This window comes from Somniosus microcephalus, chromosome 12 (genome assembly GCF_052327205.1).
Source record: "Somniosus microcephalus isolate GS21.2 chromosome 12, FLI_Smic_1.0, whole genome shotgun sequence".
NCBI classification, from domain to species: Eukaryota; Metazoa; Chordata; class Chondrichthyes; order Squaliformes; family Somniosidae; genus Somniosus; species Somniosus microcephalus.
This window is the reverse complement of record NC_140998.1, coordinates 57,452,546-57,596,724: the sequence shown is the minus strand read 5'-3', so window position 1 is coordinate 57,596,724 and position 144,179 is coordinate 57,452,546.

Here is a 144,179-nt window from a genome sequence, read left to right as displayed (position 1 = left end):
ATTTAAGCCTGAGATGAGGAGGAATTTCTTCACTCAGGGTTGTGAATCTTTGGAATTCTCTACCCCAAAGGGCTGTGGATGCTGTGTCGTTGAGTGTATTCAAGGCTGAGATAGATAGATTTCTGGACTTATGGGGTATCAAGGGATATGGAGATCGGGCGGGAAAGTGGAGTTGAGGTCGAAGATCAGACATGATCTTATTGAATGGCGGAGCAGGCTCGAGCGGCCGAATGGCCTACTCCTGCTCCTAATTCTTAAGTTTTTATGAGTCTGTTGTTGGAACAATGGGCATGTGGTGATTGTATCACTTGTAACAGTCAAGGACTTATCCTGAAAAAAATTATCAGTGTTTATAAAGACAGACGGATAATTTGACAATGAAAATTGTTTAAGAATAGTAATTAGGGGTTTATGAATAATTTAGGCTGAACTAAATATGAGTTCAGGAGATATGAATATGATTCATAAATTCCTGTAAGTTACACATGCAGACCTGTGTATGTCTGGAATGAGCTAGGTTTACAGGCCCTCACCTTCCGTCAGAGTTCTCATGATCTGCCATAACTTCAACAGAAGATCAGTAGAACTCTCGTAGAGCTGCATTAAATGGCTGAAAATGGCTGTTTAGGCTGTTTCTCTGAGGTTCTACCGATCTCCACTGAGGTTACTCCCTCGGAAATTCTGGGCCATGGTATTTCCAGATCACAAGCCTTCCTCTAGAATTCAGCATTGGTTGCTGAAAGTCCAGTTTTGTGACATGATTGTTAACTATTTAATAATTCTGCTGACTACATTATAGCACTCAGACCTGGATGCTGTCACAAGTCATTATATGAAGAGAGGTAGTCATTAATTTTATAGCTAAATGTTCTGCACTCAAGGCGATCGATCTAGCTGATATCAAGCAAGCTACACAGAAGGAATCATGTGTTTACACATGAATCAATAGCACAAGTCGAAAGCAGACTACTGGCAGCTATAGCTGGTTTGCTGTCACTGAGGATGATATTCTACACAGTGAACATTTAGTCATCCTCGAGCTACAGGATTGACTAATATCCCTCACCCACATTGGCCATCAAGGGGTAGTCAAAAGCAAAGATCGTCTCAGAAACAATGTGCAGTTGACAAACAGAAGAAGCTATTAAGAGGTGTTTCAGCTGTTGGGTGACAGTTGTCAGGTGACAACTGTTGAACTCGAGGCAGCATTAATCACCTTGTCAGGTCCACCCGATTATCCATGGCAGAGTTAGCCGGGACTCTTGCCATCAGAAAGCTATCTCTTAGTTGTGATTGGTAATATTTCGAGATTTCTAGCAGTAGAAATAAGGGCCATGGAATTTTCAGCCCTGTATTGTCAGTCTATCTTAAAGGAAAGGAGGGGTGTGGTGTATTCATCCAGACACGACAGAAGAACCAGGAGGTTGTTCTTGGAATAAATGGCATTTGGTAATATTACCACTTACCTTCAGTTTCCCTGCAAACAAGTAATGAGTGTTTAGAAAGACAAATGCAACACACACCAAGTGAACACACGTTTAAAGATTAGGAGATGAAGAGTAAAAAACAAAGTCAAGTGGAACATTTTTACCTCAAAGTCTAATAGATTTGTGAAGTAATTTACAGTGTAGGTGGTTAAAGCACAGAACAAAACAATTAGATGTTGTTTTGGAGATAGATTGATTGTAGTTATATGGAGAGGTTGAAGAGCCTGGGATTGTTTCCTCTGGAGAAGAGAGGGCTCAGGGGAAATAGTCAAACATTCAAGACTCTTAAGGGAATGGAAAAATTGAACCTTAATAATATATTATTAAAACTCTAGAACCAGGGACACAGCCTCAAGCTGAGAACAGGTTTAGATTTAACTATTGCATACAGAGGGTGTTGAATGAACAGAATGGACTGCACCGGCAGGCAAATAGTGTGGAAAACATTTAAGGAAGAGTTGAATAAATAGTTGAGGGAGTAAATGACTGAGAAGTATTGATCTTTGGGATCGGTCATGTGGTCTGGAGAGTCTTTCCCACTTCTCTCCTTTCCTATATTCCTATGATGAAGGATATGGTGAAAATGGGATGCTACAACAAAAAGAGATGTGCTTGTTGAGTCTAAAGGACCTTTTTGACGCTTAGGTTCTTATGTAGCTTGATTGTCTCTCTCTTTACTGCTGAATAGGCAAACCAATGTATAACTGTTAATTAAAACCTAATGTACCACTGCAATTTGAAATGTTTCCTTGGTGTACAAGACCTTCTTTGGTACCTTCCCAGGTATTGTTATATTCATTTCCTTCTCTCAGTTTTTAGATGGTAAGCCAAAGGTTTTACTTATTTGAAAACATTTTACTTCAATTCCCTTGATTTATCTCAATGTACATTGATCGTACTTTAATTGCAATAATAAAAAAGTGAAGAAACACATTGTTATGCCTTGTTCCTCCTTGCAAATATATTGCCTGTGACCCATATGTTCACTTACTCCTTTTTAACGTGCTAAAAAGTCTCTTGATCTTCCTTACTAAATGTACTTTTGAAGTAGGTCAAATAACAGCTGCTAACATTGATACTGATACCACTGGCAGTTATCTGCAGTAGTCTTCAGCTTTTGTAGTCTCCACTGAAACCTTATTGGCTGCTGGTTGCTATGGGTGGCTGGAAGCAAGGCACTTCAAAATTCAGCGAGGTTCTTCAAATACAGCATATTTGATATGAGATCAGTTCTGTGGAGAGGATTTATTTTGCTAACAGCACTTCTCTCCATGCCACAAATCCTTTCAAAGTTGTACATTGATCGAAAAGAACTCTCCAATTAACATGTTGAAAGATGTTGCTTTCAGAATTGAAGCAGAATATGAAGGTGGCAATGTTCATGTCATTGTTCTTGCTACCTACTTATCTGTAATACCAGAGACCCCTTGTATGAAGAATGCTGAGGGAAGGAAGTGAGGCAGAAATAACTTTAAAAGAACGATGAATTAATTTACTGTTCAGAGTACGTACTGTCTTCTGGAAAAGACAGAGATATAATCAATAATAGAGGTGCATTAAGAAATATATTAAACACAAAACTGGTAAATTAATTAAAAAATAATGATATAATTTGACTAGGGATTCCCACTGTACAATATCAGTCAATGGCTCTGGTTTGATCAAATACTGTGCATTCATATCTCCTGATAAAATGCGCACATTAATTAATACCAACCACACGTAGCTGGTGTTCTTGCAGCACATAAATGACAAGGATTTTTGGTGCTTCGTTTTTCAGTCCATGCATGCTACTTCTAAAAATACCGAAGCTACTAAAATAAAAGTGGAGCTAATTTTGAACCCTGATTTCCTATTTGTTTGTACCATGTGGTGATACCCACAGTCATTATTAATAAATTAAATGCTGAAGCTCTTACTGCATTTTTGAGAGTCTCTCCTCCCAGTGTCATCTTGTTATTCCACTGTGCACCCTCTCCAATGCATCGCTGCCCTTTTGAAAGCAGCAGGCCACAAACTGTACCGAATATTCCAAATGTGGCCTCATCAGTGAGCTATTCAAGGTTAGAATGACTTATTTCAAACTGGTAGTTAAGTGCCCTGGGGATGTATTCTTGATAACAGATTCGCATTGATTGGAAATTGCTGTTGAATGATTAATAATCAGAGCCAAATCCTGTTCCTTCATTTTTGTTCCTGCAATGTATTCTGGGTACGATGACAGAAGTATATTTCTGTGTAATAACACATTGGCAGAATTTTTCCTCAGATGAAATGGACATTACACTTGCTGCATTAAAGTATGCAATTAACTTGAATTGCTCATGAGGCTGGGATTCAGACTGTAATATCTGATTGGTGGTAGAAATGGATGGCAACAATTAATAACATTTGCATACTTCAGTGGAAATAAGCTCACATTTATTAATTCCATGACCAGACCAGAGCTACAGGGCAACAATCTTGCCAAAATTATGATGATACGCAGGATGTTGAATTGTGTAGAAAGGTCATGTATTATTGAAAGGTTTAAGCAAACCTGTTTGCAAGTTCTGATTCCTTACATTTCCGATGCATTGTAATCTTTCCAGCTACGTACAAGGATATAAAAAATATCCCCCATTAAAAATGGACTGATTCCCAATAGTCAAAGCCTTCTGGAATAAAATTTTATGAATGACCAAGCCAAATCATATCATTAGAGCTATTTATGATACTTTATTTACTCTAAAATGAGTCCAAAATAGACCGCTGGGGCAGTTTTTTAGAAAGAGGACTGCAATAAGTAATTATTGATTATTTGACCAAGAATAATTTATACTGCGTAATTAATTGTGTATAATAAAGCACTGTGAAAATAATTAACCCGAAATCTGCATTGCATTGAAAAACCAACACTAAATAGGTTAAATCAAACAATTAATTTACTAATTATTTACTGTAACTGATTGGGGTATCATAGTTAATCAATCATAGCAGCTAGTGAAGCTGCTGTTCTGATATAGAAGGTTGTTTCAATCAAATGCTGAATTAATCAGCACAGATTTGCTTGGATAAACTCTTTCAAGAACCGTTGGTAAGTTGTTGGTGTGATTTATTTCAAAACGACAGGCAAAGGATACAACAGCTTATTCATCAATCAGTTGGATATCAGCAGCTGCTTCATCAATAAAAAGTCATTGATTAATCACATCTTTATATTTGGCTCACTTCCTTTGCAATTTGCTCCTGTTTTAAAGGATGTTACCAAGGTAAGAAGAAAAAAAGTAAAACCTTGCATTTATAGCATTTTGAGAACCTCTGGAGCCCACCCCCCCCACCCCTCACTCCCCACTACCCGGCCAGATTCACTACCTGCCCAGCAGGCAGGAACGGTAATTTGGCAGCAGGAGGCCATGGGTAGGGTCCCTGGCAGTCAGTGGAAGGAAGGGTCTAGAGGCGATTATTGGGGGTTGGGGTTCCAGCACAATCGGAGCTGGGGATTCCAGGGGGGTTCAAGTGAGATCGGGGAAAGGCCGAGGCCGGGGGTTCCAATGAGATCAGAGGCCAGGCCTGGGGATTCCAGCAAGATCGGAGGTAGGCCGAGGCTGGGGGTTCCAGTGAGACCAGGGGAAGGTCAGGGGTAGGGGTTCAAGTGAAATTGGGGGAAGGCCAAGGCTGGGATGGCCCAAGGTCTCTTTGAGGGACCTGGATGGAGCACTCTTGCGCCTCCTGGCCCACAGAAGTAAATTTTTTAGACTTTCCTTGGCCTCCTCTGGCTAGTCAGCGACTCCTGCCACGGTTCGGCTGCCAGGCTGTCAACTGGGTGGGACTCCCCATGACGTGATGTTAAAATTACATTGCGACGCTGATGACGTCATCGGGTCATGGCTTTAGAATGTTAAGTGGGCCCTAACCTGCCTTCAGTGGGAGCCTCGTTGATGGCATGATTCACTGTCATAAAAGTTAGGATGACTGGGAACAGGGTTGGAGCCAGGGGCTAGATTTTAACTCCTCACACACACCATTCTCACTGGGCAAGGGGGGTCAAAATCCCTGCCTTAGGAATAGGAGTAGACCATTCAGCCCCTCAAGTCTGTTCTGCATCTATAGCCTTTGGGGGAGACAGCTCCAAATTTCCACTACCAGTTCTGTGAAAAAGTGCTTTCCAATTTTATGCCTAAATGTTATAGTTCTAATTATAACCCTGTGACCCCTTGTCATGAATTCTCCCATATTAGAATATAGTATCTACACTATCGAATCCCTTAATCATTTTAAACACCTCAATTAGTTCACCCCTTAACCTTCTAAACTCAAGGGAATACAGCTTGCCTTCATAATTTAAAGCATTAAGCCCTGGTGAATCTGCGCTGTCAAGGCCAATATATCTTTCCTGAGGTTTGGTGCCCAAAACTGAACTCAGTACTCCAGATAGTGCCTGACCAAGGCTCTGTACAACTGAAGCATCACTTCCTCACACCAATTACAGCCCTCTTGAGATAAAGGCCAACATTCCATTAGCCTTTTTGATTACATTTTTCAGCTGTGCACTGGCTTTTAGTGATTTGTGTACATGGACACCTAAATTCTTGTTTCACCACAGCTCCTATACTTTCACCATTAAGAAAACATTCCGATTTGCCTTTCTCAGTGGATAATCTCTAACTTCTCCCACATTAAGCTCCATCTGACACCAGTTTTGTCCACTCACCTTGTCTTTCTATGTCACTTTGTAACTTCCTGCTCCCATCCACAAAACTTACTGTGCCTCCTAACTTAGTGCCAGCTGCAAACTTGGATAGACAGCTCTCTATTGCTTCATCTAAGTTATTCATATATGGTGAAAAGCTGAGACCCCAGTACAGATCCCTGGGGAGCTCCACTTGTCACACCTCGCCAATTAGAGAAGAAACCCTTTCAGCTAAAACTTAAGGGGCTTAACGCCACCCATTACCAGCAAAAAATGGTGTAAGAGTGGCGGCGGCCTCTCTTTCGCCAGCTGGTGGTGGGTCCCACTGCATCTTCCATTTCAACGCCCCCATAGCATTGCCAGTAAGTATTAGTGCCCTGCAAAAAAAAAGGCAGAATGGTGACATCAGTCAGCATGCAATGCTGACTTAACGTCACTGTTATAAATCTCATCATTCATCAAGAAACTACTCATGAAATAACACTGGACGGCCAGCTGGTGGCGCCGTCCAAGGAGTATAAATACTTGGGCGTCGGCCCCAGCTTTCCAGGGACATTTTGTAAGACAAGGAACTAGTGAAGCACAACTAGACCTCCATGTTCTGAAACAAGTTGATTAAAGCCTTGCTTTATGCTCAAACCAAGTGCGTAGTGAGTTTTATTACGTCAATTTAATCAACTTGATATCGACTCCACGCTTTGGTGATTTGGGAACAGCCAGCTACAACTCGAACCGTAGAAGGGAATTCAGACAAGTAATCAATCCATCATGGAGAAACTACTCAGACCCGCCCGTCTCGACCTGGACACGAATTCACTTACAGCCGCCAAGGTATGGAAACACTGGTATCGTACCTTTAGCAACATCCTTGAGGAGTGTGGTGAGAATGTTCCTAACAAGTTATGAATGCTTGCTAATTATGTATCCCCTCATGTGTTTGATTATATCGAAAACTGTGTAGACTATGACGCCGCTATCCAAATGCTACAGCAGCTATATGTCAAGTCCCCAAATGAAATTTTTGCTCAGCATCAACTGGCCACAACTCGACAACAACCCGGGGAATCACTTGACGAATTCCTTCAGAAACTTTGCAGGCTCAGCAAGGATTGTAATCTTAAAGCTGTTACAGCTGAGCAGTACCAGGAGGAGTTAATTCATGATTCCTTTATTAATGGGATTGCATCTCCCTTCATTCGTCGGCGTCTGTTGGAGAATAAAACCCTCAAGTTACAGGCTGCCTCTGACCAGGCATGTTCTCTGGACTTAGCAAAGAGGAATGCAGACACCTATCTTTCACCACGTGCATGGGCTGCTGCTATCACTTTTAGTGACTCTTTCGATAGGCCTCGGGCGGAAGCCCTCACGGATGACAATTCCAACCCGGCTGATGACAACCCTACCCTAGAAACCTACACTGATGACGACCTGCCCTAGCGGCATCTTGGCAATCTGGAAGGAAGTGTTTCTTCTGTGGAGGTGCGTTCCATTATAGGAAATTTTGTCCTGCTCGTAACGCGACCTGCAATCATTGCAGCAAGGTCACTTTTCTAAGGTATGCCAGTCAAGAGCCGCTGTTAGTAAGAAAGGCCACTTTTCTAAGGTATACCGGTCAAGAGCTCCTGTTAGTTTTGCAGCTACTACAGGAAACTCTCTAATAACTGGCACAATTCTCACTCCGAAAATTACAGTATACAGTCGTTTATAAGTTTTGTTTTACTGTTAAGTAATTAAAGATTTATGGATTACCCTCAACTGGCATTACTGTACTTAATCAAGCATCTTCCACCATCCATTTAACACAACATTCTGTAGGTGAGTACCCAATTATACTGCACATTTCTTGATTTTTTAATTTTTCTTTGTTAAAAACAGCCTGTAGATATACCTCTCCGTTATCCGGAATTTTTTATCAACCGGCACCATCCCGGTCCCGTTGGTGCCGGATACCAAAGAGTTTCCTGCATCTATAAACCTGCTCCTCCCCCAAGAGCCACTACTAAGGTTACAGCTGCAATCTATAAAACTGCTCCTCCCCCAAGAACCACTACTAAGGTTACAGCTGTCAAGGGTAAAACTGCCCCTCCTCCCATCACAGCTGTTTTTCCCCTCAGAGACAGTCCGTTGGTGTCGACGATAGGATGCAGCTTCCGTAGACTGCTGTGAGGAGGTAGGTTGCGTTCTGCTACGCACAGTTCCAATCTGGGTATGGTAAGGTCTGGCTGGGGCACCACTTGCCTCTATCAAAGACGAAGCCAATTTTGCTTTGTCCTTCTTGAGTGGTGGCTTCAGATAAGCCACACTTGCAATGACCTTGGCGGGTGCATCTGCAAAGACACAAAGCTCTTTGAATTGGGCATTTAAAGGAGAGAATGATGAATAGCAGCGAGGTATTTGGATCTCCTGTAAGTCTTGGAGTGAGTCTCTCCATCTGTCCCACTCTGCTTCCATCTCTTTGGGGAGAGGTGAATCCCACTCTTCAGCACATGTGGAGAGTTCCCTGAGGAGCAGCCTGCCTTGTATGTTGACAGGGGCTAAGAAGCCGAGAGGGTCGTATAGGCTGTTGACTGTAGAGAGCACTCCTCTACGTGTGAAGGGTTTCTGGCATCTAAGACTTGGAACGTGAACGTGTCTGTTGCTATATTCCACGACACCCCTAGGCTACGCTGTAGGGGGAGGTCATCAGTGAAGAGGTCTAGGTCTTTGACGTCCTTAGCACGATCTTCAGGGGGGAATGCCTCCATCACTGCTGGTCTGTTAGAGGCTATCTTATGCAGCCTGAGGTTGGATAGTGCAAGTAGTTCCTGGGCTCGTCCGAGGGTACTGATGGCTTCTGCTTCGGTCGGGAATGACTTCAGTGCGTCGTCGACATAGAGCTCTCGTTCGATGAACCCTCTCACATCACTGCCAAAGTCGTCGTCTTCTTCCTTGGCAGCCCTCCTTAGTCCGTATATGGCGACAGCAGGGGATGGGCTATTCCCAAAGACATGGACACGCATTCTGTAGTCCACAATGTCTCTATTGGGGTCATTGTCCCGATACCACAGGAAGCGGAGGAAGTCTCTGTGGTCTTCTCTCACCACGAAGCAATGAAACATGTGCTGGATATCGGCAGTGATGGCGACGGGCTCTTTCCTGAATCTCATGAGCACTCCCAAGAGGCTGTTGTTAAGATCAGGCCCTGTGAGGAGTACGTCATTGAGAGAGATGCCCTGATATGGTGCACTGGAGTCAAACACCACGCGGATCTGTTCCGGCTTTTTGGGGTGGTAGACTCCAAAGGAAGGGAGGTACCAATGTTCTGGACAGATGGACATTATTTTTACATGCAATAGTACCCTCTGGTGGCGGTTATTGTGTTAACAGTTTGTAAGCTGGAACGGTCATCTGTTCCTTTCTTCCTGTGTGAGGTCATTTGACCTTTGTTCCTTTCTTCCTGTGAGTGGTCATTTGACCTTCTTACCTTTCTTCCTGTTGACCCCAGGAAGCAGTTTTACCAGGAAGAACCTGACTTGAGTAATGGAGAATTTGCTATGAGAGGTTCCATTACAATCCAGTGTAATCTGACTTCATATGTTAGGCCAAGCGCAATATCTGTGAGTATCTTTAGTTCTTAGCATAATAGCAATGTTGTCAGAGTAATATTTTGATATTACTATGTTTATAAAAGGTTAATATTTAATAGTTACAGAAGTTAGTTCAAATGTTAGTTAGTTATGAGGAGGAGGAATTCCTTGAGTGTTTAAGGGATGGTTATCTGGATCAATATGTCGAGGAACCAACTCGGGAACAGGCTATATTGGACTGGGTACTGTGCAATGAGAAGGGACTAATCAGTAATCTTGTTGTACGGGGACCCTTGGGTCAGAGCGATCATAACATGATCGATTTCTCACTCGAAATGGAGAGCGAAGAAATTGACTCAGAGACTAAGGTCCTGAATTTAAACAAGGGGAATTATGATGCCATGAGACGGGAACTGAGTAGGTCTGATTGGACAACGTTCCTGAGAGGACTGGAGGTAGATAAACAATGGCAAACATTTAAAGATAGAATGACAAAATTGCAAAAATTGTTTATACCAATCTGGCATAAAAGGAAATCTAAAAAGGTGACTCAACCGTGGATAACAGGGGAAATTAGAGACAGCATAAAATCCAAAGATAGGGCGTATAAAATAGCCAAAAAAAGCGCCAGAGCGGAAGATTGGGAACAGTTTAAGATAGAGCAAAGGAGGGCAAAGGGCATGATCAAGAGGGGCAAAATAGCTTACGAAAACAAGCTGGCGGAAAATATAAAAACTAACTCCAAAAGCTTTTATAAATATATCAAAAGGAAAAGACTGGTGAAAACCAAAGTTGGTCCATTGCAGTCAGATACGGGGGAATATATAATGGGAAATAAGGAAATGGCAGATCAACTAAATGCATACTTTGGGTCAGTCTTTACGAAGGAAGACACAAAAAACCTCCCTGGGATATCGGGAAAAATAGGGACATTGGCAAAGGAGGAACTGACGCAAATCAATATCTCTAAGGATATGGTGTTAAGGAAGCTAAAGGGATTGAAGGTGGACAAATCCCCAGGGCCTGATAACATGCATCCTAGGGTACTGAAGGAGGTGGCCCTAGAGATAGCGGATGCACTAAGGATGATTTTTCAGAATTCATTAGACTCGGGAACAGTGCCGATGGATTGGAGGGTAGCTAACGTTACCCCACTATTCAAAAAGGGGGGTAGGGAAAAAGCAGGTAATTACAGACCTGTAAGCCTTACATCAGTTGTGGGCAAAATGCTGGAGTCCATCATTAAGGATGAAATAGCGGAGCACTTAGCAAATGGGGACAGGATAGGACAGAGTCAACATGGATTTACAAAGGGTAAATCGTGCTTGACTAATCTATTGGAATTTTTTGAGGGAGTAACTGGTAGAATAGATGGGGGAGAGCCAGTAGATGTGGTGTACCTGGACTTCCAAAAGGCCTTCGATAAGGTCCCACATAAAAGATTAGCATGGAAAATTGAGGCTCATGGGATAAAGGGGAAAGTTTTGGCGTGGATAGGGAACTGGCTGTCAGATAGAAAACAGAGAGTTGGAATAAACGGCTCATTTTCTGAATGGCAGGCAGTAACAAGTGGGGTACCACAGGGATCTGTCCTGGGCCCCCAGCTGTTCACAATTTACATTAATGACCTGGATCAGGGAGTCGGATGCAGCATTTCCAAATTTGCAGACGACACTAAACTAGGAGGTGGGGTGGGGTCCGAGGAAGAGACCAGGAAGCTCCAGAGCGATTTGGACAGACTGGGCGATTGGGCGGATAAATGGCAGATGCACTATAATGTGGACAAGTGCGAAGTTATCCACCTTGGGTGCAGGAACGGGAGGGCAAATTATTATTTAAATGGCAATAGATTGGGAGAGGGGGAAGTACAGAGAGACCTGGGTGTTCTTGTACACCAGTCACTGAAGGCGAGCATGCAGGTGCAACAGGCGGTCAAGAAGGCAAACGGTATGCTGGCCTTCATAGCAAAAGGGTTAGAATACAGGAACAGGGATACCTTGCTGCAGCTGTACAGGGCACTGGTGAGACCACACCTCGAGTACTGTGTACAGTTTTGGTCGCCTCATCTGAGGAAGGATGTTCTTGCCATGGAGGGGGTGCAGCGGCGATTCACCAGGCTGATACCAGGAATGGCGGGAATGACCTATGAGGAGAGACTATGTAGTTTAGGGATGTACACACTGGAGTTTAGAAGATTGAGAGGGGACCTCATAGAAGTGTATAAAATTCTGACAGGTCTAGACAGACTGGATGCAGAAGGAATGTTTCCCTTGGCGGGTGAGAACAGAACTAGAGGACATAATTTAAGGATAAGGGCTAAACCATTTAGGACAGAGATGAGGGGGAATTTCTTCACTCAGAGAGTGGTGAACCTGTGGAACTCATTGCCACAGAGGGCAGTGTACGCCAGCTCATTAAATATATTTAAGAGGGAATTAGATATATTTCTACGGGCAAAAGGGGTTAAGGGTTACGGAGAGAAGGCGGGGACGGGATACTGAATTAAAGGATCAGCCATGATCTCATTAAATGGCGGAGCAGGCACGAAGGGCCGAATGGCCTACTCCTGCTCCTATCTTCTATGTATCTATGTATCTATGTTATACAATTAGTCTATTCTACTGTTGTAAATATGTTATATCTTATGTAATATCGAATGTATAGTACTCAGTTTATGTACAAAACATACTTTGTCTTTGTTTACAGTTTCACAAATTTGTTCAAGTAAAAGCTTCAAAACAGCAACTGCTTCAGGAAGAATTATTATGAATGAGTGTTTAACTTGCTGGATAGCTAGATAGGAGCACGTCTAGCGTGGCCAGTACAACCAACACTCTTGGCCTTCCTGGAGTGGAGGAGCTATCTCTGCATGATCGTTGACAAGCATTTTCTTGACAAATTCTAGGAAGTGTGCTTTCATCTTTTCAGATTCCTGGGGACGTCCTACAGGGTACACATTAACGAGGCATATCTTGGAGCATGCTCTTGCACTCACTCCTTCTCCACACACCTCGGTGCACCTGGATGTAATCTCCAGACCAGCAGCTCCCTCTCTCTTCCCGCCGTGCTCTGAAGCGGGAGGAGGCATCTCTGACTTCCAAGGAGCTGGGCCTGGGTGTAGTGCTGAAACGTGCCGATCACTTTCACATTCAGTGCATTTTGCATCTACCTTGCAGTTCTTGGCGAGATGGCTCGTGGAAGAGCAGCACTTGAAACATATAGAGTTCTCTTTAAGATATTGTTTCCAATCTTCCAGGGACATCTCCCTGAAGCCTCTGCACTTCTTTAAAGGATGGGGCTTGTTGTGGATAGGGCATTGTTTGCTCATATCGTTAGGTTTCTTCTGAATCTTTGTGTGCTCAGTTGAGGACACTTGCATTCTGTGGACAGATATTGGTGTCTTTCCATGTCTGTCGAACTTGTCTCTTCTGGCAAGTGCTGGGTGGGCGGAGAAGAAGTTGAAGCTGGGGTCGTTCCTGGCTTTGGCTTCTTTACGGATGAATTTAACGAATGCAGAGAATGGTGGGAACGCCATGTTGTGCTTTAGCTTGAACTTTGATCCAAACGTTATCCACTTCTCCTGCAGGTTAAATGGCAGCTTCTCAATGATGGGACTTACCCCTCTGGAAGTGTCTAAGTGCGATAGACCGGGTAGGTAGCCGTCCTGCTTTGCGGCTTCGAGTTCCGACAGCAGATCTCCAAGGTTGCGGAGCTTCTGGGGTTCCTTACTCGTCAACCTCGGAAAGTTCTCCAACCTGTCAAAGAGAGCCCTTTCAATGGCTTCTGGCGAGCCGTAGCTTTCTTCCAGCCTCGCCCAAGCCTTCTTCAACCCCTCTGGCAGCTGTCCCACATTGGCCGCTTTTACCCTGCAGGCCTGTCCGGCGGACTCTGGGCCGAGCCATATGATAAGGAGGCCGAGCTCTTCTCCTACCAACAGGTCTAAGCCCGATATGGCATCGTGGAAACAGGACTTCCAAGCCCGATAATTCTCCGGCCTGTCATCAAACTTAATTAACCCCGAAGTCACCAGCTGGGTGCGTGCAAGGTATTTGGCGAGGTCGTAGGTGCTGGGACCTGTGCCAGGGTTGCCTTGGCTAGGGGCTCTGTTGGGGGTCTCAAGGAACCGAGAGGGGAATTGCCTCTGACTTTCTCTATTCGGCGTCCTATTCCTTTGCACCGTGTCTTCCTTTCTGCTGGGGGAGACTCTGCGGCGTGAGGCACGCCATCTGCTTTGACCTTGGTTGGCAATTTGTGGCATGTTATACGAAGTGCTTGCGTCTGTAGAGATGTGCGGGCCTCCATCCCTTTCTCCTGTAAACTGTATGTCGGCATGGTCGCTCACGTAATCTATGGTGCGCTGTCATGGACTCTGCCACGGAACGGGAATTAAAGGTTTGTAAGCTGTCTCGGGAACAGCTCCCTCCAAAATTTGCCTCGAATACTTGTGTCTCGGCTAATGCAGCATCTATCTCTTTTTGTTGCTGCAGAGCGTCTAATGTGGCTTGGAGACGGGCCTGTTCAGCTTGTCGTTCAACCTGGTGACGGGCCAGGTCAGCTTGTCGTTCAACCTGGTGACGGGCCAGGTCAGCTTGGTGTCGGGCCTGTTCGGCTTGTGATTCAGCTTGGAGACGGGCCTGTCTTACTTTTATTTCTATTTTACTGTCCGCATGCGCAGCTCTGGCTTGAGCTGCTACTAGCTTAGCCCATGCTTTGGCGATGGCTATGCTTACTCTAGAACCACCCGATGACCGTGAACCAACTTGCAATCTGTAGTAACCGGAGCTTATAGACCGATTGTCACATTCTACAGTTTCGTCTGCCTGTTTAAGGTCTTCTACTTGCTGCAAAGCATTTTCGTTATTATCTTCTGACATGTTGATGTGAGATAGATGTGCTCTACGAGGTTAAGGCTTACTTTGGATTCCTCCTGCTCCGCTCTTCACAGCTAGCCGTATTGCTATCTTTTCACTGTACTGGCCGCGCTAGACGTGCTCCTATCTAGTTATCCAGCAAGTTAAACACTGATTCAAAAATAATTCTTCGTGAAGCCGTTTGCTGTTTTGAAGCTTTACTTGAACAAATTTGTGAAACTGTAAACAAAGATAAAGTATGTTTTGTACATAAACTGAATACTGTACATTCGATATTACATAAGATATAACATATTTACAACAGTAGAATAGACTGATTGTATAACTAACTAACATTTGGACTAACTTCTGTAACTATCAAATATTAACCTTTTATAAACATATTATTGTCAAAATACTACTCTGACAACGTTGCTATTATGCTAACAAACAAAGATGCTCACAGATATTGCACTTGGCCTAATATATGAAATCAGATTACATTGGATTGTGAATCCCTTATGGAATCCTCCATTACTGCCAGGTTCTTCCTGGAATTCTACTTCCTGGGATTCTACTTCCTGGGTTACACAGGAAGAAAGGTACAAAGGTCAAATGACCTCTCACAGGAAGAAAGGAACAAAGGTCAAATGACCTCACACAGGAAGAAAGGAACAAAGGTCAAATGACCTCTGCTTCATACAAACACACTGCTAACACAATAACCACCACCAGAGGGTGCTACTGCATGTAAAATGTCCATAATGTCCACATAATGTCCAGAACAGAGACAGAAATCTCTCGCCTTCTAGCTGATGGTATCTTTGAGCCATGTTCATCTCCCTGGCGGGCTCAAGTCGTTGTTGTTAAAAAATCCTCTGAAGCAACACAAGAAACATCTTTGCATCGATTACTCGCAAACTATTAACCAGTATACCGACCTGGATGCCTACCCACTACCACACATCGATGACATGGTCAATAACCTTGCCAACTGCAAGGTATTTTCAACTTTTGATTTAAAGAGCGCATATCATCAAGTGCCGTTAAAGGACTCTGAGAAGAAGTATACGGCCTTTGAGGCCAATGGTCAGCTTTATCAGTTTTGTCGTCTTCCATTTGGGGCTACCAATGGGGTGGCCGTCTTTCAATGGGCAATGGATAGCCTAGTCAAACAGGAAAACTTTACGGACACTTTTCCATATCTGGATAATATCACCATTGCTGGTCATGACCAGAAGGAGCATAATGCCAACCTCCAGAAAGTTTTTGATGTTCTCCGTCGTCGCAACTTAACCTTAAATGAGTCCAAATCTGTGAAATCAGTACCATCAGTCAACATCCTTGGCTATTGGGTGGGCAACGGTGTCATCAAACCGGATCCGGAGCGACTTCGTCCACTTCAGGAGCTCCCTCCCCCTACAAATCTCGGCACTCTTCGTCGGGTACTCGGCATGTTCGCCTATTATGCGAAATGGATACCCCACTTCTCCGACAAGATCCAGCCCCTGCTTCACGCACAGTCATTTCCATTAGAGGCACTGGCTATTTCAGCTTTCAACTTCCTCAAGCGACAACTGGAAAAAGCCACGCTTTGTTCCATTGATGAAAATCTTCCTTTCATGGTCGAGTGCGATGCATCGGATGTGGCGATCTCTGCTACCTTGAATCAAGGTGGTCGACCCGTTGCATTTCTGTCCAGATCTTTGCAGGGTAGCAAGCTCCATTATCCTCCTGTCGAGAAGGAGGCTACGGCCATCATCGAAGCGGTACGTAAATGGAGTCATTTTCTCGCTCGTCGCCATTTCACACTTATAACCAATCAGCGCTCTGTGGCCTTTATGCTGGATAACCGGAAACGCACTAAGATCAAGAATAACAAAATACAACTCTGGAGGATGGAATTGGCTGCCTTTGGATACACCATACATTATCGACCTGGCAAAGAGAATGTGGCCCCGGATACCCTCACGCGGGCATTCTGCTCTTCTATGTCAACTTCGACTCTGGCGGATCTTCATAATGACTTATGCCATCCTGGCATTACCCGAAAAATCTCCCATTTTCTACAGAAGATGTGAAAAGAACGTGCTCCTCCTGTAGAATTTGTGCGGAATTAAAACCGCAATTCTTCCGTCCATCGGATGGCTCGCTCATACACGCTATGCAGCCTATGCAGCGACTCAGCATTGACTTTAAAGAGCCATTGCCCTCCTGAACGCGAAACACCTACTTACTGACTACGGTGGATGAATATTCACGCTTTCCCTTTGCTTTCCCCTGTCCCAATATGCTTACCTCCACAGTGATCAAATGCCTTGATCAAGTCTTTTCCCTTTGCAGTACGGCCAATTTCATCCACTCTGATCGGAGTTCCTCCTTCATGTCAAGCGAACTCAAAAGTTATCTCTCCCAACGGGGAATCGCCACAAGTAAAACGACACCATACCATCCCATCGGTAACGGACAGGTTGAGAGATACAATGCTGAGGTCACGCAACCTACCAGACCAGCAGTGGGAAACTATGCTCCCTGACGTGTTGCACTCCATCAGGTCGCTCCTTTCTACGTCTACCAATGTCACACCTCATGAGCGATTCTTCAGCTTCCAGCACCGCTCCATCCATGGGACGTCTCTACCATCATGGCTGGGAGCTCCCGGCCCCGTGCTGCTCCGAAGATTCATCCGATCATCTAAAACCGATCCTCTCGTTGACGAGGTAGAACTCACGGATGTCAACCCCACGTACGCTCACGTGCGGTACTCTGATGGCCGGGAGTCCACCGTTTCGCTCCGGGACCTGGCTCCCTGTCCAGCTGGTTCCACGGACTCAACCGATAGATCGACCCATGGGAATGATGCCGACACTCTGCGCTCCCCCGAAGGTGACGCACTACCTGTGGCATCGAGAGATCTGCCAGCTGCCCCACTGGTACCACTCGGGGAGCCGAGTGCTCCCCGTGGGATGGCCACCCGAGGCCAGGACACCAGTCAATCCCCGGCTATCCAACAGGATGAAGCCAGTTCTGCGCCTGTGGGTACCCGCACCCGGAGTCACGATCTCCCCAGCCTCCCTCGGGTCGATCAGAGCAACACAGGCCCTGTCGATCCATCGGTATGGATCAAGCGGCCCAGGGACCAAGACACGGTCCGGGGAGACATGTCTTCTGGCCATAAACACAAATCTAAAAGACTGCAGCTATTCGTGGTTCGCCTGATCCGCTAAGAGGAAGTCGTCGGACTTCCAAATCTTTTAGGCAGAAAGAATGTTATAAATCTCATTATTCATCAAGAAACTACTCGTGAAATAACGCTGGACGGCCAGCTGGTGGTGCCGTCCAAGGAGTATAAATACTTGGGCGTTGGTCCCAGCTTTCCAGGGACATTTTGTAAGACAAGGAACTAGTGAAGTACAAGTAGACCTCCTTGTTCTGAAACAAGTTGATTAAAGCCTTGCTTTATGCTCAAACCAAGTGCGTAGTGAGTTTTATTATGTCAGTCTCCATGACCAACTTCAACCATAGCACTGAGTTATAACCACACCAGGGAAACCCAGCATGCTACCAGACTCACAGAGCTGCTGTTGACACCTTTTAAAGGGACACACACACCTTTCAGGTAAGTTTGCATTTAAAATTTTGGACTGGGTTTTTTTGATTTTATTGAAGTAGTGCTTGCTGTAATATATGTTAAAAGTTTTTTAAGTGTGTAGGGAGTGCTGCTGGATGCTTGCAAGGCCTCTGATGGTAAAGGAAGGCCTCAGAGAAAAAGAAAGTACTGCAAATATTCAGCAGGTCAGGCAATATCTGTGGAGAAAATAAGAGTTCATGTCTAAGGTCAAGATTCTGCCTGACCTGCTAAGTTTTACCAGCATTTTATGCTGTCATTTCAGATTTCCAACATCTGCTCACAGAGGGACGAGGTAGACACAGAAGAGGAGGAAGCAGAGAGGAGGAAGCAGAAGGATGGATGCAGCCCAGACAGCCCCTTTCTGGTCAGGATATCCTGGATGGAATCATCCGCCTGCGGTACCAGTGACCGCATCCTCAATCCCCCTTTCGACATTTGTCCCACACTTTACCTTCCATCACAGCGTCCCCTTGGCCACAATACTGAAATAAAAGCCACCACAAAGCATGCTTTCCAATCCAATTTTATACATCTATCCATCCAATATGACATCAAGAAATCAACTCATCATGCTTATGCATTCTTTTAGTGACTGTCTTGTGTGTGCCTTTGCCTATCCTGCTGATGTCACGCAGTGCTACCCCAGTGGCTGAAGCATAGCTGGTGGAAGGCTGCTGACTTTCAGTGAGGGACACTACAAATGTCCTTGCTGGTCGACCTTGAGGAGCTGGTGGCTGGGAGAGTCAAATAAATCTTCTACTTCTTCTTCACTCTCCTCTCTCTCTTCTTGGTCAACCATTGGCTGGGCAGGCTGCATTTCTTGGGTGTGTGAAATGAGGAAGGCACAAGGGTGGAGTTGTGGTGATGGGAGGGCAGGAAAACAAGAGGTGCATGCTAGAAGGAGGTTAATGTATGAGGATACCCGCATCTTGCATCCTTTCAGCCCCGCCACTGGCCAAGGGCTCAGCCATGTCCCTGCCGAGAATGGCCAGCACCGTCTCCTCCAAGGGGGTGAGGTGAAGCTAGGAATGGGAGATGTGCCTCGTGATTGATGCAGATTGTTGGTAGGTGAGTGATTGGGGCAGACTGGGGAGAGTCGTGCATTGAGCAGTGTGCGAGGCTAGTGGTGCAGTTGGTAGGAGACAGCTTTTGAAGATGCATTCACTGACCTTGACCAGTGGTCTGAGGTCATGAAGCTTCTTCGGGCACTAGAGCCAGGTGATGGGGGCGGCACTGCTGGCATTGACGGCCTCGGTGATGTGATCCCACATCGTTCTTTCTAGAGGGCCTCCTGGCCCCTGTGGGTGGAGGGCCTATCTTGCAGTGTTGACCCCCTCCACAAAGCTGGAATGCTGCGTCCGAGACCCTGGATGCCCCTTCCCTGGCTTGTTGAACCATTTGTGTTAGTGCTGAAGCACTCTTCCCATTTTTTGAGGTTCAGAAGGGAATTCAGCTTTAAGTGGTGAAGACTCCTATTTGGGACTTCTTTTTAATGGTAAATTTTTTATTGAAAGGCAGTAATGGCTGAAAACTGCATTTTCACTGCATTTTAATTTGTATTAGTTCTGAATGCATTTCCCCTTTAATTCATAGCCGCTTTAATTGCCCACAATGCCTTGTGAACTCCACAGTATCACTCCCAGAGGCTGCAAGAAGCTGAACGCTGACTGTGGATGGAACTTCCAGTCAGAGGCCCCCATTAATGCCACCAGGAGGGCGTTTTTGTTAAAGTATTCATTCCAGGATGTGGGCGTTGCTGGCAAAGCCAGCATTTATTGCCCATCCCTAATTGCCCTCGAGAAGGTGGCGGTGAGCCGCCTTCTTGAACCGCTGCAGTCCGTGTGCTGAAGGTACTCCCACAGTGCTGTTAGGGAGAGAGTTCCTAGATTTTCCCAGCGACGATGAAGGAACCGCGATATATTTCCAGGTCAGGATGGTGTGTAACTTGTAGGGGAACTTGGAGGTGGTGGTGTTCCCATGCACCTACTGCCCTTGTCCTTCCAGGTGGTAGAGGTCACGGGTTTGTGAGGTGCTGCCGAAGAAGCCTTGGCGAGTTGCTGCAGTGCATCTTGTAGTGGGTACACACTGCAGCCGCGTTGCATGGCAAGTTAGTGCTGCACTACACATCGCCAACCCCCAGTGCAAATTTTTGCCGGTAGTGCTGCAGCCATTTTCAGCGGCCGTTAACTCGAGTTGCCAGTGTCATTGGCAATTCTCTTGGCGTACAAATATTTTTCCCCCTAAATCCCTATTCTCTGTCTCCTCCATGAACATAAACTCTCCATGTAGTCTTGGTCCAACATGAATTGGATAAGATGTGAAGAAGCCTCCTGTGCTAGAATATTGCTGTGAAATAATGACAATGCAGCTTTACAGAATTGAATACTAATTTAGGGGGAAAGACGGAACAAGGAAGAATGCAAGATTCTGCAAGGACATAGACAGGCTAGAAAAATGGACAGATATGTGGCAAAACAATTCAACATCGATAACTGTGAAACAGTACATTTTGGAAGAAGACTAGAGAATGGAAATATACTCTAAATTGTAAAACTCTCATACAGTAGAGGAACAGAGGTGTTCAGATCTTGGATTGGAGGCTAAAAATCTCTACAAGAGATTGGTTAGGCCATAGGTGAAGTACTCTGATCTCCACTTGACCTGCCATCTATTCCATCAGCATGGGTGCCATTTATACTGTGGCACCTTGGTCCGCAGAATCGGACCACAATGAACCCCAAAAGCAGCAGCTGCAGCCACACCAGCAGCACCAACAACACCACCACCAAGCTTCTCCTCAACCACCTGATGCTGCACAGGACAGAGGACATCAGTGGAGGGCTGGACCGTGCCGCAGGCGATAGCCCCAACACAGGATATATAGGCAGAGGATGAGCTTCCTCAACATGACTGAGCAGCAGTGCCAAAGGAGGCTCAGGCTATCGCAGCAGGTCATTGCAGCCATTTGCACATTGCTCAAGCAAGACCTGCAGCCCAGAGGAGCGGGTGGACACGCCTTACCCATGGCTGTCAAAGTCACCAGCGCCCTCAACTTCTTCGCCTCAGGCTCCTTCCAGGGATCTGCAGCAGACATTTGGGGCATCTCGCAGCCGGCTGCCCACAGGTGCATCACACAGGTCACTGATGCCCTCTTTGACAAGTCAGCCAATTATATCAACTTTGCCACTGATGAAACCAGTGTTACTGAGTGGGCGCTCAGCTTTGCCGCTCTGGCTGACGTCCCACAGGTGCAGGGCATCAGCGACTGCAAAGATGTGGCCATCATGGCACCCCATCATCACCCAGGAGTCTTTGTCAACCACAAGGGCTTCCACTCCCTCAATGTGCAGCTGGTCTGCAACCATAGGTAGATCATCATATGTGCGCCAAATTCCCTGGCAGCTGCCATGACTCTTTCATCCTTCACCAGTCCACCCTCCCTCAGCTCTTCGCTTCTCCAAACAGACTTTCTGGCTAGCTGCTTGGCGACTGAAGACTTATCTCATGACACCCTTGAGGAGGCCAAGTATTGAGGCCCAGGAGAGATACAATGAAAGTCACATTTTCACCAGATGTGTCATAGAGCAGACAATAGGCATGCTCAAAATGTGTTTCAGCTGCCTTTCAATAAGCACCAGCCAGGGCCTCCAGAAACATTGTGGTCTGCTGCACCCTGCACAACATAGCGCAGCAGCGATGATTAATGCTGTATGAGGAGCAAGGCACTGAGCACACAGCCCCTTCAGAGGAGGAGAAGGAGGAGGAGCATCAGTTGGAAGACGAGGAAGAGCAGGAGTTGGAGGAACCTGCGGGCCAGATCCCACCAGCATCCAAACACTTTGCTGCCCGGGAGCCAGGAATGGCCTCATCATGGCCAGATATACTTAACTTTACACAGTACACCCATGTGGCTGCCATATGCTGCGCCAGGTTGGCACCACCCCACAGCAACACCATAAAGGATCCTGACAAGAACCAAGACATTCCTTTCACACTGACCACCATTGCTGGAGGTAACATTATGTCTCACCATTCACTCACTAAGCCACATTCAAAGGTGCACACGAATGTGTCCAAGATGGGAAAGTGATGAAAATAAAGATTTTAATAGTTAACAATCCATTAATGGAAACTTGCAATTAACATTCACTGAAACACCCAAGTGGCTACCCTTGTGAATCTACTTGTGTGTCATCTTTCTCTTCCATGTGCTTCTGCGAGGTGCTACCACTGGGGCTTCAGCAGAGGTAGAGGCAGCCTGGTCACTTCACTGCTGTGACTGCGTAGACACTTTTGGCAGAAGTCCTCTGGGTTTTGGAGCCTGTGATGGCCCCGAAAAAGTCTGCTCCTCCTGCCGCTGTGCAGAGGCAGACCCGGCCATCGTGATCCGAGAAGCCATCTGGGGCTCTGACTGAGGAGGTGACAAAGAGGGAAGCCCACACTTCCCTCTCCCCTCTCACTGTCATCTCTTTCATGCAAGAAGTCACACAACACCAGGTTATAGTCCAACAGTTTTATTTGAAATCACAAGCTTTCGGAGCGCTGCTCCTTCATCAGGTGAAGTGGAGAGATGCCTATAGACACAGATTATATAGTCAGAGAATAATGCCAGATGATTACAGGTAATCTTTCTAACTGCCATTTATCACACCTCGGCAGACAGATAATCACAGCAATCAAAGGTGTGAATGGTGTCCAAACAGATCAGTCAGGAAAACATTACATCAAAGAACAATGAGGTGGGGTCACAAGGGGTAAAATGTTGCAGATGCTGGGGTCTGTATGAAAAACAAAAAACAGGCAAATAACATTTTCTTTGCTGGAAATCACAGCAGGTCCGGCCGCATCTGTGTAGAGAGAAAAAGCCAACGATGACTCGAATCTGGATGACCCTACGTCAGGTGGGGTTACATGTAGTGTTACATGAACCCAAGATCCCGGTTGAGGCCGTCCTCATGAGTGCGGAACTTGGCTATCAATTTCTGCTCAACGATTTTGCGTTGTCGTGTGTCTCGAAGGCCGCCTTGGAGAATGCTTACCTGAAGATCGGAGGCTGAATGTCCTTGACTGCTGAAGTGTTCCCCGACTGGGAGGGAACACTCCTGCCTGGCGATTGTTGCGCGGTGTCCGTTCGTCCATTGTCGCAGTGTCTGCATGGTCTCGCCGATGTACCATGCTCCGGGGCATCCTTTCCTGCAACGTATGAGGTAGACAACGTTGACCGAGTCACATGAGTATGTACCAGGTACCTGGTGGGTGGTGTCCTCACGTGTGATGATGGTATCTGTGATGATGATCTGGCATGTCTTGCAGAGGTTGCCGTGGCAGGGTTGTGTGGTGTCGTGGTCGCTGTTCTCCTGAAAGCTGGGTAATTTGCTGCGATCGATGGTCTGTTTGAGGTTAGGCGGCTCTTTGAAGGCGAGTAGTGGAGGCGTGGGGATGGCCTTAGCGAGGTGTTCGTCGTCATCGATGACATGTTGAAGGCTGCAAAGAACATGGCGTAGTTTCTCCACTCCGGGGAAGTACCGGACGACGAAGGGTACTCTATTGGTTGTGTCCCGTGTTTGTCTTCTGAGGAGGCCTATGCAATTTTTTGCTGTGGCCCGTCGGAACTGTCGAGTCGAGCATCATTTCCCATTCTTACGAGGGCGTCCTTCAGGGTCTGTAGGTGTCCATCGCGTTCCTCCTTGTCTGAGCAGATCCTGTGTATTCACAGGGCTTGTCCATAGGGGATGGCTTCTTTAACGTGGTTAGGGTGGAAGCTGGAGAAGTGGAGCATCCTGAGGTTGTCCGTGGGCTTGCGGTAGAGTGAAGTGCTGAGGTGTCCGTCTTTGATGGAGATTCGTGTGTCCAAGAATGAAACCGATTCTGAGGAGTAGTCCATGGTGAGTTTGATGGTGGGATGGAACTTGTTGATGTTATCGTGTTGTCTTTTCAGTGATTCTTCGCCATGGGTCCATAGGAAGAAAATGTCGTCGATGTATCTGGTGTATGCGCTGGTTGGCACAACGCAACACCATCTACGCTCTCAAGACCAACCACAACATCGTCATCAAACCCGCAGACAAAGGAGGAGCCATCGTCATACAGAACAGAACGGACTATTGCAAAGAAGCATACCGACAACTGGACAACCAGGAACGCTACAGACAGTTACCCGCAGATCCGACCAAAGAACACACCCGCCAACTCAACAGACTGATCAAGACCTTCGATCCAGACCTTCAAAGCATCCTACGCGCTCTCATCCCATGTACTCCCCGCACGGGAGACTTCTACTGTCTCCCAAAGATACACAAAGCCAACACACCCGGACGTCCTATCGTATCAGGCAACGGAACCCTGTGTGAGAAACATTCTGGATACGTCGAGGGCATCCTGAAACCCATCGTACAGGGAACCCCCAGCTTCTGTCGTGACACTACAGACTTCTTACAGAAACTCAGCACCCATGGACCAGTTGAACCAGGAACACTCCTCGCCACGATGGACGTCTCGGTACTCTACACCAGTATCCCCCACGATGACGGCATCGCTGCGACAGCCTCAGTACTCAACACCAACAACAGCCAATCTCCAGACGCCACCCTACAACTCATCCACTTCATCCTTGACCACAATGTCTTCACCTTCGACAACCAGTTCTTTACCCAAACACACGCAACAGCCATGGGGACCAAATTCGCACCCCAATACGCCAACATCTTCATGCACAAGTTCGAGCAAGACTTCTTCGCTGCGCAGGACCTCCAACCAATGCTATACACGAAATACATCGATGACATTTTCTTCCTATGGACCCACGGCGAAGAATCACTGAAAAGACTACACAATAACATCAACAAGTAGCATCCCACCATCAAACTCACCATGGACTACTCCTCAGAATCGGTTCCATTCTTGGACACACGAATCTCCATCAAAGATGGACACCTCAGCACTTCACTCTACCACAAGCCCATGGACAACCTCAGGATGCTCCACTTCTCCAGCTTCCACCCTAACCACGTTAAAGAAGCCATCCCCTATGGAAAAGCCCTGCGAATACACAGCATCTGCTCAGACGAGGAGGAATGCGATGGACACCTACAGACACTGAAAGATGCCCTCGTAAGTGTAGTGTATGTACCTTTAAGGGGAGAACTACTTTTTACAGCTCCTGTATACTGTAGTACCGGCAGTGACCATACCTGTATATAAACCCTGAGTAGGGATCTGTACGTTTAGTTTTAGAGTAACCCTCACCCAGTAAATACCTGTTGATTGTTCCTGCAGTCTCGTGTCTAGTTATTGAAGGACACACAACATCAAAAATACACAGATCTAACAGTGGCGACGAGGCAGATTCGACCCTACCTGCAACTCTGCATTACCTCCCAGGGATTCGCTCCTGGAGAACAGTGGAAGAAAGTTGAGGCCAGAAGCACGAGCGTCGACCACGAGCAACCGCCCAGTCATCCAGCAGAGATTTGAGCATCGCAGGGGAGGCTGTTGAGAGCTGGGCTTGGTTCTCCAGTCACGGTGGTCCAGCAAAACGGGCTGGCAACAGGTACGGCGCAGACCCTTCCCGGACAGCGGCGGCTAGAGCTGACCGACGGCACAGAAAAGGGTGAGCAGCGTCGACGGGAGAAGAGAAAGGGTAGAGCGCACAGGGCGCAGCCGGTGTTCAGGACCAAACGGCGTCGACGGGAGAAGAGAGAGGGTAGAGTGCACAGGGCGCAGCCGGTGTTCAGGACTGAACGGCGTCGACGGGAGAAGAGAGAGAGGCGCGAAGGAAAATGCGCAGAGTGCAGCCGGTGTTCAAGGGATGAGCAGCGTCAGTGGGGAAGAAAGGGAAATGCGCAGAGCGCAGCCGGTGTTCAAGGGCCGAGCAGCCGTAGCGGAGAAGAAGGGAGAGCGCGGGAAACACCATTATGAGCCGCAGCGGAGAAGAAGGGAGAGCGCGGGAAAACGCCATTTTGAGCCGCAGTGGAGAAGAAGGGAGAGTGCGGGAAAACACCATTTTGAGCCGCAAGAAGAAGGGAAAGCGCGGGAAAATACCATTTTGAGCCTGTCAACCACACCCAGGGATGCCGAAGAGTGGTAGTATCACAGCGTTCAACAATGAAGTCGAAGATTGGACGACATATGTCGAACGCATAGAAGTGTACTGCAAGGCGAATGAAGTGCCAGATGAGAGAAAAGCGCTGGTATTGTTGAATTCCATGGGTGCAAAAACGTATGGCTTACTGCGAAACCTAGTAACCCCAGAGAAGCCAGTGGACAAGGATTTTGGAAACATAGTGTCAATCCTACAGAATGACTTAAACCCCACACCGCTGCTGATAGCAGAAAGATTTAAGTTTCACAAAAGGAACCAGCATAAAGATGAAAGTAATGCTGAGTATTTAACGGAACTGCGCAAGCTATCGAAACACTGCCAGTTTGGAACGGGACTAGCAGACACGTTAAGGGACAAGTTTGTGTGTGGGCTTCAAAGTGAAGGAACCCAGAAACGGCTTCTATCAGAAAAGGATCTTACGCTGGACAAGGCTTTCAGCATGGCAGTATCACACGAAGCAGCCGCACGGGGCACTGCAGAGATACAACGGAGACCGCAAGAATATGGCACAAATGAAATGTCATATGGAACAGTGAAGTGCTATCGCTGTGGCAGAACAACACATGACCATAATGATTGCTGGTTTAAGGACAAAGTGTGCAGACAGTGTGGAAAAGTAGGACACATAGCAAGAGTCTGCAGGTCGGGAAAGAAAACCAGCAGCAAGAAATCTCCAGAGGAGAAGTACAAGAAGGTACATAAGGTGACGGAGAGTAGTTCAGACGAACAGAAAAGTGATACAGATTCCGGAAGCAAGGAGCTGGGTTGTCTGAAACTACATAAGGTGATCCAAATGGAGGATCATCAAACTATCTGGGTCACGCTCAAGATAGCTGGAGTCCAAGTGAAAATGGAATTGGACACAGGATCAACCCTATCAGTCATAAACCGAAGGGACTACAAGCGGCTATTCTCACATATACCCTTGAGAGATAGAGATTGTCTTGAAGACATACACGGGGCAAAAAGTCTACCCCAAAGGAAAAATAAGGGTGAACGTTGTATATAACGGTAAGGAAACACCAAAAATGGACCTATATGTATTGCCAGATGGATGACTGTCACTACTAGGATGTGAATGGATCCAGAAGATACAGCTAGATTGGCATTCCATACAAGCACTGACTGTAGATGCCAAAAAGGATGACGACGCCACACCTGGACGACTGTCAAAAATGCTAACTGACACACAAGAAGTTTTCCAGGAGGGACTTGGAACACTAAAAGGCATAACAGCGATGATCAAAATAGAGGAAAATGCAAGCCCAAAGTGTTTTAAGGCCAGACCGGTGCCTTATGTGATCCGCCCAGCCGTCGAAGCAGAGTTGGAAGGTTTGGAACATTCAGGAGCACTGTCCAAAGTGGACTGGAGCGAGTGGGCCACACCCATCGTTCCTGTAATGAAGAGGTCATTGAGTAATATGCCTGGGGAACCAAAGAAAGTTCGCATCTGTGGGGACTTTAAGGTGACAGTGAACCCAATCCTTCACAAGATACAATATCCGCTTCCGCGGATTGAAGATATTTTCGCCTTGCTATCTGGAGGGAAACGCATCACTAAGATTGATGTGGCCCAGGCGTACCTGCAAATGGAGGTAGAAGAAGCCTCGAAACAGTACCTCACGATCAACACTCAGAAAGGTCTCTACCAATACAACCGGCTGGTGTTCGGGGTAGCATCGGCTCCGGCTATTTGGCAAAGGGCAATGGATCAAGTCCTGCAAGGGATTCCAGGGACCCAGTGTTATTTGGATGACATCCTGGTCACAGGCGAAAATGACAGTGCTCAGCTTGCCAACCTGGAGCAGGTGCTCACTAGATTGAAGGAATATGGGCTCCGAGCGAATCGCCACAAATGCGAGTTTTTCCAGAAGCAGATCTCGTATTGTGGCCACGTTATTGATGAAGAGCGGTTACATAAGTCCCCTGAAAAGATTGAGGCAGTAGTCAAGGCTCCAGCACCGGAAAATGTGTCACAACTGAGGTCGTTCCTCGGGCTGGTGAACTATTAACATAATTTCTTGCCGAATTTCTCTACAGTACTACACCCACTGAACACCCTACTGCAAATGGGGGTACCATGGAAGTGGAATGACGAATGTAAACGAGCTTTCCAGAAGTGCAAAGAATTGATCACATCAAAAGAGGTGTTGGCTCATTTGAACCCAGCACTATCAATTGGGTTGGCGTGTGATGCATCACCCTATGGCATTGGAGCGGTGCTGTCGCACAAGTTCCCGGACGGCTCAGAGAGGCCGGTAGCCTTTGCGTCTCGGTCATTAACCTCAGCAGAGCGTAACTATGCCCAGATTGACAGGGAGGCCCTCAGCCTAGTGTGGGGAGTGAAAAAGTTCAACCACTATCTGCACGGGCAGAAGTTCACCTTGCTGACGGACCACCAACCACTTGTCTCCATCTTTAATCCAAAGAAGGGCGTGCCGGTGATGACTGCGCAACGGCTACAAAGATGGTCCCTTTTTCTACGGGCGAACCATTATGAAATCGATTATAAGGGCATGAAACAGCATGGAAACGCTGATGGGCTATCATGCCTGCCACTGCCTACTGCGGAGGAAGCACCAGCAGTGGACCCTGTCGAAATATTTCATTCGACTATAATTGAACGCTTGCCAATAACTAACGCTGATACAGAGAAGGAGACCCGAAATGACCCGACACTGTCTCGGGTACATGACTTGACGGTGAAGGGATGGCCAACACATGGCGACTCACTGTTGCCAGCATTCTCATCCAGAAGAGAACAGCTGTCAGTATGCCAGGGGACCTTGATGTGTGGATCCCGAGTGGTAATTCCACCCAAGTTAAGGGAGAGAGTGCTCAATGAGCTTCACGATGGCCATCTGGGAGGGGTGAAAATGAAAAGCCTTGCTAGGGCTTATGTGTGGTGGCCAGGGATCGATCAGCAAATCGAGGACCTGACAAAGAGCTGCTCAGGATGCCAGAAGGTCCAAAATGCACCACCACATGCCCCTCTACACCCATGGGAGTGGCCCTCATCTCCATGGCAACGGGTGCATATTGATTTTGCTGGCCATGATGTTCTTTAACCGAAGGTTGAGATCTCGTCTGGATTTGCTCCGACCAAATGTACGAAGAGATGTTGAGAATAAGCAATTCCAGCACATCAATGAGAAGCCGACAAGGAGCTTCAATGTAGGGCAACCACTCTTGGCCCGCGACAACCGAACAGAGAAATGGCAACCAGGAATGATATGCACACAGCAGGGGCCACTAATGTACACAGTGGATGTTGGGGAGAACATTGTGAGGCGCCATGTCGACCAGATCCTAGAGTCACAGGAACGAGTCAATCCCATGACTCGCGCACCTGGCGATGAACCCGACATACAGGTAGCATCTACCCCAGAAACAGCAACATCGGAAGCTGATGAACCAACTGACGACAGGGTGCCTCAGCACCAAGAACAAGACACTCAGGAAAGGCGCTATCCAGAAAGGATCAGGAAGCCGCCCCAAAAACTGAATTTATAAATGGACTATTTTCAGTTAATATGCATGTTAAAAGTGTTAATTTTTAAATGAAGGTTATGGTACTGTCAATCTAAAAGGGGAGGAATTGTACTGTATGTACCTTTAAGGGGAGAACTACTTTTTACAGCTCCTGTACACTGTAGTACCGGCAGTGACCACAGCTGAATATAAACCCTGAGTAGGGATCTGTACGTTTAGTTTAGAGTAACCCTCATCCAGTAAATACCTGTTGATTGTTCCCTGCAGTCTCGTGTCTAGTTATTGAAGGACACACAACATCAAAAATACACGGATCTAACAGTAAGTACGGGATATGACGCTCGACTCGTCGATCAACAGTTCCGACGGGCCACAGCAAAAAATCGCATAGACCTCCTCAGAAGACAAACATGGGACACAACCAATAGAGTACCCTTCGTCATCCAGTACTTCCCCGGAGCGGAGAAACTACGCCATGTTCTTTGCAGCCTTCAACATGTCATCGATGATGACGAACACCTCACTAAGGCCATCCCCACGCCTCCACTACTCGCCTTCAAACAGCCGCCTAACCTCAAACAGACCATTGTTCGCAGCAAATTACCCAGCTTTCAGGAGAACAGCAACCATGACACCACACAACCCTGCCACGGCAACCTCTGCAAGACATGCCAGATCATCAACACAGATACCATCATCACACGTGAGGACACCACCCACCAGGTACATGGTACATACTCATGTGACTCGGCCAACGTTGTCTACCTCATACGTTGCAGGAAAGGATGCCCCGGAGCATGGTACATCGGCGAGACCATGCAGACACTGCGACAACGGATGAACGGACACCGTGCAACAATTGCCAGGCAGGAGTGTTCCCTCCCATTCGGGGAACACTTCCGCAGTCAAGGACATTCAGCCTCCTGTGGTGTATGTGCCTTTAAGAGCCCCCTGTGTACTGTAATGCCGGTAATGGCCACTCGGGCTATAAAAGCCTGTATAGTGTCTTGTATCTGTTAGTTCACCTCCAGACTTTGTTCAGTAAACACCTGTGAAACCAACTCCTGCATTCCGTGTCTCCATTAACACACGGATACAACAGTAGCGACGAATTGGAAACAGATTTACCTGCAATTCGGCAGCACCTCAAGGAGATCGATTCCTCAGACGAAATTCGAAGAAAAACAAGAAAGAAAAAAAAACTGTGGTTTCACCAGCTAGCCGAGCTGGTGGCAGGTACTGCAATAATCCTTCCTGGGCGGCGGGCTGGGGCTCCATCGGCTGGCTCTGCAGTGGGGCCGAGCAGCGAAGGTGGAGGCAAATAGAGACAGAGGGTGGAGCACTCGGGAGACGGCCGGTGATGCAAAGCAGGTCGGCGTTCGGACCAAGCAGAGGGAGGGAAAAGTCCCAGAGAGTCCGGCGGGAACGAGTCTCCACCTATTAAAAATACCTATGTAAATAAAAACCGCGGAGAACAGCGTTGACAACAGCGGCAGCGGCGGGAAAGCGCGGGAGGCGCCATTTATTTTCTGCAGGGAAGAAAGGAAAGCGCGGGAGGCGCCTTTTTTTTTCAGGATGCCTAAGACTGGCAATATTACTGCTTTCGACAGCGATATAGAGGGTTGGACCACATATGTGGAAAGTGTGGAGGTATATTGCACAGCAAATGAAATAGAGGATGATAAAAAGGCTTCAGTACTTCTAAATCTAATGGGCGCAAGGACATACGGGCTGTTACAAAACTTAATCACTCCAGCCAAACCGAAGGACAAGAATTTTAAGGAGATTGTTGATACCCTACAGGAGCGCTTAAACCCAACACCGCTGCTGATAGCGGAATGATTCAAATTCTTCAGGAGGAATCAGCACAAGAATGAAAGTAACGCTGATTACCTCACCGAATTAAGGAAGCTGTCAAAGCACTGCCAATTCGGGGCAGGACTGGCAGATTCTCTTTGAGACAAATTCGTCTGCGGTCTCCTAACTGAAGGAACACAGAAAAGGCTACTTTCTGAGAAAGATTTGACACTGGACAAGGCTTTCAGTGTGGCTGTATCATACGAAGCAGCCGCAAGAGGAGCTGCAGAGATACAGCAAAAGCCACAGGACTTTGGCACCCACAAAATGACACGGGGTTTCGAGAGATGTTATCGCTGCGGCAGATCCACCCATGACCAGAGGGACTGCTGGTTCAAGGACAAAGCATGCAGACAATGCGGAAAGATTGGACACATTGCACGTGTATGCCGATCTGGAAACAAAAAATCCACGGACAGGAAAAAAATCAATAAGGAAAAGTACAGAAAGGTACAAATGATGACGGACAGTAGCTCCGAAGACCAGAAGAGCAATAGCGACTCCGGAAACAAGAGACTAAGCTGTCTCAAATTACATAATGTAATTGCCAAAGAAGATTACCCTCATGATAGCGGGGTCCCCAGTTAAAATGGAGCTAGATACAGGATCAGCTTTGACCATCATGAGTCGACGGGATTACGAGCGGCTATTTCCTCATATACCTTTGAAAGACACATCCATTATCTTGAAAACATATACGGGGCAGAAAGTATACCCAAAAGGGAAAATAAGGGTGCCTGTTGTATACAACGGCAAGGAAATACAGAAGTTGTAGTTATATGTTCTGCAAGATGGTGGTCCACCGCTGTTGGGACGTGAATGGATCAGGAAGATACGTTTAGACTGGCACTCCATTCAGGCACTGACGGTGACCAGTAAGAAAAAAAATGATGATGACGTCATACCTGAACGATTAAAAGACATCTTGGCCAACGCCAAGGAAGTGTTTCAACAGGAACTAGGAACCTTGAAAGGCGCCAATGCCTCAATAAAAGTGGAAGATGCGGCAATTCCCAAGTTTTTTAAGGCAAGGCCGGTGCCATACGCAATTCGTCCAGCAGTCGAGGCAGAGCTGGAGAATTTGGAAAAGGCAGGCGTATTATCCAAGATAGATTGGAGCGAGTGGGCAACACCCATCGTCCCGGTCATGAAGAAAACATTGAATAATGATAAATCTGAAGAACAGAGAAAAATTTGCATCTGTGGGGACTTCAAGGTGACTGTAAACCCGATCCTTCACACGGTACAGTATCCTCTTCCGAGGATAGAAGATATTTTCGCCTCACTATCCGGAGGGAAACGTTTCACCAAAATTGACTTGGCACAGGCATATCTACAGATGGAGGTTGAAGAGGCCTCTGAAAAGTATCTCACGATAAATACACACAAAGGCCTGTACCAGTACAATCGACTGGTTTTCGGAATAGCATCAGCTCCAGCTATCTGGCAAAGAGGTATGGAGCAAGTCCTCCAAGGAATTCCGGGGACTCAATGCTACCTAGACGACATCCTTGTAACAGGAGAAAACGACAACGAGCACCTTGCCAATTTGGAGCAGGTGCTCACTAGGCTGAGAGAACGGGGCCTACGAGCAAATCGCCCCAAGTGCGAATTTTTCCAGAAGCAAATATCATATTGTGGCCACATAATTAACGAGGAAGGGTTGCATAAGTCACCTGAAAAAATTGAAGCGGTCATAAAAGCCCCAGCACCTGAAAATGTCTCACAATTAAGGTCGTTCCTGGGATTGATAAATTACTCTCATAAATTTTTACCAAACTTGTCAACTCTTCTGCACCCTCTTAACGAACTGCTACAAACGGGAGTAATTTGGAAATGGAGCGAAGACTGTAAACGTGCCTTCCATAAATGCAAAGGCTTGATCACGTCCAAGGAAGTTTTGGCTCATTACAACCCATCACTGCCAATCAGACTGGCGTGCGATGCATCCCCTTACACCGTAGGAGCGGTATTATCGCATAGATTCCCTGATGGCTCGGAGCGTCCGATAGCTTTTGTGTCACGCTCATTGAACTCAGCTGAGCGTAACTATGCCCAAATCGACAGGGAAGCACTCAGCCTGGTATGGAGAGTGAAGAAATTCAACCATTACCTACACAGACAGAAATTTACCTTATTGACTGACCATCAACCCCTCGTCTCCATATTCAACCCTAAAAAGCGTGTTCCCATTATGACAGCACAAAGGCTACAGAGGTGGTCCCTTTTCCTAGGGGCACACCAATATGACATAGTATACAAAGGATCAAAACAGCATGGGAATGCTGACGGTTTATCGCGCCTACCGTTGCCAACGGTAGAAGAGGCACCTAGAGTGGACCCAGTGGAGATGTTCCACTCAACCATAGTGGAATGTCTACCAGTAACAGATTCTGCCATTGAAAAGGAAACGAGAAATGACCCGACTCTCTCACGAGTCTACGATTTAACGGTGAAGGGATGGCCAGCACATGGCGAACCACTGTTGCCAGCATTCTCGCAAAGAAGAGAACAGCTGTCAGTGTGCCGAGGAACCTTGATGTGTGGATCCAGAGTGGTGATTCCACCCAAACTCCAGGATAAAGTGCTAAAGGAGCTTCACGAGGGGCATCTGGGCGGAGTGAAAATGAAGAACCTAGCCAGAGCGTTTGTGTGGTGGCCAGGTATCGATGGAGACATCGAAGAAATGACCAAGAGCTGCCTAGGATGCCAGAAGGTCCAAAACGCCCCACCACAAGCCCCTCTACATCCAAGGGAGTGGCCCGCATCTCCATGGCAAAGGGTACACATTGACTTTGCTGGTCCATTTATGGACTCAATGTTCTTAATCGTGGTTGATGCACACTCCAAGTGGCCGGAGGTAATAAAGATGTCCTCCACCACCACGGAAAAAACCATCACAGTATTAAGGACCATATTTGCCAGGAATGGGCTGCCTGAACGGGTCTGTTCTGATAATGGACCGCAATTTGTGTCCGAAGAATTCAGGAAGTTCTTAAAAATCAATGGGGTTAAGCACTACACGTTCGCCCCATACCATCCCGCCACCAATGGATTGGCTGAAAGGTTTGTCCAGACCTTCAAGAATGCCATAAAGGCCGTGGGTAATGAAGACATAAATCTACAGCATAAGGTGGATAACTTCTTGTTTGCATACAGGAATGCAACACATGTGGTTACAAACCAAACTCCCGCCATGATGTTCTTCAATAGAAGCCTAAGATGCCGGCTGGATTTGATCAAGCCAATCATCAGAAGGGACGTGGAGAACCGGCAATTTCAAGGCATGAATGAAAGGCCAACTAGAACCTTCCAGATAGGTCAACAAGTTTTGGCCCGGGACTACCGTACCGAGAAATGGCAGCCTGGAACTATTTGCACATGACTCGGACCGCTGATGTATACCGTGGACATTGGAGAAAGCATAATAAGGCGCCATGCTGACCAGATCATAGAGTCATCCAAAAAGGGACAACCTACACCACAACTCTATATGCCTAATGATGAAACAGAGATACCCATAGTATCTACCTCTGATCCGTTGATACTGGAACCAGATGAACCCGACACTGGCATTCAAGCCGAATTGACCTTGCCAAAAGAACCTACTACACCACCAAAAACGACTACACCACCAAGGCGTTATCCGCACTGAGTCAGGAAGCCTCCAGAGAGACTGACTTATAATTGTGTAGATTATTGTTCTTGTAACATGTTAATTAATAATTACTTAAAATGTTATGTACTGGTTGTCTAAAATGGGAGGAATTGTGGTGTATGTGCCTTTAAGAGCCACCTGTGTACTGTAATGCCGGTAATGGCCACTCGGGCTATATAAGCCTGTGTAGTGTCGTGTATTTGTTAGTTCACCTCCAGACTTTGTTCAGTAAACACCTGTGAAACCAACTCCTGCATTCCATGTCTCCATTAACACATGGATACAACACCTCTGATCTCCGGGTACGCATTCTCCCAGGCGGCCTTCGAGACACACGACAATGCAAAATCGTAGAGCAGAAACTGATAGCCAAGTTCCGCACTCATGAGGACAGCCTCAACCCGGATCTCGGGTTCATGTCACGCTACATGTAACCCCACCTGACGTAGGGTCATCCAGACTCGAGTCGTCGTTGGCTTGTTCTCTCTACACAGATGCGGCCGGACCTGATGTGATTTCCAGCAAAGAAAATGTTTTTTGTCTGTTTTTTGTTTTTCTTACAGACCCCAGCATCCGCAACATTTTACCCCTTGTGACCCCACCTCATTGTTCTTTGATGTAATGTTTTCCTGACTGACCTGTTTGCACACCATTCACACCTTTGATTGCTGTGATTATCTGTCTGCTGAGGTGTGATAAATGGCAGTTAGAAAGATTACCTGTAAACATCTGGCATTATTCTCTGACTATATAATCTGTTTCTATAGGCATCTCTCCACTTCACCTGATGAAGGAGCAGCGCTCTGAAAGCTTGTGATTTCAAATAAAACTATTGGACTATAACCTGGTGTTGTGTGACTTCTTACATTTGTCCACCCCAGTCCAACACCGGCATCTCCACACCATGGCTACTATCGACACCACAAACTGTCGGCTCAAAGTGGAGAGGATCTCCAAGAAGATCGCGCATATCGACACAGACATCAACTTTCTACAGAGATGCAAGAAAGCAGACAAAATCCCGAAAGGGCTACAGATCACGAATCCACTTAAGTCCACCTACAACACAGACTACGCTGAGAGACTCTGCCTTCGTACCTCTCGCACACTCCTCAACCATCTCGTACACCAGCTCTACAGCAGTCGCTGCAACCTCGAAACCGAGATAGAGTCCATGTTCTCAGCCTGTGCTCAGGACACAGCAGACCAGCTACGAGACACCGCCAAACAGACGAGGCAACGGCACTAAACTGCCTACATGCACACCAAGAACAGGAAGCTTGAGAAACTCGGCATCACCACCAGCAGCAAACAAGCCTCCCCCGGTACCACAATTGAAACCACAGGGAAGTCCATCGTCAACTTGTCTGACCACACCCTTCAACCAGACGAAATTGAAGTTCTCAGCCGAGGGCTCAATTTCTGCCCCACCACCAACATTGACCCCATCGGTCTCGCGGCAGACACAGAGGAATTCATGAGGAGAATGAGGCTCCGGGAATTCTTCCACAAATTCCAAGATGTCAGCAGCGAACCCAATGAGACAACCAATGATCCGGAACAGCAGACAGAGGGATCCGCAGTGCAGCAACCGAAGAAGAAAGAGTCCAATTGGACCAATCCGGAGGGTCGCTGCCCTAAGCTTGACATGTATGCTCAAGCTGTCAGGAGATGCATCAACGCCAGATTCATCAGCCGCACTCACAAGACAGTCCAGAATGTCACCCGAGCACAACGCAACACCATCTTTGCTCTCAAGTCCAACCGCAACATCGTCATCAAACCAGGAGACAAAGGAGGAGCCATCATCATACAGAACAGAACGGACTATTGCAAAGAAGCAGACCATCAACTGGACAACCAGGAACACTACAGACAGTTACCCGCAGATCTGACCAAAGAACACAACCGCCAACTCAACAGACTGATCAAAACCTTCGATCCAGACCTTCAAGGCATCCTACGCACTCTCATCACACGTACTCCGCGCGTGGGAGACTTCTACAGCCTCCCAAAGATACACGAAGCCAACACACCCGGACGTCCTATCGTATCAGGCAATGGAACCCTGTGTGAGAACCTCTCTGGATACGTCAAGGGCATCCTGAAACCCATGGTACAGGGAACCCCCAGCTTCTGTCGCGACACTACAGACTTCTTACAGAAACTCAGCACCCACGGACCAGTTGAACCAGGAACACTCCTCGCCTCGATGGATGTCTCGGCACTCTACACCACTATCCCCCATGATGACGGCATCGCTGCGAAAGCCTCAGTACTCAACAACAACAACAGCCAATCTCCAGACGCCATCCTACAACTCATCCACTTCATTCTTGACCACAATGTCTTCACCTTCGTCAACCAGTTCTTTACCCAAACACATGGAACAGCCATGGGGACCAAATTCACACCCCAATACGCCAACACCTTCATGCACAAGTTCGAGCAAGACTTCTTCGCTGCACAGGACCTCCATCCAATGCGATACACCAGATACATCGACGACATTTTCTTCCTATGGACCCACAGCGAAGAATCACTGAAAAGACTACACGATAACATCAACAAGTTCCATCCCACCATCAAACTCACCATGGACTACTCCTCAGAATCGGTTTCATTCTTGGACACATGAATCTCCATCAAAGATGGACACCTCAGAACTTCACTCTACCACAAGCCCACGGACAACCTCAGGATGCTCCACTTCTCCAGCTTCCACCCTAACCACGTTAAAGAAGCCATCCCCTATGGACAAGCCCTGCGAATACACAGGATCTGCTCAGACAAGGAGGAACGTGATGGACACCTACAGATGCTGAAAGACGCCCTCGTAAGAACAGGATATGACGCTCGACTCGTCGATCGACAGTTCCGACGGGCCGCAGCAAAAAATCGCACAGGCCTCCGCAGAAGACAAACACGGGACACAACCAACAGAGTACCCTTCGTCGTCCAGTACTTCCCCGGAGCGGAGAAACTACGCCATGTTCTTCGCAGCCTTCAACATGTCATCGATGATGACAAACACCTAGCTAAGGCCATCCCCATGCCTCCACTACTCGCCCTTAAACAGCCACCTAATCTCAAACAGACCATCGTTCGCAGCAAACTACCCAGCTTTCAGGAGAACAGCGACCACGACACCACGTAACCCTGCCATGGCAACCTCTGCAAAACATGCCAGATCATCAACACAGATACCATCATCACACGTGAGGACACCACCCACCAGGTACATGGTACACACTCATGTCACTCGGCCAACGTTGTCTACCTCATACGTTGCAGGAAAGGATGCCCCGGAGCATGGTACATTGGCAAGACCATGCAGACACTGCGACAACAGATGACCGGACACCACACAACAATCGCCAGGCAGGAGTGTTCCCTCCCAGTCGGGGAACACTTCAGCAGTCAAGGACATTCAGCCTCCGATCCTCGGGTAAGCATTCTCCAGGGCGGCCTTCGAGACACACGACAACGCAAATTCGTTGAGCAGAAACTGATAGCCAAGTTCCGCACTCATGAGGACGGCCTCAACCGGGATCTTGGGTTCATGTCACGCTACATGTAACCCCACCTGACGTAGGGTCATCCAGACTCAAGTAGTCGTTGGCTTGTTCTCTATACACAGATGCGGCCGGACCTGCTGTGATTTCCAGCAAAGATATTTTTTTTTGTCTGTTTTTGTTTTACTTACAGACCCCAGCATCTGCAACATTTTACCCCTTGTGACCCCAACTCATTTTTCTTTGCTGTAAAGTTTTCCTGACTGACCTGTTTGGACAGCATTCACACCTTTGATTGCTGTGAATATCTCTCTGCCGAGTTGTGATAAATGGCAGTTAGAAAGATTACCTGTAATCATCTGGCATTATTCTCTGACTATATAATCTGTGTCTATAGGTATCTCTCCATTTCACCTGACTAAGGAGCAGCGCTCTGAAAGCTTGTGATTTCAAATAAAACTGTTGGATTATAACCTGGTGTTGTGTGACTTCTTACATTTGTCCACCCCAGTCCAACACCGGCATCTCCACACCATGGCTACTTTCGACACCACAAACTGTCGGCTCAAAGTGCAGAGGATCTCCAAGAAGATCGCGCATATCGACACAGACATCACGTTTCTACAGAGATGCAAGAAAGCAGAAAAGATCACGCAAGGACGACAGACCACGAAACCACTCAAGTCGACCTACAACACAGACTACGCTGAGAGACTCTGCTGTCGTACCTCTCGCACACTCCTCAACCATCTCGTACACCAGCTCTACAGCAGACGCCGCAACCTCAAAACCGAGATAGAGTCCATGTTCTCAGCCTGTGCTCAGGACACAGCAGACCAGCTACGAGACACCGCCAAACAGACGAGGCAACGGAACTACACTGCCTACATGCACACCAAGAACAGGAAGCTTGAGAAACTCGGCATCACCACCAGCAGCAACCAAGCCTCAGCCGGTACCACAGTTGAAACCACAGGGAAGTCCATCGTCAACTTGTGCAACCACACCCTTCAACCAGGCGAAATTGAAGTTCTCAGCCGAGGGCTCAATTTCTGCCCCACCACCAAAATGGACCCCATCGGTCTCGACGCAGACACAGAGGAATTCATCAGGAGAATGAGGCTCCGGGAATTCATCCACAAATTCCAAGATGTCAGCAGCGAACCCAATGAGACAACCAATGATCCAGAACAGCAGACAGAGGAATCCGCAGTGCAGCAGCCGAAGAAGAAAGAGTCGAATTGGACCCCTCCGGAGGGTCGCTGCCCTAAGCTTGACATGTATGCTCAAGTTGTCAGGAGATGCATCAACGCCAGATTCATCAGCCGCACTCACAAGACAGTCCAGAATGTCACCCGAGCACAACGCAACGCCATCTACACTCTCAAGACCAACCGCAACATCGTCATCAAACCAGGAGACAAAGGATGAGCCATCATCATACAGAACAGAATGGACTATTGCAAAGAAGCATACCGACAACTGGACAACCAGGAGCACTACAGACAGTTACCCGCAGATCCGACCAAAGAACACACCCGCCAACTCAACAGACTGATCAAGACCTTCGATCCAGACCTTCAAAGCATCCTACGCACTCTCATCCCACTTACTCCCCACGTGGGAGACTTCTACTGCCTCCCAAAGATACACAAAGCCAACACACCCGGACGTCCTATCGTATCAGGCAAGGGAACCCTGTGTGAGAACGTCTCTGGATACGACGACGGCATCCTGAAACCCATCGTACAGGGAACCCCCAGCTTCTGTCGTGACACTACAGACTTCTTACAGAAACTCAGCACCCACGGACCAGTTGAAGCAGGAACACTCCTCGCCACGATGGAGGTCTCAGCACTCTACACCAGTAACCCCCACGATGACGGCATCGCCCCGACAGCCTCAGTACTCAACACCAACAACAGCCAATCTCCAGACGGTATCAAACAACTCATCTGCTTCATCCTTGACCATAATGTCTTCACCTTCGACAACCAGTTCTTTACCCAAACACACAGAACAGCCATGGGGACCAAATTCGCACCCCAATACGCCAACATCTTCATGCACAAGTTCGAGCAAGACTTCTTCGCTGCACAGGAACTCCAACCAATGCTATACACCAGATACATCGACGACATTTTCTTCCTATGGACCCACGGCGAAGAATCACTGAAAAGACTACACAATAACATCAACAAGCTCCATCCCACCATCAAACTCACCATGAACTACTCCTCAGAATCGGTTTCATTCTTGGACACACGAATCTCCATCAAAGATGGACACCTCAGCACTTCACTCTACCGCAAGCCCACGGACAACCTCAGGATGCTCCACTTCTCCAGCTTCCACCCTAACCACGTTAAAGGAGCCATCCCCTATGGACAAGCCCTGCGAATACACAGGATCTGCTCAGATGAGGAGGAACGCAATGGACACCTACAGATGCTGAAAGACGCCCTCGTAAGTACGGGATATGACGCTCGACTCGTCAATTGACAGTTCCGACGGGCCGCAGCAAAAAATCGCATGGACCTCCTCAGAGGACAAACACGGGACACAACCAACAGAGTACCCTTTGTCGTCCAGTACTTCCCTGGAGTGGAGAAACTACGCCATGTTCTTCGCAGCCTTCAACATGTCATCAATGACGATGATCACCTCGCTAAGGCCATCCCCACGCCTCCACTACTCGCCTTCAAACAGCCGTCTAACCTCAAACAGACCATCGTTCGCAGCAAATTACCCAGCTTTCAGGAGAACAGCGACCACGACACCACACAACTCTGCCACGGCAACCTCTGCAAGACATGCCAGATCATCAACACAGATACCATCATCACACATGAGGACACCACCCACCAGGTGCATGGTACATACTCACGTGACTCGGCCAACGTTGTCTACCTCATACGTTGCAGGAAAGGATGCATCGGAGCATGGTACATCGGCGAGACCATGCAGACACTGCGACAACGGATGAACGGACACCATGCAACAATTGCCAGGCAGGAGTGCTCCCTCCCAGTCGGGGAACACTTCAGCAGTCAAGGACATTCAGCCTCCGATCTTCAGGGGAGCATTCTCGAGACACACGACAACGCAAAATCGTAGAGCAGAAACTGATAGCCAAGTTCCGCACTCATGAGGATGGCCTCAACCGAGATCTTGGGTTCATGTCACGCTACATGTAACCCCACCTGACGTAGGGTCATCCAGACTCGAATCGTCGTTGGCTTGTTCTCTCTAGACAGATGCGGCCGGACCTGCTGTGATTTCCAGCAAAGAAAATGTTTTTTGTCTGTTTTTTGTTTTTCATACAGACCCCAGCATCTGCAACATTTTACCCCTTGTGACCCCACCTCATTGTTCTTTGATGTAATGTTTTCCTGACTGACCTGTTTGGACAGCATTCACACCTTTGATTGCTGTGATTATCTCTCTGCCGAGGTGTGATAAATGGCAGTTAGAAAGATTACCTGTAATCATCTGGCATTATTCTCTGACTATATAATCTGTGTCTATAGGCATCTCTCCACTTCACCTGACGAAGGAGCAGTGCTCCGAAAGCTTGTGATTTCAAATAAAACTGTTGGACTATAACCTGGTGTTGTGTGACTTCTTACATTTGTCCAACCCAGTCCAACACCGGCATCTCCACACCATCTCTTTCATGAGCCACCCTCACTTCCCCCAGCTAGCAAGGAGCTGGAGAGCACCTTGTTGTACATCCGTTGGGCCATGAGGACCCATGTCTACGCTGACGTCCCTCCTAGACAGAATGTCTATGGCCTAGAAATTCACTAGCCTTAGCGCCGCTTTTGAGGCGCTAGAGGGACTAGCGCCAGAGTTATGGCCATTTGAAAAATTGAGTGGGGCCCTAAAGCGGCGTTGCACCGGTAGCGCTGCGCCGGCACCGATGACGTCATCGGTGTGCGCAGCGTCCCGGTTGCCGTGGTAACCCGCCCGAACTCCGAAATTGAGTTGCGGCCGCCTCGCCCGTGGCAGCCGCAAGCAACGTTCTGTAAAAGGTGCCTTGCTGAAGTTAGCGCCGGCGCATTAAGGTCGCGCGGCGGCCGGCCGCTTCCCCGGCGGCCGCCTGCCCGCACCTCCCTCCCCGGACTCCTCCAAGACCCCCCCGCGGCACAGATGCGTGTGGGCCGCGAGCCCGGCACTTCTCCGAGGTGCCGGGCTCATTTTTATTCAGCCGTCAACGGCCAGCGGTCGGGTGCAGGCAGCTCCTCCTTAACGGAAGGAGGAGGCCTGCACTTCCCCAGCCTGCCGCACCGCATCGGGCGCCGCAGCGCCGGAACAGCGCCGCAATGGGGCAGGTAGCGCCCATTGGGAGGCGCTGAAACCCTCCAGTAGCGCCGGCAGCCGTTTGGGCGCGGCGCTACTGAATTTTTGGCGCCCACAGGGGGACTTAGCGTCGGCACTAACTTCCGGCGCTAAATCCCTGGCTGCGCCAAAACCCAATTTCTAGGCCTATGAGCCTCTGCCATCTTTGCTCCATAGATAGCCATCTATTCTCCATAGAGTTCATGTGCTCCTGCGAGTGGCGCAATAACTGCTCCATGCAGGTGGCCATCCTTTGCATAGAAGAGCATACAGTCGCCATTGCCTGCGACATGGTGGTGTTCATGTTGGAGATGGACTCCTCCATTCTCTGAAGATTTGCAGACACAGTGCTCGCAGAACTTGTCAGAGCCCCCTGCACTTCTTCCTGCACCTCCAAGATCGCCCTCTTTCTGGATGGTCCCCGAGTCTCAGCGTCTGCATGCAGCTGAGCAGAGCTGGGAGCATCTGTGCCCTCCGGCGAGGAGCCTCCACTGCTGTCCCTGTCTCCACCACCTGCTGTTGCTCACTTGTGATTTGTGACTGACCCGGTGACAACACTACTCTATCTCGCGTGGGACCCACTGAGGTGGGTGTCTCTGCGCTGGTGCTGGGTGCGCTCATGTCTGGTGACGCTGCACCCTCAGAGGCTGGAGGCTCCTCTGAGGAGTCGTCTTGCTCTTCCTCCTGGACAGTGGGGGGGGGGCGCTCTTGATGAACTTGTGGGAGAGTAAAGAGATGAGTTAGATATGTCATATGAAGAATGGGTTCAGATACCATTATGCACATGATGACCATTCAATGGCTGCTGACATCAGTCCCGATATGAGTGACTGATGTATGCCATGTAGCTGTATGATATGTAATTCTGTCAACAGGTTGCTGAGATGTCCCCTCACTCCGTATCCCACCGCCAGCTGCTTGGCCACTCCTGAGACTTCCAACGCAGCCACCTCTGTTATTGTGAGGGTGGCAAATGATGGAGGGCCACCTCCAGTTCTCTTCCTCTCCCTCTTATTGTGAACTCTCTTCTCCTGCAAGGAGGGAAAGAAGAGGAGGTTGAGTGAGAGTGATGGAATGAGTGTACGGAATGGATGGGTTACATCTTTAGAGGGAGACTATGATGGATTGGGGTGGCAATGCCAAGTGGCCTCCTTGTGTGTTATTATTGGTATGATTGCATTAGGGTGAGGGTGAATGTGAGGGGTAGCTAGTGAGATGGGGATGTGATAATGTAGATAGAGAGAGAGGGATGGGTTGACGTGCAAGGTATGTTGGTGTAAGGGGCAGGGTTGGGAAGGCAGAGTGATGGGGATGTGATGAGAGGCACAGCAGGATGCAGTTGAGTGTGGTTTTGTACTCACCTTTCTTGATCTAATGAGATCATTGAAACTTTTTCGGCACTGCACCCAGGTCCTCCTGAACACATCCCTGCTGTTCACCTCCTCTGCAATTTGGAGCCAGGCTCTTTTTGTCTCTTGGGGAGGTCTCTTCCACCCATTGGAAGGGAAGAGAACCTCCCTGCGTGCTGTCACTCCCTCCACAAGCATATAGAGGGAGTCATCGGAGAACCTGGGTGCAGCCCTCTGCCTCTGTGCAGTCATCTCTCCAGCTGTTTGGAGCAATGAAAACCTCCAGTGCAGTGACTGCACATTCCTGTGACCACGGCTTCTTTAAATATCCCGGCTGAAAACGCGTCATCGATGATGTCATCAGACCCGCACCATTTAATAGGGCCGGGTAACGCGCAGGGCAGGCTTAACAGGCCCCATTATCGCAAAGTCGATTTCTGCAGCGGGATGGAAACTACAACGGGGTTGCGACCTGCCACGCCAACCACTCGCATCCGATCCACCCAGCTACAGAAAATTCCAGCCATAGGGTGGCGATCCATACCATTTTTGGTATATAATCCAGCAGTATGAAGGTAAATTGTTTATCCTGCCCCACACTATCCCATAATCTTCATGCATAAGCTTAAGTTTCAGTTAATAGGAAGTGCAGGCTTGACTATTGAAAGCTGCCTTTTACATTGAGTATAATTGAAGAGGATTGGGAAGAAGCCTGGAATGTAAAGGGACAACAACAGATAAAAGCCCAGACACAAGGATGCTCAGTCCTGTCACAAAGAAGCACTTAATTCATTGAATAGCTTCAAAAAGCTGAAAAATTGCCTGATGATATACAAAGATCATCTCAATCAAGAAGTGAAAATATATTAAAAGAAAAGGGTAAGAAACTAGTTTATTAAGGCAGTGAAAGGCAGGAGAAGGGAAAAGGAGCCCCAAAATAAAGGGAAGTAAAATGGAAGGAGGATGGGAGAAACAGGCAAGAAAATGGGGGATACTAGCTCTAAAGTTGCTAAAGTCAGTGTTCTGATCCGGGGGGCTGCAGAATGCCAAGGATAAAGATTAGATAGTGTTCCTGATGTTTGCATTGACCTAGAACAGCATAAGGGGGAAAGATTCGAGTGTAAATGAGAGGGGAATTTGAACTGGTGAGCCACAAGGAGATCAGGGTCACAAGTATGGACTGAACAGAGATGTTCAACAAAGCATAGAGCCATTTGCGTTTGGTCTCCCCACTGTAGAATCAACTATACCATAAACAGTAGATTTTAGATAGGTGGAAATACACGTAAATTGGTGTCTCACATGGAAGGAGTACTCGGCACCTTGGTCAATGGTGTGGGAAGTGGCAAATAGACAATTGTTACATCTGTTGTGGTTGCACAGGAAAGTGCCAGAAGAAGGCTGGTTGAAGCGCTGGAAGAGTAAGAGTTGGGAGAGAAGCAGAGAGGGGAGCTGAGGGGAAGATATGCTTGGCAGCAATATCAGGCTGTAGATGACATCTCCTCTGCCCTGCTTTTGCAGACAATGAAAGCAATTAATTGCCTCACTGTAATAGGAGTCCGCAATCCTGCATGTTGACATTTACTTGTCATTCTCTCCCGCTTCTTTTGTTCAGTCCTATAAGGGGGTGTGCATAGTCTGCCACATACCAATTCAAGGATCAACACCCAACATGTTAACCTATCTCTTCTCTTTTCAGATGCTGATGGACACGTCGTATATTTCCAGCATCGCCTGTTATTATTTTGTATTATTGCCATGGTTAACAGATTATGCATTTCTGATTCTTCTAAATCATATTTATAACTGGGGTCAGAAATACCAGGATACTAGTTGGTTGCATTAGCACCAATACAGTAAGTTGCACTCTGTCATTGAATGCATTGTGTTAAAGCATAAAATTGCATCATATGCTTGATGCATTGTGTGTGTAGGCCCAGTAAATATATGCCATACAGTATTGAAACTGACATTTAGTAGATATAAAATTCGCTAAAGATAGATTGCTGATGCCATTTTTTTGAATGTTGTTTTTGAAAGCTGGGTGTTATGTACAGTTACTAATTGGATAAATAGACCAGAGCTTTTTTGCATGTTTGTACTTTTAATGCAATGAAGTCTGCAGAATATCATTGAGGTTCTTTCATTCTGACCCCTGACACTGTCACTTCTAATGTCCATAAAAAACCTGTGAGTGTCAAAAGGGATAATATCATCAGGGAAACTGCAGAAGAGCAAACTGACAGCTCTGGAAAAACATCTTTTAGCTGAAAGGCAGAAGAGCAAAAAGCTTTATGCTGCAAGACAACATAGAGGTTAGCCAGTTCAAAGCATTAATTACTCAAATGTTTTTCTATCTCTGAATCCCACATGTCAGAATGCATTTAATTCAAATTAATATCTTGTGGTTTGCAACTAATCAGAAAGAATAATTCTTCTTTCTAAAGGCAAGCTTACTGTAATGATCAGTAACCTCTCATTCTGGAATGGTACACTAGGTGGTGCTGTATGTATATAAGAGTGGGCTACCCACGATGCACTAGGCTACCCACAAGGCAGCAGTCAAGATGGATGCCTCTACAGATACTGTACCTAGTCCACATGTGCTCAATAAACTGTCTAGCAAAAGCTAGCTGTTCTTAATAAAAATGACTAGTTATTAATGAACATAACATGGTACCAGGATTGGTAAGATCTGCTGAATATTGTGCAACATGACATGGAGAATTTGAAGCCACCAGGGCATTTGAAACTCACAGGAAATGTCGACTACAATTGGCAGACTTTTAAACAACAATTCGGACTCTACATTGCTGCCATCGGGTACGGTACGAAGCCAGACGCAAGGAAAATAGCATTGCTGCTCACGGTTGCAGGCCCACAGGCGATAGAAGTATTTAATGCATTTGTATTTAATCCAGAGGAGAATAGAGAAAAATTAGACGATGTGCTAAAGAAGTTTGATACACATTGTTCTCCCAAAAAGAATGAAACCTATGAGAGGTACATCTTCTGTTCTCGGACACAGCAGCAAAATGAGACTTTTGATAGCTTTTTGACTGAGCTGAAACTGAAAGCACAGACATGCAATTTCTCTGAGCTGAAAGCATCCATGATTCATGACCAGATTGTGTTTGGTATTCATGATAAAAAAGTCAGGGAACGTCTGTTGAGAGAAACCGAACTAACATTGGAAATTGCTGTGAAAATATGCCAAGCTAGCGAGCTAGCTCAAAAGCATGCCAAGACTTTCAGTGAAATCAATGATGATGCAATTGCAGTAAGTGCTGCTGTCGGTGCTGTGTCCTACAAGGGGAAGAAACATGGGCAGGACAGAAGTGAAAAGCAATCGGAGGAAGGAATTTTTAATTGTAAACGCTGTGGTTACAAACACCAGTTAAAACAATGTCCAGCATTTGGAAAAATGTGCACAAAATGTCATGGAAAGAATCACTTTGCCAAACAATGCTTTTCAAAAGTAAAAACAAAGAAAGGGCAACAAGTCCGAGTTAATGTGATTGAGGACACTGATTTAAGTGAGACATTTTTTGTAGGAACGATGTCATGTGACAATATAGAAAAGGATACAGAAAATGTGCAGCCCTCAGGAATAAACAATGCTGAACATAACGTCAATGCAGTAAAAGAGGACAAATGGATGATCCCATTGCAGGTAAATGGAGCATTAGTTACATTGAAACTAGACACAGGGGCAAAAGCAAACTTAATCAGTATGAGTGACATTAAAAATATGAAAGAAAAGCCCAAAATACAGAAAAAGTCAGTACTACTGAAGAGCTATAATGGACAGAAAATAGATAGCTTAGGTGTATGCAGACTTAAAGTGACAGTCAAAGACAAAGTGCATCATCTCATGTTTTCTGTTGTGGCTGAAGGACTTGATTCACTACTGGGTGACAAAGCTTGTGAAGACTTAGAACTGGTCAAGAGAGTCTACCGTATAAACTGTGCCATAAGCAGACCAGATGACTCAATGGATTCTGTAGTGAGTAATTTCCAGGATGTGTTCAAAGGATTTGGAATTCTACCATTCACTTACAAGATCCAGCTAAAGGAGGATGCTCAGCCAGTGGTACATGCTCCACGAAGAGTTCCAGCACCCCTGCGTGACCAGCTCAAGAAAGAACTGGACAGAATGACCACACTAGGAGTCATCAGGAAAGTCGAAGAGCCAACAGACTGGGTTAACTCCATGGTATGTGTAAAGAAAAAGAACAATGATCTAAGAATATGCATGGATCCAAAGGACTTAAATGCAAACATAAAACGTGAACACTACCAGATTCCCAAGCGAGAAGAAATCACCAGTGAAATGTCAGGTGCCAGATACTTTACAAAGCTTGATGCCTCACAAGGATTTTGGCAACTAAAACTGGATGAAGAGAGCACCAAATACTGTACCTTCAACACACCATTTGGCAGGTATTGTTTCCTCAGAATGCCTTTCGGGATAATATCTGCATCTGAAATCTTTCATAGAGCGATGGAACACATAATTGAAGGTCTGGAAGGAGTTCGGGTCTATGTTGATGACATCATCATCTGGGGCTCCACACTGAAAGAACACAATGAGAGACTGACTAAAGTGCTACAGAGCATACGCCAGAATGGACTGAAGCTCAACAAAGCCAAGTGTCAGTTTGGCGTCCAGGAAGTCACTTTCCTAGGAGATAATCTATCTGGTAAAGGAATAGAGCCAGATATGGAAAAAGTAAATGCCATACTCAAAATGCCCCGACCCACTGACAAAAAAGGAGTGCTACGCATCATGGGGATGATAAACTTCATTGGAAAGTTCATTCCTAACTTGTCAGCCAAGACAGCCTGTCTGCGAGACCTGCTATGTAAAACAAATGAGTTCGCATGGACAGAAAGACATGAACAAGAGTGGATAAACCTCAAAACAGTGCTGACAACCACACCTGTACTCACCTTCTTTGACCCAACAAAAAGAATCAAAGTGTCAACGGATGCATCAAAAGATGGCCTAGGTGCGGTCTTGCTACAAGCAGAGGGTGAAGATTGGAAGCCTGTTGCCTATGCCTCCAGGTCTATGACTGATATTGAGTGTCGATACGCCCAGATTGAAAAGGAATGTCTAGGCTTGGTAGTTGGACTAGAAAAGTTTCATGGCTACATATATGGACTTCCCACCTTCACAGTTGAGACAGACCACAGTCCACTGGTTGCCATCATAAAAAAGAACCTGAATGAGATGTCTCCAAGGATTCAACGACTCATGCTGAAGCTGCAAAGATATGACTTTGAACTGATCTACACACCAGGCAAATACATAATGTTAGCAGATGCACTATCCTGAGCACCCACAATGAGTCATGTGAGCTCTACTGAAGAAGACGTGGATGTTCATGTGAGTATGATCACTGCTGCGCTGCCCGTGTCAGACACAAAATCAAAGCAAATAGCAGAAGAAACAGTAAAAGATACAGTATTACAAACAGTAATAGAGAACATTCATCATGGTTGGCCAAAAGGTTCCTGTCCAAAATATTTTCACATAAGGTCAGAATTGAGTGTCGCAAGTGGACTATTACTAAAACAGAACAGAATAGTCATTCCACAGGCTCTGCGTCAAGACATGCTCAAAAGGATTCATGAGGGACACCTCGGAATTGAAAAATGCAAAAGGAGAGCAAGAGACACTGTTTATTGGCCTGGCATAAATAAGGACATTGAGAACATGATAGACAAATGTGAGACATGTCAAAAACACCAAAACAAACAAGCAAAGGAACCAATGATAGTAGCTGACATACCAACAGCACCATGGCAAAAGGTTGGTATGGACCTTTTTCATTTAAATGGTAAAGACTATCTAATAGTGATTGACTACTATTCTAACTATCCTGAGATGGCGCTGCTCTCAAGCACCACAGCAAGCAGTGTCATAATGCATGTGAAATCCATCTTCGCCAGACATGGAATTCCCAGGATTTCCGTTAGCGACAATGGTCCGTGCTTCAACTGTAAGGAGTGGCAACAGTTTGCAGCACATTATGAATTTCAACGCATCACATCCAGTCCTTTGTATGCTCAGTCGAATGGTAAGGCAGAGAAAGGTGTTCAAGTTCTCAAGCAGCTACTGACGAAAGCGACAGAAAGCAAGTCTGATCCTTATCTCGCCCTGCTGAGCTACCGAGCCTCACCTTTAGACTCTGGTTCTTCACCTGCTGAACTCCTAATGGGTCGCAAGTTGCGTACCATGCTACCCTGCTGTGCAAAAGAAAAGCAGAGTAAGGAACTGAGACAGAGACTTCAACTGTTAAAGCTGAAACAGAAATCATACTATGACAAGTCATCCAAAACTCTGAAACCATTGACAAGGGATGATGTTGTCAGGATTGAGGATCCAGATGCATGGAACAGGAAAGCTACAGTTCTGGAGGAAGTAGGACCAAGGTCATACACTGTTAAAACTGAGGAAGGACAGATTCTCAGGAGGAACCGCCATTCCCTCTTAAAAACACAAGAGATTATCGAAGAGCAAATCGATGACAATGCCGCAACTGAATCTTGTCACTCACCACCAGAACAATCTAACACAAATACACATACAGGCTCTCATGAAAACACATCAGACTTACCTGTGCTGAGAAGATCCACACGTGAAGTAAAAAAGCCTGATAGACTTAATCTTTGAGTACAAAGAAAACTGCATTGAAAATGTATTGACTGTTGAAGATGTTTATGTTGTTATTGATTGATACTGATTTTGTTTAACCTCAAAGAAAGGGGGATGTAATGATCAGTAACCTGTCATTCTGGAATGGTACACTAGGTGGTACTGTATGTATATAAGAGTGGGCTACCCATGATGCACTAGGCTACCCACAAGGCAGCAGTCAAGATGGAGGACTCTACAGATACTGTATCTAGTCCACATGTGCTCAATAAAGTGTCTAGCAAAAGCTAGCTGTTCTTAATAAAAACGATTAGCTATTAATGAACATAACACTTACCTCAGGTTTACATTGGTTTGGGGAACAGAAAGCTATATTCAATACTAATCTGAGGTCAGAGTGAAAGATTTGCAAATTTATAGCAAACAGTATACACACTGATTGATCATTCCTAACATTCAAACTAGGTGGCCAACAGTCACTGATTCTTCACAGACCCATTTAATTATAAGAAGAAATTTGAAATTCTTCAAGTACTTTGTTGCATCGTACATGGGTTAGCTTTAATTAACCCCTATGAATCTTTCAAAGCAACATTGGCCTGGAGCCATGGGAAGGCCATCATTTCATAAGAGTACATGTTCTCAGATCGTATCAGGCTTGGATGCTCTTAGTGACCATCCTTGCACAGCAGAGTGGAGATTGGTGCAGTTTCCAATCCGGGAGCTGGCCCTTAAAGCAGTACTGCTTGACTATTCCAGTTGGCCAGCAGTCAAGAAAGAAAAAAACTGATGCTACTGCTTCAGGAGTTTAATCACCACCCTCAAGTCAGCTTCCAGAATGCAAATTGTGCCAGTCTCCTTCTGCCAGCAAATACCCGTTCGGCCACGCAGGTCACAGCACACCAGAAAGCCTGTAGTTAAACTTGACCTGTAGACAGGGATTGATAAGACTGTAAACAGTTAATGGGCTCCTGGGTGTGGGTAAGGTTTATACCTACCTGCCATCAGTTCAACAGTGTAGTTACACTGACTGTTTCTGTATGATGTTAACAAGTGTTCTATGTGTTATGTTATGTTATGTTGTTACTGTGTTATGTCTTCATTGAAGGGGGAAGATATACGGATAGCTGTAGCTGTCATAAAGACAGCAGGTTTTGATTGACAGCTGGTTGACGGCTGACGTCATATCCGGGGGCAGGATCCGACGCCATCTTGGCTATGCTTGAAGTGCTGTACTACGAGACACAGTCAACACTGAATAAATGGCATTCCACTACAACTGCTTGGGAGACTCGTAATTATGTTATTACATTACAGCAGTGTTCCCAGGGTCGTGGAGGTTTAAAAGTTCTATGTTCACAGGTAGCAGCTAATTAATGAGCCTAACGAGGTTGAGATACAGGAGGAAAGCACTTTACTGAAATGACATCCCTTCCCCAAGGAGCGTAATATGACAATGAGATTCTGAGAAACTCAAAAGTCTTAGTTATCAACAGAAAGAAAGACAGAACATAAAAGTTTCCCCAAAGTAAATGTGACTATTATGTAGAATATCATCATAGAAACAGGCCATTCGGCCCAACCAGTTCATGCTGGCGTTTGTGCTCCACTCGAGCCTCCTTCTGTCTTTCCTCATCTAACTCTATCAGCATAACCCTCTATTCCCTTCTCCCTCATATGCATATCTAGCTTTCCCTTAAATTCATCTATACTATTCACCTCAACCACTCCCTGTGGTAGCGAGTTCCACATTCTCACCACTCTCTGGGTAAAGCAGTTCTTTCTGAATTCCCAATTGGATTTCTTGGTGACTATCGTATATTGATGGCCTCTGGTTAGCTCTTCACCACAAGTGGAAATATTCACTCTGTATCCACTCTATCAAAACCTTTCAGAATTTTAAAGACCTCTTGTAGTGTCCGTGTGTAGATAAAGACACTGAAGACAGGAGTTGGTTCATAGGTATTTACTAAGCAAGTCTGGGGGGGGGTTTCTAAAGGATATACACAATACACAGGCTTATATAGCCCAAGTGGCAATTACCGGCATTACGCACACCTGGGGCTCTTAAAGGCACATACACCATAATTGCTCTTAAAGGCACATACACCACAATTCCTCCCCTTCTAGCTAACTAGTACATCATATTTTAAGTAATTATTAATTACATGTTATATGCAAAATAATATACATTGCTGTATTAATTAATTATAAGTTAGTCTCTCAGGAGGCTTCCTGACTCGGTCCGGATAACGCCTCGGGGGTGTAGTAGTTTCTGGTGGTGTAGTAGGTTCTTCTGGCAAGGCTGATTCGGCTTGAAGGCCAGTGTCGGGTTCATCGGGCTCCAGTATCACCGGATCGGAGGTAGATATGGGTATCTCTACTTCATCGTTAGATGTATAGAGTGGTGGTGTAGGTTGTCCCTTTTCGGATGACTTGATGATTTGGTCAGCATGGCGCCTTATTATGCTGTCTCCGATGTCCACGGTATACATCAGTGGTCCTAATCGTGTGCAGATAGTTCCAGGCTGCCATTTCTCGGTACGGTAGTCCCGGGCCAAAACCGGTTGGCCTATCTGGAAGGCCCTAGTTGGCCTTTCATTCATGCCCTGAAACTGCCGGTTCTCCACGTCCCTTCGGATGTTGGGCTTGACCAAATCCAGCCGGCATCTTAGGTTTCTATTGTAGAACATCATGGCGGGAGTTTGGTTAGTAACCATATGCGTTGCATTCCTATATGCAAATAAAAAGTTATCCACCTTGTGCTGAAGTTTTATGTCTTCATTACCCATGGCCTTGATGGCCTTCTTGAAGGTCTGGACAAACCTTTCAGCCAATCCATTGGTGGCGGGATGGTATGGGGCGGACGTGTAGTGCTTTACCCCATTGTTCTTTAAGAACTTTCTGAATTCTTCGGACACAAATTGCGGTCCATTATCAGAACATATCTGCTCCGGCAGCCCATTCCTGGCAAATATGGTCCTTAATACTGTGATGGTTTTTTCCGTGGTGGTGGAGGACATCTTTATTACCTCCAGCCACTTGGAGTGTGCATCAACTGCGATTAAGAACATTGAGTCCATAAATGGACCAGCAAAGTCGATGTGTACCCTTTGCCATGGAGATGAGGGCCACTCCCATGGATGTAGAGGGGCTTGTGGTGGAGCGTTTTGGACCTTCTGGCATCCTAGGCAGCTCTTGGTCATGTCTTCGATGTCTCCATCGATACCTGGCCACCATACAAACGCCCTAGCTAGGTTCTTCATTTTCACTCCACCCAGATGCCCCTCTTGAAGCTCATTTAGCACTTTATCCTGGAGTTTGGGTGGAATCACCACTCTGGATCCACACATCAAGGTTCCTCGGCACACTGACAGCTGTTCTCTTCTTTGCGAGAATGCTGGCAACAGTGGTTCGCCATGTGCTGGCCATCCCTTCACTGTTAAATCGTAGACCCGTGAGAGAGTAGGGTCATTTCTTGTCTCCCTTTCAATGGCAGAATTTGTCACCGGTAGACATTCCACTATGGTAGAGTGGAATATCTCTACTGGGTCTACTGTAGGTGCCTCTTCTATCGTTGGCAACGGTAGGCGTGATAACCGTCAGCATTCCCATGCTGTTTTAACCCTTTGTATTCAATGTTGTATTGGTGTGCCCCTAGAAAAAGGGACCACCTCTGTAGTCTTTGTGCCGTCATAATGGGGACACCTTTTTTAGGGTTGAATATGGAGATGAGGGGTTGATGGTCAGTCAGCAAGGTAAATTTTTGTCCGTGTAGGTAATGGTTGAATTTCTTCACTCCCCATACCAGGCTGAGTGCTTCCCTGTCTATCTGGGCATAGTTACGCTCAGCTGAGTTCAATGAGCGTGACGCAAAAGCTATCGGCCGTTCCGAGCCATCAGGGAATCTATGGGACAATACCGCTCCTATGCCGTAAGGGAATGCATCGCACGCCAGTCTGATTGGTAGTGATGGGTTGTAATGAGCCAACATTTTCTCGGATATGATTAAGTCTTTACATTTATGGAAGGCACGTTTACAGTCTTCGTTCCATTTCCAAATCACTCCTGTCTGTAGAAGATCATTAAGAGGGTGTAGAATAGTTGATAAGTTCGGTAAAAATTTATGATAGTAATTTATTAATCCCAGGAATGACCTTAATTGTGAAACATTTTCAGGTGCTGGGGCTTTTATAACTGCTTCAATTTTTTCAGGTGACTTATGCAACCCTTCCTTATTAATTATGTGGCCACAATATGATATCTGATTTTGGAAAAATTCGCACTTGGGGCGATTTGCTCGTAGGCCCCGTTCTTTCAGCCTAGTGAGCACCTGCTCCAAATTGGCAAGGTGCTCGTTGTCGTTTTCTCCTGTTATAAGGATGTCGTCTAGGTAGCATTGAGTCCCCGGAATCCCTTGCAGGACTTGCTCCATAGCTCTTTGCCAGATAGCTGGAGCTGATGCTATTCCAAAAACCAGTCGATTGTACTGGTACAGGCCTTTGTGTGTGTTTATTGTGAGATACTTTTTAGAGGTCTCCTCAACCTCCATCTGTAGATATGCCTGTGCTAAGTCAATTTTTGTGAAACGTTTCCCTCCGGATAGTGAGGCGAAAATATCTTCTATCCTCGGAAGAGGATACTGTACCGTGTGAAGGGCCGGGTTTACAGTCACCTTAAAGTCCCCACAGATGCGAATTTTTTTCTGTTCCTCAGAGTTATTTTTCAATGTTTTTTTCATGACTGGAATGATGGGTGTTGCCCATTCGTTCCAATCTATTTTGGATAATACGCCTGCCTTTTCCAAATTCTTCAGCTCTGCCTCGACTGCCGGACGTATTGCGTATGGCACCGGTCTTGCCTTAAAAAATTTTGGAATTGCTGTATCTTCCACTTTTATTGAGGCGGTGATGCCTTTCAAGGTTCCTAGTTTCTCTTGAAACACTTCTTTGGCGTTGGCCAAGATGTCTTTTAATCGTTCAGGTATGATGTCATCATTGTTTTTCTCCTTACTGGTCACCGTCAGTGCCTGAATGGAGTGCCAGTCTAAACGTATCTTCCTTATCCATTCACGTCCCAACAACGGTGGACCACCATCTTGTAGAATGTATAAATACAACTTTTGTATTTCTTTGCCATTGTATACCACAGGCACCCTTATTTTTCCTTTGGGGTAGACTTTCTGCCCCGTATATGTTTTTAAGATAATGGATGTATCTTTTAGAGGTATATGCGAAAATAGCCTCTCGTAATCTCGTCGATTTATTACGGTTAGAGCTGATCCTGTATCTAGCTCCATTTTAACTGGGGACCCTGCTATTGTGAGGGTAACCCAAATGGTTTGGTAATCCTCTTTGGCAAGTACATTATGTAATTTGAGACAGCTTAGTCTCTTGTTTCCGGAGTCGCTATTGCTATTCTGGTCTTCGGAGCTATTGTCCGTCATCATTTGTACCTTCCTGTACTTTTCTTTATTGATTTTTTGTTTTCTGTCAGTGGATTTATTTTGTCCAGATTGGCATACCCGTGCAATGTGTCCAATCTTACCACATTGCCTGCATGCTTTGCCCTTGAACCAGCAGTCCCTCTGGTTATGGGTGGATCTGCCGCAGCGATAACATCTTCCGAACTCCTGTGTCATTTTATGGGTGCCGAAGTCCTGTGTCTTTTGTTGTATCTCTGCAGCTCCTTTTGCTGCTGCTTCGTATGATACAGCCATACTGAAAGCTTTGTCCAATGTTAAATCTTTTTCAGAAAGCAGTCTTTTTTGTGTTCCTTCACTTAAGAGACCGCAAACAAATTTGTCTCGAAGATAATCCGATAGTCCTGCTCCGAATTGGCAGTACTTTGATAGCTTTCTTAATTCGGTTAGGTAATCAGCGTTACTTTCATTTTTGTGTTGATTTCTCTTGAAGAACTTGAATCGTTCCGCTATCAGCAGCGGTGTTGGGTTTAAATGCTCCTGCAGGGTATCAACAATTTCTTTAAAAGTCTTGTCCTTTGGTTTGGCTGGAGTGATTAAATTTCGTAACAGCCCGTATGTCTTCGCGCCCATTAAGTTCAGAAGTACTGAAGCTTTTTTTTCATCTGTTATTCCATTTGCAGTGCAATAAACCTCTACTCTTTCCACGTATGTGGTCCAATCTTCTATTTCGCCATCAAAAGCCTCAATATTACCAGATTTAGGCATTTCAGAAAAGATATGGCGCTTCCCGCGCTTTTTTTTTTTTTTTCTCTCTGTAGCAACGATATGGCGCTTCCCGCGCTTTCCCGCCGCTGCTACCGATAACAACGCTGTTTTACTGTGGTTTCCGTTTATTCACTGTTGGAGACTCGTTCCCGACGGAGGTCTAAACGCTGACCTGCTTGCCGCGCCGGCCGTCTCTCGAGTGCACCCTCCCAGTCCGTTATTGCTTGCCTCCGATTTCGCTGCCTGTCTCAGCTGTAGAGCCCGCCGCTGGAGCTCCAGCCTGACGCCCAGGAAGGATTAGCGCAGTACCTGTCACCAGCTTGGCCAGCTGGTGAAACCACAGTTTCTCTTACTTCCTTGAGTCTTCTGGACGCTGGAGGAATCGATGTCCTTGAGGTGCTGCCGAATTGCAGGTAAGTCCGTTTCCACTTCGTCGCCACTGTAGTGTCCGTGTGTAGATAAAGACACTGAAGACAGGAGTTGGTTCATAGGTATTTACTAAGCAAGTCTGGGGGGGGGTTTCTAAAGGATTTACACAATACACAGGCTTATATAGCCCAAGTGGCAATTACCGGCATTACGCACACCTGGGGCTCTTAAAGGCACATACACCATAATTGCTCTTAAAGGCACATACACCACACCTCTATTAGGTCACCCCTCAGCCTTCTATTTTCAAGAGAAAAGAGACCCAGCCTGTTCATCCTTGCCTGATCGGTTTCACCTCACATTTCTGCTATCATCCTTGTAAATCTTTTTTGCACCCTCTCCGTGCCTCTATATCCTTTTTATAATTTGGCGACCAGAATTGTATGCAGTACTGCAAATGTGGTCTAACCAAGGTTCGATACAAGTTTAGCATAACTTCCCTACTTTTCAAGTCAGACTATCTACTAGCGGCAGTAACATTTGAACCTTCAGTAGGGAGCTGAAGTAAATTGTGATTGCCTTGCTTCATTGAGCACTTAGGCACTTTGTTGCTTATTGGGTCATATGCTGTAGCCTTGATTTTTTGCATTCTTTGTAGTTAATTAGCCATATTACTTATCACAGTGCCCCATGCCTTGGAGTGCAAATTAACAAAGTATAACTGAAATATGCTAAATATACGTTTGCACCTTTCATCTGATTGTGTCCACAATACTGTACTGCAATAGCAATTTACATAGAAATATGCAAGTTCCAATACAGAAAAAGACCATTTGGCCTAACCAGTCTGTGTCAGCATTTATTGTCAACTCAAGGAAATAGTCCAAATACAGTTACCCACTCTGTTTCCATATCCCTTTATCACCATTTCCTTTATCCACACAGCTAATCTAATCTTGAATGTTGACATAGTTTCTGCCTCAACCATTAACTCTTGATGTGATTTCCACATCCTCACAACTCCCCGAGTAAAGATGTTCCTCCTGCCCTTGCATTCTAAATTCCTTACATTTAATCTTGTATCTATAGCACCTCATTCTTGACCCCTCAACTGCTGGAAACAGTCTGCTTCTAGCTACTTGGTCCCATCCTTTCATAATTGTAAACAGTTCTATCATATTACCCTATAATTGGCATATTTCTAATGAAAAAGACTAAATTTTTCTAGTCTTTCTTCGTATTTGCATTTCCTCATACCAGGAATCATCTGAGTACTTCTGCTTTGTACCCTCTTTAAAACCTTAATATCCTTGCTATAATGTAGAGCCCCGTACTGCACATAGTGCTCTGAAGTCCTTTTAAGGTTGTGGCGGAACCACTGAGTGACTCTGACTAACTGTATATAATTCTCTTTAACGATGTTCTAACACCAGCCTAAACCTGTACCATTGTGTTAGGCAATACTGTGTTTTGTATATAGAGTTTGCATGTACGGGGCATGGCCCCTTTAAGAGCGTGGGAAAACGTGGGCAAACGCGATGACGTCACGTCGCAAACGCGATGACGTCACATCGCAAACCATGGGGCTGCCTAGGCAGTCCTCGTGGCATCTCCGTTGAGTAAAGACCTGTTTGATTGTTCTCCTGTGTTGATCTCAGTTATTCGTAGGAATTCGTCAATTCCTACATTGGTGACCCCGTTTTTTGTGAACTTTTTCACAGAAGAAGAGCACAGCATGGAAGCAAACGCCGTTTCGCTAAAGCTACCGCGGTTCTGGGAGCAGCAAACACCCTTGTGGATTATTCCGGTCGAGGCCCGGTTCGCCCTGAGGAACATCGATGTCTCCACACTCAACAGTTCTACTGCCTCTCAGATCGGCAGCCTCCTCGTAAACCCCCCAACGGAGTGCAAGTATGAAACCCTAGGCGGGGATGCCACAACGACTCACCCCCCGCAGATGCCGCCCCTGCTCATCAGCCTGCTGGGCTGTGTTTTCTACCACGCGCAGTTCGGCGCGAAGGCAAAGTCTTGCCACCCTCCCTGCAGTTTTCCCCATAAAACGGGCACCCCGCGACCGCCCTCGATGTGCAGACGGGGAATCATGGCCCCACCCTTGACGCGGCTGATGGAGTTTCACAGCCTCTCCTCGGCGCGGTTTTCCTGTGTGCCAACAGCCTCCTGGTCGATGATAGGAACCGGCGGCTCATCAACGCAGCAACTTTTACTGCTCTTCCGTGTTACCGCAGTAACACTACGTCACGCACTGTTCTGTGCGTTTCCGACTCCTGATGAGTTCGCTCGCCTGCTCGGCGAATTCCCCGACCTTACAGGACCCACGTTCATTTCCTCCTGGATCACCCGTTTTGCGGTGCCCGCTTCGCAACACGGGCTACAGAGGTCACACGTTGCCACGGAGTTTCACATGGCTGAATGCGTTTTTATTCGCCATGACGCACAAGGCCCCATATACCGGACCACATTTCGGTCGACCGCTCAAGGCCGGCACATTTAGACCTCGACCGCCCCGTCGAGACAGCACAACCGCCGAGATCGGGTCGCCCACCCATCGTCGTTACGGCAGACCATGTGCGACCGCCCGCCAGACCGCCAGCCGCCCTGCATCCTTTGCCTCGAGAGTACAGGAGTCATTCTGACAGGCTCGTCAGACCCCCTCACCATTTGACTTTGGCCATTAAAGCGAATTCTGGGGGGAGCATGTGGCGGAACCGCTGAATGACTCTGACTAACTGTATATAATTATCTTTAACGCTGTTCTAACACCAGCCTAAACCTGTACCATTGTGTTAGGCATTACTGTGTTTTGTATATAGAGTTTGCATGTACGGGGCGTGGCCCTTTTAAGAGCGCGGGAAAACGCGATGACGTCACGTCGCAAATGCGATGACGTCACGTCGCAAACCACGGGGCTGCCCAGGCAGTCCTCGTGGCATCTCCGTTGAGTAAAGACCTGTTTGATTGTTCTCCTGTGTTGATCTCAGTTATTTGTAGGAATTCGTCAATTCCTACAAGGTTTTATATAGGTTCATCATTATCTCTTGGCTTTTCAATTCTACACCTCCTGTGATAAAAGCTAGGGTTCCATTCATTTTTTTACAGCTTTATCAATCTGAGGTTCTGCCTTTAATGTCCTATGAACCTGTATCCCCAAATCCCTCTGATCTTCTACATGAACCATACAATAATACATGCCCTGGAGTACTACATTTGCTTCATCTTGTTTTTGGAACTTAAAAGACCAATTCCCACTTCTACTGAGTACATCTGACATGTTGCTTTAACTTTATTCTTTTTTCCCTCTTTATGCCTCTGTAAAGTGCCTTCGGATGTTTATCTATGTTAAAGTTGCCATATAAATGCAAGTTGCTGTGAGTTGAATTGCAACCTAGTTGCAGACAGCTATAGATAGAAATAGTGATGCATTATTCTGAAACATTTTCTCTTTGCGTGTTATTTGAGGCTCCCACCTTAACTTCAACAGGAGAACCCAAAGGAACAGCATAAATGGCCATTTATACCATTTCTGCAGCATTCCTGACGATCTCTCACTGATTTAACAGTGGGAGATCAGGAAAACTCCATGGAAATTCTACCCCTGTGCATTTAAAATACTCTGAGTGATTAGAATTATTTTCAAGGATGTTAGCTAAACAAATTGTTGTAAGTTTGTCTAGACATGCTTGTCTAGCTGAAGCTGAGGGTATCTGAACTACGGCCCATGGATCACATGTGATCCATGATCCCTGGCCTGTGAAACTCCAGAAACCCAAGGTCCAATTTTAACATCCTAACATCTGCGGGAAGCCAGCAGTACTCCCGTGCTGGCGTCTTTGTCAGAGGCCCGGCAGATATTAACTGTTGGGCCTGGTTTGAATGCCACCAGTCAGCTGCTCGACCGTTTCTAGCAGAAAGCAGCAGCTGGCCAGCCGGGGTGGGGGAGTGGGAAACAAACATTGGGCAGCCCACAGGCAACCCACAGGCACCAAGAAAAGGTTGCCGGCAACAAGTGAAATCCAGGGGCTGGGGAAGCTGCGAGGTTTTCAGGTCTGAGGGGCCTTCCGCCTGCTGTCCAAAAACAGCTGCCAGAAAACCCCGTAACAATCCTGGCCGAATGTCCCTGTACAAAAAAGGGCTTGCCTTTAGAAATGTTGCAGTTTCTGGCAGCCCCCCTCTAACTGTCCCATTGGAGAGGGGCAAGGTATGTTATCTGAGACCCATTTCTTCTGGGTTCTCCCCAAAATGAGTGCCCCTCTGGTGACACTAGAAGAAAATGAGGCTGGAGAGCTGTTCTCAATACTACCCCTGCCTCATTTACATGGTAATCCTTTACCTGTGCCTATTGCAGGCATTGATTTACACTTTGCTCCTCGTGCATCCTTGGAAATCCTGGAGTGATGTAAAAGTGGTGGAGACCCAAAGTCATAGGTCACCTACCTTTTTTTCTGTGCTCTCTGTCTCAGAAATAAGAATTCCCTGGGCACAAGTCACAGGAAAATCAGCCCTTTTAAAATTTATCCTGGTAGTTTACTACACAAGTAAAAGATAAATCTCTGAAAAATGATTGAGTAGCAATAACGGATTTTGTGTGTACACTACTGCCTTGCTAAAGTGAAGGTAGGCCAGAATATCAAAGGACTTGATCTCTGTTCTTGTCTGTCAGTTCTCCATTCTATGCCTAGTTTGTTATGCCTGTAGACATGTATGGGTCAATTATTGCTTGCACTTTGTGTGCAGGGTCCTGTAGCTCAGTGACTAAAAGAATTACCTCCCTTTGGTCACAGATTGAAGTTTGAAGAAAGCCTCACACTCAAATCTGCCAACTATGTACCTAATGGGTTTTGTCAGTTCTTCAACAAGCTATTGGTGGGATAACCTTCTGAGAAGGAAAAAAAACATCTAACACACACCTTCCACTCGGGAGGGAAGTGTAAGTTTTAGAATGGTAATAGATTAAATAACCGAAGAACAGTTAACAACATAGAGGGCTAGAAATTCGGTATCTTAGCGCCTCCTGTTAGCGCCTGGGCGTGGTGATTCCAACGCTGCCCGCGAAATTCAGTCGGCATTTAGCGCCGGCTCTAACACTTAGCACCTGGCCCTCTAGCGCCGCTCAGACCGTGACGTTAATGAGTGTGCACCGTCCCGTTAGCGTCCCGGATGTGAAATTCAGTCGCTTCCCTTGACGTACCGGCTGGCGCTGAGAACGACAGAAATAGCAGGCATTGATATCTGGGATTGCTGCTCCCGGGGCGCTATTTAAAGGGATCACTGGATGGCCTGATTCATTGCTGGCTTGTCAGATAGCGTTTTGGCTGCGTTCACAGTTTCTCCATTTTTGCTTTGTTGCTGCTCTAACAGTTTCTTCACTTGTATTGCTCTGAACATTTCTACGTCCTCTTTTCTCTCATTTATGGGGGCTGTCCTGGCACTCCACCTTCCCCCTGGCAACTATGTTGGAAGCAGCGGATGCAGAGACAGAGATTGTCAAATGTGGCCAGAGGTAGGAGGAGGGCCGACAGACCTCGCAACAGGAGGCCTTACCCTCCCAGGGTATTCCGGGAGCAGTTCTCCTACATTCATCTGTCAGAGGAGCAGTGCCTTATTGGCTCCACTTCAGCAAGGAGGTGGTCACAGAGCTCAGCCACCTCCTGCAGCCAGACCTCCAGCCACAGCTCAGGACCAGGACGTCTTTCTCAGTGGCAGTTAAGGTCACAGTCGCTCTCAATTTCTATGCTAGCGGCTCCTTCCAGGCTTCAGCAGGAGATTTTGCAAAGATTTCGCAGTTCGCCATCCATTGCTGCATCCGGGAGGTGACAGATGCTCTGTACAGAAGGAGAAGGGAGTACATCTCATTCCCCATCACCAGAGAGAAGCAGGACGAGCTCATGTGGCTTTGCAAGGATAGCAGGCTTCCCCATGGTTCAGGGCGCCATTGATTGCATCCACGTGGCATTGCGGGCACCTCATCACATTACAGAGTTGTTCCGTAACCGCAAAGGCTACCATATTCTGAACGTTCTGTTGGTGAGTGACCACAGACAGCTCATCCTCGCTGTCAATGCCCGCTATCCTGGCAGCAGCCATGATGAATTCCTGTGACAGACTGGTGTCCCAGCACTGTTCCACCCACCACATGAAGCTCGCGGCTGGTTGCTCGGAACAAGGGTTATCCACTCGTCACCTGGCTGATGACATCCCTCCGCAATCCCAACACTCCTGCTCAACACACCTACAGTGACAGCCATACCACCACCTGGAACCTGATGGAACAGACTATCGGGGTGCTAAAGCAACAGTTCCGCTGCCTTGACGGCTCTGGAGGAGCCCTGCAGTACTCCCCTGATCGAGTCTCCCTTTTCATTGTTGTGTGCTGCATGCTGCACAACCTGGCCATTCTGAGGGCCCAGCCATTGCCACCAGGGAATGCAAGTCCACCTCAAGAGGATGAAGAGGGAGAGGAGGAGGAGGATGTGAAGGAGGAGGAGGAGGAGCAGCAGCAACATAGGAGGGAGCCACTCAATCTTTCTTCTGTAAGGGCCGTGTGTGAGCGCCTCATTACACAGCGCTTCCAATCAATGATGTAGCACAGGGCAATTGCGCAGCAGAACCATATCATTACAGCCAGCTCGCAGCCCCTATCACCGGGCAAATCTCAAATGAGAAACATCACAAAATGTGCAATGTCGAATTAACAATTTATTATTGAACACAACTCTCTCTTATGAAACACAACTATTCATAAAGAAACACAACCATTTCTCAACAAATACAACTCTTTCTTATCAAACTGAACTATTTGTAACCAAACACAAATAATTGTTCACAAACACAACAACATATTTACAAACACAAACACGCACTCCCCCCATTTGCTACTAAAATATTCTTTACTTCCCCTTCTTCAATGATTTCCCCCCCCCTTTTGAGCTCCCCCTCCCAACCCTACTGCTCCTCCGTAATGTGGCCCCAGTGGCTGCAGCAAGGCTGGTGGAAGGCTGCTGAGTATAGGAGCCAGAGCCTGCAGATGGCCTTGCAGGATGCCCTCGACCAGCTCTGGGCCTGGAAGGCCCGGCTGCAGACTGCACCACCTCATCATGGGCGGCAGCAGTCTGGGCTGGTTGGGTTACAGGCTGCAACAAGTGCAATGGCGCTGTGGCAGTGGTGGGAGCAGGAATGCTCTCATCCTGAGAGAGGACAGCACCTTCCTGCTCAACTGACACACTGCCACTCCCCTGGGGCAGAACCTCAGCATCCAGAGCAATCTGCTGGAGCACAAATTGCTGGCCTGCTGCGACACCGTGAGATCCCCAGTGGACTGTGGACGACCCAGCGATGATGGCAGCAGTCAGCGCTTGTGTGGTATCAATCTGAGACTGCATGAGAGCAGTCTGAGACTGGATGCCACCAATCACTGACTTAATTAAAACACTAAGCCATTGCGTTGCTTTGGCCTGGGCTGCAATTGCTGCTGCCACCTCACCCATGACACGCGGCATGCGGTCTGGGTCCCCACGGTCTCTCTGTGAGTCGACCATCTTTTGCAAACTGCCAAGGGTGGGCTCGATGGTGTGAGCAGAATTGAGTGCAGTGTTGGAGGTGGACTCCTCTTCACTCCTTCCCAGTGCATCCCTGCTCTCGGGCACTCTTGCCATTGCACCCATGAGCTCGGTGTGCATGCCCATCGCCCATCTGGTCAATGCCTCCACATCGACGTCCTCATCTGAGTCCTGTGCAGCAGAACTTGCGCGCACTCACCCTCCGGGGAGATGGCCCCCGAGCTTCCCTTTCCCCGTGGCATTGCTGCAGCCCGCTGGGTCCTGGAGCTTCACCCACATCAATGCCATTTCCACTGCTCCCCTCCAGCGACCGCGTTGCCCCATTATTGGAACTAGCACCTTCAGGCGACACAGGCAGTGAGGCTCTGGCTTGTTCTTCCTCCTCCTCTCCCGCGTCGCTGCCACTGGGAGGCTGTGGGACAAGCTGGTCAAGCTGGTGGCTGATTATCTGAAAGCATTAAGGCACAAGAGAGGGGTTAAGGTCAGGGGAGGGGGGTAGGAAGGGAGCAAGGAATGAAGACAGTATGCTTAGATGGAAAGTGGGAAAGGCTTGTGGTGTGAGGGGGAAGTGGTGTGAGAGAAGAGGGAGTGGTGATGAACATACTGTTGTTGTCCTCAAGGGGGTCGAAGTCTCTGACGGCCACAGCGCCCACAACCTGGGCCCCAATGATGTGCCCCACTCGCTCCTCCAGGTCTGCAAGGGGTGGTGCAGGTCTGCCTCACCTCCTCCCGTTCGTAGCTGCTCCCTCCTGTTGTGAGCAAGCTTGGCCTCCAAGAAAAAGGACAGCGTGTGAGTGAGTGTGCAGCTATGTGTTTGGCAGATGTGCCTGCCATAGTTGAATAGCTGTTAATGTATGCAATGTGTGAGATCTGGATGTGACTTTTAGAAGATGGGCATAGTTGGTGGGTGAGTGTTGGGGATGTGGCGGTTTATACAGTGTGTGCACAGAGTGAGGTTGAGATGGTGGGATGTACTGGTTTTTGAAGCATGTACTCACCCTGACCACCCAAGTAAGGTCATTGCATTTCTTCCGGCACTGGGTGAGAGTTCTGTGGACCGCAGTTCTGGCCGACATGTGCTGGACCACCTCCCTCCACATTCTCCTAAAAGCCTGTGGCAATGGCCTCCTGCCAGTGTCCGGGAAGAGCACTGCCTGTCGGCGTTCCACGGCCGCGACCAGAGCCTCCAAAGCGTGGTTGCTGAACCGGCGAGCTCGCTCTCTCTGAGCCTCTGGTCAGCCATGACTTCTTTGAGTGAAGGCTTGCAGCTCCTTGCAGGCCCAGTTCACAAGCAGCAATGATCAGAGTGAGGCTGTGCAGCATGATTGAACCTCCCCTTGAAGAACTGGAAGGCGCCAGTCTGTCTGAGGACTTTCTAATTGACAGCGCCTGAACTTGATTAGCGCTCTGAAGGTAGTGCCCTGCTCTCCACGTTAGTACCCTAAGAGAAGTGTGTAGCACTTGATTTAGCGCTCCACTTTCCTCTTGGGGCGCTAAAATGCAATTTTGTGGTCGCCGGCGCTAATTAGCGCCCCAAAATGGTCGATACCGAATTTTTTCCCTATAAGGTTTAAAAAGATGGCTGAGAATTTTCAGGTACAATTTGTACTTTTAGGAAGCAAAGGTGTCTCTATTACTATTGTAACATGGTATAATGTACCATTATAATGAATATATTCACTTGAGGAAGCAGGGTCTGGTTGGTCTATCAAAAACACAAATGTTACTTTCCATTCCTTTCTTTTTTAGAATTAAAATCTATCAATTGTGCAGTATAAAATTGTTTAAAATTAACCAACGTGTGCTATTTATAACAACAACATTTTGCACAGGAGCATTCCCCTGGACCCCTAGAAATACACCAATAGTTGGCACTATTGGGGATGGGAGAACAACATTTGGAAGGAGTGCGTACAATTCTAAATTCTAAGAATCTGTTACTGGGATGCAAATAGGAGCTACGAACTGTTATGTCCGTGTATAATCAGACACAGACTGCGGAGAACGGTACAAACGGTGTTTACTCAACGTGGCTCAGACTGCAACTGAACTGTACAGATTACTACTCAATGTTATATACAGGTGTGGTCACTGCCGGTACTACAGTACACATGAGCTGTAAAAAGTAGTTCTCCCCCTTAAAGGTACATACATTACAATTCCTCCCCTTTTAGATTAACAGTACCATAACACTCATTTAACAATTAAATATCAAACTAATTACAATTAACACTTTTAACATGCAACATTAGCTGAAAATAGTCTATTTATAAATTCAGTCTTTGGGGAGGCTTCCTGATCCTTTCTGGATAGCGCCTTTCCCGAGTGTCTTGCTCTTGGTGCGGAGGCAATTCTGGCCCCCTGTCGTCGGTTGGTTCATCAGCTTCCGATGCTACTGTTTCTGGGGTAGATGCTACCTGTACGTCGGGTTCATCACCAGGTACGTATGGGCGAGGCATGGGGTTGACTTGTTCCTGTGACTCTAGGATCTGGTCAGCATGGCATCTCACGATGTTCTCCCCAACGTCCACTGTGTACATTAGTGGGCCCTGCCATGTGCATATCGTTCCTGGCTGCCATTTTTCTGTTCGGTAGTCGCGGGCCAAGACTGGTTGCCCTATATTGAAGCTCCTTGTTGGCTTCTCATGGATGTGCTGCAATTGCTTACTCTCAACATCTCTTCGTACGTTTGGTCTGAGCAAATCCAGGCGAGATCTTAACCTTCGATTAAAGAACATCATGGCTGGGGCCTGGTTGGTGACTGCATGTGTCGCATTCCGGTAGGCAAAGAAGAAATTGTCCACCTTGTGCTGCAGCGGAATGTTCTCATTGTACATAGCCTTTATTGCCTTCTTAAAGGTTTGTACAAACCTCTCAGCCAATCCATTTGTGGCTGGATGATACGGGGCGGATGTGTAATGCCTTACCCCATTCTTTTTCAAGAACCTCCGGAACTCTTCAGACACAAACTGTGGTCCATTGTCGGAGCAAATCTGTTCTGGCAAGCCATTCCTGGCAAAAATGGTCCGTAGGACTGCAATAGTTTTCTCCGTGGTGGTGGAGGACATTTTGATGACCTCAGGCCATTTCGAGTGCGCATCCACGGCTATTAAAAACATTGAGCCCATGAATGGACTAGCAAAATCAATATGCACCCGTTGCCATGGAGATTAGGGCCACTCCCATGGGTGTAGAGGGGCCTGTGGTGGTGCATTTTGGACTTTCTGGCATCCTGAGCAGCTCTTGGTCAGGTCCTCAATTTGTTTATCGATTCCCGGCCACCACACATAAGCCCTGGCTAGGCTTTTCATTTTTACCCCTCCCAGATGACCCTCATGAAGCTCATTGAGCACTCTATCCCTTAACTTGGGTGGAATTACCACTCGGGATCCACACATCAAGGTCCCTCGGCACACTGACAGCTGTTCTTTCCTTGTCGAGAATGCTGGCAACAGTGAGTTGCTATGTGCTGGCCATCCCTTCACCGTCAAATCATATACCCGAGACAGTGTCGGGTCATTTCGGGTTTCCTTTTCGATATAAGCGTTAGTTACCGGTAGGTATTCAACTATAGTCGAATGGAATATTTCGACAGGATCCACTGCTGGTGCTTCCTCCGCAGTAGGCAGTGGCAGGCGTGATAGCCCATCAGCATTTCCATGCTGTTTCGTGCCCTTATATTCAATCTCATAGTGGTGCGCCCCTAGAAAAAGTGACCATCTTTGTAGTCGTTGTGCAGTCATCACCGGAACGCCCTTCTTCGGATTAAAAATGGAGACAAGAGGCTGGTGATCAGTCAGCAAGGTGAATTTCTGCCCGTGCAGATAGTGATTGAACTTTTTCACTCCCCACACTAGGCTGAGGGCCTCTCTGTCAATCTGGGCGTAGTTACGCACGGCTGAGGTTAGTGATCGTGACGCAAAGGCTATTGGCCTCTCTGAGCCGTCCGAGAATTTGTGCGACAGCACCGCTCCAATGCCGTAGGGTGACGCATCACATGCCAACCGAATTGGTAATGCTGGGTTGTAATGGGCCAATACCTCTTTCGATGTGATTAGTGTTTTGCTCTTCTGGAAAGCTCGTCTACATTCGTCACTCCACTTCCATGGCACCCCAGTTTGCAGTAGGGTGTTCAGTGGGTGTAGTATTGTAGACAAATTTGGCAAGAACTTATGGTAGTAGTTTACCAGCCCGAGGAACGACCTCAGTTGTGACATGTTTTCCGGTGCTGGAGCCTTGACTACTGCCTCAATCTTCTCTGGGGACTTATGTAACCCCTCTTTATCGATAACGTGGCCACAATACGAGATCTGTTTTCTAAAAAACTCGCATTTGGGGCGGTTAGCTCGGAGCCCATATTCCTTTAATCTAGTGAGCACCTGCTCCAGGTTGGCAAGGTGATCACTGTCATTTTCGCCCGTGACCAGGATGTCGTCCAAATAACACTTGTTCCCTGGGATCCCTTGCAGGACTTGTTCCATTGCCCTCTGCCAAATAGCCAGAGCTGATGCTACCCCGAATACCAGCCGGTTGTATTGGTAGAGACCTTTATGGGTTTTGATCGTCAGGTATTTTTTTGATGCTTCTTCTACCTCCATTTGCAGGTACGCCTGGGCCAGATCAATCTTAGTGAAGCGTTTCCCTCCAGATAGTGAGGTGAAAATATCTTCAATCCGCAGAAGTGGATATTGTACAGTGTGAAGAATCGGGTTCACTGTTACCATAAAGTCCCCACAGATGCGAACCTTCCTTGGTTCCCCAGGCGTGCTGCTCAATGACTTTTTCATCACAGGGACGATGGGTGTAGCCCACTCGCTCCAGTCTACCTTGGACAGTACACCTGAACGTTCCAGACTCTCCAGCTCTGCTTCGACGGCTGGGCGGATCGCATAAGGTACCGGTCTGGCCTTAAAAAATTTTGGACTTGCGTTTTCTTCAATTTTAATCATCGCTGTCATGTCTTTTAGTGTTCCGAGCCCTTGCTGGAACACTTCTTTCGCATCAGTTAGGATCTTTGACAGTCGCCCAGGTGTGACGTCGTCATCCTTTTTGTCAGCCACAGTCAGTGCCTGTATGGAATGCCAATCCAGTGGTATTTTCCGGATCCATTCACGTCCCAGTAATGGTGGTCCTCCATCTTGCAATACATACAGGTCTAGTTTTGGTGTTTCCTTACCGTTATATATAACGGTCACCCTTATTTTTCCTTTGGGGTAGACTTTTTGCCCCGTGTACGTCTTCAATATAATTTTTGTGTCTCTCAAGGGTATGTGTGAGAATAACCGCTCATAGTCATAGAGTCATAGAGTCATAGAGTTATACAGCACAGATTGAGGCCCTTCGGCCCATCATTTCTGCGCCGTCCATCAAGCCCTGTCCAATCTAATCCCATTTTCCAGCATTTGGTCCATAGCCTTGTATGCAATGGCATTTCAAGTGCTCATCCAAATGCTTCTTGAATGTTGTGAGGGTTCCTTCCTCTACCACGCTTTTAGGCAGTGAGTTCCAGACTCCAACCACCCTCTGGGTGAAAAAGTTCCTCCTCAAATCCCCTCTAAACCTCCTGCCCCTTACCTTGAATCTATGCCCCCTTGTTATTGACCCCCCTACTAAGGGGAAAAGTTCCTCTTTATCTACCCTATCTATGCCCCTCATCATTTTGTACACCTCAATCAGGTCCCCCCTCAGCCTTCTTTGCTCCAAGGAAAACAACCCCAGCCTGTTCAGTCTTTCTTCATAGCTGAGGCGCTCCATCCCAGGTAACATCCTGGTGAATCTTCTCTGCACCCCCTCCAAAGCAATCACATCCTTCCTATAGTGAGGCGACCAGAACTGCACACAGTACTCCAGCTGTGGCCTCACCAGCGTTTTGTACAGCTCCATCATAACCTCCCTGCTCTTATACTCTATGCCTCGGCTAATGAAGGCAAGTATCCCATATGCCTTTTTAACCACCTTATCTACCTGTTCCGCTGCCTTCAGGGATCTATGTACATGTACACCAATGTCCCTCTGACCCTCTGTACTTCCTCGGGTCCTACCACTCATTGTGTATTCCCTTGCCTTATTTGTCCATCCAAAATGCATCACCTCGCACTTTTCAGGGTTAAATTCCATTTGCCACTTTTCCGCCCATCTGACCAACCCGTTTATATCGTCCTGTAGCCTGAGGCTTTCCTCCTCGAAATTTACCACCCCACCAATTTTCGTGTCATCTGCGAACTTACTGATCATACCTTTTACATTCTCCTCCAAATCATTTATGTAGATCACAAACAGCAAGGGACCCAGCACCGATCCCTGAGGTACCCCACTGGACACAGGCTTCCAGTCACAAAAGCAACCTTCGACCATCACCCTCTGCCTCCTGTCACTCAGACAGTTTAGGATCCAACGTGCCAAGGCACCCTGGATCCCATGGGCTCTTACCTTCTTGACCAGTCTCCTATGCGGGACTTTGTCAAAAGCCTTACTGAAGTCCATGTATACCACATCCACAGCATTTCCTTCATCCACACACCTAGTCACCCCCTCGAAAAATTCAATCAGATTGGTCAGACATGATTAACCCTTGACAAAGCCATGCTGACTATCCCCGATTAATCCTTGCCTCTCCAAGTGGAGACTAATTTTGTCCCTCAGAATCTTTTCCAATAATTTCCCTACCACAGATGTTAGGCTCACTGGCCTGTAATTCCCTGGTTTATCCCTGCTACCCTTCTTGAATAATGGTACTATGTTAGCTGTTCTCCAGTCCTCTGGTACATCCCCTGTGGCCAGAGAGGTTCTGAAAATTTGTGTCAGAGCCCCTGCAATCTCCTCCTTTGCCTCACACAGCAGCCTGGGATACATCTCGTCCGGGCCTGGGGATTTATCCACTTTTTGGCCTGCTAAAACCTCTAGTACCTCTTCCCTCTCGATGCTAATATGTTCAAGTATATCACAGTCCCCTTGCCCGATTTCTATGTCTACATCGTCTTTCTCCATAGTGAACACAGATGCAAAAAATTCATTTAAAACCTCGCCTACATCATCTGGCTCTACACACAGATTGCCACTTTGGTCCCTAATGGGCCCTACCCTTTCCCTGGTCATCCCCTTGCCCTTAATATACTTATAAAACATCTTAGGATTTTCCTTTATTTTGCTCGCCAGTGTTATTTCATGGCCCCTCCTCGCTCTCCTAATTTCTTTTTTAAGTATGCCCCTGCACTTTTTATACTCCTCTAGGGCTTCCTCTGTCTTAAGTCTTTTGTAACTGCCAAAAGCCCCCCTTTTTATCCTAATGAATTTTTGTATATCCCTTGTCATCCAAGGTTCCCTTTGCTTGTTGGTCCCACCCTTGACCTTTACGGGAACATGTTGGCGTTGTACTCTCTCTATTTCCCTTCTGAAAGTCTCCCACTGCTTTGATGTGGATTTTCCGATAAGTATCTTCTCCCAGTCCACTTTTGCCAGATCCTGCCTTATCATATTAAAATCGGCCTTCCCCCAATTTAGAACCCTTATTTCCGGGCCGTCATTGTCTTTTTCCATGACCACCTTAAATCTCACCGAATTATGGTCACTGTCGCCAAAATGCTCTCCTACTGACACTTCCACCACTTGCCCGGCTACATTCCCTAGAATTAGGTCCAGTGTCGCCCCCTCTCTTGTAGGACTTTCTACATGTTGGCTCAAAAAGCTCTCCTGGATGCACTTTAAGAATTCTGCACCCTCTAAGCCTTTCACACTCTGACTATCCCAATTAATATTGGGGAAGTTGAAATCCCCATCGGTTTATGACTGTTAGGGCTGATCCTGTGTCCAATTCCATCTTTACCTGGACTCCTGCTATCTTGAGAGTGACCCAAATGGTTTGGTGATCCTCTGTTGTGATCACATTATGTAGTTTCAGACAACTCAGTTCCCTGCTTTTGGAGTCGTTATCACTCTTTTGTTCGTCTGAACTATTCTCCGTTATCTTATGTACCTTCTTGTACTTTCCTTTGGTCGGTTTCTTATTGCTGGTTTTCTTTCCCGACCTGCAGACTCGTGCTATGTGTCCTACTTTTCCAAACTGTCTGCACACTTTGTCTTTGAACCAGCAATCATTCTGGTCGTGTGCTGTTCTGCCGCAGCGATAGCACTTCTCTGTTCCATATGACATTTCGTTTGTGCCATATTCTTGCGGATTCTGTTGTATCTCTGCAGCACCCCATGCTGCTGCTTCATATGATACCGCAATGCTGAAAGCCTTTTCCAGCGTAAGGTCCTTTTCAGATAAAAGCCGTTTCTGGGTTCCTTCACTTTGAAGCCCACACACAAACTTGTCCCTTAAAGTATCTGCTAGTCCCGTTCCAAACTGGCAGTGTTTCGATAGCTTGCGCAGTTCCGTTAAATACTCAGCATTACTTTCATCTTTATGCTGGTTCCTTTTGTGAAACTTAAATCTTTCTGCTATCAGCAGCGGTGTGGGGTCTAAGTGGTCCTGTAGGATTGACACTATGTCTTCAAAATCCTTTTCTACTGGCTTCTCTGGGGTTACTAGGTTTCGTAGTAAGCCATACGTTTTTGCACCCATGGAATTCAACAATACCTGCGCTTTCTTGTCATCTGGCACTTCATTCGCCTTGCAGTATACTTCTATGCGTTCGACATATGCCGTCCAATCTTCGACTTCATTGTCGAACGCTGTGATACTGCCACTCTTCGGCATTTTTGGGTGTGGTTAGACTGGCTTAAAATGGCATCTCCCGCGCTTTCCTTTCTTCCCCGCTGCGGCTTAAAATGGCGTCTCCCGTGCTGCTGCCAACGCCGCTCTCGGCGGTCCTCATGGCAAATGGCGACGCCCTGTGGGTTTCGCGCGCTGCTCCTGCGCTGCTGCCAATGCCGCTCTCTGCGGTCCTCGTGGCAATGGCAGCGCCTCACGTTTTCCTGCGCGCCTCTCTCCCCCGTTGACGCTGCTCGGCCCTTGAACACTGGCTGCGCTCTGCTCTCTCTCGTCTGTCTCCCCCGTTGACGCCGCTCGGTCCTGAACACTGGCTGCACCCTGTGCACTCTGCCCTCTCTCTCTCCCCCGTCGACGCTGCTCGGCCTTTTTCTGTGCCGCTCGGTCGGGCTCTAGCCCGCTGCTGTCCGGGAAGGGTCTGCGCAGTACCTGTTGCTAGCCCGTTTCGCTGGACCACCGTGACTGGAAAGCCAAGCCTGGCTCTCGACAGCCTCCCCTGCGATGCTCAAATCTCCGCTGGATGACTGGGCGGTTGCCCGTGGTCGACCCCCGTGCTTCTGGACTCGACCTTCTTCCACTGTTCTCCAGGAGCGAATCCCTGGGAGGTGAGGCAGAGTTGCAGGTAGGTTCGAATCTGCCTCGTCGCCACTGTTATGTCCGTGTATAATCAGACACAGACTGCGGAGAACGGTACAAACGATGTTTACTCAATGTGGCTCAGACTGCAACTGAACTGTACAGATTACTACTCAACCTTATATACAGGTGTGGTCACTGCCGGTACTACAGTATACATGAGCTGCAAAAAGTAGTTCTCCCCCTTAAAGGTACATACATTACACGAACCAGGTCTTTTTAATAATTGCAGTCAAGGCTATTGAGATATTCGACCCAACAAAATGTTACACATCCTGCAACCTTGCAAATGGAGTGAGAAAGCTCTTGATAAACAGGTTACCTGGCATGCAGTTTTTGATGAGTATATCTGTGAAATCAGTAGCTCGCTCTCTCTTTCCGCTATTTGGTTTCTTGGCCCTGTCCCCTTCTTGACTCGGTAGGGATCGTTTTCAACTTTCCGAAAAATGGGTGGTCGGCAGTCGAAAATCGGTGGGGGTGGTGGAGTGGTGGGGCAGTGGTGAGGGCACTTCAGTTGCCCCATTGATGTCCAAAGCCCACCTGATGCAATTTTCAGCCAGGGCTGTAGACAGGCAAGCAGCCTGTGGGCCGCGTAAGGCTGCCTCAGTATGGAAATTGGGGTCCTGCACCTGTTGGAGGTCCCTGGTTACAAATTTCAAGTACATAGAAACATAGAAACATAGAAGATAGGAGCAGGAGTAGGCCATTCGGCCCCTTGAGCCTGCTCTGCGATTCAATGCGATCATGGCTGATCATCCAAATTCAGTACCCGGTCCCTGCTTTCTCCCCATACCCCTTGATCCCTTTAGCCTTAAGAAATATGTCCAACTCCTTCTTGAATATATTTAATGTATTGGCATCTACTGCCTTCTGTGGTAGGGAATTCCACAGGTTCACCACTCTCTGGGTGAAGAAATTCCTCCTCATTTCTGTCCTAAATGGCCTACCCCTTATCCTTAGACTGTGACCCCTGGTTCTGGACTCCCCGACCATCGGGAACATCCTTCCAGCATCTAGTCTGTCCAGTCCTGTCAGAATTTTATAAGTTTTAATGAGATCCCCTCTCATTCTTCTAGACTCCAGCGAGTACAAGCCCAATCGACCCAATCTCTCCTCATACGTCATTCCTGCCATCCCAGGTATCAACCTGGTGAATCTTCGCTGAACTCCTTCCATGGCAAGAACATCCTTCCTCAGTTAAGGCGACCAAAACTGCACACAATATTCAAGATGTGGTCTCACCAAGGCCCTGTATAACTGCAGCAAGACATCCTTGTTCTTGTACTCAAAGCCTCTCGCTACGAAGGCCAACATGCCATTTGCCTTCTTAACCGCCTGCTGCACTTGCATGCTTACCTTCAGCGACTGGTGCACAAGGACACCCAGGTCTCGTTGCACTTCCCCTTCTCCCAATCTGTTGCCATTCAGATAATAATCTGCCTTCCTGTTTTTGCCACCAAAGTGGATAACCTTGCATTTATCCATGTTATATTGCATCTGCCATGCTTTTGCCCAAACACCCAAACTGTCCAAATCATCCTGGAGTTTCTCGGCATCCTCCTCAGAGCACACACACTGTCCCAGCTTTGTGTCGTCTGCAAATTTGGAGATATTACATCTAGTTCCTTTGTCTAGATCATTAATATATATTGTGAATAGCTGGGGCCCAAGGACCGATCCCTGCGGTACCCACTAGTCACTGCCTGCCACTCAGAAAAAGACCCGTTTATTCCAACTCTTTGCTTTCTGTCTGCCAACCAGTTCTCTATCCAAGTCAATACTTTGCCCCCAATCCCATGTGCCTTAACTTTACACTCTAATCTCTTATGCGGAACCTTATCAAAAGCCTTCTGAAAGCCCAAATACACCACATCCACTGGTTCTCCCTTATCTAGTTTACCAGTTACATCCTCAAAAAATTCCAATAGATTAGCCAAGCACGATTTACCTTTTGTAAATCCATGTTGACTTTGTCCGATCCTGGCACTGTTTTCCAAGTTCTCTGCTATTACATCTTTTATAATGGACTCTAGCATTTTCCCCACTACCGATGTCAGGCTTACCGGTCTGTAATTCCCCATTTTCTCTCTACCACCTTTTTTGAATAGTGGGGTAACATTAGCTACCCTCCAATCCATGGGTACAAATGTGCGGTGCATTCACTGCGCGCACTCCACCTATTTATACAGACAACGACGGCCTGAGGGACTGCTGGAGGCCGCTCACAATCAATCCGTGAAATTTTTTCATCTTAACTTCTGTGAGTACAGGAGGAGCGGTAATTGCACAGATTGGTAACTGGTAAGCACACCTCAGGTAGGGGTGGGGAGAGCAAGCGTGCAGCAGGGTACGGCCGCAGCTTTAGTGTGCCAGGTTTTTAAAAAAACTATCTGTTCCCGAGATGTGGGCGACGCTGGCAAGGCCGCATTTGCCATCCTAGTTGACCTGAGACCATTAAGAATTGACCATGTAGTGTGGGACTGCAGTCACATGTAGACCAGACCGGGTAAGGGTGGCAGGTTCCCTTCCTGAAGGACGTTAATGAACCAGTTGAGTCTTTGAGACAATTTGGCAGCTTTCGTGGTTATTTTATCTGGTGCCAACTCACAAATCACTAGATTTCCGATTTTGCCATGGTGGGATTTGAACTCACATCTCCAGGATTGCTAGCCCAGTACCAAAACAACTAGGTTGCCGTACCCTCGGTGAAGGTATTTAAAGTAAAACATTTGGGATAGGTCGGTTTCCATACTGCAGTTGATTGCTCTGAGAGCACTTGCAGTCGGGAAACTCTTGCCTTTTCAAATTCATCTGGCCTAGCAATGCTGCATGTCGGAATCCATAAAGGGCAAGTGCTCGAATTACATCATATGATGCTACTCTCACATTGCATACTCTTCCCATTTGTACATGGGTGATTTATGTAATGGCCCACAAATGGGCCAGAAATTCTGATGGCTGGGGACAAGCAGGAGAAAAGATGTGCCTCGGCCCATCTATAACACATTTTAATGCTCAACAGATTGCAAAAGTTCAGCCCCCTCTTTCCTTCTCCACTGAGTTCATACTGCACACACTTCCCCCTTCCCCAGCCCTTTTTCTTCTCCCTCCTTCCACTGTTCATACTGCCAGTGTCCTTTCCCACTTCTTCCCTCTGTTCGTACTGGCAATGTCCTCATAGAATCATAGAATCATAGAAATTTACAGCACAGAAGGAGGCTATTCGGCCCATCCTGTCCGTGCCGGCCATCAAAGAGCTATCCAGCCTAATCCCACTTTCCAGCTCTTGGTCCATATCCTTGTAGGTTAAGGCACTTCAAGTGCATGTCCAAGTACTTTTTAAATGTGATGAGGGTCTCTGCCTCTATCACCATTTCAGGCAGCGATTTCCAGACCCCGCCACCCTCTGGATGAAAACATCTCTCCTCAAATCCCCTCTAAACCCCCGATCAATTATTTAAAATCTATGCCCCCTGGTTATTGACCCTTCTGCTAAGGGAAATAGGTCCTTTTTATCCACTCTATCTAGGCCCCTCATAACTTTATACACCTCAATTAGGTCCCCACTCAGCCTCCTCTGTTCCAAAGAAAACAATTCCAGCCTATCCAATCTTTCCTCATAGCTAAAATTCCCCAGCACAAGCAACATCCTCGTAAATCTCCTCTGCACCCCCTCTAGTGCAATCACATCCTTCCTGTAATGTGGTGACCAGAACTGCACGCAGTATTCTAGCTGTGGCCCAATTAGTGTTTTATACAGTTCAAGCATAATATCCCACCTCTTATATTATATGCCTCAGCTAATAAAGGAAAGTATCCCGTATGCCTTCTTACCACCTTATCTACCTGTCCTGCTACCTTCAGGGATCTGTGGACATGCGCTCCAAGGTTCCTCTGATCTTCTGCGCTTCTCACTATCCTACCATTTATAGTGTATTCCGTTGCCTTGTTAGTCCTCCCCAAATGCATTACCTCACACTTCTCCGGATTGAATTCCATTTGCCACTGTTCTGCCCACCTGACCAGTCCATTGATATTTTCCTGCAGTCTGCAGCTTTCTTCTTCATTACCAACCACAAGGCCAATTTTTTATCATCTGCAAACCTCTTAATCATACTTCCTACATTCAAGTCCAAATCATTGATATATACCACAAAAAGCAAAGGATCTAGTACTGAGCCCTGTGGAACCCCACTGGAAACAGCCTTCCAGTCACAAAAACACCCTTTAAGAAGGGGAGGAAGGCCTGCAATACTGTGGTGCAACGTGCCACAGCTTGCAGCACCCCAAGAAGGAGGTGGGGTGCTTCCAGTAGTGCCCCACTTCCCTCTTGGGGGCGCTACCACTCAATTTCGGTTGCTGGGGCGCTAATTTTTCCGGGGCACTGAAAGTAGCGCCCCGGTGAAGTTAGTGCCCCAAAGGAGGCGCAACTCAATTTTTCGCCCAAAATGTTGCAAATGGGGATGGCAAAATCACACAGCCTGAAAAATGGGGGCAGGGGTTACAGTCTGAAATTGTTGAACTCAATGTTGAGTCCAGAAGGCTGTAAAGTGCCTAATCAAAAGATGAGATGCTGTTCCTCGAGCTTACGTTGAGCTTCATTGGAACAGTGTAAGAGGCCGAGGACAAAGAGATCAGAGTGGGAGCGAAGCGGAGAATTAAAGTGACAGGTGACCGGAAGCTCGGGGTCTTCCTTACGGAATGAATGGAGGTGTTCCGCAAAGCGGTCGCCCAATCTGCGTTTGGTCTCCCCAATGTAGAGGAGACCATGTCGTGAGCAGCGAATACAGTGTACTAAATTGCAAGAAGTACAAGTAAATCGCTGTTTCACTTGGAAGGGGTGTTTGGGGCCCTGGACAGTGGGAGGGGAGGAAGTAAAGGGGCATGTGTTGCATCTCCTGCGCTTGCACGGTGTAGTATATGTACTTTGCAGAAGGAGCGATATTCTGCAGCCCCTGTATACTGCAGTACCAGTAGTGACCACGGACATAATACTGGCGACGAGCAGATCCAAACTTACCTGCAGTCTGCACCACCTCATGGGGATCCATCCCTGAAGCGAAGTTGTCAGAGGTCGAGGCCAGAAGAAACGGGCGTCGACCGTGGGCAAGCGCCTCTGATTCATCGGAGTTGAAGATTTGCAGGAGAGGCTGTCGAGAGCGGGGCTTGGTTATCCTATCGATGGTGTTCCAGCTAATCGGGCTGGTGGCAGGTAGTACACTGATCCTTCCTGGGCTGCGGCGGGCTAGAGCTCGATCGGGTGGCTTTTCAACGGGGCCGAGCAGCGTTGTCGGGAAGAGGAGAGAGAGAGAGAGGGTGGAGCACACAGGGCATGGCCGGTGCTATGAAGCCGGGCAGCGTACAGACCCGAGAAGAGGGAGGAAAGTGTCCCGCAGGGTTGCTCCGACGACGGGGAAATAAAAGAAATTAGAAGCGCAGAAAGCCGCGAGGAGCTGCAGTTTGCCACGGGAACCGCGGAGAGCGGCGTTAGCAGCAGCGCGGGGGGAAGTGCGCGAAGACCATAGGGCGTCGCCATCAAGGCATAAAACGCCAGCAACAGCGCTAGCAGCAGCGGGGAAGAAGGCAAAGCGCGGGAGGCCCCATCTTAGATTTCCAAGATGCCGAAGACTGGCAATATCACTGCCTTCGATAATGCAATAGAAGACTGGATCACGTATGTGGAAAGAGTCGAAGTATATTGTGAGGCAAACGAAGTAGCCGATGAGAAAAAGGCATCGGTACTACTAAACTTAATGGGCGCAAGAACGTACGGCCTATTGCGGAACCTGATTACTCCAGCTAAACCGATGGCGAAGAGTTTTAACGAAATTGTTGATATCCTACAGGAACACCTAAATCCTACACCGCTGCTGATAGCAGAATGATTTAAATTCCACAGGAGAAATCAGCATAAAGATGAGAGCAATGCTGATTACCTTATGGAACTACACAAGCTATCAAAGCACTGCCAGTTTGGAGCAGGACTGGCAGATACCCTACGGGACAAATTTGTCTGTGGACTCCTGAGTGAAGGAACCCAGAAGAGGTTACTCTCAGAGAAAGAGCTGATGCTAGATAAGGCTTTCAGCGTGGCAGTATCGTACGAAGCAGCAGCAAGGGGAGCTGCGGAAATACAGCAAAAGCCACAGGAATACGGCACCCACGAAATGACACGGGATTTGAAAAATGTTATCGCTGCGGCAGAACAACCCATGACCAGAAGGACTGCTGGTCCAAGGACAAAATATGCAGGCAATACGGAAAGATGGGACACATTGCACGAGTTTGCAGGTCTGGGCAGAAGACTAACGACAATAAAAAGGCTACTAAGGAACAGTACAGGAAAGTACAAAAGATGACGGACAGTAGTTCCGAAGACCAGATGAGCGATAGTGAATCTGGGAACAAGAGACTAAGCTGTCTCAAACTTCACAACGTAATCGCAAAAGAGGATCACCGAACCATTTGGGTCACCCTCACGAAAGCAGGGTCCCAAGTCAAAATGGAATTGGATACAGGATCAGCCCTGACCGTCATGAATCGACGTGACTACGAGAGGCTATTCTCACACATACCTTTGAAAGAGACATCCATTGTCTTGAAGACGTATACGGGGCAAAAAGTATACCCCAGAGGGAAAATAAGGGTGCCTGTCGAATACAACGGCAAGGAAATACAGAAATTGTATCTGTACATACTGCAAGATGGTGGACCACCGTTATTGGGACGTGAATGGATCAGAAAGATAAGTTTAGACTGGCACTCCATTCAGGCACTGACGATGGCTGGTAAAAAGGATGACGGCGTCACACCTGGACGATTGTCAAAAATCTTAGCTAACGCCAAAGAGGTACTTCAACAAGAACTGGGAACTCTTAAAGGCGTAATCGCCTCGATAACAATAGAAGAGAATGCAATTCCCAAGTTTTTCAAAGCAAGACCGGTACCATATGCAATTCGCCCAGCTGTCAAGGCAGAGCTGGAGAATCTGGAGAATGCAGGCGTGTTATTTAAGGTAGACTGGAGCGAGTGGGCGACACCCATCATTCCTGTCATGAAGAAAATGTTAAACAATAAGTCTGAGAAGCTAAGGAAGGTTCGCATCTGTGGGGACTTCAAGGCGACGGTGAACCCAGTCCTTCACACAGCACAATATCCTCTCCCGAGGATAGAAGATATTTTTGCCTCACTATCTGGAGGGAAGTGTTTTACAAAAATTGACCTAGCACAAGCATATTTGCAGATGGAGGTTGAAGAATCCTCTAGGAAGTATCTCACGATAAACACTCACAAAGGTCTTTAGCAGTATAATCGACTGGTATTCGGAGTAGCATCAGCTCCGGCGATATGGCAAAGAGCGATGGAACAAGTCCTGCAAGGGATTCTGGGGACTCAGTGTTACTTGGACGACATCCTAGTGACAGGTGAAGATGACAGTGAACACCTTGCCAACCTAGAGCAGGTGCTCACTAGACTAAGAGAACATGGGCTACGAGCCAATCGCCCCAAGTGCGAGTTTATTAAGAAACAGCTATCGTATTGTGGCCACGTGATTGATGAAGAGAGGTTACATAAGTCCCCTGACAAAATTGAAGTAGTAGTTAAGGCTCCAGCACCTGGAAATGTGTCGCAACTGAGGTCATTCCTCGGATTGGTGAATTACTACCATAAGTTTTTGCCGAATTTGTCCACAATTCTGCACCCACTGAACGCCCTACTACAAACTGGAGTAGCATGGAAATGGAGCGATGAATGTAAGCGGGCCTTTCAGAAGAGTAAAGACCTAATCACTTCACAGAATCACAGAATCCCCCACAGTGCAGATAGAGGCCATTTCGGCCCATCGAGCCTGCACCGACACATATCCCACCCTATCCCCGTAACCCCATGTATCTAATCCCCTAACACTAAGGGTCAATTTATCATAGCCAAATCAACCTAACCCGCACATCTTTGGACTGTGGGAGGAAACCGGAGCAAACCCACGCAGACACAGGGAGAATGTGCAAACTCCACACAGACAGTCGCCCGAGGCCGGATTTGAACCCGGGTCCCTGGCGCTGTGAGGCAACAGTGCTAACCACTATGCCACCGTGCCTTCAAGAGAAGTATTGGCTCACTACAACCCATCACTACCGATAAGACTGGCGTGTGATGCGTCTCCCTACGGCATTGGAGCTGTATTGTCACATAAATTCCTTGATGGTTCAGAGAGGCCGATAGCTTTTGCGTCATGCTCGTTAAATTCAGCCGAGCGTAACTGCGCCCAGATTGACAGAGAGGCCCTCAGCCTGGTGTGGGGGGTGAAGAAGTTCAATCACTACCTGCACGGTCAGAAATTTACTCTACTAACTGATCATCAAACTCTTGTCTCCATTTTCAACCCTCAGAAGGGCGTCCCGATAATGACAGCACAACGGCTACAGAGGTGGTCCCTTTTCCTAGGGGCACACCAATATGACACCGAGTACAAAGGAACTAAACAGCATGGGAATGCTGATGGATTGTCGCGCCTACCGTTGCCGACGGTGGAAGAAGCAACTGCAGTGGATCCAGTGGAGATATTCCACTCGACCATAGTCGAATGTCTCCCTGTGATGAATACAAACATAGAAAAGGAAACACAAAATGACCCGACACTCTCCTGGGTCTATGATTTAATGGTGAATGGATGGCCAGCACCTGGCGAACCACTGTTGTCAGCATTCTCGCCGAGAAGAGAACAGCTGTCAATGTGCAGAGGAACATTGATGTGTGGATCCAGAGTAGTAATTCCACCCAAATTGAAGGATAGAGTGCTCAATGAGCTTCATGAGGGTCATCTGGGAGGGGTAAAAATGAAAAACTTAGCCAGAGCGTTTGTGTGGTGGCCGGGAATTGATAGAGAAATCGAAGAGATGACCAAGAGCTGTACAGGATGCCAGAAGGTCCAAAACACCCCACCACAAGCCCCTCTACATCCATGGGAGTGGCCCTCATCTCCATGGCAAAGGGTGCACATTGATTTTGCTGGTCCATTCATGGACTCGATGTTTTTAATTGCGGTGGATGCACATTCAAAGTGGCCAGAGGTAATAAAAATGTCCTCAACCACCACAGAAAAAACGATCACAGTCTTACGAACCATATTCACCAGAAATGGGCTGCCTGAACAGATTTGCTCTGACAATGGACCACAGCTTGTGTCTGAAGAGTTCCGGAGGTTCTTAAAGAACAATGGTGTTAAGCATTACACATCCGCCCCATATCATCCAGCCACCAATGGATTGGCTGAGAGGTTCGTTCAAACATTCAAGAAGGCTATCAAGGCAATGTGCAATGAAGACATACCCCTACAACACAAGGTGGATAACTTCTTGTTTGTCTACCGGAATGCGACACATGCGGTTACCAACCAAACTCCAGCCATGATGTTCTTCAATCGAAGACTATGATGCCGCTTGGATTTGGTTAAGCCAAACATCAGAAGAGATGTGGAGAACAGGCAGTTTCAGAATATGGATGAAAGGCCAACCAGGAGTTTTAAGATAGGTCAACCAGTTTTGGCCCGGGACTACCGCACAGAGAAATGGCAGCCAGGAATGATCTGCACACGGCAAGGACCTCTAATGTATACCGTGGACGTTGGAGAGAGCATTGTAAGACGCCATGCTGACCAGATTCTAGAGTCACTGGAAAACGTCAAATCCACACCACGATCCGATACACCTGGTGATGATACCGAAGTATCAATTGCATCTACCTCAGAATCGGTGATATTGGAAGCAGACGAACCAAACAACGACGTTGATCCCGAATCAACTTTGCCACAAGAACCTGATACCCCAAAGAGGCGTTATCCAGACAGAATCAGGAAGCCTCCTCAAAGACTGAACTTATAATTGCTTAACTTCAGCTAATGTATCTAGCAACTGTAATTGTAAATATGTTATTTAATTATTAATCAAATGTTATGTACTGTTTAGCTAAAAGGGGAGGAATTGTAGTGTATGTACTTTGCAGAAGGAACTATATTCTGCAGCCCCTGTATACTGCAGTACCAGTAGTGACCACCCCTGTATATAAGCCTGTGTCGTAACTTTTGCATAGTAGTTCCAGTTGGTCTCCACTCAGTAAAGACCTGTTATAACCAGCTCCTGCAGTCCGTGTCTCAATTACACACAGACATAATGGCCCAGTAATTCCTCTCTGAACGCGTGAGTACGGTCGGGGTACTCACGCGTCTGGCTGGAGGAAATGCCCGTGTTCAGCATGCACAGCGCATGCGGGGAAAACCGGCATTTCCAGTCCTCTGAACGAAGGGGTTCAGAGGCACAGCGCGTGCGACTGCACAGGCAGCGCTTGCGCAGTGAACTTCGTCGATTTCATTCATGGATTCAGTGAGGGTAAGTCCTTACAAGTTACACTTGAAAAAAGCATGTGTAAAGTTGCTCCAAGGCTGCAGAGGAAGATATATTTTATCGTGGAGCTTCTGAAAGGCAATATTTTTGTTTGGGAAAGGGAGGGAAGTTATTTTAAGAAATGCTGAGGTAAGTTTTAAAGTTTAATTTTTTTTTTTAAACAGGTTTTCAGTACGGTAGGTAGAAGGAGCAATTGTGGCTGTGTGAATTGAATGTGAGAATGAGTGTTCTAAAATGAGTAATGTAACATTTCCAACACTTTTAAGAAAGAAACTTTTCATCAGTAATAAGTAATTATGTATGTATGTCCGCATATATTCCTTTACGTATATGTATATGTTTTATATTCCTTTACTTATGTGTATGAATGTATGTTTTTAGTTATGATTTTCCAATAAGTTACTTTCTCTGAAAGTCATAATTAAATACATACATTCATACACATAAGTAAAGGAATATATACATACACGCAAAGGAATATATACAGACATACATACATAATTACTTAAAAGAATATATTACTGATGAAAAGTTTATTTCTTAAAAATGTTGGAGTCATTTTCACATTTAATAAACACAGCAAATTCAATTCACATAGCCACAATTGATCCTTCTACCTACAGTACTGAAAACCCGTTTTAAAAAACAAAAATAAACTTTAAAACTTACCTCAGCATTTCTTAAAATAACTTTCCTCCCTTTCCCAAACAAAAATATTGCCTTTCAGAAGCTCCACGATAAGAAATATCTTCCTCCGCAGCCTCTGGAGCAACTGTACTCATGCTTTTTTCATGTGTAAGTTGTAAGGACTTGACCTCACTGAATGCATGAATGAAAGCAGCGAATTTTACTGCGCACGCACTGCTTGTACAGTCGCACGCGTTCTGCCTCTGAATCCCTTCGTTCAGAGGACAGGAAATGCCGGTTTTCCCCGCATGCGCTGTGCATGCTGAAAACCGGCATTTCCTCCGGCCAGACGCGTAAGTACCCCAACCGTACTCGCGCGTTTGGAAGGGAATTACTGGGCCAACATTTTACATGTCAATAAAATGAAAAATTTAACAATTGCACGATTTGCCCCCTCGCATCTGCGACTGAGGGTCCAAGGAGGTGCATTGCGCAAGAAGTCATCGTCGTACGTATCCTCACACTGTTCCCTTTCGGGAACTGTATGAAGTGGTGGAAGGATTTCTGGCCACGTTAACACTCCTTCCGTGACCATAACCATCTTCATACCAGCCATTAGGGTGGTTAGTCCTATGGCGTGAGGGTTTTATGGGCTCCCACAACCCATCTGAGGGGGGGGGGCCACCCACACCCGCGGACGCAAGTATCCCGCCGGATGTCCACCCAGAATTTATAGTTGGAGCTCCGACTCCACTTGCCGGGACTGTCTGGAGCGGGGTTCGAAACACTACTCCTTCTGGCCCAGCGGCGGGGATGCTTACCGCTACGCAAAAGGCCCACTCCGCGCAAAAGGTGACACCCATACGTTTCCTGTGCCTTTTCCCTCCCCGTGACTGGAGCCCTATGCTGCCACTTGAAAGACCAAGCTATCATCTGTCCTTTTTGCGGCGCCTTTGACTTCTCATTACCAATGATGAGCAGGCGCTGCGCCTCCACCTCGTTGAGGAGATTGCTGAGGTCATCATCAGTTCAATTGTGAGCTCTTTTAATGCCGTGAATTGTGCTCATTCCAGCCATTTCATGTTGCTAATCGGATTGGGCCTTTGGCGTAGCGGTAGGATCCCCGCCGCTGGGCCAGATGGGGTAGGGTTTCGAACCCGGCTCCAGACAGTCCCGGCAAGTGGAGTCGGAGCTCCGGCTCTAAATTCTGGGTTGACATCCAGTGGGATATTTGCGTCCGTGGGTGTGAGTGGCCCCCCCCTCCTTGTATAGCTTGTGGGAGCCCGTAAAACCCTCCCGCCATAGGACTAACCACCCTAATGGCTGGTTCAAAGATGGTTACGGTCACGGAATGAGCGTTAATCACGGCCATAAATCCTTCCACCACTTCATACAGTTCCCCAAAGGGAACAGTGTGAAGACACGTATGACGACGACATTATTAAATAAATAAATGGAATAAAAAAAATTCTTTTAGGGCTTTTAAAAGTCTTTAAATTGCTTTAATTCTGTTTAAAACTACTTCAGATTCTTCAAAATAATGTAAACGTTTTTAAAAGTTTATAAAAGTTACCAAAAGCTTCATAAAAATACCAAAAACCTATTTAAAATGCTGCTTTGCATGTAAAAATGCTTAGCAGCTTGTGAGAAACATTGGGGGCGTGTCCTATTAAACTGAGACCTCAAGGGGCGTGTCTCAGTTGCACAGCGTGCTACAGGCTTCGCGCTGGCTGCACTCCTGGGCGGCGTGACGTCAGACGCTGCCCGGGAGTCAACATTTTAAAACAGCAATTCCAGGCGTCCCTGAAGCTCAACGGCTGGCGCGTCGGGTAAGTGCATATCGGGGGCTTGCATGCGCGGCAAGCCCCCGACCCGAATTTCTGGGCCAACACACGGGAAGGTGCCAGGCGAAGGAGAAGGACTGTTAGGGGTGATTGAGGAGTGGACCAGGGTGTCGCGGAGGGAGCGGTCCCTTCAAAATGCTGAGAGGGGAGGTGAGGTGGAAGATGTGTTTGGTGGTGGGATCACGTTGGAGGTGGCAGAAATGGCAGAGGATGATCCGTTGGATGTGGAGGCTGGTGGGGTGAAAGGTGAGGAGAAGGGGAACCCTATTGTGGTTCTGGGAGGGAGGGGAAGGGGTGAGAGCAGAAGTGCGGGAAATGGAACGGACACGGTCAAGGGCCGTGTCAACCACAGTAGAGGGGAATCCTCGGTTGAGGAAAAAGGAAGACATACTGGAAGCACTAGTATGGAAGGTGGCATCGTCAGAACAGATGCAATGGAGATGGAGAAACTGCGAGAATGGAATAGAGTCCTTACAGGTAGCAGGGTGGGAGGAAGTGTAGTCCAGGTATCTGTGGGAGTCAGTCGGTTTATAGTGAATGTTTGTTAATAGCCTATCGCCAGAAATGGAGACAGAGAAGTAAAAGAAGGGAAGAGAAGCGTCGGAGATGAACCATGTGAAGGTGAGGGAAGGGTGGAAATTGGAAGTAAAGTGAATGAACTTTTCTAGTTCAGGACGAGAGCAGGAAACAGCACCGATACAGTCATCGACGTATCGGAAAAAGAGGTGAGGGAAGGGACCCAAGTAGGACTGGAACAAAGAATGTTCCACATATCCCATGAAAAGGCAGGCATAGCTAGGGCCCATGTGGGTTCCCATAGCAACTTCTTTAATTTGGGGTGAGTGAGTGGAGTCAAAGGAGAAGTTGTTCAATGTGAGAACAGGTTCAGCCAGGCGGAGGAGGGTGGTAGTGGAAGGGGACTGGTTGGACCTCTGTTCAAGGAAGAAGCGGAGCGCCCTCAGGCCATCCTGGTGGGGGATGGAGGTGTAGAGGGATTTGACATCCATAATGAAGAGGAGACGGTTGGGGCCAGGAAACTGGAAACTGTTAAAGTGGCGGAGGGCGTTGGAAGAGTCGCAAATGTAGGATTGGAAAATGATGGTCAGAGCCTCTGCTATTTCCTCTCTTAATTCTCTTAACAGTCTGGGATACATTTCATCTGGGCCTGGGGATTTATCCACTTTCAAAGATGCTAAACACCTTAATACATTCTCTTTCACTATGCTTATTTCATCTAATATTTCACACTCCTCCTCCCTGATTGCAATGTCTGCATCGTCCCTCTCTTTTGTGAAAACAGACGCAAAGTATTCATTAAGAACCATATCCAAGTCCTCTGCTTCCACACACAGATTACCTTTATGGTCCCTAATAGGCCCTACTTTTACTTTAGTTATCCTCTTGCTCTTAATGTATTTATAAAACATCTTTGGCTTTTCCTTGATTTTACTTGCCAATATTTTTCATGCCCTCTCTTTGCTTTCCTAATTTCCTTTTTAACTTCACCCCTGCACTTTCTATACTCCTCCAGGCTTTCTGCTGTATTGAGTCCTTGGTATCTGTCATAAGCTTCCCTTTTTTTCTTTATCCTACCCTGTATGCCCCTTGACATCCAGGGAGCTCTAGATTTGTTAGTCCCACCCTTTTTCTTTAAGGGAACATACTTGCTTTGAACCCTCACTATCTTCTCCTTGAATGCCTCCCACTGCTCTGACACTGATTTACCTTCAAGTTTCTGTCACCAGTCCACTTTGGCTAAATCACCTCTCAGCTTAGTAAAATTAGCTTTTCCCTAATTGAGAACTTTTATTCCTGGTCTGTGCTTGCCCTTTTCCATAACTACCCTAAATCTAACTGAATTATGCCACCAATATGGTCTCCCACTGATACCCTTTCCACCTGCCCAGCTTCATTCCCTAAAACTAGGTCCAGAACCGTCCCCTCTCTTGTTGGGTTTGCTACGTACTGGCTAAAAAAGTTCTCCTGAATGCATTTTAAGAATTCTGCTCCCTCTATACCTTTCACACTAATTTTATCCCAGTTAATATTAGGTAAGTTGAAATCCCCTACTATTACAGCCCTATTTTTGCACGTCTCAGAAATTTGCATAAATATTTGCTCTTCTATCTCCCTTTGACTGTTCAGAGGTCTATAATACACTCCCAGCAGTGTGATTGCCCCTTTTTTGATTTTCAGTTCTACCCATAAGGCCTCATTTAATGAACCTTCTAAGATATCCTCCCTCCTCACAGCTGTAATTAGTACTGAATTTAAATAAAGGAAACTACGATGATATGAGGCGCGAGTTGGCTAGGATGGATTGGGGAATGTTACTTAAAGGGTTGACGGTGGATAGGCAATGGCAAACATTTAAAGAGCGCATGGATGAACTACAGAATTTGTTCATCTCTGTTTGGCATAAAAATAAAACAAAAAAGGTGACTCAACCGTGGCTAATAAGGGAAATTAGGGATAGCATAAGATCCAAGGAGAGGACATATAAATTGGCCAGAAAAAGCAGCAAAACTGAGGATTGGGAGCAGTTTAGGATTCAGCAAAGGAGGACAAAGGGATTAATTAAGAGGGGGAAAATAGAATATGGGAGTAAGCTTGCAGGGAACGTAAAAACTGACTGTAAAAGCTTCTATAGATAGGTGAAGAGAAAAAAATTGGTGAAGTCAAGCATAGGTCCCTTGCAGTCAGAATCGGGGGAATTTATGATGGGGAACAAAGAAATGGAAGACCAATTGAATACATACTTTGGTTCTGTCTTCACAAAGGAGGACACAAATAACCTTCCAGAGATTTCGGGGAATGTAGGATCTAATGAGAGGGAGGAATTGAATGAAATCAGTATTTGCAGGGAAATGGTATTAGGGAAATTGATGGGATTGAAGGCCGATAAATCCCCAGGGCCTGATAATCTACATCCTAGGGTACTTAAGGAAGTGGCCCTAGAAATAGTAGATGCATTGCTGGTCATCTTCCAAAATTCTATAGACTGGAATAGTTCCCATGGATTGGAGGGTAGCTAATGTAATCCCAGTATTTAAAAAAGGTGGTAGAGAGAAGACAGGGAATTATAAACCGGTAAGCCTGACATCAGTAGTGGGGAAAATGCTAGAGTCCATTATAAAAGATGTAATAGCAGAGCACTTGGAAAACAGTGACAGGATCGGACAAAGTCAACATGGATTTACAAAAGGTAAATCATGCTTGATTAACCTACTGGAATTTTTTTAGGATATAATAGGTAAGGGAGAACCAGTGGATGTGGTATATTTGGACTTTCAGAAGGCTTTCCATAAGGTCCCACGTAAGAGATTGGCGCGCAAATTTAAAGCACATGGGATTGGGGTGAGGTACTGACTTGGATACAGTACTGGTTGGCAGACAGGAAGCAAAGAGTTGGAATAAACGGGTCTTTTTCCGAGTGGCAGGCAGTGACTAGTGGGGTACCACAGGGATCAGTGCTAGGACCCCAGCTATTCACAATATATATTAATGATCTAGACGAGGGAACTAGATGTAATATCTCCAAGTTTGCAGATGACACAAAGCTGTGTGGGCGTGTGTGCTGTGAGGTGGATGCAGAGAAACTTCAGTATGACTTGGACAGGTTAGGTGATTGGGCAGATGCATGGCAGATGCAGTATAATGTGGATAAATGCGAGGTTATCCACTTTGGTGGCAAAAACAGGAAGGCAGATTATTATCTGAACGGCAATAGATTGGGAAAAGGGGAAGTGCAATGAGACCTGGCTGTCCTTGTGCACCAGTCGCTGAAGGTAAGCATGCAGCTGCAGCAGGCAGTTAAGAAGGCAAATGGTATATTGGCCTTCATAGCGAGAGGGTTCAAGTACAGGAGCACGGATGTCTTGCTGCAGTTGTACAGGGCCTTGGTGAGACTACACCTTGAGTATTGTGTGCAGTTTTGGTCGCCTTATCTGAGGAAGGATGTTCTTGCCATGGAGGGAGTGCAGCGAAGATTCACCAGACTAATACCTGGGATGGCAGGAATGACGTATGAAGAGAGATTGAGTCGATTAGGCTTATATTCGCTAGAGTTTAGAAGAATGAGAGGGGATCTCATTGAAACTTATAAAATTCTAACAGGACTAGACAAACTAGATGCAGGAAGGATGTTCCCGACGGCAGGGGAGTCCAGAACCAGGTGTCACAGTCTAAGGATAAGGGGTAAGCCATTTAGGACTGAGATGTGGAGGAATTTCTTCACCCAGAGAGTGGTGAACCTGTGGAATTATCTACCACAGAAGGCAGTTGAGGCCAACTTATTAAATATATTCAAGAAGGAGTTAGATATATTTCTTAAGGCTAAAGGGATCAAGGGATATGGGGAGAAAGCAGGGACAGGGTACTGAATTTTGATGATCAGCCATGTTCTCCTTACATGGCGGAACCGGCTCGAGGGGCTGAATGGCCTACTTTTGCTCCTATCTTCTATGTTTCTATGTTACCTATCGCCCTCCCTCAGCTGTTGAAGCAGTACTCCTCCATGTTGAACACCACTTGGAAGAAGCACTGCGAATAGCAATTGCACAGAATGTACTCTGGGTGGGGGACTTCAATGTCCATCACCAAGAGTGGCTCGGTAGCACCACTACTGACCGAGCTGGCCTAGTCCTGAAGGACATAACTGCCAGTCTGGACCTGCGACAGGTGGTGAGAGAACCAACACGAGGGAAAAACTTACTTGACTTCGTCCTCACCAATCTACCTGTCGCAGATGCATCTGTCCATGACAATATTTGTAGCATTGACCACCGCACAGTCCTTGTGGAGACAAAGTCCCGTCTTTACACTGAGGACACCCTCCATCATGTTGTGTGGCACTACCACCGTGCTAAATGGGATAGATTCAGAACAGATGTAGCAGCTGAAATCTGGGCATCCATGAGGCGCTGTGGGCCATCAGCAGCAGCAGAATTGTATTCCACCACAATCTGTAACCTCATGGCCTGGTATAACTCTCACTCTACCAGTACCATCAAGCCAGGGGACCAACCCTGGTTCAATAAGGAGTGTAGAAGAGCATGTCAGGAGCAGCACCAGGCGTATCTAAAAATGAGGTGCCAACCTGGGGAAGCTACGACACAAGACTATATGCATGCTAAAAAGCGGAAGCAGCATGCTACAGAACATTAAACAACTAACGGGAGGAGGAGGCACCATGAATATCCCGATCCTCAGTGATGATGGAGCCCAGCACGTGAGTGCAAAAGACAAGGCTGAAGCGTTTGCAACCATCTTCTGCCAGAAGTGCCGAGTGGATGATCCATATCGGCTCCTCCTGAGGTCCCCACTGCCACAGAAGCCAGTCTTCAGCCAATTCGATTCACTTCATGTGAGATCAAGAAAAGGCTGAGCACACTGGATACAGCAAAGGCTAATGGCCCCGACAACATCCCAGCTATCGTGCTGAAGACTTATTCTCCAGAACTAGCCGTGCCTCTAGCCAAGCTGTTCCAGTACAGCTACAGCACTGGCATCTATCTGACTGCCCAGGTATGCCCTGTCCACGAAAAGCAGGACAAATCCAATCTGGCCAATTACCGCCCCATCAGCTTACTCTCAATCATCAGCAAAGAGATGGAAGGTGTCATCGACAGTGCTATCAAGCGACATTTACTTACCAATAACCTGCTCACTGATGCCCAGTTTGGGTTCCGCCAAAACCACTCAGCTCCCGAACTCATTACAGCCTTGGTCCAAACATGGACAAAGGAGCTGAATTCTGTGTACCATCTACAAGATACACTGCAGCATCTTGCCAAGGCTTCGTCGGCAGCACTTCCCAAACCCTTGACCTCTTCCAGCTAGAAGGACAAGGACAGCAGGAGCATGGGAACACCACCACCTCCAAGTTCCCCTCCAAGTCACACACCATCCTGACTTGGAAGTATATCGTCGTTCCTTCATCGTCGCTGGGTCAAAATCCTGGAACTCCCTACCTAACAGCACTGTGGGAGTACCTTCACCACACGGACTGCAGCGGTTCACCACCACCATCTCAAGGGCAACTAGGGATGGGCAATAAACGTTGGCCTTGCCAGCGACGCCCACATCCCATAAATGAATTTTTAAAAATTGATTCTTTGTTAAATATTGTGACCCCCCTCCTTTTTTATCACCCTCTCTATCTCGTTTGAAAACCCTGTAACCAGGAATGTTGAGCTGCCATTCCTGCCCTTCTTTCAGCCATGTCTCAGTACTAGCTATAATATCATACTCCCATGTGTCTCTCTGTGCCGTCAGTTCATCTGCTTTATTCCCTAGGCTCCTTGCGTTGAAATATAGGCCATTTAGCACTGCCAAACTCCCTTGTTGTCTATTTTCTAGCCTTTGTTTCCTCTGCCTTCCAAACTCGCTTACTAATTTTCTGCCTTCCATTTCCAGCTTTGCTTCTCTCCCTTCTGAATCCACACTCAGGTTCCCATTCCCCTGCCAAGCAAGTTTAAACCCTCCCCAACAGCACGAGCAAACCCCGCCACGAGGATACTGGTTGCGGCCCTGTTGAGGTGCAAGTGGCACCGGGAGTAGTCCAGAGATTACTACCTTTGAGTTCCTGCTTTTTAATCTCTTTCTTAGCTCCCTAAAATCTGCCTGCAGGACCTCATCCCTCTTTCTGCCTATGTCGTTGGTTCCAATGTGGACCATGACCTCTGGCTGTTCACCCTCCCCCCTCAGAATGTCCTGCAGCCGTTCAGTAACATCCTTGACCCTGGCATCAGGGAGGCAACATACCATCCTAGAGTCACGTCTACGGCCGCAGAAATGCCTGTCTATTCCCCATACTATCGAATCCCCTACCACTATTGCTCTTCCACTCTTCTTCCTCCCCGCCTGTGGTGCCATGGACTTAGCTCTGGCTGCACTCCCCAGAGGAACCATCGCCCTCACCACTATCCAGAACTGAATACTGGTTAGCAAGCGAGATGCACTCAGGGACTCCTGCACTACCTGCCTGGCCCTCCTCTTCTGTGTGGTGGTCACCCATTCCCTCTCTGCCTGCACACTCTTAAGCTGTGGGGTGACCACCTCCAGAAACATGCTATCCACGTAACTCTCAGCCTTGCGGGTGCACCGCAGTGACTCCAACCGCCGCTCAAGCTCCGAAACCCGGAGCTCGAGCTGCTGTGGCTGGCAACACTTCCCACATATGTGGTCATCCAGACCACGAGAAGCGTCCAGGACTTCCCACATGGCACAGGATGTGCATTCCATGGGTGTGAGCTGCCCTGCCACTTCCCACTTCTTCCCTCAGTTCATATAGGCCAGGTCCTTTCCCACTTTTTCCCTCAGTTCATACTGACAGTGTCCTTTCCCTTCTTTTCTCTCAGTCCACGTTGGCACTTTCTTTTACCCGTGTACCCGCCCCCCCCCCCCCGCAGTATACTGGTAACTTTCCTCCCCTCAGTTTATGCTGGCACCTTTCTCCCCATTGGATTCCTGCACCACGCCACTGCTCCCAGTTTCTGCCCACTCCCCTCTTTTTTCCTCCCCACCCCGCTAAGCCTCGTTCTCAGTTTCTCCCCTCTCAGTCCCGCCCCGGGACTCCTATCTCATTCCGACTATTGTAAGCTGAAGCAATTGAACATGGTTCCACGCTGTGGACGGGAATTCCCGATCTTGTGAGGATTCCTGCCCACAGAATGCAGCTGATTGTTGTGACTTACAGCAGCAGCAAGAAGAAGAATCTGGTCGGAGCACTGGCGTGGCACTGAGTGCTGGAGTGAGGGGGTATTGTTATTGCCACACACCAGACAGGCCCATTAAACACTAATTGTCCACCTCAGACTCAGGTGTTTTTGATGAACGGGTGTTACTGTAAAACATTAGTTGTACTGAGCGAGTCCTCTTTTGCTGTAGGCATCATAGAGTTATTGTGTAAAAAAAAAACCTTCCGTTTATGTAGTGCCTTATCACAATTCTCAGAAACCTCTCAAAGTGCTTCACCGAAAACGAATAAGTTTTTCAAGCTGTAGCAGCACTTATTTTGTGCACAACAATAATGAGATGAATGACCAGTAATCTGTTTTTGGCAGTGAGAAATGTTGTGCAGGATATCAGCAGAACCTTTGAATAATGCCAAGGGTTCTCTAACATCCACCATAGGCAAGATGTCTTGGTTTCACATGTCGTCTGATGAACAGCACCTCTGACAATGCAGCACTTCATCAATACTGGACTAGAGTGTCAGCTTAGATTGTGTGGGGAAGTCCTGAAGTCAGGTTTGATCCCATAACCTTCAGACTCTGAGGTAAGAGTGCTATTAACTGAGCCAAGTTGTCAATGTGGTGACCTGGTGACTGACTTTAATACATTTATTTTCTCTCATCATACCATATTCAACACTCTATACGAATATGAATCTGAGTAAAATGACGTTCATGAATGTCTTCTGAAAGGTAGAAATGCAGGGTGATGAGGCACGGACCTCCCATTGGATAATTGTAACACCCTAGAAAGAACAATGGGGGTAAAATTAATTTAGGGTGGTAGCATAAATCAGGCAATAGCGCATCAGCAGCCCGTTTTACACCCCGCCTGATTTTCCATTGACTTCAACCAGGTCCTGAGTGGGGAAACCCTGCGACTTTTCGACCAGGTGAAAGCAGGCCGGCAGCTGTTGGGAAGGCTGAAAAAGCCCAGAACGGTAAGACAGAAACTTTCCTTTCTGGGACCAGGAGGAGCAGAAGTTCTCCTCTGGGCCCCACAAGGAGAGACACGGCCAACCCTGCCCCGGGTTCCCCTCCTTCCCTCCCGCAAGACTGTCCCAAAATTCCCTCCCCGACGCTTACCTAGAAGGCAGCATGCGGCAAAAGCCCACCCAATCTTCGGCAGTTGGCACCTGCTCTGTGCCATTGTGGCAAGGGTGCGGACTGGCCTCAGGCAAATAAGGTGACCTCCCTTTGACCCTGTAAACTCCGGTGGCACCAGTGTTGGAGAGCACTATCCGAACATTGCTGCCAGGATTGCATCCCAAGAATTTCCAGGCTCAGCTTCTGCAAATAACAATTCCCTGCCGTCTCCGCTCCCCACAGAGAAATCAAACAAAACACCAGATACTATCCATCACCCATTATACAGAATGTCATTTCGTGCAACAAATTCACGGCTAGAAATTGGGTACCTTAGCACCTCCCATTAGTGCCTCAAAGGGGTGCTAACTGGGCGCAAACGTCTTTTTGCCCGGGCGCGGCGCTGCTAACGACTCCTGCTAAATTCAGCGGGAGTTTAGGGACAGCAGTAACCGGTAGTGCTCGGCTCCGCTGTGCAGGCGATGACGGCGTCGTCACTGCGCACAGCTCCTCGTTTTCGCCCTGCCTGCAAAATTGGCCCACACCCCCTGAATCTGCGCCAGGCGATGACAGCGACTGATTCGGCAGCGGGAACGGAGCGGCAGGAGGCTCACGGGGCGCTAATTAAAGGGGAGGTGGCGGGCAGGGAAAAAAAAATCGATTGCCACCTCCCCTTCTACCGATCGCCGGCGAGGCAATGTTAGTGCCACAAAATGGTTGATACCGAATTTGTCCCTCAGTGTTTAATGAGTCGAAGACTGGTTAAAGTGAAATCCGTATGTATATACTCATAAACACTGAGGTAGACATATGCTTGGTGCAGTTTCCCTCTGTCCTCATTAGGAAGAAGCAGCATTTGATAAGATTCAGTCCATTATCATCATGTTTACTGATGTTATGATGAAATGTTTCTTGTTCAGCTGACCAATTAATATTTAAATGCATTCAAGTTGTCTGTATATTACATCCCTTTAATGCTTCTTGGATTATGTTTATAAAAAATGCTCCTTTTTGGCTTTATGGCTTAGTGCAGGCACAATTTATGTATCTAAAAGTTATTTATGGTTGTTAAAATATAGCAAGTGTATTGGCAAAAGCATGTTGACCTTTTGAACATCAGACCTTGTAACTATCACCATCTTCACTCTATAACAGCTGAGTGCACCCAATCCCTTAATCCCACAGCTAGCACAGGGGATTGCTATGGAATACCTATATCTGGAGCATAGTAGCATTCACTTTACTAGTTTTTGCAGTTAATTGGCTCCGACTTTCCTTTTAAAGGGTTTTGCCCTAAATCCTCCCTCTCAAATGCCAAGATTTGTCTGAAAAGTTTTCTTATAAATAACTGTTTTAGTGACGGGCTTTCTTGAAGTAATCTTGGAGAAGTTGAGGCAGCTTGTGCTTTGAAATCACAAGTTATCTCTTTGCAATGCAGTATGTTGTACTGGCTGATTCTAGTTTTGATTTGGTCAAAACTTTACTGTCTTAAACTATTTCAATACACTATAGGGTAGGCTTACACTGGTGTCATTACGGGAAGCAGGGTGATCAGGGCCGTAAAATGGTGGGGAAAAGCTTGCCGCCCAAGTAGCTCCTCACCATCCATCTACCAACTTCGAAAGGGCTGGAGGGCTGCAGCACCCACCCGGGTCACACCGCACCCCACCCACCCCGGCAGCCATGTAAACTCCTGGGAGAGGCAAACAAAGAGGAAAAAAAATAAGCCAGGGCCAATGAGGAAAGAAATGTTCTGGAAACTTCCTCTCCAACCCCCTCAGGTGCTCGGAACCAGTCCAGTAGATTGCATGGACCAAGTGTTATCTACAGAGACACTTACCTTCTATATGATACCATCACTGCCTCAGCTCCCTTTTGAAGGCATGCGCAGAGTTATCACCCACTAGACCAGCCAGCAACCTATTCCAGAGGCTCACTCAAAGCTTGACCATTTTAATATGCAACTCGGCGTCCGATGACGCACATGGGACCCTGGTTGCCATTTTAGTATACTACTGGGCAGAGCATGCACCGTGCACTCTCTGCACAGTATCAGTGGGCCAGCCAGCTGGCCGAAGAGAAGCCCAGCTGGTGAGTTTTAGTTTATTTTGTGGGGCCAGGGGGAGCAGGAGTGTTCCCCCTGGCCCCACAATAGCAGCCTGGGCTGCTGCCACACCAGGTTCCCCCACCCCTCTCCCCGACCTTCTTCAGGCTGGGCAGCCTGATATTGTGGGGGCCTGGAGCCGGCGGGACTTATTCGGCATTTGTTTTCTACCCACAGTCTGCCGGACCTATGGTAATGAGGTCAGGCCCTCAAAGGGGACCGGGCCTCCTGTCAGGATTACCAGGCAACTGGCTGGTACAATTTGCCAGTCGGCTGCCCGATAGTTACAATCTATTCCTATCCTTCCATAAGGTTCATACACAGAAATGAGCAAATGGTAGAAGTCTCAGATCAAGTGGTGAAGTGATGTGCAGCTAAGCCAAGGTACCAAGGCACTGCACCATGGCTTAGTGGGATAATAGTTCACTTATGCTTAAAGCAACAAGCTTGTTACCTGATAGTCAGTGCATTGCTCACCTCTAGTCTCCAACCTCTCTCTTTGTCACAACACTATGTGTTCCTCTCTATTTCATTAATACAAGTTTGGTCAGTGCACCTCTGAACTTTATGCTTCTCTTTCTTGAGTCCAAAGTAAGCCATTAAATGTACTCTTCCTCCTCTCCACATCCTCATCGTATTGAAATCATGACTCATTACACAGTCTCCTACCCAACTCATTCTTTCCCAAGTCCTCCAGACTGTGGAACTCCTGACCTCGCTTAGTCTTCCCTTCCTCTTACAATCTTTGGCCTTTTAATACCCGAAACAGAACTACCTGAATTACCTCATTACATTTATCCTTTTTAGCGTTGGTGGTTCCTGTAGTATGGGCCTTAGTCCTTCAATTTAGTTTTTCATGTTTAAAATAAATACTAGCTTGGAATGGAAAGAACTGCTGATATTAAGTTTTTGGAACCAACCATTTATTCTAGCAGTGTTACATTTGCCCAGAGCGCACAGAGGCTCTATTTTTGCCCAAAACTTGATATGCCACTATGCACTACACATGTTGATTGGACACTAGCCTCAGATTACAAAGCAAATAAATATACATAAAACTTGCGTGCTTTGACAACCTTGTACAATATTGCAAACTTCGACCTTAGCGCTGAGTTCAGCAGACTGACAGAGACAGTGTCAGCACTTCTTAAAGGGACATCTTTCAGGTAAGTTTGCATTCAAGCTTTTTATCTGGATTTTTTTTTATTTTATTGAAGTAGTGGCTTGGTGCAATACGTGTTAAAAGACTTTTAAGTGAGCAGGGAGAGCTGCTAGACTATTGCAAGGCCTTGGATGGTAAAGGAAGGTCTCTGAGAAGACAGAAAATGCTGGAAATGCTCAGCAGGTCAGGCAGCATCCGTGGAGAGAGAAACATAGTTCACATCTCAGATTGAGATGCTGCCTGACCTGCTGAGTATTTCCAGCATTTTCTGCTTTGATTTCAGATTTCCAGCATCCGCTCACAGAGGGAAGAGGAAGACGCGAAAGAGGAGGAAGTAGAAGAGGAGGAAGCAGATGGAAGGATGCAACCCAGACAGCCCCTTTGTGGCCAGGATATCCGGGATGGAATCATCTGCCTACGGTACCAGTGACCTCAACCCCAATTCCCCTTTCAACATTTGTCCCACATCTTACCATCCCTCTGTTACTGACCATCACAGCATAATCATGGCCACAATGCTGAAATAAAAGCCACCACAAAGCAAACTTTCCAATCCAACTTTATACATCTATACATCCAATATGGCATCAAGAAACCAACTCATCACCCTTATGCATTCCCTTAATAACTGTCTTGTGTGTGCCTTTACCTATCCTACTGATGTCACACAGTGCTACCCCAGTGGCTGCAGCATGGCTGGTGGAAGGCTGCTGACTTTCAGTGGGGGACACTGCAGGTGACTTTGCAGGCTGAGCTTGAGGAGCTGGTGGCTGGGAATGTCAAATCAAGTAATGATGTTTCTTCTTCTTCTTCTTTTTCCTCTCCTTCTTCTTCTTCTCTCCTCTCCCTCTTCTTCGTCTTCTGTGTCTCAGCTGTGGTCCAGTTGGTAGCACTCTCACCTCTGAGTCAGAAGGTTGTGGGTTCAAGTCCCACTCCAGGGACTTGAGCACATAAATCTAAGCTGATACTCCAGTGCAGTGCTATGGGAGTGCTGCACTGTTGGAGGTGCCGTCTTTCAGATGAGACATTAAACCGAGGCCCCATCTGCTCTCTCAGGTGGACGTAAAAGATCCCATGGCACTATTTCGAAGAAGAGGAGGGGAGTTATCCCCGGTGTCCTGGCCAATATGTATCCCTCATTCAACATCACTAAAAACATTATCTGGTCATTATCACATCGCTGTTTGTGGGAACTTGCTGTGCGCAAATTGGCTACTATGATTCCCACATTACAACAGTGACTATCCTCCAAAAGTACTTCATTGGCTGCAAAGCACTTTGAGATGTCCGGTGGTCGTGAAAGGCGCTATATAAATGTAAGTCTTTCTTTCTCTCCTCTCCTTCCTCTTCCTCTCCTCTCCCACTTCTTGGTCAGCCACTGGCTGGGCAGGCTGCATTTCTTGGGTGTGTGAAATGAGGAAGGCACAAGGGTGGTGTTGTGGTGAGGGGAAGACGGGAAAGCAAGAGGTGCATGCGAGAAGGAGGATGACATATGAGGATATCAGCATCTTGTATCCTTTCAGCCCCACCGCTGGACAAGGGTTCAGCTATGACCCTTCCAAGCTTGGCCAGCACTGGCTCCTCTAAGGGGGTGATGTGAAGCTAGGAATGGGAGATGTGCCTCATGATTGGTACAGATTGTTGGTATGTGAGTGATTTGGGGGGGTGGGGGTGTTGTGCATTGAGCAGTATGCGAGGCTAGTGGTGCAGTTGATAGGAGACCACTCTTTGAAGATGCATTCACTGAGCTTGACCACTGATCTTGGGTCATGAAACTTCTTTGCGCATTGGAGCCAGGTCATGGTGATGACAACACTGCTGGCAGCGACGGCCTCGGTGATCTGGTCCCACATCTTTCTTTCTGGAGGACCTCCTGGCCCCTGTGGGTAGAGGACCTCTTTTTCAGTGTTGACAGCCTGCACAAAGCTGGAGTTCTGCAAGACCCTGGGTGTCCCATCCTTGGCTTGCTGAGCCATTTGTGTTAGTGCTGAAGCACTTTTCCTATTTTGTTAGGTGCGGAAGGGAATTCATTTTAAGAGCTGAGGACTCCTATTTGGGAATTACTTTAATGATTTTTTTTTCAGAAGGCAGTTGAGCTGTAAGGGCTAAAAACTGCCTATTTTTACATGATTTTAATTTTTTTCATTTCAGAAGGCAGTTCCCCTTTAAGAGCTTTCTAAAATGACAGGCTTGCTTTCAGAGCTGGCAGTTCTTGCTGCAATGCGCTCTGGCCATGCTACATTGGGGCCTCTTGCCGGGATGAATGCCGCCAGGATGGCCTTGCACAGTGAGTTTAGCGCTGGGCTAATGTTAATTAGTTCCCAGTGCCAATTTACCAGTCCTGCCAGCGCCACCATTTTCGGCAGCCATTAACACCGGCTCACAGTGGCACCAGTAGGTCTTTAGCATTGCTGAATTTTTAGACCATTGTGTTGTATTGGGACATATTGTATTGTTTGGGATGTATTGTATTGCTTTGGGACATATTGGGCTCAATTTTCATTGGGCCGTTGAGGCGGGATTGGAGGCGTGTGGGGGGTTAAAATTGCAAAAACTGGTGGGCGGGCCCAACCCCGCCTCCATCCCGCCTCCAAGCAATTTTCATTAAACCATGTCTACTGGTCCCGTCTCCGTCCTGCCTCCAAGAGGCGGGATAGGCCGTTAAGGCCCTTAACAAGCACTAAATTGCTTCTATAATGCCATTTTGAAAGGCCTTTGTGATTTTAACCCTTTTCTGACATGAAGCACGCCTGTTCTGAAATACGACGGTGAAACCTGGCGGTAGCACAATTGGATTACTGACTATTAGCTGCAGCTCCACCATTAAATAGGATATTTGATCAGCCATCATTTGCAGGTGGCAGGACTTTGTTATCTCAGGTCTGGGGGAATTTTTAGAAGGCATAACCACAGCTGTGGAAGTTTGGAGCCTGACACCCATCCTGACCTCCTGGGAAACCCCTCTCGCCACCTTCACTGAGCGCTTCCTCAACTGAGGCATATACCAAGTAATCCTAAGCCCTCAATGTGGAAGTCCCATTCACGAAATGACACACGCCACAACTACAGCAGTAGCCATCAGGTTTTTTATTTATAATAATCATCTGATGGCTTTCTAACATAAAACATCAAATTTCACCCAAGTGACTACGCGTGCTCCTACGTGGTGCTTCCCCTGTGGCTTCAGCAGATGTGGAGGCCCCTTGCTCACTTTCTTGCTGCTCCTGTCTCGACACCTTTGGCGGGCGTCCTCTGGGGTTGCGAACCTGTGAGGGCTTATCAACAGTCTGCTGCCCCTGCGGCTGTGCAGGGGTTGAGACGCCGATCTCAGATGGATGTGGACTCTGGTGGGGCTCTGACCGAGGGCTTTGCATGGAAGTGTGAGCACTTGGAGAGGAGCCCCCACTTCCTTGATGTCTGCCACCAACTTCCCTCTCATGGGTCAGGTCCCCCTCAGCACTTGCAAGTGGCTTGAGAGCACTTTGCTGCATATCAGGGGGGCCATGGGGACCAGTATCTGCACTGGCAGTCCTACTCAGAAGGACTTCCATGAAGGTCTGGTTTCTCTGTTCAATAGATGAGCATCGCTCCTCCAGAGATGTCATTCTATTCTGAACACTCACCATGTTTACTGCACTCTGGTGACTTATCATCTCCATGGAGGTTGCCATCCTTTCCATGGTGATGTGTTCATGCGCCAATGATTCCACAAAGGCTCTGCTAATGTTCGCAATTGACTCCTCCATTTGCTCTACACTTGCAGCGACCTTGGAGACAGAACCTGCCAGAGACTCCTGCATCTGTTCCTGGAGTTCCAGCACCGCTGATCTTATGGATGGACCCAAAGGCAAAGGGTCGACATGCAGCTGAGCCGAGCTGGCAGAGTCCTGCGCCCTCCGACTAGGACTCTCCACTGCTGTTCCTTTCTCCACAATCTGCTGATGCTCACTTGTGAGCTGTGATACACCAGGTGACAACACTACTCTATGTCCCGAAAGTCCCACTGAAGTGTGAGTGTCTGCGCTGGTGCTGGGTGCGCTGACTTCTGCTGACGCTGCGCCCTCAGAGGTTGCAGCTTCCTCTGAGGAGCTTGGATGCTCAGGCTCTTCCTCCTGGCTAGTGAGGACGGGTGCTTGCGATGGTCCTGTGGGGGAGTAAAGGAAAGAGTCAGAGATGTGATGCCAAGGTTACATGCACATTGCATATTGCAGATGATCATAAGTCCATCTGTTAGAGCTTCAGAATCATTATCAGCAACTCATGCAATGTCATTGAGAGAGATGGAAAACGATTCTGTCACCAGCTTGCTGTGATGCACCCGTCTGTCCATCCCCCACTTGCGCATCGTCCTCCACTCCCACGATCTCCAGGACCACCTCCTCCCAGGGGGTGAGGTGGGCTACTGAGGGTGGCCCTCCTCCTGTCCTCGCTCTTTCTCTCTTATTGTGAGCTCTTTTTTCCTGTAATGAGGGAGGCAAGTGGAGGTTGAGTGAGAATGAAGGAGTGAGTGTAGAGAATCCATAGCATAGATGCTTAGAAGGAGACAATGATGGAGTGAGGTGGCAAGACCAAGGGCCCTCCCTGTGTGTTGTCAGTTGTTTTCATAGCATCACAGTGATAGGGAGTGTGAGGGCTGATTAGTCAAATAGTTAGGTGAATGTGACCCTAGAGAGAGAGGGAATGGGTAAGGGTGCATGAATGTCAGTGTCAAGTGGGATGTGGAGAGAGAGATTGCTAAAGCTGAGTGCTGGTGAGGAAAGGCAATGGGGATCAGATTGAGGGTGATTGGAAATTCATACTCACTTTTCCAGTGCGCAGAACGTCATGAAATCTCTTCCTGCACTGAAGCCAGGTTCTGCGGGTTACTGACAAAGAGTTCACCTCCTCTGCCACCTGGATCCACACAGCCTTGGTATGCTGGGAAGGCTTCTTCCTCCCTGAAGAAAGGAAGAGCACCTCTTTATGTGCTCTTGCTCCCTCCACTAAAGCCTGCAGGGCAATGTCATCGAAGCGGGTGCAGACCTAGGTCTCTGGCTGGCCATTCTTCCTGCAGGTGCCTCTCACTGCAAAGGCCAAAAGGTTGGCAGTGTGCAGAAGAAGCAAGGCTTGTTGTAGACCTTAAATGCAGCAGCAATGATGACGTCACCGGAGGTAACCTTCAGACTGGAAAATCTCATTGGCCATGGGTTCCCACACGTTGGAACTCAACTGGCCAATTAAGTTAAACTCGCACCATTCTCCCACATCGATTTAGAATCAGGGGGCTAACATGAAATGTGGACTATACAAACCCCAGCCCGCCCCAGTAACAAAATTCAGCTCATTGTATTGCTTTGGTATGTATTGTATTGCTTTGGGATGTATTCTATTGCTTTGGAGCATAATTGTATTGATTTGGGATGTATTGTATTGTTTTGGGGTGTATTGTACTGTTTTGGGGTGTATTGTACTGTTTTGGAGCATAATTGTATTGATTTGGGATGTATTGTATTGTTTTGGGGTGTATTGTACTGTTTTGGGGTGTATTGTACTGTTTTGGGGTGTATTGTATTGTTTTGGGGTGTACTGTACGGTTTTGGGGTGTATTGTACTGTTTTGGGGTGTATTGTATTGTTTTGGGGTGTATTGTACTGTTCTGGGGTGTATTGTCTGGTTTTGGGGTGCATTGTACGGTTTTGGGGTGTATTGTACTGTTTTGGGGTGTATTGTATTGTTTTGGGGTGTATTGTACTGTTTTGGGGTGTATTGTACTGTTTTGGGGTGTATTGTACGGTTTTGGGGTGTATTGTACGGTTTTGGGGTGTATTGCACTGTTTTGGGGGTGTATTGTATTGTTTTAGGGTGTATTGTATTGTTTTGGGACATATTGTATTACTTTGGGGTGTATTGTACTGTTTTGGGGTGTATTGTATGGTTTTGGGGTGTATTGTATTGTTTTGGGGTGTATTGTACTGTTTTGGGGTGTATTGTATTGTTTTGGGGTGTATTGTACTGTTTTGGGGTGTATTGTCTGGTTCTGGGGTGCATTGTACGGTTTTGGGGTGTATTGTACTGTTTTGGGGTGTATTGTATTGTTTTGGGGTGTATTGTACTGTTTTGGGGTGTATTGTACGGTTTCGGGGTGTATTGTACGGTTTTGGGGTGTATTGCACTGTTTTGGGGGTGTATTGTATTGTTTTGGGGTGTATTGTATTGTTTTGGGACATATTGTATTACTTTGGGGTGTATTGTACTGTTTTGGGGTGTATTGTACGGTTTTGGGTGTATTGTACTGTTTTGGGGTGTATTGTATTGTTTTGGGACATATTGTACTGTTTTGGGGTGTATTGTATGGTTTTGGGGTGTATTGTACGGTTTTGGGGTGTATTGTACTGTTTTGGGGTGTATTGTATTGTTTTGGGGTGTATTGTATTGTTTTGGGGTGTATTGTATTGTTTTGGGGTGTATTGTATTGTTTTGGGACATATGGTATTGTTTTGGGGTGTGTTGTATTGTTTTGGGGTGTATTGTATTGTTTTAGGGTGTATTGTATTGTTTTGGGGTGTATTGTATTGTTTTGGGACATATTGTATTACTTTGGGGTGTATTGTACTGTTTTGGGGTGTATTGTACGGTTTTGGGTGTATTGTACTGTTTTGGGGTGTATTGTATTGTTTTGGGACATATTGTACTGTTTTGGGGTGTATTGTATGGTTTTGGGGTGTATTGTACGGTTTTGGGGTGTATTGTACTGTTTTGGGGTGTATTGTATTGTTTTGGGGTGTATTGTATTGTTTTGGGGTGTATTGTATTGTTTTGGGGTGTATTGTATTGTTTTGGGACATATGGTATTGTTTTGGGGTGTGTTGTATTGTTTTGGGGTGTATTGTATTGTTTTAGGGTGTATTGTATTGTTTTGGGGTGTATTGTATTGTTTTGGGACATATTGTATTGTTTTGGGGTGTATAGTATTGTTTTGGGGTGTATCGTATTGCTTTGGGACATATTGCTTTGTTTTGGGACATATCGTATTGTTCTGGGGTGTATTGTATTGTGATGGGGTGCATTGTACTGTTTTGGACATATTGTATTGTTTTGGGACATATTGTATTGTTTTGGGGTGTATTGTATTGTTTTGGGGTGTATTGTATTGTTTTGGGACATATTGTATTGTTTTGGGGCATATTGTATTGTTTTGGGGTGTATTGTATTGTTTTGGGGTATATTGTATTGTTTTGGGACATATTGTATTCTTTTGGGACATATTGTATTGGCCCAGAACTTGGTGTCTGGGGCTTGCCGCGCGTGCAAGTCCCCGATGTGCACTTACCCGGTGCGCCGACATCTGAAACTTGGCCCGCAGTGGGTTTCCTGTCAGTGGCCCGGTTCTGATGTCGGCGCGCTGTGCTAACTTGACCCAACGGCGTAGTGAGTGCGATGTGCCGGCTGGGATCAGGTGAGCACTGTTCAGCCAACCAGGGGAGGAGAAACTTCATTCATAAGTTTGAGAGTAAGAACGGTCAAACTCATGAAAAGTACTGCACCCCAAAACACTACTTAAACTTTAAATAACATTTTAAAAACACCCCAATCATTAAATTAAGCATAAATAAGTTTAAAAAAATAATTTAAACAATAATTTTTTTTTTGAAAAAAATAAATTTTTAATAAAAAGGGTCTAAAACTAAACTTACCTTATTGTAGATTCTTTAAAATAATAAAACTGTGGCAAAAATTTTTCTAAATTGCACTAAAACACCACTTACCAGTAAAAATAAATACTTACGTGTGCTTTTTACAAGCGTAAAGACCGGAGGCCTTTACACATGCGCAAATCCCCCAAAACAGAGGAAATCCAAGACACACGCGCTGCCCCCTACAGCGCATGCGCTAGCCTCTTCACCTCTTGGGTTAGAGGAGAGGAAATGCTGGTTTTCAGCGCATGCGCTGTGCATGCTGAAAACCGGCATTTCCTCCGGCCAGACGCATGAGTACCCCTTCCGTACTCACGCGTTTGGGGAGGAATTACTGCCCCATTGTTTTGGGGTGTATTGTACTGTTTTGGGACATATTGTATTATTTTGGGGTGTATTGTATTGTTTTGGGGTGTATTGTATTGTTTTGGGGTGTATTGTATAGTTTTGGGACATATTGTATTGTTTTGGGGTGTATTGTATTGTTTTGGGACATATTGTATTGTTTTGGGGTGTATTGTATTGTTTTGGGGTGTATCGTATTGCTTTGGGACATATTGCATTGTTTTGGGACATATCGTATTGTTCTGGGGTGTATTGTATTGTGATGGGGTGTATTGTACTGTTTTGGACATATTGTATTGTTTTGGGACATATTGTATTGTTTTGGGGTGTATTGTATTGTTTTGGGGTGTATTGTATTGTTTTGGGACATATTGTATTGTTTTGGGACATATTGTATTCTTTTGGGGTGTATTGTATTGTTTTGGGACATATTGTATTGTTTTGGGACATATTGTATTCTTTTGGGACATATTGTATTGGCCCAGAACTTGGTGTCTGGGGCTTGCCGCGCGTGCAAGCCCCCGATGTGCACTTACCCGGTGCGCCGACATCTGAAACTTGGCCCGCAGTGGGTTTCCTGTCAGTGGCCCGGTTCTGATGTCGGCGCGCTGTGCTAACCTGACCCTGCGGCGTAGTTAGTGCGATGTGCCGGCTGGGATCAGGTGAGCACTGTTCAGCCAATCAGGGGAGGAGAAACTTCATTCATAAGTTTGAGAGTAAGAACTGTCAAACTCATGAAAAGTACTGCACCCCAAAACAGTACTTAAACTTTAAATAACATTTTAAAAACACCCCAATCATTAAATTAAGCATAAATAAGTTAAAAAAAATAATTTAAACAATAATTTTTTTTTGAAAAAAATAAATTTTTAATAAAAAGGGTCTAAAACTAAACTTACCTTATTGTAGATTCTTTAAAATAATAAAACTGTGGAAATTTTTTTTCTAAATTGCACTAAAACACCACTTGCCAGTAAAAATAAATACGTGTGCTTTTTACAAGCGTAAAGACCAGAGGCCTTTACACATGCGCAAATCCCCCAAAACAGAGGAAATCCAAGACACACGCGCTGCCCCCTATAGCGCACGTGCTAGCCTCTTCACCTCTTGGGTTAGAGGAGAGAAAATGCCGGTTTTCAGCGCATGCGCTGTGCATGCTGAAAACCGGCATTTCCTCCAGCCAGACGCATGAGTACCCCTTCCGTACTCACGCGTTTGGGGAGGAATTACTGCCCCATTGTTTTGGGGTGTATTGTACTGTTTTGGGACACATTGTATTGTTTTGGGGTGTATTGTACTGTTTTGGGATGTATTGTATTGTTTTGGGGTGTATTGTATTGTTTTGGGGTGTATTGTATAGTTTTGGGACATATTGTATTGTTTTGGGGTGTATTGTATTGTTTTGGGACATATTGTATTGTTTTGGGGTGTATTGTATTATTTTGGGACATATTGTATTGTTTTGGGACATATTGTATTGTTTTGGGACGTTTTGTACTGTTTTGGGGCATATTTTATTGTTTTGGGACATATTGTATTGTTTTGGGGTGTATTGTATTGTTTTGGGACATATTGTATTGTTTTGGGACATTTTATTGTTTTGTGGCGTATTGTATTGTTTTGGGGTGTATTGTATTGTTTTGGGGTGTATTGTACTATTTTGGGGTGTATTGTATTGTTTTGGGGTGTATTGTACTGTTTTGGGGTGTATTGTACTGTTTTGGGGTGTATTGTATTATTTAAGAGTGTATTGTACTGTTTTGGGATGTTTTGTATTGCTTTGGGATGTATTTTATTGTTTTGGGACATTATTTATTGTTTTGGGGTGTATTATACTGTTTTGGGACATATTGTAATGCTTTGGGGCGGATTGTATTGTTTTTGGACTTATTTTATTGTTTTGGGGTGGATTGTATTGTTTTTGGACTTATTGTATTGTTTTGGGGTGTATTGTATTGCTTTGAGATTGTAAGGTTCACGAGAATTTCAGAACATTTCTACAGCCCCGAAGATTATTTTTGATTAAAGAAAACCTGGGTGGAATATACCTTAAAAACCCAGGGTATCAAAATGGCTGTCAGGCCTCGTGGCAGAAGACAAAGATAGCCTCTCCCATCGCTGGCTGACAAAAGGATTTGAAAACACCAGCCTGTGTGAATGCATGAAGTACTTGAAACTGTCAATCAACTGCAGTTTAGGAAGTTTCACCCACAGGACAAAGGATGTTTGTTTACAGAACTCTCTACAATGTTGACTCAAAGACTTAAGTACTTAAAGCTGTCAATCAATTGCGTTTGGACTGCGACCGCAGGACAATGGTTTGTTTACAAACCAGTTGAGTGCTATTGACTGAACACTTAAGGATGCCTGAGACATTTTGTATTAAGCACAAACCAGTTAAAATGACTGGGTAATACATTCAAACCCATTACAGTCAATGGGGACAGATCGATCCCTTTTGTATAGCCCAGATACATTCAGATTTGGGCACGAAGACAACGGCTCCCAATGGGGTATAAAGATAGCCTCTCGGGAAGCCATGCTCTCTCTCTCTCTGCTGCCTCACCTCCGTGCCCTGCCTACAAGAAGAACAGCTCAGCAGCCCGCCCAAAGGAGTGGAATACCAGCAGTTACTTTGAATTACTGGGGCATCTCTACTTCAGGGCAGTGAAGAATCCAAGGCAGACTGCAGGGGCATGGAGCAGGCATTCACTGGTGAGCATAAAGCTTTTTGGCCCATTACAAGGCAACCTAGATAGGTATAAGGGGTGGGATTAAGGGGAATTTTGTTAAATTGTAATTTTAGTCAATTTTCCCTTGATGTGTCTGTTTCTCCTCCCCATTAAGTAAAAGTGTGCTGTATTAAGCAAAGGTGTCCTGTATTAAGCAAAAGTGCTGTATTAAGCAAAGGTGTGCTGTATTAAGCAAAGGTGTGCTGTATAAAGCAAAGGTGTGCTGTATTAAGCAAAGGTGTGCTGTATTAAGCAAAGGTGTGCTGTATTAAGCAAAGGTGTGCTGTATTAAGCAAAGGTGTGCTGTGTTAAGTAAAGGTGTGTTGTATTCATTGTTTTCAATTTATTTCTTATTTTCAATAAATAGTGGTCTTCTTTGCACCCAACCACGAGTCTCGGTTTGTCTATATCGCTACTGGAATAAGTCCGGCGGTCAGAACCAGAAAAGGGGAGCGATTCGAAACTGTACAGGGCTCTGGAGCAGCTCAGATACTTCTGACTGGCCAGAGACAATAACTCCAGTAACCCCCCCTGTATCTACAAAATGATGACCGCGGCAGGACCATTGGCAACAGTATGCAATGTAGCAGACGATGGTTTGGGTCTGGAGAGAGCAGCAGTTATTGGGTTTCTTTTTATCCCACTGATCTGTTTGTGGTTAGGTTCCCGCAGGCTTAGGGAAGTTAGAGCAGAGAGTTGGGATAAGGAAAGGGAGATTGAAGAATTCCAGGCCAAGATACAGCGCCTGGTGGTTCAGTTTAGTGAGGGCAAAAGCCACACGAGGTACGAATTAGAGTACCTGAAGTGCCTAGTTGCAGAGGCTAAGAGCAATGAGATGAGGGTGCAGGAGGAGAACGCCCGCCTTATACAAGAAGTAAAAGAGCAGGAGGAAAAGGTTAGGGAGGTAAAGGCAGCGTATAAGCTGGCCTGCGACCAAGGGTTTGAGGAAGCAGATTATGGTCCCTGTAGGGAAGAGATAGAAAGCTTGAATATGGCTTTAAAGAGGGCAAAGGGGATGATATGTCTTATCAGCCCGAAGATAGGCCAGTCGGACTTTACCGGCAACCCAAATAGAATCGTCCCACAGGCAACACCCAGAACAAGGTTGGTCAGGGAATCAGAGGTCCCACGACCGCCACCCACAGCTCCGAGAAACATGAGGGGTATCGAGACGCTCCAAACCAAGGGAAAAGTCCATGAGGTTAAACCTGGGAGCCAGAGTAAGAAAGAGTGGCACCAGGAGGGGAGCCGTCTGTCTCAGGCTAGGTTAAATTGTTATGGGTACGGGAAAGATGATCACTGGAGAAAAGACTGTAAGAATCCCTGGAAGGATAACAAGGGAAAGGATCCCACAGCCCCAGCCCAAAAGGCAGGGCCAGATATCCCTCCCGCTGCGATCGAGTCATTTTTACAGTCCCTACAATCTCTCCTCCTGGCCAGCCAGGGAAAAATAGCTGCCACCACCGGTGCTGTAGTTCCCTCGGCCCCCTCTGCCGCCCCACTATGACTAGAGCCAGCGCAGCCTGTTGACCTGTGTCCCTGCAAAAATGCTGAGGGGAGCAGGCCCTATGATAAGATGGGGGTGAAGACGGTGCAGGGGAGATATTTGGTGGACATTGGAGCTTCCAGCACGGTGGTCGACTCGGAAGACCTGACCAATTCACCCCGGTCTAACAAGGTCCCTTTTAACTTAATGGGACCCACAGGGAACGAGCAGTCAGGGGAAAGGTCAAACCCTTTGGCCATAGGTTTAGGATCCCTCCTTACCATGTGGGAGGGTAACTACAAGACCAACGAGGTGGCCATGCAGGGGGACAGGGAAGGAGAGTTCTGGGACCCCTGTAGAGCAGGCCCGGTAGCAGCAATCCGGGACAAGGGAGGCACACAGGGGACAGTTTTGGCCCCGGACCAAAAGCAGGTCCAAGCCCAAAATTCCGCCTTTAAGGCCGCCCTGGTAAGGGAAAAGGATTTAGAACAGGGTTACTGGCAGGTTGCCAGTTATATTAAACAATGCAGGTTGTTTAAGCCGGAGGCAGGGAAATGGCAGCTGGGATTGAACCTGAGATTAGAAATCCTCAGCCTGCAGCGCGTACTCTCACACAGACTGCACACGCAGGCGCAGTCACGTGCGTGAGAGGACAAGTTCCCCAGCACTTGGCCCGATCGATTCCCCCTCTCTTATGAGACTCCGGGGAGGAGACTGAACCAGGTTTGAGACCTGAAGGGCAAGACTCTCAGCCATCGGCAGCCGGTGACAAGGTATTGCCTGTCCCCAGCCCAGGTTTCGGAAGGGAGGGACCCGAGGGAGAAGGTCCCCAGCCAGCAAGGAGTGTGACCCGAGCTAAGGGTCCGCTCGCCAGGGTAGCCCCACCAGTGACACTCCCTAGGAGGTCTCTTCAGGTACCCCAGCACAAGAAAGTATGGTCACCCACTTTCCAGTGGAATAGTGCGGACTCCCGAGTCAGAGAGAAGCCAAAAGACAGAAGTCCCCAACCAGCAGCCATAAGCTGCGAGGGACCAGAAGTTGGAATCAGTCCAGCTTCGCCGTAGGGACCAGCCTGTAACAGTCCAAACAGGGATTAGGCTGGCCGCCCGGAGACAGGCGGCGCTTGTATATAGCTTTGTATTAAGAAGTAATATGTATAGAGGATTAAGTTAGAACGTGTTAATTTAAATTTTATATTGCAATTCGGTAGTGTTAATTATTAGAGTATAAGTTTTAAGCAAGGTATCATTCCAGAATGTTGTCTATGTGACTCGAGGTCGCGGGACCCGATCACATTCCTCTGAGCCAGGGGACCTGGCTAGATGTTTTTTTTAAGTCTTTTTCAGTGTTCCGGATGTTAAGCTAGATTAATCCCATACTGCTGTACCAATGCCTCGCAAGGCATGATGGACTACTTGACATGGGTGAATGGTTTAAATGTAAAAAAACTGATGCAGGACTGTGGGAATGCAGTACAAATAGATAAGAAAGAACAGAAAGAGAATGTTTATAGAACAGAGTAGAGACAGTCTCAGGGCTGAATTTTGTTGAAAGCTAAAGTGAATTTTAAACAGAACTCTGTAAAAAGAAACAAATGATTTGTGTAGCGTGTGATCGCCTAGTTTTCTGTATTCTCATGATGATTTGCAATTTATGAAAATGTATAAATATTGTAGCCCCGTGAGTCTAGGGGTGCACTCTAGAGGAGACTTTCTTGTGTGCAAACACAGAGGGCTTGCTTCTCAGAGTGAAGCCCAGTACCGGTTACCGGAATAAAACTTTACTTATTTTACAGTTTCTGACTTTGTGCATTACTGAGAAAGTGACAATAGACTGACCGGCGTGTTGAGTCTCCTAAAGCAGCGAACCCTGATTCCCCAAGTTAGGGGTAGATCCTCCTCACAGAAGCGAGGGGTTAACAATTCTGGCGACTAAGATGGGATTCCAAGGCACTTCGGTCCAAATCGCAGTGGTCTAGGCTGACAAGTCGCTTTCGGACTACTGAGCAACTAAGTGGCCACAGGTAAGATTTTTACCTTTTTGCTCTGTCTGTTACGAAGTGACTTGGCGCATTCGCTGATGATCCTGGCCTAGTGCTGACAGAATCCTTTAGGTAGGAATTCAGAAGATAACACTTTCTCAAAGTCAGATTGCCCTAAACCGCAAAGTCAGATAAAGCATATGGTAGGTTAAAGGCCTTTGGGTGTGAGTCCCATAAAAAGGTTAAAGGCCTTTGGGTTCGTAGTCCCATAAACAGGTTAAAGGCCTTTGGGTTCGTAGTCCCATAAACAGGTTAAAGGCCTTTGGGTTCGTAGTCCCATAAACAGGTTAAAGGCACGTTGAACCGGTTGGATCAAGTACGTACAAAATTGGAATAAATCAAGTACATATAAGGAAAAAATTGGAAAATGGAGGCAGGAAATATAATAATTGCACAAAATAAGAAAAAGGGGAAAAAGATGGGGGCAGGAAATAGTAAATTGACAGAGATCGGGGGTTTGAAAACTCCGTTGGATATAATAATTGAAAAAAAAAGGGAAAAAAAATAATAAACTTAAAGCTTTACCCACATGGAAGTTATTAACATCTGTGCCGGGACAAATAAAACACAAGGGGCCAGAAATTCGTGACCAAATGCGTGAGTACAGTCGGGGTACTCACGCATCTGGCCGTTGGAAATGCTGGCGTTCAGCATGCACAGCGCATGCGGGGAACGCCGGCATTTCCAGACCTCGGAACGAAGGGGTTCATAGGCACAGCGCGTGAGACTGCACAGGCAGCGCTTGCGCAGTGAACTTCGTAGATTTCATTCATGGATTCAGTGAGGGTAAGTCCTTACAAGTTACATTTGAAAAAAGCAGGTGTAAAGTTGTTCCAAGGCTGCGGAGGAAGATATATTTTATCATGGAGCTTCTGAAAGGCAATATTTTTGTTTGGGAAAGGGAGGGAAGTTATTTTAAGAAATTTTAAGTAAGTTTTAAAGTTTAAATTTTTTTTTTTAAACGGGTTTTCAGAACGGTAGGTAGAAGGAGCAATTGTGGCTGTGTGAATGGAATGTGAAAATGAGTGTTCTAAAATGAGTAATGTAACATTTCCAGCACTTTTAAGAAAGAAACTTTTCATCAGTAATAAGTAATTATGTATGTATGTCCGCATATATTCCTTTACGTATATGTATGTATGTTTTATATTCCTTTACTTATGTGTATGAATGTATGTTTTTAATTATGATTTTCCAATAAGTTACTTTCTCTGAAAGTCATAATTAAATAATACATTCATACACATAAGTAAAGGAATATATACATAACACGCAAAGGAATATATACAGACATACATACTTTCAGAAGCTCCACGATAAGAACTATCTTCCTCCTCAGCCTCTGGAGCAACTGTACCCATGCTTTTTTCATGTGTAAGTTGTAAGGACTTGACCTCACTGAAAGCATGAATGAAAGCGGCGAATTTTACTGCGCACGCGTTCTGCCTCTGAACCCCTTCGTTCAGAGGACAGGAAATGCCGGTTTTCCCCGCATGCGCTGTGCATGCTGAAAACCGGCATTTCCTCCGGCCAGACGCGTAAGTACCCTGACCGTACTCGCGCATTTGGAAGGGAATTACTGGGCCAACATTTTACATGTCAATAAAATGAAAAATTTAACAATTGCACGATTTGCCCCCTCGCATCTGCGACTGAGGGTCCAAGGAGGTGCATTGCGCAAGAGGTCATCGTCGTACATATCCTCACACTGTTCCCTTTCGGGAACTGTATGAAGTGGTGGAAGGATTTATGGCCGTGATTAACGCTCATTCCGTGACCGTAACCATCTTTGAACCAGCCATTAGGGTGGTTAGTCCTATGGCGTGAGGGTTTTACGGGCTCCCACAACCCATCTGAGGGGGGGGGCCACCCACACCCACGGACGCAAGTATCCCGCTGGATGTCCACCCAGAATTTATAGTTGGAGCTCCGACTCCACTTGCCGGGACTGTCTGGAGTGGGGTTCGAAACCCTACTCCTTCTGGCCCAGCGGCGGGGATGCTTACTGCTACGCAAAAGGCCCACTCCGCACAAAAGGTGACACCCATACGTTTCCTGCGCCTTTTCCCTCCCCGTGACTGGAGCCCTATGCTGCCACTTGAAAGACCAAGCTATCATCTGCCCTTTTTGCGGCGCCTTTGACTTCTCATTACCAATGATGAGCAGGCACTGCACCTCCACCTCCTTGAGGAGATTGCTGAGGTCATCATCAGTTCAATTGTGAGTTCTTTTAATGCCGTGAATTGTGCTCATTCCAGCCATTTCACGTTGCTAATCGGATTGGGCCTTTGGCATAGCGGTAGGATCCCCGCCGCTGGGCCAGATCAGGGTAGGGTTTTGAACCCCGCTCCAGACAGTCCCGGCAAGTGGAGTCGGAGCTCCGGCTCTAAATTCTGGGTTGACATCCAGTGGGATATTTGCGTCCGTGTGTGTGGGTGGCCCCCCCTCCTTGTATAGCTTGTGGGAGCCCGTAAAACCCTCCCGCCATAGGACTAACCGCCCTAATGGTTGGTTCAAAGATGGTTACGGTCATGGAATGAGCGTTAATCATGGCCATAAATCCTTCCACCACTTCATACAGTTCCCCAAAGGGAACAGTGTGAAGACACGCATGACGACGACATTGCTAAATAAATAAATGGAATTTAAAAAATTCTTTTAGGGCTTTTAAAAGTCTTTAAATTGCTTTAATTCTGTTTAAAACTACTTCAGATTCTTCAAAATAATGTAAACATTTTTAAAAGTTTATAAAAGTTACCAAAATCTTCAAAAAACTTCCAAAAACCTATTTAAACTGCTGCTTTGCATGTAATAATGCTTAGCAGCTTGGCAGAAACATTGGGGGCGTGTCCTGTGAAACTGAGACCTCAAGGGGCGTGTCTCAGTTGCACAGCGCGCTACAGGCTTCGCGTTGGCTGCACTCCTGGGCGGCGTGACGTCATACGCTGCCCGGGATTCTTCTTTTTGAAACACGAATTCCAGGCGTCCCTGGAGGTGATCGGCAGGCGCGTCGGGTAAGTGCAAATCGGGACCTTGCACGCGCGGCAAGCCCCGTTCACGAATTTCTGGCCCAAGATTTGCTGAGTGAAAGGATCCTTAAAAAATATGCTGGAATTTCAGTTTGTGCGAAACTGTGACTGTTTTCCTGACTATGAATGTTTAAGATGTTACAGTATTTTTGTCTGAAAAGTCTGTCTTTAAAAGAAAGACTCTGTTATGTGTGTTTTAGCTCCACCCAATTCTCTGTGTTAAAAGCATTTTGATTTGATTTTGGAAGTTTTAAGAATGTGCGAATAAGATTATGCCCCAAGAATTGAAAAAAACCTTTGAACTACAATTTAAATTAAGCTGGTGTGTAAAAACTGAGAAGAACAACAAAAAGTTTGTTTTTCAAAAGATTAAGTTTCAGTCTAAGGTTTAACCTTGGAGTTGCAGTTGCTATGGTGAAATCTTCTAAAGCAGTTTGATTTGATTTGTTTAAATGTGAAAAACTAATTTTTCTCCAGTTATACTCAATGGGCTAGATTTTCAGTCGCTTGCGCCAGCAGTTAGCGCCTTAAGAGAAGTGTTTTTCGGGCACTATGCGTGTAGCGCCCGGGCGCAGCGCAGTTTGCGCCCCGCCCCAAATTAAGTTGCCCGTTAGCGCCGGCGCAAAGTTTAGCGCCCGCCCGGATGCGCGCGCAGAAAATGACGTCACATCCTCGTGCAACGCCCTTTGTGCGCCCCGATTCCAAACTTCAGTCGGACCGCCCCATTGTGCGGCTGGCGGCTGGAGCGTTTGGAAAAAGGAACGCAACACAACCAGCGCGGGCCCCGGGGGGCGCAAATTAAAGGGGACGTACTCTCCAGTATAAAGGCCAGCCTTTTTTCAGAAAACACTCTTGTGCAACGCATTTCTGGAGACACAACAAGGAGGATAGCTAACTGGTTTCAAGCAGCAAGAGCCAGGTATTTTTGGACTCAGGCCAGAGCGCTGCAAGTGGCCTTTTGGAAATTAGAGTGTTTGCCAGGATTTGATGGGGGTTGCATGGGGTGCCAACGCGGAGCTGCAGCTCCATGTCCGTAGGGCTCGCAGACGCATTGTGAGAGGGGCAGCCCTGGCTAGAGGCAGAGGGGGCTACAGGCGTCGGCCACGTAGGCCTTACCCAGTCAGGCTATACCGCCAGCAGCGCTCCTACCTAAACATGAGTGCCGCGCGATGTGTTAAAAGGCTCCGATTCCGAAAGGAGGTGATTGCAGAGATCTGCCACCTGCTTCGCCGAGATCTGCGGCCAAAGCTCAGGTGCAGGACGTCTCTGTCGGTGGAAGTGAAGGTGACGGTGGCATTGAACTTCTATGCCACCGGCTCCTTCCAATACGCTGCTGGGGACATAGCAAACATCTCCCAGTACGGCACGCATCGCTGCATCCGCCAGGTGACCGAAGCACTGTTCAGAAGGAGAAGCCAATTCATCTCCTTCCCCATGGCCCTGGAGAGCCAGCATCAGCGCGCATTGGGATTTTCCAGACTCGGGGAATTCCCCTTGGTGCAGGGCGCCATTGACTGTACGCATGTGGCTTTGCGGGCCCCTCTGGAGCATGGCGAGCAGTATCGCAACAGGAAGGGCTACCATTCTCTGAATGTGCAGCTGGTCTGTGACCACAAGCAGCACATCATGGCAGTCAATGCCAGCTTCCCAGGCAGCAGCCACGATGCCTTTATCCTGCGGCAGAGTACTGTGCATGACATGTTCCAGGCACAGCCTCCCCCAAGAGGATGGCTACTCGGGGCTATCCTTTGTGCACCTGGCTCATGACCCCGCTCCGCGCGCCCAGGACCGCTGCTGAAGAGGCCTACAACGAGAGCCATCAAACCACCCGCAACATCATCGAGCTAACTATTGGGGTCCTCAAGCAGCGGTTCCGCTGCCTTGATCGCTCCGGAGGAGCTCTCCAGTATTCGCCGGACCGGGTCTCCCAATTTGTGGTGGTTTGCTGCATGCTACACAACCTGGCTATCCGCAGGACTCAGGCACTGCCACCTGACGTTGGACCAGCACCTCAGGAGGAGGAGCAGGAGGAGTATGAGGAGGAGGAGGAGGAGGAGCAGGAGTACGTTCCCAGGAGGGAGCGACCAGGGCCAAGGGCCGCACGACGCCACCTTATTACACGGTACTTCTAAGCCCCCTGTCAGGGAATGGCCAGGGGCCATGAGGGAAGATGAATGCAGCCGCTCCGCAAGCCCTCAGCCAGCGAAGCCAACAAACACTAAGAAGAACAACCATGGAGATTGCATGAATAAAGATAATTTTTTATTACACAAAAATGAAAAGCCCTTCCCACATGAATCCCCAAAAGCAATAAACGGGCCCCACAAAAAGCCCAACAAACGACTCACTCCCACAAACTGGGGAGGAGTCACTCCACCTTTCTTCAAACCGGGCCTCAACATTGGCCTAACGCAAAAAATAAGCCCTCCAACAACACAACCATGGGCAAAATAAAGATGGCCACTGCCATATAAAAGGAAAGCTGCCCACACCCTCTACTGAGTGGCCCGTGAGGGCGAGACCTTGCCCAGCCTTTTGCCTCCCCTGCTCGGCCTGCTGCTCCTTCATAAGCTCTGCCCAGTGGCTGCTGCGAGGCTGGGGGAAGGCGCCTGAGGCTCAGATGCCCTTCCGCCAGATGCCGCTGGGGGGCGGCCTACACGGCGTTTGGGCCTCGAGGGGCCGTCTGCTGAGTGGCGCACCTGAGCCTGGCCACCATCAGCTGCAGCCGCTTGCCCTTGACGCCCCAGTGGGGGAATGGCGGCGACGGATGGCGCAATGTGGGCCAGCTGGCGTCTGGGATGCGCTGGCTGGTGCTGTGGCACGGTGGCACTCGGCCGGGCCCGCACTGCAGGATCCGCAACAATCAGCCGAGGGGCGGCTTGCTGGGATGGTCCAGCGCGGCGGCTGCCCTGGCGATGCCTGCCTGAGGCAGCACGTGTGGCAGCAGTGAGTGCCGCTGTGGTCCTGCTGTGCACGCGCATCACAGCCACCAGGGTCTTGACGGCATCAGTCAGCATGCGGCCACTCGCGGCAGTTGCTGCCCCGAACTCGCGCACACTGGTCGCCAGCGACTCGATGGCCTCAGGCATGCGCCCCACCATGCTCATGAGCTCCGTGTGGCACCGGTCCGAATCCTCGGCCATCTTATCCAGCTTCCGCACCTCCTCCGAGGTGAAGGTGTCCGGACTGGAGTCGCGACTCTCCCGCTGGGGAGGAGGGGGCCGAACTAGGGGACCCTTGCCGCGTTGGTGGCGGCGAGTGTGCCGAACAGCAGCACTCCCCTCTGATCCTTCCCCCCTTTGGGGGGAAGGCCACGGGCCACGCGCACGGCTCCTGGGTGGCTGGACGCCTCTGGTCCCAGAAGCTGCATTGCCCTGCGACAGTTCCTCCAGGCACTCGTCCAGTGAGGAGGTGTCAAGCATTTCCTCCTCTCCTGCGGGACGTGACTGTTCCCCCGAAGGTCCGGCTTGCTCCTCCTCCTCCTCCTGGTCGGAGGTGCTGTCACTGGCAGCTTCAGGGTCCTGGTCGTCACCAGCTGAAAGCAGGAATGCACAAGAGTAGCTTCAGAGTGAGGAGACGGCGTCAGCGAGGGAGTTAGGACTGGTGGCATTCAGCGCATTGGTGGGACAGTGGCAAAGGAGGTAGCTCGGATGGGCCAGTGCGACGCGAGAGGGCCAAAAGGCGAGGTCCTTACCATTGCCGGGCAGTGGAGGGTCGGATACTCCACACGCTGTGGGGACAATCACACGGGCTCCCATGAGCACACACACGCGCTCCTCCAGCCGAGTGAGCTTCTGCAGCTTGGCGCGGCCACCCCTGGCACGCGCCTGGTGATTAAACGCTACTTTAGCCTGCAAGGGAAAGGACGGGCTGTAAGTGCGCAGTGAAGCCCTGATGTAGTGTGCACTGCCTCCCATGGTGGAATAGCGTGGACAGAGTGAAGCCCTGATGTAGTGTGCACTGCCTCCCATGGTGGAATAGCTTGGACAAAGTGTAGAGTGCCGAATGGCCATGTGATGCTCATGACTGTCCCAATGCTGCTGGCTGAGGGCTGGCCAATAGGACTTTCAGCTCCCTTTGCCCATCATGTCAGGTGTACATGCAAGAATGAGGAGGAGACTGGAAAGGCTACTCACCTTCACAATCCTGGTCAGATCGTTGTATTTTTTACGACATTGTTTGTGGGTCCTGGGGGCATCGCCGGTGAACGTCACCCTCTGGGCGATCTGCTTCCAGGCTTTGGTGTAGTCGTGGTGGGTTGGATTCCTCCCACTCTCTGGGAACAAGATCTTGCGCCTCACCTCCAGAGCTGTGACCATTATGTCCAGATCACCCTCTGAGAAGCGCAGGGCACGCTGACGGGCCTTCTCTGGCGTTGCCATGACTCCCTGGGGCTGAGCAGCAGTGTTGAGGCCTCTTTGCAAGGCTGCAGTGTGCAGGGCGTGGCAGCAGACCAATTCGTCCCTTCCCCCTTTAAGAGCTGGTCGGCACCACGGGGTCTGCTGTCAGTCCAAAAATGACCGCACCCGCGCTGCGCCCCGCCTGGGCGCTATCCCTCTGGACCGCCGGCTTAGCGCCTAAAGATAGGAGTGGAACGCCTCTTTTCGCGCTCCACCAATCTCTTAGGGCGAAGCCACTGAATTTCCGGCAACGGGGCGCTACTTTGGGGCGGGCGCTAACTTCGGGCGGGCGCTAAGGTTAGCGCCCCAAAACTGTCTATACTGAAAATCTAGCCCAATGTTTTTACAGTATTTTGGAAAGACATCTGAAGAAAGGACAATAAGAAAATTAATATGACGTAATTTACTGTTTTCTGCAAGAGTGTGCTATTTTGTTTTGTTTGTCTGTTCATAGCTTTACAAAAGATGGGCTTCTGCCTTAAAGTTACAGTTGCCAATGTGCTTGGAAGAAAATTATTTTGAATGTTTACAAGATCTGGAATAAATTGGAGTTTTGAGGTTAATTAACCTATTAAGACCAGACTTTCATTGTGGCCACGGTGAAATTCTGGTTGGTGTGAATTTCTGTAGATCGCATTGAATAATACTTAGCTTGTGAATTTTGCTCAATCCCGTCTTTGTCCATATTACCTCCGTGTTCATGTTTAATTAAAGTGTGAAAACACAACTGTCTGTCGATAGGGAAAGTTCTTTTTGATTTACGTGAATTGCGTGCATTTGATAATGTTTTGCTCCACCTTCTTAGAATCCTGCAAAGGAGTTAACCCTTTCCACTGACAGCTGTTTAAGTTCACCAAGCAACAGCTTTAGTATGAAGTTTAAAGATATTGGACATTAAATAATTTAAGTTTCTTAATTTTAAGTTAATATTTCCCCAGTGACAGAAGGAATTTATGATTTGATAACTTAACCATTTGGGCTCTAAGCAGAGTCACAATGGAGTCTCTTCTTTCTTTTGTTATATGGAAGTTACCTTGTAAACTAATTGCAGCACTTCTGTCACTAATGTTAAAACACTGTGTAAGCTACCTAGCCTGAAAATTACTTGTTTCTGAAATTGACAAAACCTGTCGGTACAATAATACTGCTGTTTGTATTTTGGGATAATTTTGTAATAACAAAATGGACTCAGGCACTATATATTTGGTTACTTTTGGGAAAATAAAAGATCCTCTAAAATAATGATAAATAAAAAGTGTTAATAACTTGGATCAAGTGAGAACGTTTGATCTATGTTTTCTATCTTAAATATTGTACTGGACAGTAAAGTTTCTCCAGGACTCATGAATGAGATATGAATGGTAATTAAAGGAAAGTGATTGAGAGTGTAAGATGTAGTTAAGAATAATAAAAAAAACCTGCCGAGTGTGTGCTCATTCATCTTCAGTGTACTGTCCCTTTAAAAGCCTGTGCTTCCCTCTTCGAGGTCACAGGCTGCGCGCTTTCTCTCTCTCTCTCTCTCTCTCGTTCCCTCTCGCGATCATGACTGCGGCTAGAAGTTGTGATTGAAGTTGCATGGTGCATGTGTGTGTCAACTAATGTGCAATGTGCAATGAATTACGAAATGAGAATGCACCCGATGGCTGAGAAATCGGCTAAAGACGCGAAAGTAGCTGTGGATAAAGTAGAGCAGGATATGTTAATTACGAAACAAGCTTTTGAACAATTGCCATACGATGAAGCATCAGAGGATGATGAAATTATCACTCAAACGTTGGTGAGATTGGGGGGATTATTGGCTTCAGCTCAGCCCTGGCAACAGCGATGGATTGTCAAGTAGATACAAAATTCATTTTGAACCATTTGTCAAGAGAAGGGTATGTAGTATCGAAAGCAAAGATTCAATTTTGCAAAAAGCATGTAACATACTTAGGGCACATTCTGACACCAGATGAAAAAGTCCTGCTCTCAGAAAGGACCCAAACAATATCCCAACATCCAGAACCTACCACTAAAAGAGGAATACGAGCATTTTTAGGATTAATAAATTTCTGCAGGACAGATGGATACCAGAAATCACTAAACATACGAGGCCCCTAACTATACTAACAGGATCACAGGTTAGAGAACCGTTCGTTCTATCAGAAGCACAAAGAGATGCGTTCAATTCTTTAAAACAAGCCTTAAGAGAGGCCCCGCCCTTAGGAAGACCAATGTATGATAGACTATTTAGGTTGTATGTGACTACTACCGATTACTGAAAAAATTATCCACACAGTACATGACGTCGGCAAGGATAAGTAGATATGAGATTAACCCACAGAACATGTAGGTGAACCAATACATGACTGTGTAACAAAAATTGAGACCCAAACAATAATCAGACCTGATTTAAAGGACGTGCCTTTGAATACCCCAGATCATGAGTACTTTGTGGATGGATCAGCCTCTAGATCAGATACAGCATAGAAAGCAGAATTACACGCACTAGCAAGAGCATACGAATTATCAGAAGGGATGAAAGTAAATATTTATACGGACCCGAGATATGCCTTCGGATTAGCGCATGATTTCGGAATAATATGGAAAAGGAGGGGTTTTCTGACCACATCTGGAACTCCCATATCGAACCAAGTACAGGTAGAAAGATTGACGCAGGCAGTATTACTACCCAGGGAATTAGCCATAGTAAAATGCCAGGCACACACACGGTTACATACACAGGTTGCCGAGGGGAATAGATTGGCAGATGAAGCAGCAAAATATGCCACTATGTATATGGACCAAAAACAAATGCCCCAGTTGGAACAAAAGGAGGGAGGGAAGTAAGTATCCCTCTTGTGCCCCATCGTTGGAAGATGTACAAAAGCACCAGGAGGACGCTCCTGAAAATGAAAAACAAAAGTGGATAAAAGAAAATTGTAAAAAGGATCCTTTGCCACAACTATATGCCAACCCAAAGGGAAGGATAGTTGCTCCAAATTGGAAAATTCTTGGTACAACCCAAATTGGGAAAAAGTGGCACAGCAGACAATTGATCACTGTCTGATGTGTCAGCAACACAACCCAGGAAAAGCCATACCAACAGTAACAGCAACAACTCCTATTCCAGACGGTCCCTTTTCAAATACTACAGTTAGATTTTGCACAATTAGAATCAGCTTACGGATATAAATATGTACTAGTTATCATTGATGTATTTAGTAAATGGATAGAAGCCTTCCCAACAAGGAACAATACCGCAAAGACTGTGTGCAAAATAAGACTGAAAGATATTGTGCCAAGGTTCGGAGTGCCAATACAATTGAGTTCCGACAACGGACCACATTTTGTTGCAGAAATTAATGCTGAACTTTGCAATGTTCTCAATATTAGACAGCATTTACATTGCCCGCTCCATCCACAATCAGCAGGACTGGTGGAAAGGGCTAATGGAGCCTTAAAACTAAAATTGGCCAAACTTTGTGTAGAAACCAAATTAAAATGGCCAGAAGTATTACCAATGAAAGACAGGATTATCACCAGCAGAAATTATCTTCGGAAAACCTTTAAGAACCCCGTTCTCGGCTCCCATCCAAGACGACAGACAAATAGATATTCATGTAATGGACAATCAGATGATGTCTTATTGTATGTCACTAACCTCTGCTTTAAAGTTGTCTCATCAACAGGTAACAGCCGTGACTAAACCAACACCAGCGGATGCCTGTCATCGACTCAAACCGGGTGATTATGTTTTCGTAAAGAACTTCTACCGAAAAGGATTAGAACCCAGGTGGAAGGGACCCTATCAAGTACTGTTAACCACGCATACCGCAGTGAAGGTCGAAGGAAAGACAAAATGGATTCACGCTTCAAACTGCAAGTTGTCATCACTGCTCTTGTCATAATGGACATAACCTCAACAGCGACAGAGGGACAATGCATCAATCGCTGCTCCAAACAGCATGGGTGCACTGAATTTTCTTGCGGATGTAAAAATACAACTATATGCCCACTTGATCCCTTTCAGGTGGTGTTATCACATCACTCAAATTTTACAGGCCAGATGTGTGTAAATGTACTGGGAACACACTGGTGTCTATGTAATGTTACCGAACACTCTTTAAAAAAAACTGGAAACCACGAAGGCCAGTATGATAGCCGATGTAACATCACTGTACATAAACCAAGATGGAAAAAGTCTTATAATTTCCCAGGATGGCAGAATATGTATGATCCCAGAAGAAATTGGTCCCATAAGGACGTATACGTTTATGATCAGACCCACGTAAACGAGTGTTGTCATGGTCAGAATTGAGTACAGTTATCGGCACGAATAAATATAAATGGTTCCCTCATAAAAAGAGGAGGAAGGAAACTCCTGGCATCTCAAGGAGAAAATCCATACCAGAAGTGGCTCGAAAGGATACAAAATATCTACAAAAAGGCACAAACTATAGAAAACCACCCATGGAAGAATAAATCAAAACTATGTACTCCAAGGCCAGTAGGAATGGCGGGAGGTTTTCCATTGATGGCAGTCACATCTGACGACTGTCTGATATGCGACTTAATGCATAAACAAGCCAAACTTACATATGCTTCCGATAAAGAGTGCAACTTGACAAGGCACGAAATAGGACCCTGGTCCAAAGAATATTGCACCGGAACCGATAACTGTAAAAAATGTACCAATGTAGAAGGTATATCTATAACAATCGTACCGCATTTCGAATGGTGCATGGAATTAAAAATTGGTGAAGTGGAGGTTGGGGTGCTTTTCCCCACATTTTGTGACACCATCATCTCCATAAATGGAAAAAGAGAGGGACAACACAATGAAACTATGTGGCCTACCAAACCCCACGATAAATCAAAAGGAACTACTAATTGTCTGCAAACTTCAGAATGGGATCTAGAGAACCTAGCCAGACGATCATACCAGTGTCCTCTGAGAGCACTTGAAGGGACTATGTGGGTGTGCAATCATACTGGATACCCATATTTACCAAATAATTTTAAAGGAAGATGTGCTATAGCATTTATTCTTCCAGCCTTCAGACTTGAAGATGAAATTCTGAGTGAAGACCCAACCTACAGTCAATGGAAAAAAAGAAATTATGGGACTAATTTCACCATGCGCAAATTCTTGGGCTCAGATCCTTTCAAAATACACCACCAAAACTGGTGGAACTGACTCCTAGGAACTTTAGTATCATCTTACGGAGTAATGATGGCATTAGGTGAAATAAGAAATTTGGCACAGGATGTGGAGGATATTGCCAGAGACATAGCCATGGTGTTGAAACTGATCAATAAGGAAATGGGCCAAATAAGAATGTTTGCCCTACAAAACAGGATGGCACTAGATTATGTTTTACATGCACAAGGAGGAGCATGCGCAGTTATCGGAGCAGAATGTTGTACGGACATTAATGATTTCTCAAAGCAGATCCAAAACGAAACTGATGAAATTGAAAGAAAGGGAAAGGAGGCCGGAGACATTGATCACACAACGGGAAATTGTGGATGGGGACTGTTGTGTCTATTAGATGGACTATTAGGAGGACTGTTTAGAACAATATTGGAATGGGTCATTTGTCTGGTTGTCTCATACGTACTGGTCTCGGTGATAATTAACAGACTGATTAAGTGTGGATCAGGAGGTGAAAAGCAGATGGTTATTGTATTGATTTGTATGTGGGTTCAATGACGAGATATTTATGAAAGAGAATGTCTTTTAATCTAAAGTCTGTTCAACTCAGTTAACAGCATTTACAGGAGACATCATGTTAGTGATCCATCTAAAGCGAAACTGAAACGAAACTAAAACTGCCTCTCTCACATGCCCTCTGCTGGTCAGGCATAAATAATCAATACATGCAATTATGCTGGTAAGGCATCATAATCAAACAGGCAAATACCATCACTATTTGCTGATATCATTACATCTCCCTTTCTTAAAACAGAAGTATTTTACTTTTATCTAACAACATGTTTTCTTTGTATTAATCTGCATTTTAACTGTAACACTTAATGAACTTACATTATCATTATCATTATCAAGGTTTTTTAACCTTGCTTTGTGTGTTCACATGAAATATGTAAATACACTAGAACTTGAAGAAAGAATAAGATAACATTACTTCCTTCTATAACAATAGTCCTTAAATTTGCTCAATGAGTCTCTCAGGAGGCTTCATGTGTCTTGAGGATTTTCTGATTGATTGTCCTTGAATCTGAGTTGTTGCCTCAGATGATGATTTCTCAGCTGTGTGATCAGGTTGTTCAACAGTATCAGTCTTTTGACTTGCTGTGGCTGGTCACATGAGAAGATCGCGACGATTTCTTCGCAGAACAGCACCTTCATCTGTCTGAATGGTGTATGATCTTGGTTGAACTTCACTCAGGACAGTTCCCTTCTGAGTCCATATGTTTGTTTTGTCTTTGAACCGTACTTGGTCACCAGTGTGGAGTTCAGGTAGGTTTTGTGTTCCTCTGTCATAGTAGTACTTTTGCTTTTCTTTCTGTTGTTCTTTGAACTTCCTCACTTTCTCCCCCTCTTTTGTTTTCAGGAGGTTCTCCGTGATGGGTAGGTTTGACCTTAGCCGATGTCCCATAAGGATTTGGGCTGGTGACTTACCACACTCGAGCGGCGTTGTGCGGTATACAAGCATGCTCTGGTAGAAGTCAGTTCCACTGTCTTTTGCCTTGTACATCAGTCTTTTCACTGTCTGGACCGATTTTCCCACTAGTCCATTGGACTGTGGAAAGTGAGGACTTGACGTTGTGTGGACAAAGTCCCACTCTTTGGCAAAGTGTCGGAAACTTGCATTGTAAAACTGGGGTCCGTTGTCTGTGAAGACCTCGCTTGCCACGCTATGTCTGGAGAATATGACTTTCATACATCTTATCACAGCATCTGCAGTGGTGGTGTACAGTCTACAAACCTCTGGATACAGGGAGTAATAGTCTGTGACTACAAGATAGTCCTTCCCTTGACATACGAATAGGTCAGCGCCTACCTTCTGGTAAGGTCTGTCTGGCGCTGGGTGTGGCTTTAGTGGTTCTACCGGATTGCTTGCTCGATATTTCAGGCATATTGTGCAGTTTGACACCTCATTTGTCACATCTTGGTTGATTTGTGGCCAGTACATCACCTCTCGTGCTCTTTTCTTACACTTTTCGATTCCCAGATGTCCTCCATGGATCCTTTTTAGCATCTCTTTTCTCAGACTCTTTGGGATAACTATTTTACTTCCTTTGTAGATGATGCCTTCGACCACTGATAGTTCCACCCTGCAGTTCCAGTACTCTGCCATGTCAGGTGAGCAGTCTTGCTTCATGTTGGGTCATCCATCCAAGATGCTTTTCCTCAGTCGTCTCATTGTTTCATCTTTGTTTGTCTCAGTCTTTATGAGCTCCATTTTTGCATCTGCTATGGGCAGTGCACTTGTGATCATGTCCACGTAGGCGTTCACTTTTTCATCCATTTTGGTGTTTGCGGGCTCACTTGGGTCAACAGCTCTGGACAACGTGTCTGCTGTATACATCAGCTTACCCGGTGTGTACGCAACATTCAGTGTATAGTGTTGCAGCCTGATCATCATTCTTTGTATTCTAAGCGGACAGCTATTTAGTGGCTTTTGGAACAATGCAATCATCGGCTTATGGTCAGTCTCTACACTGATTGCTTGTCCTGCCACAAACTGGTGAAATCTTTCACAGGCATATGTGATGCTGAGCAGCTCCTTTTCTATTTGAGCATATCGCGTCTCCGCGTCTGTCATTGAGCGCGATGCATATGCAATAGGTTGCCAGTAGTCATATTTTTGCAGAAGAACAGCACCGAGCCCACTCTGTGATGCATCTGATGATATCTTGATGGGTCTCGCTGGGTCATAAAACCTCAGAACTGGTTCCTCTGTGAGCAGTTTCTTTAGATCGCTCCATGACTTCTCATGCTCATGATTCCATTCCCATACTATGTTCTTTTCAGTTAGTCTTCTCAGTGGCGCCATCTTTTCTGAGAGGTTGGATATGAATTTACCCATGTAGTTGATCATTCCATTAAACCTCTGCACGTCCTTTTTGCATTGTGGCTTTGGCATATTCTCAATGGCGGACACCTTTCTGGGATCTGGTCTGATGCCCTCACTGCTAAGGATATCTCCCATGAATGTCAGTTCTGTCACCCCGAGCTGGCATTTCTCTCTCTTCAGCTTCAGGTTTGTTTTCCTTGTTGCTTCCAGCACTTTTTTCAATCTCTCGTCATGCTCAGTTCTCGTGGTTCCCCATACTATGATGTCATCCATTGATGTATCAACTCCCTCCAGGTGCTCATAGATCATATGGATAGTTTTGTGATACACTTCAGGAGCTGAGGCAATGCCAAATGGTAACCTTAGGAATCTGTATCTGCCAAATGGACTGTTGAGCGTGCACAGTCTTGAACTTGCTTCGTCCAATTTCATCTGCCAAAATCCTGATGATGCATCTAACTTGCTGAAATACTTTGGATTTGCAAACTGTGACATGATTTCCTCACATGTAGGAAGCTTGAAGTGCTCTCTCTTTATTGCTCTGTTTAGATCTCTTGGATCCAGGCAAATTCTGAGCTTTCCATTCTTTTTGTCCACTACGACGAGGGAACTCACCCACTCAGTTGGCTCATCTATCTTCTGAATCACGTTCAGGCTTTCCATCCTGTCCAACTCTGCCTTCAATTGCTTTTGAAGAGCAAACGGAACTTTTCTGCATGGATGTATGACCGTTGGCATACTTTTATCTACTCTGATCGTGTGTTCTCCTGGAATGCAGCCTAGACCCTTAAATAGGTAATTGTACTCTTTCATGAGTTCATCATAGACTGACTCTCCTTCGCTTTCCACAACGAGGACTCTCTTTACCAGGTTCAGTCTCTCACAGGCTTTTAAACCTAGTATGGCTTGCACATCCTTTGGCACCACGATTAATGCTAACGTGTGCTCTCTGTCCTTGTGTGTTACTTTGACAATGCATCTTCCTTTCACTGGTATATCAGTACCTGAGTATCCTGTCACTTTCACTTTTATTCCATGTATCTTTGGTCTGGGTCCAATTTTCTTAAAATCAGTCTCTGATATCACATTAACTTGTGCTCCAGTATCCAATTTAAATGGAATCTGTATGTCATTCACTTTTAGTGTCAACATCCAGTCTCTTTTTTCTTCTTTGTTTTCAGACACAACATCTACATTGAACTCCTCTATCTTGCTTTCATCTACTGCATGGACCTTGCTTTGTTGTGCTTGGTTCTTGCAGCAACGGGCATAATGGTTGTTTTTTTTGCAGCTATTGCATGTTTTACCATATGCTGGACACTTTTTTGGTGGATGCTGTGTACCGCATCGACCACATGACTTTCGATTGCCCCTTTCATTTTTGTTCACTGGCCACACCTCTTTTTTCACATTGGCGCTCTTTTTGTTAAATGGTTTGTGTCCGTTCTTACTCACTGCATGCACGTTGCAGCTACTGTCACTGAACAGCTCCTTTGCCTGTGACTTCACAGTCTCTGTAGCCCTACACAGTGCTATGGCTTTCCCCAGGTCTAGATCTTGCTCTCTTAGCAGTCTTTCCCTTAGACCATTATCTGGAACACCACACACCAGTCTGTCTTTTATCAGCGTGTCTGTCAGTCCCCCAAATTCACATGTTTTGCTTCGGTTTCTCAGTTCAGTCACATGCTGATCAATAGTCTCTCCCGTTTTCTGTACACATGTGAAAAATCTGTGCCTCTCAAACGTCACGTTATGTTTAGGTATGCAGTAAGCCTCAAACTGTTCCATTATTTTATCTAGCTTCATTTTGTCTCCATCAGCAGCGAATGCGAAGTTATTATACACCACCAGCGCTTCATCACCCACGACATGTAAGAACACTGACGCTTTCATTTTATCACTTTTCTCGTCAGCTCCGATTGCTGATAAATACAATTCCAAACGTTGTTTGAACCTTCTCCAATTTTCAGCCACATTACCTGTCAACTGAAGCTTCGCCGGTGGGTGTAAACCTTCCATTTTTTCACTTCGTTAGCTATTCTCCAATGGTAAGTAACGATGTTCTCTTTTGGTTTGCTAATATGTGGAGAGCTGATTTAACTTCAGATTTTTCCTCTTCATCTCTTTCAATCACTTCTGACACCATGTATCGACTTGTATGTGGGTTCAATGATGAGACATTTATGAAAGAGAATGTCTTTTAATCTAAAGTCTGTTCAACTCAGTTAACAGCATTTGCAGGAGACATCATGTTAGTGATCCATCTAAAGCGAAACTGAAACTAAACTAAAACTGCCTCTCTCACATGCCCTCTGCTGGTCAGGCATAAATAATCAATACATGCAATTATGCTGGTAAGGCATCATAATCAAACAGGCAAATACCATCACTATTTGCTGATATCATTACAGTTATAATCAATCAACCTCAAGGAAATGTCAATGTCACACAGGATTGGACTAGGAGTAACATGAAAGAGCTGCAAGAATTAGAGGAAGATGATAGCATTTACGAAGATTCGGCATAATACTAAAATAAAATGGGACAAGAATGGATTCAACCCCTGGACATTGATAATGGGTTACCTTTGCTTGATTGCATGCTTATATTGCATATTGCATTTACTTCCCAACTGAAGTAGGGCGACTGACTCGGATAACCATATATGTTGTATAGGTTCAAAGGAAACTATGAAAGGATAAAAATATAATCTTTGAATATGTAATGTATGTATGGAATAGTTGACACCCTGTCCAGCATGTAGAGAAAAAGGTCGAAGTTATCATGGAATGATAAAAGGAGGGAATGTTAAGCTAGATTAATCCCATACTGCTGTACCAATGCCTCGCAAGGCATGATGGACTACTTGACATGGGTGAATGGATTAAATGTAAAAAAACTGATGCAGGACTGTGGGAATGCAGTACAAATAGATAAGAAAGAACAGAAAGAGAATGTTTATAGAACAGAGTAGAGACAGTCTCAGGGCTGAATTTTGTTGAAAGCTAAAGTGAATTTTAAACAGAACTCTGTAAAAAGAAACAAATGATTTGTGTAGCGTGTGATCACCTCGTTTTCTGTATTCTCATGATGACGTGCAATTTATGAAAATGTATAAATATTGTAGCCCCGTGAGTCTAGGGGCGCACTCTAGAGGAGGCTTTCTTGTGTGCAAACACAGAGGGCTTGCTTCTCAGAGTGAAGTCCAGTACCGGTTACCGGAATAAAACTTTACTTATTTTGCAGTTTCTGACTTTGTGCATTACTGAGAAAGTGACAATAGACTGACCAGCGTGTTGAGTCTCCTAAAGCAGCGAACCCTGATTCCCCAAGTTAGGGGTAGATCCTCCTCACAGAAGCGAGGGGTTAACACGGAAGGTACAGAGGACCATCATGTCTTTGGATGCTCGAGGAAGGGAGCACCCCTAGCCCACAAAAGGAGGGGTCTGCAGGAGGCAGATGCCCACAGCAATTTTAAACTGTTATTGGAAATCCAGATTAAGACTAAGGCCTAGAAATTCAGTTGGTTGCACCAGCCGGTAGCGCCTTAGGAGGAGTAGATGTTGGGCGCTAGGCGGCTAGCGGCCGGGCGCAACGCGAACTGCGCCTCTCCCCAACTTCACTAGAGATTTAGCGGCGGCGCAAAGTCTTTGCGCGTGCTCAGATGCGCGCGCAGATCATGACGTCATTTCCTCATGCAACGCCCTTTGTGCGCCCCCAACCGGAAATTCAGTCGCGACGCCCCATTGTGCGCCCGGCGCCCCTAGCGACTGGTAGAGTGGAACGGTGCTCAGTCAATGCGGGGCGCGGGGGGTGCAAATTAAAGGGCACTCCTCCTGCACTATAAAAGGCTGCCATTTCGCAGCACTCCTTCTTGAGAGACGGATCTTTGCAGAGAGACCAAGGTAGAGAGCTTTCTGCTTTGGCTAAACACTCGGACAGGTACTTGTGGCTTCATGCCACAGCTTTCCACTTGTCTTTGCGTCATTGACATATCATTCTTTGCTAACATATTATGGGGGCTGCAATGGGTGCAAACGCTGGCTTTCTCCATTGCATCCAAAGGGCTCACAGACGCCGTGAGAGAGTGGCAGCCCTGGCTAGACGGAGAGGGGGCAACAGGCGTCGGGAAAGGAGGACTTACCCACCCAGGGTATACCGCCAGCATTTCTCCTATCTCAACATGTCTGATGAGCAGTGTGTTCGGAGGCTGCGATTCCGAAGGGAGGTGGTCACAGAGATCTGCCACCTGCTTGGCGGTGATCTGCAGCCACAGCTGAGGAGCAGGACGTCTCTGTCGGTGGCAGTGAAGGTGACGGTGGCTCTCAACTTCTATGCCACCGGCTCCTTCCAATCCGTGACTGGGGACATGTCCCACATCTCCCAGTTCGCCGTGCATTGCTGCATCTGCCAGGTGACCAATGCCCTTTTCAAAAGGAGACGTCAGTTCATCTCCTTCTCCATGGCCCTTGCCAAGCAGCAACAGCGTGCAATGGGCTTTGCAGCATTCGCGGGCTTCCCCATGGTGCAGGGCGCCATTGACTGCACGCATGTGGCTTTGCGGGCACCTCTGGAGAATGCCGAGGATTACCGCAGCCGGAAGGGCTACCATTCGCTCAACGTCCAGCTGGTGTGTGACCACAGGCAGCTCATCCTAGCTGTCAATGCCCGCTTTACAGGCAGCACCCACGATGCCTTCATCCTGCGACAGACTTCTGTGGCAGACATGTTCCAGGCCCAGCCTCACCCACGAGGATGGCTTATCGGGGACAAAGGCTATCCTTTGTGTACCTGGCTGATGACCCCGCTCCGTGCGCCCAGCACCCCTGCTGAAGAGGGATACAACGAAAGCCATCAAGCGACCAGGAACATCATCGAACAAACAATCGGCGTCCTGAAGCAACGGTTCCGCTGTCTGGATCATTCCGGTGGAGCCCTACAATATTCGCCGGAGCGGGTCTCCCATTTCGTGGTCGTTTGCTGCATGCTGCACAACCTGGCTATCTGCAGGACTCAGCCACTGCCACCAGAGATTGGAGGACCACCTGAGGAGGAGGAGGAGGAGGAGGAGGAGGAGGACCAGCACAGGAGGGAGGCAGAAAGTGCAAGGGCCGCCCGTTGCCGGCTTATTGAATGTCTCTTCTAGGCCCCCTCTCAGGGACTGGCTTGTGGCAATGTCAGCAGATGAATGTAGCCACTCCACAAGCCCTCAGCTGAGCAGGGCAACCAGGACTTGACAAAAAAACCATGCACAGAGCAATTTAAGAACAATAATTTATTGCAAACCTCTGCCCTTCCCACATTACAACCTCATGCGGAGAAGCCCCCCCAAAAACACAAAACTACCAGTCTCGGCCTTAAAAAAAGAAAGAAAGACACCAGTCTCGGCCTTACAAAAACACAACTGCACCAGTTTCGGCCTTACAAAAAGCACCAGGCATTTGTGCAGAGCTTCAACTTTTTGCCCTGCGAGGGCGATGCCTTTCGCATCCTTGCCTGGCCCCTGCCCGCCCTGCAGCTCCTCCTCAATGGGAGCCCAGTGGCTGCAGCAAGGCTGGGGGAAGGCTGCTGAGGGTCAGATGGCGAGACGGCAGATGCCCTTGGGGGTTGGCCTGCACCAGCTCTGGCCTTGGAGGGGCCGGCTGCTGACTGCTCCAACTCTGCCTGTGCGGCAGCAGTCTGTCCAGCGGCTCGTGGCAGCTGCAATGGCGGAGTGGCAGTGTTGGCTGCAGGAATGGTGCCAACCTGGCAGATTGCAGGTGCTCGCTGGTCGCCTGAGACATTGGCACTCGCACGGGCCAGCACTGCAGCATGCGCAGCAAACAGCTGAAGAACAGACTGCTGGGCTGCTGCTGCGCGGCGGGTGCCCTGGCGATACCTGGCTGATCCAGCGAGGGTGGCAGCAATTAGTGCCCGTGTGGCCCTGGCCTGTGTCCGCATGACCACAGCCAGTGAATGGACGGCATGACTGAGCACTTGGCTCGAAGCCGCCTGTGCTGCTGCGAAGTCCTGTAGACTCCTGGCCTGTGCTGCTCCAAATTGCTGCACACTCCTTGACAAAGACTCAATGGAGTCAGGCATCCTTGCCACTGCAGCCATGAGCTCATTGTGCCTGCGCTCAGCCTGGACGGCCATTTCCTCCAGGAGCCACACCTCCTCTGTGCTGACTGTCGCAGGACTGGAGGCCGCACTCACCCTCTGGGGAGAAGTCCACCGAGCTTCCCCACCCCTCCCGCGTTGCTGCAGGCCGCTGGGCCCCGGAGCTACACTCTCCTCCGACCCTTCCCCCCGGCTCCCCTCCAGGGAAGACGTGTCCCCTTCCTCGCCATGGGCTGGCGCGGCTGAGGGTGGCACTGATGGGCCGGCTTCCTCTTCCTCCTCCTCGTATTCCGAAGCGCTGACAGTGGCAGCTTGAGGGCCCGCCTCCTCACCTGGCGATTCACCATCTGAAAGCAGGAAGGCACAAGAGTAGCTTTAGAGTGAGGAGAGGGTGGCAGCGAGGGAGGCATGAGTGCTGCCATGCACTGCAGTGGTCGGACAGTGGCAAAGGATGCTGATCTGAGGCGCAAGTGTAACGAGAGAGGTCAAAAAGGTGATGCCCTTACCATTGGTGCCCAGAACAGGGTCGGCATCTCCAGTGGCGACGGGGCCAATCAGCCGGCCTGCCATAATGCGCTCCATACGCTGGTCGAGGTCGGAGAGCTCTTTGACGTCAGGACGGCCTCCCCGGTCTCAGTTCGTTTCCGCCGGTTGTACGCCACCTTGGCCTGCAAGAGAAAGAACGGCCTCTAAGTACAGTGTGTAGCCCTGATCTTGTCTGCAATGCCTCCCATGGTCGAATAGCTTGTACAGTGTGTAGCCCTGATCTTGTCTGCAATGCCTCCCATGGTCGAATAGCTTGTACAGTGTGAAGCCCTGATCTTGTCTGCAATGCCTCCCATGGTCGAATAGCTTGTACAGTGTGTAAAGTGCTGATTGTGCAAGCGATTTTCATGCCAGTCCCATAGCTGCTGGATGAGGGCTGGCCATTAGGGCTTTCAGGTCCCTTTGCCCATAAAGTGAGGTGCACATGCAGGGATGAGGAGGACACTGGAAAGGGTACTCACCCTGACAACCCGAGTGAGGTCGTTGAACTTCTTCCGGCATTGCACAGGAGTCCTGGCAACCACGCTGTTGGAAGACACCCTGTTTGAGGCCTCCCTCCAGGCTTTCCGGTAGGCACTGGGCAGCGGCCTCTTGCCACCTTCTGGGAACAGAACATGGCGCCTGCGCTCCACTCCGCCAACCAGCAGCCTCAGGTCACCGTCGCTGAAGCGCTGCGCTCTCTCCCTGGCCTTCTCCATAGCCCTGGGCGTTGTGCAGGTGAAGCTGAAGTGGTCAGGCCTAGGTTGAGGGCTGCAGTGTGCAAGGCGTGGCAGGCAAACAAATCGACCCTCCCCCTTTAAGAGCTGACCAGCGCCAGAGTGTCTGCCGTCAATCAACAACTCGCCGCACCGGCGCTGTGCCCGGCCTCGGGGGTATCGCTCAGCACCGCCGGCTTAGTGCCTAAAGATAGTCGTGCATCGCCTGTTTTAGCGCAGCAGCAACCTCTTGGGGCGATGCGACTGAATATCGGCGAAGGTGGCGCGACTTTGCGCCGGGCGCAAACTTTTGCGTCCGCCCGACTTTACCGCCCCAAAAGTGGCTATACTGAATTTCTAGGCCTAAGAGTTTACAAAGAGCTTGTTAATTATTTCATATTTTGTATTATGTACTGGTCCCAACTCCAAAGGAAATAATGTGTGAATTTAGTTCCTAACTGTGAGATTGTACTACTTGTTTGGAGTCAATTGAAAATTTGCATATGCCTGTGAATTGTTGTGTTTGCAGATTGCGGAAATTTGAAATACATTTATGCCTGTAGAATGGTGCCATTTATTAAAGTGTCAGGCAATTGCATTATATAAAAGAAAAAGAAAAGGAAGCTCATTTTCTTCTCTTTCTATTTTTAACGGATATGTTTTGGCTTGGTGGTAATCCCATTAAAGATGTTGTATCGTGTTAAAACTATGTCACAAGTGGTGCAGGGGCAATGGACCCCTCCATGCTTGAATTATTGTAACTAATCATGTTTTTCTGTCGATAGATGCCTACCGTGTACTGCAATTCTCCCTGGGTAAGGGGAATGGAGGTGTCGAGGGGATCAAAGATAGATATAGATAAGTATAAGGAAATGTTGTTTGTGGGGGGTCAGAAATTATTGCTCACCTTTGAACAGGATACTACAAGCAAGTTTTAGTATCTGATGGGGGACTGTAGGGTTCGCAAGAATTTTGGAAAATTTCTACAGCCCCAAAGATTATTTTTGATTAAAGAAAACCTGGGTGGAATATACCTTAAAAACCCAGGGTATCAAAATGGCTGTCAGGCCTCATGGCAGAAGACAAAGACAGCCTCTCCCATCGCTGGCTGACAAAAGGATTTGAAAACACCAGCCTGTGTGAATGCATGAAGTACTTGAAACTGTCAATCAACTGCAGTTTAGGAAGTTTCACCCACAGGACAAAGGATGTTTGTTTACAGAACTCTCTACAATGTTGACTCAAAGGCTTAAATGCTTAAAGCTGTCAATCAATTGCGGTTGGGCAGTGACCGCAGGACAATGGTTTGTTTACAAACCAATTGAGTGCTATTGACTGAACACTTAAAGATGCCTGAGACATTTTGTATTAAGCACAAACCAGTTAAAATGAATGGGTATTACATTCAAACCCATTACAGTCAATGGGGACAGATCTATCCCTTTTGTATAGCCCAGATTTGGGCGCGAAGACAATGGCTCCCAATGGGGTATAAAGATAGCCTCTCGGGAAGCCATGCTCTCTCTCTCTCTGCTACCTCGCATCCGTGCCCTGCCTACAAGAAGAACAGCTCAGCAGCCCACCCAAAGGAGTGGAATACCAGCAGTTACTTTGAATTACTGGGGTATCTCTACTTCAGGGTGGTGAAGAATCCAAGGCAGACTGCAGCGGCATGGAGCAGGCATTCACTGGTGAGCATAAATCTTTCTGGCCCATTACAAGGCAACCTAGATAGGTATAGGGGTGGGATTAAGGGGAATTTTGTTAAATTGTAATTTTAGTCAATTTTCCCTTGATGTGTCCGTTTCTCCTCCCCTATTAAGTAAAAGTGTGCTGTATTAAGCAAAAGTGTGCTGTATTAAGCAAAGGTGTCCTGTATTAAGCAAAAGTGCTGTATTGAGCAAAGGTGTGCTGTATTAAGCAAAAGTGCTGTATTAAGCAAAGGTGTGCTGTATTAAGCAAAGGTGTGCTGTATTAAGCAAAGGTGTGCTGTATTAAGCAAAGCTGTGCTGTATTAAGCAAAGGTGTGCTGTGTTAAATAAAGGTGTGTTGTATTCATTATTTTCAATTTATTTCTTATTTTCAATAAATAGTGGTCTTCTTTGCACCCAACCACGAGTCTCGTTATGTCTACATCAATACTGAAATAAGTCCGGTGGTCAGAACCAGAAAAGGGGAGCGATTCGAAACCGCATGGGGCTCTGGAGCAGCTCAGATGACAGTAACCCCAGTAACCGCACCCCCTGTTTCTACAAGATGTATTGTATTGTTTTGGAGTGTATTGTATTGCTTTTAGATGTATTGTATTGTTTTGGGGTGTATTGTATTGTTTTGGGACATATTGGGGTCGATTTTTGTTCAGGTGCGGGGAATTGGCGGTTTCCCCGAATTTAGTGATTCCGACACGATTGTAAATGGGTCTGTGAGATTGATGTAAATTTAACACAATTGGCCAATTGATTTCCAGCATGTGGGAAGCCTTGGCAATTGAGTATTTCCAGTCAGGAAGTTGCAGAATATGACATCATCATTGCTGCTGCTTTTAAGGTTCACAGCAAGCCTTGCTTCCTCTGCAGGCTTCCAGCTTTCCACATTAAGATGGCACAAGAGCCTGCAGGAGGAACGCCCAGCGGGAGGGCCAGATCTGCGCCCAAATTTGATGAGGCTTCACTACAGGCATTATTGGATGGTGCTAGGGCCCACAGGGAGGTCCTCTTCCCTTCTTCAGGGAGGAAGAGACCTCCCAGCCAGACCAAGGCTGTGTGGCTAGAGTTGGCAGGTCAAGTCACCAGGTCAACCCACCAGGGACCCGGGTTCGAATCCGGCCTCGGGTGACTGTCTGTGTGGAGTTTGCACATTCTCCCCGCGTTTGCGTGGGTTTTCTCCGGGTGCTCCGGTTTCCTCCCACAATCCAAAGATGTGCGGGTTAGGTTGATTGGCTATGATAAATTGACCCTTAGTGTTAGGGGGATTAAATACGTGGGGTTACGGGGATAGGGTGGGATATGTGTTGGTGTAGGGGTTACGGGGATCGGGTGGGATATGTGTCGGTGCAGGCTCGATGGGCCAAAATGGCCTCTATCTGCACTGTGAGGTTTCTGTGATTTCTGTGAAGTCAACTCCTTGGGGCTAACACGAAGAACATGGTTGCAGTGTGGGAAAAGATTCCATGACCTTCTTCGCACTGGAAAAGTAGTTACTGTATGATGTTTCCATCACCCTCAATCTGATCCCCATTGCCTTTCCTCAGCAGCACTCAGCTTTAGCAATCTCTTCCTGCACATCCTTCTAGACATTCACATCCATGGACCCTTACCCATTCCCTCTCTCTCTATGCTCACATTCACATAACTATTCCACCATGCAGCCCTCACACTCCTTCTCACTCTGATGCTTTGAACACAACTGACAACACACAGGGAGGACCCTTGGTCTTGCAGCCTCACTCCATCTTTGTCTCCTTCTAAGTATCTATGCTATGCAATCTCTGCACTCACTCCTTCATTCTCACTCAACCTCCACTTGTCACCCTCATTGCAGGAAAAGAGAGCTCACAACAGGAGAGAGCGAGTCAGGACAGGAGGAGGGCCGCCCTCATTAGCCCAGCTCACCCCCTGGGAGGAAGGTGTCCTGGAGATTGCCGGGGCTGACCGAGGTGTGGACATTGGGGAAGGACAGGCAGTAGCATCCCCGCAAGCTGGTGACAGAATAGTTTTCCATCTCTTTCATTGGCATTGCATGAGTCGCTGATAATGATTCTGAAGCTACATCATATGGACTTATGATCATCTGCAGAATGCAATGTGCATGTAACCTTGGCATCACATCTCTAACTTTTTCCTTGACTCCCCCACAGGACCATCGAGAGCCCCCATCCCCACTCTGCAGGAGGAAGAGCCTGAGCAGCCAGATTCCTCAGAGGAATCTGCAACCTCTGAGGGCGCAGCGTCATCAGCAATAAGCGCACCCAGAACCAGTGCAGACACTCACACCACGGTGGGACCTTCGGGACATAGAGTAGAGTTGTCACCTGGTGTATCACAGCTCACAAGTGAGCATCAGCAGATTGTGGAGACAGGGACAGCAGTGGAGAGTCCTCGTCGGAGAGCGCAGGACTCTGCCAGCTCGGCATGTCGAACCTTTGGCTCTGGGTCCATCCATAAGATCAGAGTTGCTGGAACTCCAGGCACAGATGCAGGAGTCTCTGGCAGGTTTTGTCTCTAGGGTCGCTGCGAGTGTGGAGCGAATGGAGGAGTCCATAGCGAACATGAGCAGAGCCTTTGTGGAGTCATTGGCGCATGAACTCATCACCACGGAAAGGATGGCAACCTCCGTGGAAAGGATGGCTACAGTAGAGGAGAGGATGGCTATGGCCATGGAGGAGCTAAGTCACCAGAGTGTTGTAAACATGGTGAGTGTTCAGAATAGACTGACACCTCTGGAGGAGCGATGGTCAGCTATTGAACAGAGAAACCAGACCTTCATGGCAGGCCCTCTGAGTAGGACTGCCATTGTAGAAACGGGTCCCCATGGTCCCCTGATGTGCAGCAAGCTGTTCTCAAGCCACTTGCAGGCACTGAGGGGGACCTGACCCATGAGAGGGAGGTTGGTGGCAGACCTCAAGGAAGTGGGGGCTCCTCTCCAAGCACTCACACTTCCATGCCACTGCAGAGCCCTCGGTCAGAGCCCCGCCAGAGTCCACACCCAACAGAGATAGAGGCCTCAACCCCTGCACAGTCGCAGGAGCAGCAGACTGCTGGCAAGCCCTGACAGGCTCGCCATCCCAGAGGACGCCCGCCAAAGGTGTCGAGACAGGAGCAGCAGGAAAGTGAGCAAGGGGCCTCCACATCTGCTGAAGCCACAGGGGAACCACTACGTAGGAGCACGCGTAAGAGGAAAATAAAGCACTAATAGTCACAAGGGTAGTCACTTGGGTGAAATGTTGTGTTTATTTTTAAAATGCCATCAGTTGGTTATTGTAAATAAAATTTCTGATGGCAACTTCTGCAGTTGTGGCATGTGTCATTTCGCGAATGGGGCTGGAGGTCCTCTAATGCCAAGAGGGGAAGGAAAAAAAGGCCTCCCATGCTTCTGGTAGGTGCCTCAGTTGAGGAAGCGCTGAGTGAGGGTGGCGAGAGGAGTCTCACAGGAGGTCACACTGGAGAAGTGTGTGAGGCTCCAAACTTCCACAGCTGTGGTTATGCCTTCTAAAAGTTCCCCCAGGCCTGAGACAACAAAGTCCTGCCACCTGCAAATGATAACTGATCAAATATCCTCTTTAATGTTGGACCTGCAGCTGATAGTCAGCAAGCCAATAGTGTTCACGCCAGGTTTCACAGGCGTGATCCCCACCAGGCGCATTTTGCGTGGGAGAAGGGTTAAACAGGCAAGGGCCTGTTAAAATGGGATTATAAAGGCCAGTTAATGCTGCTTAAGGGCCCTAAAGACCAGTCCTGCCTGTTGCAGGCGGGACTGATTCAGGTCAATCAGACACACCTAGGTTAAAATGGCATGGAGGCGGGAACCAGGCCCGGGGGGGGCGGTCGCGACCCCTAGGTTTTGCGATTTTAACCCCCCGCACGCCTTAAAGCCCGCCTCACGGCCCAATGAAAATCGAGGCCATTGTATTGCGTTGGGGTGTATTGTATTGTTTTGGAGTGTATTGTATTGTTTTGGGGTGTGTTGTATTGCTTTGAGATGTATTGTATTGTTTTGGAGTGTATTGTATTGTTTTGGGGTGTATTGTATTGTTTTGGGGCGGATTGTATTGTTTTTGGACTTATTGTATTGCTTTGGGGTGTATTGTATTGTTTTGGGACATATTGGGCTCAATTTTAACTCAGCCATCAGGTGGGCTTTGAGGTGTGTGGGGGGTTAAAATCGCTAAAACTGGCAGGCGGGTCCCCCCCACCCCCCCGGCCTGGTTCCCGACACCTAGCCATTTTAACACAGGCGTGTCTGATGGTCCCGAATCAGTCCCGCCTGCAACAGGCGGGACTGGTCTTTAGGGCCCTTAAACAGCACTCATTGGCCTTTATTATCCCATTTTAACTAGCCCTTGCCTGTTTAACCCTTCTCCCATGTAACGCACGCCTGGTGGGGATCACGCCTGTGAAACCTGGCGTGAACACTATTGGCTTGCTGACTATTAGCTGCAGGTCAACCATTAAAGAGTAGATTTGATCAGCCATCATTTGCAGGTGGCAGGACTTTGTTGTCTCAGGCCTGGGGCAAATTTTACCAGGCTTAACCAAACCTGTGGAAGGTTGGAGCCTCACACACTTCTCCAGTGAAACCCCACTCGCCACCCTCACTCAGCGCTTCCTCAACTGAGGCATCTACCAGAAGCATGGGAGGCCTTTCTTTCCTTCCCTTCTTGGCATTAGAGGACCTCCAGCCCCATTTGCGAAATGACACACGCCAGAACTGCAGCAGTTGCCATCAGAATTTTTATGCAAAACGAACAACTGATGGAATTTTAACAAAATACACAACATTTCACCCAAGTGACTACCCTTGTGACTATTTGTGCCTTATTTTCCTCTTACGCGTGCTCCTACTTAGTGGTTCCCCTGTGGCTTCAGCAGATGTGGAGGCCCCTTGCTCACTTTCCTGCTGCTCTTGTCTCGACACCTTTGGCGGGCGTCCTCTGGGGTGGCGAGCCTATGAGGGCTAGTCAGCAGTCTGCTGCTCCTGTGGCTGTGCAGGAGGTGAGACGTCTATCTCAGTTGGGTGTGGACTCCAGCGGGGCTCTGACCGAGGGCTCTGCAGTGGCATGGAAGTGTCAGCGCTTGGAGAGGAGCCCCCACTTCCTTGAGGTCTGCCACCAACCTCCCTCTCATGGGTCAGGTCCCCCTCAGTGCCTGCAAGTGGCTTGAGAGCACCTTGCTGCACATCAGGGGGGCCATGGGGACCAGTATCTGCAATGGCAGTCCTACTCAGAAGGACTTCCATGAAGGTCTGAGTTCTCTGTTCAATAGATGCCCATCGCTCCTCAAGAGATGTCATTCTATTCTGAACACTCACAATGTTTTCCATACCCTGGGGACTAACCTCCTCCATGGCCTTAGCCCTCCTCTCCTCTACCGTAGCCCTCCTCTCCTCTACCGTAGCCCTCCTCTCCTCTACCGTAGCCAATCTCTCCTCTACCGTAGCCAGCCTTACCATGGAGGCAGCAATCATTTCCCCGTAGGTAGCCATCCTTTCCGTGTTGATGTGTTCATGCGCCACTGACTCCACAAAGGCTCTGCTCATGTTCGCTATGGACTCCTCCATTCGCTCCAAACTCGCAGCGACCCTGGAGACAAAACCTGCCAGAGACTCCTGCATCTGTGCATGGAGTTCCATCACCTCTGATCTTATGGATGGACCCAGAGGCAGAGGGTCGACATGCAGCTGAGCCAACCTGGCAGAGTCCTGTGCCCTCCGATGAGGACTCTCCACTGCTGTCCCTGTCTCCACAATCTGCTGATGCTCACTGGTGAGCTG